This window comes from Hippopotamus amphibius, chromosome 8, assembly GCF_030028045.1.
Source record: "Hippopotamus amphibius kiboko isolate mHipAmp2 chromosome 8, mHipAmp2.hap2, whole genome shotgun sequence".
NCBI lineage: Eukaryota > Metazoa > Chordata > Mammalia > Artiodactyla > Hippopotamidae > Hippopotamus > Hippopotamus amphibius.
The window spans coordinates 73,208,101-73,348,930 of NC_080193.1; the positions used below are offsets into that span (position 1 = coordinate 73,208,101).

Here is a 140,830-nt window from a genome sequence, read left to right on the forward strand (position 1 = left end):
ATTTTCCAAAGTGTTTTTACCAGTTTATGCCCTAGTACGTTTTGGAAATCCACATTGCTCAAAGTCATCAAAATTAAGTTGTAGGCATTTTGGTGGCACTGTAGCAGTATTTCAGAGGGGCTTTAATTTGTGTTTTTTGGTCGACTAATGAGAATAAGACCCTTGCATTTATGTATTGTTATTTGGATATCCTGTTTTGTGGAGTATCCACTCAAGTCTCTTCTCCATTTTTCTACTTGGTTGTCTCCCTTTTTGTAATTGATTTGTAGGAATTCATTATCCAAAGATGAGCACTTTGTGTATTTTACATTTTGCAAATATCTTTCCCCATTTTTTTGGCAAGAGATGATGTCTGCAAACTATTTTCCAAGTCCTTTCATGACTGAAGATCTCTTTCTAATTCCCCAGAATCACATGAACATTCGACTGGCTGAGAATGAAGTTCTTGGGTTACAGTATTTTCCCCCCAAAACTTTGTGGGCTTTATTCTGCTGCTTCATGCCACCTTATTATATGAAGAAAACTGCTACCAATTAGGTAATGTGGCTTTTCTACTGTGAACTTATAAGAGTTGTTCCTTTATCCTTGAAATAACAAATGTCATCAGAATATGTACAAGCATGTTTCTATTTTTCAAAGAATCTCTTGAAGAATACTTTAAAGACAATTCTTAAGTTTTAAAAGTGCTTAAAAAGTTTTAATTTGGAGAGAAGACATTCTTCAGCTCAGGAAACTTATCATAGCCCAATTTTGTTGCAGGCTACCCTAATAAAACAGCATAAACAGGGTGGCTTAAAAAATAAATTTATTTCCCACAGTTCTGGAGGCTGGGAAGTCCAAGATCAAGGTGCTGACAGAGTAGGTTTCATTCTGAGGCCTCTGCTTTTGGCTTGTAGGCGGCCACCATCTCTCTGGTGCTCACGTGGCCTTCCTTCTGTGTGCCTGGGGAGAGGGCTCTCTAGTGACTCTTTTATAAGGACACCAATTTTATCAGATCAGCCCCATCTCCCCACTTATGACCTCATTTAACCCAAACCACCTCCTTAAAGGCTCTGTCTCCACCAGAGTCACATAGGGGTTTAGGGCTTCCACATGTGAATTGGATAGGAGACATAATTCAGTCCACAGCAGAACTTATTTTGTATTATTGCCTTGTTTACATGTTATATTCTCTCTGCTCCTGTTTCTACTCTGCTCCTATTTCTCTGCTCCTATATAACAAATTTCCTGAATTTGTCCTCAATGTTACTTTTCTTTATGTGTATCTTTCTGTCCCTTTTATATTCTGAGTATGAGAAATTTTCTCTGTCCAGTCTTTTAAATCACTGACTTGATTTTCTGCAATCTCCAATCACTGTGTCAATTTCATTTTAAAACTTGAAGTAATGGTTCTCATCTCAGAGCAATCTTCCTTGATCTGCTATCGTTCCTTTTCCATGGACATAATGTTCATCTAGATTCTCAGTGGTGCCATGAATCAGAGGTTTTCTTAAATTTTCTCCTGTTTCTTGCAGCAGCTCTGTTTCATAAAGAGATGTTTGCTCTGATGACTCAAAATAATCCATCCTTTTGCGGTTTTGAATGAGAGTTCATGTGAACTTATCCTTGAATCAGGAAGCAGAGAAGGAGAGAGGGAAGAATGAGGTCCATGGCTTTCTTAAAACGTAGTTCAGGTGGTGGATTAATTATGTATTATTTCATAACAAATTACCCTCAAAACCTAATTTGTTATGAAATAATACATAATTAACCTAAAAAGCAACAAGCACTTTTAATTTTTCAGTTTCTGTGGATCAGGAATGCAACCATGGCTCAGGTGGGTGCTTGAGACTCAAAACCTCTCATGAGGTTACAGTCATGTCAAGACTCAACTAGGCTGACGGTTCCCCTGCCGGGCCCCCTCAGTGACTGTCAGCAGCCTCAGAATATCCACTTTCAAGGTCACTCACCTGGGTCCCTCCCACGGTGCTGCCTCATCACATGGAAGCTGGCTTGCTCCGGGATGAGCAATTTGAGAGGGAGAGAAAGAGCATCCAGAACAGAAACCACAGTCTTTTTTAAACCTAATCTCCAGAGTGACAACCCATCCCCTCTGCTGTACCATATTCAGTAGACGCAAGACACCAAGTCCGCCCTCAAGGGGAGGGGATGACACAGGGCATGAAGATCAGGCGCAGGTCAGTAGGGCCATCACCAAGGCCACCCACCACAGTTGGGTAGATCATGGACTGTGTGTATCTAAGATTAAACATTTTCAGAACCAGACTAAGAGAAGAGACAGAGTTTAACCTTACAGACATGGCACTTTTCTATAACAGGTTTTGTGTAGATTTGGAAAGAATTAGTCACAAACACAGCCAGGAGCTTTACCACTGAGCAGAGTGTTTCTTTCCAGGTTTTTGTTTGTCTTGTCTTGTCGTTTAATATATAACCCTCTGGAATGGGTGATGTGATGCTCCTTTCTGAAACATGAATAACTGGAAGTGGGAGGCCATCAGGAGCAGGTGTGACATGAGATGCTGATGTTCTACAAGTACCGCGGGGCTTCGGGCCCTTCCCTAACCTGCCAAAGAGGCAAGATCCACCCCACACCCACCCCAGGGTGCCTCTCCTACTCACACCCACGGTGAGCTGGTCAGCCCTTCCCCAGTCTTGCCTGCCCTTTTTCTCCCAGGAATTCCTCAACACTTTTGTCTTGGTGATGCACTCCACCCTTAAGTTCAACCAGACACACACCCTCTCCATTATTCTCCATTTCCTTTATTTCCAAGATTATCTAAGATGGGAGGAGTTAAAACTTGAAAGCAGATTACAAACTATGCTTCTTCATCCTTGAAGCAGTCAAGGTCAGACAAGGGGTACACAGTCTGCTTTGCTCCATCAGGTTGACTTTAACTTTTAACTCTCAGAAGGCAAACTTTCCACCTTAAAATATCGTGCCTGGTGGGTGCTGCCCTGTCTCCTCCAGCCAATGGCCGTGATCCCCGTAATTAGCTCTCTTGTTCTTAAAAACCCATTAACCCTGGTGGTCTGGGCTCAGCACAGTGTCTTGATTAGGGGAACACCTCCAGCAATCCAAGATTATTTCAAAGCAGTTGTCTCTCTTTCTTTATCCAATTCCCACATACATCACAGTGGCTCCCAGGCCTTTTCTCTGAAAGTCCTCCAAATATTCCTGGTCCCTGCCTTAGCCCTTGTACCTCTTTTCTTCCCTCCCATGCCTTCCCCATCTTTTTTCATAAGACTGCATCTTAAAAAAAGAGCAAAATAGAAAAGAAGGAAGAGGAAGAAACTGACTAAGACAGGGAAGATTCAGGCCCAGTGGGGGTTTGAACAAGAAGCATGGCCACACAGTTCTAAAGAGCACAGTTAAACTGCCTGCGTTTGCATCTTAGCTCTGCCACTTAGCAACTGTGTGACCACCAGGAAATTGTTTCACTACTCAGTTTCCCCATCTGCTAAGAAATGATAATGGTAGCACCTACCTCGCAGGATTATTGAGAGAAATAAGTTTATATAGGCAACGTCTTTAGAAGAGTGCCTGATGTACAACAGGACCTATGTAATCAGTACACAGTATATGGTATATACTATATACACTATATACTGCAGTATATAGTATACTGTATTCTCAGTACATCAAGAAGTGCCTGGCATATATGAGTGCTCAAAAAGTGTTTATGGGGGAGGGGGGTAAATTAGGAATTTGGGATCAACAGACACACTCTACTAAATATAAAACAGATAAACAACAAGGACCTACTATATAACATAGGGAACTATATTCAATATCTTGTAATAACTTATTATGGAAAAGAATCTGAAAAAGGATAGAAACAGATATATATATATATGTATAACTGAATCACTTTGCCATACGCCTGAAACATTTTAAACCAACTATACTTCAATAAAAAAGTAATATTAATTAATTAGCTTAATTAAATTTTGCTTTAAAAAGTGTTTATTGAGGGAAACTCATTTGTTTGTTATTTTGTCTTTGATTGTTATACTAATGGCAAATGTCCGCATCATATAACTTCATCCTTGTGTCATCATAAATCATGCACCTAACAGAAAGAAAAAAAAGGCAAGAGTTGTAAAGGGCTTTTATCACATCTAGTTAGTGCCCACATGCCATCACGTTGTTTCAAGCCTCCAAGGACACAAAGGAAATGAAAATGGCCCCTGTTTTCTGGGTGCACGAATTGCTGCCCATAAAGACCACGTAATAATGCCCCTTCACAAAGCGGCTCCCCACAGCCCGGTAGGTGGATGGGCAAGCCCATCCCCGCCACACAACAGTGAATACATTCACACAAATGTCTCGGTTGAAAGCATCAAGCCTGAAAAGTTATGAGGAACTCCTTAAAAAGATTTAGAGAAATCTTCCCAGGTGAAAAGCTTCTGCCCATAGGAAAGCATCTGTGTTGCTGGAGCTGGGAGGTGGGAGAGCCTGGCTGCGGGAACAGGAGAGAGGAGGGAAGGGCCAGAGCTGGGTGGAAACACCACGGCCCCAGGTCAGCCTGAGCTGGCAGTTCCACAGCTGGACTGGATGGTGAGATTTGAGCCAAGAGCACTCAGGCGCTGACCTACAGGGAAACGTGTGTTGAAGGAACAGCTCTCCAGGACCTCATGATCTAACAGGAGCATTTAGTCTCAAAGAAGCCGTAAGTCTCAGGAGCGGACCCACTTCACAGCGGAATTATGCTATGGTCACTTGGAGTAAACCTGGATATGCCTGGTGCTTGTCCCTGACCTGAGGCCACAATGGGGCCTGCATATTTGGGACTGACCATTTCTCCCAGACCATGACCCTCCATTGGCAGCAGACTCACTGATTTTCATCCTAATCTGGGGCTGAGACTAAATGAGACCCACACTGCATCCTTTTATCCATCAGGCATTGTTACCTTAATGCAAAATAGTTTAAAACCAAGAGTTTTGGTAGAGAAAAAGTTCCAAGGCTGATGGTCTCTGAAGGCATGCTCCTGGGCTCTTCACAGCTATACCAGGCTTATCGGAGGCAAACTGCATGATGCAAAAAATTCTAGATAATGTTTATGCTTTTCTATGTGAATCTGTTACTGGTCCTCATCTAAACATATTTGTAAACATTTGATGTAAATCACGTACAATGTATCACTGAAAATCCATGAGTTATGGTACACTCTGACAATTATTTAAACACCCAAGAAGAACAATGAAGCGACCTTTATCTGATTCAGAGAAAGCCAGGATCCCTCTGCTACTGATTGCTTAAATATATTCCGTACCTTTCAAGGACAGTCAGTGCAGGAGAAAGTCAAATACAAGATTTCCAAGAACTTGAGGGGGACGTACTGGTGCTGGGTCCCTTCCTCCTCAGATGATGGTTCATCTTGGGGGAGACTGAGACAAGGTGGGCAGTAGGGGGTCCCATGAACTAATCAAAAAGGAAAGACAGAGAAATAGAGATCACAAGGTTTCACAACGAAATAAAGAAATTCATGTTGCCTTAAATATAATTTGTGTTAGTTACATTTCAATTCCTAATTTATACATAGCAGGGTTGATAAAGAATTACATTATAACAAAATTAGCCAGAATAATTAGCATAGTATATGTGCTCCTGATTAAACACCCAGCAGATAGCTTGGTAATTAAGATCAGTGAGTGCCATATTTTGAGGCTTTGTCATCTTATTATCTGCCTAACAAGTGTCTCAGCTTTACCTCCCTTCTGATTTCAAGTTTGATAGCAATCTCTAATAATTCTCAGTTTATTTCTTTAAATTACCTTACCCAAATTCCGATCACATTCCTGTGGTCACTGCCCTGCATCTCTTTGTATTCACACAAATGCGCTGGTGTCCAATTTCTTTCTACATGCAAGGCATCTAATGCTACAAAGATCTGTGCTTGGAAATTCAGGTTCAAAATCTCTTTCAAAACCCATCATTCTTTGACTGAAGAAAGAAGCAGAGGCCAATCACATGGTCTGCAAGTTAGTCAAACATCTGAATACAGCTCCACAGAGTTCATACCTCCTTCCTAGGCAGAGCCCCATTGCCAGCGATTCCAAGTATGGCTCCATCAGGGTCCATCTGCAGCCCCTCAAGTGGCCCTGGCTGCTTGCTCACTGATGGCCCTAGCCCGTGATGCCACTGCTCCTCTACTCAGGGAGTCTGGGGTCACCTACTGTCCTTGCAACATGCAGTGAGATTTTGTCATGGAAGGCAAGAGTTCAATTACCGAAGAACAGAAGGCTTGGGGAATTGACTCACATTCTTTGTTTCAGGCTGAGTCATGTCTGCTGCATCTCTTTATTTATTTATTTATTTATTTATTTATTTATTTATTTATTTATTTGACATACAATAAACTGCATATATCTGAAGTGTACAATTTGATGCTTTTTTTCTTATTAGTAATGTATATATGGCAATCCCAATCACCCAGTTCATTGCCCCCCAACCCCCCCTCCGTGCTTTCCCCACTTGGTGTCCATATGTTTGTTCTCTACATCTGTGTCTCTATTTCTGCCCTGCAAACCAGTTGATTTGTACCATTTTTCTATAGTCCACATATATGTGTTAATATACGATATTTGTTTTTCTCTTTCTGACTCACTTCACTCTGTTTGACAGTCTCTAGGTCCATCCATGTCTCTACAAATGCCCCAATTTCATTCCTTTTTACAGCTGAGTAGTATTCCATTCTATATATGTTCTGCATCTTCTTTATCCATTCATCTGTTGATGGACATATAGGTTGCTTCCATGCCCTGGCTATTGTAAATAGTGCTGCAATGAACATTGGAGTGCATGTGTCTTTTTGAATTATGGTGTTCTCTAGGTATATGCCCAGTAGTGGGATTGCTGGGTCATATGGTAGCTCTATTTTTAGTTTTTCAAGGACCCTCCATACTGTTCTCCATAGTGGCTGTATCAATTTACATTCCCACCAACAGTGCAAGAGCATTCCCTTTTCTCCATACCCTCTCCAGCATTTACTGTTTGTAAATTTTCTGAAATGCTGCATCTCTTTAAACCAAAAGCAGAATGTGTGCATGATTTTAAAGGCAGAGTGGACACACTACCTACATCAACCAGGAATACTTTCAGCTGCAAGTCACAGAAAACACATGAAGAGTACTTAAGGAATAAAGACAAGAATTCTGGCAGTTGGCAGCCTGGAGCTGGGGCAAAAGTTCAGAAATGTCATCAAGGACCCATCTGTCTCGTCCCCTCTTTCTGTTCCACTCACCTGAGTATGTTGAGCCTTCATCTCATGTCTGTCACCTTATGGCTATAATACAGCTGCCACAGCTCCACACATCATGTCCACGTTCAAGGAAAGAAGAAAGGGAAAGGAAGGAAGTGCCAGCCGCTACTTCCCCTTTCAATCAGGAAAGCAAAAAATTTCCCAGATGCACCAGGGCAGACCATGCCTGCCCTCACTGGCCAGAACTGGGTTGCAAGGGATGCTGAGATGTAGAGCAGCTAGCAAGGAGACAAGGGCAGAAGTGACTGATGTAGATCAACATGATTCATCCACAGGGGCCAGGCACATTGTCACAACAAAGAAAACCCAGGCTCTCTTAGGTAAGAAGAAGGAAAACTGATATTGGGTTGTAACTCCAGGGCTGGCTCCTCAAATACAGATGCAGAAATGTCAGGAAAAGCATCGGTGTATGGAACAGAAGCTGCAAAATCATGCAGAGTTGCTGAGAGGATAGTATTATTCAGAGTTCTCCAGAGAAGCAGAACCAAGAGGATGTGTGTGTACATATATATATAGTGTTAAAATAAAGATGTATATGATTTATTTTAAGAAATCAACTCACACAGTTGTGGCAACCAGCAAGTCCAAGCCTGCAGTGTAGGCCAGCAGGCTGGAGACCCTGGAAGCATTGCAGTTCTAGTCCAAAGGCCGTCTGCCAGCTGTACTCCTTCTTGCTTGGGGGACATCAGACTTTGTTCTATGAAGACCTTCAACTGATTGGATGTGGCCCACCCACATTATGGAGGGTCATCAGCTTTACTTGAAGTCCACCAACTTAAACATCATCATCTCATCCAAAAAAAAATAAAACCTTCACAGGAGCATCCAGAATATGTTTGACCAAGTATCTGGATAGCTTGGCCCAGCCAGGTTAACACATAAGTGTAACCATCACACAGGGAGACAAGACAAAGTAAGACAGGGAAGAGGCAGCAAGATTGGGACACAAGCTGAAGAGGGCTCTATAAAAGCTACATAAATGTATGTATAAAAAACTGAATCACTTTGCTGTGCACCAATATCTAACACAACATTATAAACCAACTATACTTCCATTTTAAAATTATTTTTTAGTTTTTCTAATTTTAAATATTAAAAAAATAAAGCTATGTGAAGGAAGAGAAGAGATGTCGTGGAAGGGTACAAACTTGCAACCAAACTTGCAATAAGTCCTGGAGATCTAACACAGAGTACAGTGTCTATAGACAACAATAATGCATTATGAACATCAAACTTTCTAAGAGACTAAGAAAACTTAATTATCCCTACCACAAAAAAGAAGTCATAATTCTGCAACATGATAGAGGTGTTAGCTAACACGACAATGGCAGTCATATTACCATACATAAATGCATCAAATCAACGTGATGTGCACCTCAAACTTACACTGTGTTATACGTTCAATACATTTTGATTTTAATATATCCAAAAATTAATTTTTAAGCTAAATGGCACAGCCTAGACCCCTCAGATCATCACAGCATACAGGCGCCGCTGGAGCAGCTGTGTTTGTGCCCAGGTTCACGTGGGGAGATACGGGGCCACTAGAGACAGAGGTTATGGAAAAAAAGTCCTCTACCTCGCAGGAATGCATAGAAACCCACATCAATGCATTGCACTTCCACGGGGCATGGAATTGGGTGCTTTAAGCCAAAGTCAGCAACCTTAAGTACAGAAGCTACCGCTAATACTTACGTTAGTTTCTTGTGTTCACTTACGTGATGCTTTTGTCTTCTTAAGACCAGCCAGTCCATCCTGAATTTGGAAACCAAAGATTTCCCTGCATTCTCCTCCATTTCAAGGCATGTGCTATTTATAGTCAACCAGACTCTCCTTTCAGATGAAGTGAAGAATTCCTGGTGTAGAACGTTACAAAATATTGCTTTCACCACAACAGAGATTGCAAGCCCAGTCTCGGGAAAAGGATTTTAAAGATGTTGATCAGCAGTACCTACCAGAGCGTTCTTTTTAAAACGTGTCCTCTCGGCTTCTCCCACTCACAAACGGGTCTGCTGCCCCTGTCTCTAGAATAATCCTTAACGGAGGGCTTGGGAAGATTAACTCCCATCTCCCTGTGAGGAAGGGGGTGGGGAGGACTACTGGCGGGTGGTGTCCCCAGGGCTGTAACTGGAGCCACGTTTCTTCTATTTATAGACACACTCACAGCCCTCTCCACACAGCTGCTGACTTTGGACTCAGTTGAGAAGAGCAGTTTGGTCAACACACAAACGACATCACAATGTCCATCTCTGCTTGCCTTCCCGATTACCCGGTCAACTCCGATTTCGTAAAGAGATTAAAGGCAGCCCTGGACGCCAGGGATGAAGTGAAAGTGAGGGATTTGATCTGCACTGAAGTTCGGCACGTAGACGCTGTGATAGAATTGGCCAACGACGACTGGATGAAGGACCCCTCGGCCCAGCTGCCCTCCGGGGTGCTCCTAGGTAACCGCGATGAATCCGCTGCTTCCCCATCGTGTGCGCATGTGAGGGGTGGGCATTCGGGGATGGAAGGGGAAATGGTTGAAACAGGCAAATGATACATGCCCAGCTCTATGATTCTTATTTATATACATACACATGTGCTGCATATACTGTATATATATGTACTAGTATATCTGTGTGTATATATATACATAGCATATATCATAGTCTATATCTATACATATATATTTACTATGTATATACAAAGTGTATATGTATATACATAGCATATATACACATATACATACATATAGTGTGTATATACATATGTGTGTATATACATACTGTATGTATGTATACTATGCTATATAGATATATACTATGCTATGTACTGTGTATATACATACACACATATATACATACAGTATATATGTGTGTGTTACAGAGGCAACAATTAAAGCACAATACAAAAAATTTAAAAAGAGAAAAATTAAACCGTGCCACCACCATCCCAACATAGTGCCTCTTTTCATGTCTCCACTGCTCTCCCGAGCCAGTCTATTTGCATGCGTACGTTTCCTCTGCTTATAACCATGTGGTAGATACAATTCTGTGTTCTGTTCTGTTCCGTTGAGTTAATATACCTAAAGTATTTTCCATGTTGCTACATGTCTTCTAAATTTCAATCACCTATTGAGGTGAGTAATCACCAAATACTTAAACCAAATGCCTATGAGGGGGGACTATGTGTTTACATTTTTACTACTATCAATAATTCTGTAATTAGTGTCTTTATTAGCATTCATATGCTTTTGTCTTATTCAAGGTTCTGTCCTTAGGATAAATTCTTAGGCGCAATATTATTGGGGCAAGGAAAAGAAATTTTCCAAATTGTTTTCTGAAAGTATTTCTATTCCTTCTGACAGTGAGTGTATGTGTCACATCACACCCTGAACGTTCCGGGTGATTTATACTCATATTTAAATCTCCAAGTTAGTAAGTGCACCCTGGGCATTCTCCACTGCGGCTCACCACCCTCTTTTTTGCTGCTCAGGACCAAGTCTCATCCGTAGGATTTGAGTTTTCTTTGCAGACCTTTTACATGTGGGTCCTTATATAGTCAGGTCCTTAGGCAATACCTCATTTCTTTATACCTTTTTGGTCATCTTGTAGGTCTCCTTCACATAATGTATCTATAATCCCATTGTCATATTTGCTGAAAATATTTTCTCTGAGCTGAGATAAACTTTTCATTGTGTCATGCTGCTTTCTAGCTTGTCAGATGTGCCCTCTGCCATGTTAGTCTTGACTCCTAAGGGATATTCAGGGCTCCCCTCCCCTCAGTAGACACACTCCTTCCCAACATATGCGTGTGCGTGCACACACGTGTACCTTTGCACACACACATACACACACATATACACAAATACGTGCTCACACATCCAGGAAGGGCACCAACAGGGAATGCGGCTGGGACATTGGTGCTGGCGAGTGGAGCTTTAATGTGATGGATGGAAAGATCAGAGCGTGGACGTCCAAGGGGGCGACCATCCCTGTGCTCCCCCGTGGTTTGTGGGCACTCCCAGCTGCCTCTCCCTGGGGGTGTAAGCCAGCTGCAGAAGGCTTTAGGGAGAAACTGGCACCTGTTTCTTCTTTTCCTTGGTTTTCCTAATATTTGGGGCCCCGACCAGGGGGAGGGCCCAGGAGCCATGAGCCCAGAGAGCACCATGCCTCTGTCTGGACCTTAGCTCTGCCTGGAAGGGCAGGGGTCCTCCCCGAGACAGCACGTGGGAAACACGTCAATCCAGGAGCCTGCACGCGGGTGCAGAGGGGACTTTGAAATTCTAACCTGAGCTTTGGCCAGGAGTGTTGGCCTCTGCATTTTACATGTGCCCTTCACACCCACCCTGCCCCCTGCCCCGTGCCCGCCCATGAGGTGACCTCATGAACCGCATCATCCTGGCTGGTGCCCTCTGACCCCCATTGGGTGTAGCTAACGCAAGGTGCTGCAAGGAGCAGGGAGGGCAGGGTATTCGCCCTGGGGACCCCTCCCTGCCAGATTGCCGCTGCAGTTTGACTTCATCATTGGGCTGAAGTCTCGGCTCCTGATTCGCAGCTCTGACCTCCCAGCTTGCCCCTTCACACCCAGGGAGGGGGACTAGCACCATGGCTCTGGGGACCCCAGTTGGCTTCCCTGAGCCCTGCCCGCCTTTGCTACGCCCTTGAGTTGCGCCATCTGCTTTCTGCTGGGATTCTGACTGGAGTAAGTGCCCGCTCGTCACAGCCCATTTTACAAACCCATTCTAGCAGGTTGGGGATTTGCGTGTTTGGAGTCCCTGAGCGAAAATATCATTTCTTGTCCTTTAACAGCAGCCCTAATCTGTTCTTTAGATTCATTTATTAAATATCATAAGTGTTTTCACAGTAGGACACGTCGTCAGTGCTACACATTAATGTAAACTACAGGTAACCTCTTACTATTTTAAATGAACTACGTGAAAAGCTAACGATGTGATAATAGTTTCTTTCAGTGTTAACATTTTTTTATTAATCCAAAATAAAAGTCTAGCCTTCCCAACAAAAATTAAAATAAAATATCATTTCTTTTCACATTACTAATTACCCAGCACCATCTTTACTGTCCCCACCACTTTGCTAAACACTTGAAACCAATGAAATTTGTGTTAAGAGAGTCCCATTCCCTCCCATGATGAACCTACGAGGGTGAGTCAAAAATTATCCGCACTCTGGCTGTAGAATTTATAGACATTTTAATATAACTGCAGTGTAGGTAATTTTTGACTCACCCTTGTGCATGCTCTAAATCATATCCATATATACTGCTCCCTGCCGAATGGTGCAGTTTGGAAAGGCAAGAAGAGGTCAATTCTGCTGATATATTTATTGTAAGGACTTGGGCTTGTTCAGGTTGTTTTCGTTTCAGGGTGATGGTAACTGAATGATGAAGCGTGTGACCTTAGGGCACATCCTGTAACCAGTGATTTTATTGCAGGGGAAGTAGGCTGGACTTGAACCCTGTTGTAGAGATGCAGCACTCTCACACCTGCGCTGGGGGTGCTGCCACTCTGGCTAACGTGTGAGAGTAGGATTTGCAGGAAACAAGAAAGGCTAGGAAACAGGATCTAGTTAGGAGGGGATTGAAGGCAGTCGCCCAGGTGAGAGATGACAGGGTCTAAGCCGAGAGAGTGGGGTAGACACAGAGATAAGTGACAAAGCTGAGAAATGCTGGGGAGGGCGTAGGGGTGAGTAGAGGGCAGTGCCACCAGTCTACGCAGAAATCAGAGGGATCTGTCATTGTGACAATGTTTGAGCCTTCACTGTGAGCCTGGGAGTAACAAGGGGAGAATAGAAACAGGAATAACACACAGGACTGCCTCCCAGGAGTTCAGAGCCCAGCCCGTGTCATCACAAGTGGGCTATCAGGCGCCTCAAGAAGCCTTGGAGTGAGACTTTCCAGAGGGAAGCTTGGGCTCTGCCACCAACGAGCTGTGTGACCTCAGGGAAGTCACTTTCCCTCTCTGAGCCAGTGCCTTTACTTATTAACTAGTGCATGAGACTTGATTAGTGCTTCCCAAGCAGAGGGCCCTGAGCAAAGCTCCATGATGGAGTGCACTTGGGAAATGATCCCTGGAGAACCATACTCTCAGAGAATACACCAGGGCAGGTTAATGGTCTCTGTGGCTTCACCACCAGGGGGAATGGTGGTTTGCAGATGCTGTTTGGGCAGCGCTGGCTAGGCTCACTGTTGAAGGCCCTTCCATCTCCAGGCTCCTCTGAGGCCATGATCCCAGAGTCTCACTGTCTCAGCCTAAAATGGAGCAAGGCTTCCTTTTTCCTGAGTGTGGGATAAATGGGCTCTTTCTCGTGGGTGACCGTGAGCCCTGGGGGACCATCCCTAAGAGAAACAAGAGCCATTTGCATTCAGATGTACACATGGAGTCTTTAGCCCATGTAAGGAGTGGTCAGAACTTGTGGCAACACCTTGAAATGCAGCCCGTATTAGGAATGGATACAGGAAAGAATTTCAATCCTCCTGAGGAGGAAGGTGAAGACAGAATGATGAGGAGAAGGAGCAAGAAGAGGGGCAGGGCCGGCGAGGGGCCAGGGCTGGGGATGGCACCCCCCCACCCAGGGCCAGGAGACACAGTGCTGAAGGTCAGGCTGAAAAGGCATTTTGGGGAAAGGGGAGGAAAAGTTGTCCATCCCAAGGACAACCCTGGTTGAAAGAACTCTGAGTATTGTTCACAAGATGACAATTTACAAAAATAAGAAAAAGTAACAATTCTTTCTGCTTGTCAACATGAACATCCAAGGACCTTGCTTCTCTCAGTGCCCCACGCTCGTCTGTGAGCTTGTTACTCCCACCAAATAGAAGAGAAAAAAATATTATTATTTATTTCTATGCATGCATGTCAGCATCACAATGAAAGCATAGGGAAAAGTGGTACCAGCAGAGGAAATGGCAGGAATGACTTGTTCTGGAGAACCCCTCAGGTGTGCATGGGTCCCCTTAAGGAGGGCGGAGGGCAAAGAAACTTAAAAAAATTCAGCCCCAGCAGATAAAGGAGCACAGTACAGAATGTACCCTCCCTGCCTGGCCATGAGCCAGAAGAGTGGTCCTCAATCAGGATCCCCCTAAAGATGCAACTCCCCTGTGCCCTTGTGAAGCCACCTGCTCTCCTACAAAGATATACTTGGGATGCCCCATGGGATGCCGGGAAGGGCATGGAGGTCTCTAAGGGGCACTCAGTACCCACCCCGACACCAGTCAGACTAAGACTGGCCCTCTGTGAAGAACCAGGGAATGTGTCCTGGGGCTGGGCACAGCAGTCTGTCTGTCTGTCTGTCTCTCTCTCTCTCCCCCTCTGTGTGTGTGTGTGTGTGTGTGTGTGTGTGTGTGTGTGTGAGAGAGAGAGAGAGAGATGAGGGGAACGTGTGTGTGTGTGATGAGCCCCCAGCTCGTCCAGATTCTGCCCCCCCATCTTTACCACCTACCTCATCCCAACAAGACCCTCCCCACCAGAACGACACCCAAATCCCAGGGCTTGCGAGGACCTCCCCGCCTCCTCGGCTCCCCTAGGCCATGCCTTCCTTCCTGCACAGAGGGTCATTTCTTCTGGAAGCCTGCCCCAGCCCACCTGACCCACAGACCCACCTCCTTCCTCCACAAGAGCACAAAGCACTCAGTCTTCATCAGTTTCTGAAACACACAGACTCGCTGGGCTTATTTTTATACCCACTGAATATTTCTTTCTTAAATATGACCTCCTTGAGGTCAAGACCCTTGCCTGGTATCCAGAACCTGGCACAGGGTCCTAGCCCTGAGAAGGGCTCAAACTCCGGGTGCCCTGCCTACAGGGGTGGGCCAAGCTCCTTTGCTAACATTCACCTGGACACAGGCTGCGTTTCCACAGACATGATTGGAATGAGTCTTTCTGCAAAGAAATATTTGATTCTGCTTTCTGCTAAAGGCAAGTCTCTGCTGTTGAATATTAGCAACAACGGCATTATTCGTCCTCGCCTCTTTGCAATGCCTATCAGCTCACTAACCAGCGAGCACACAGGGAGGAGGAAAGGACAGCGGGGGAGGGGTGGCGAGACCCCGCTTGCCCCCCAAATGCATCAACTGTACAATTTGGTAACTGGTGTAATCAAACTACTTAAGAAACAACTGATTACTAATTGCTATTATTAAGGATGTCAGCATTCCATGATTTTGCTGCTGATATATTATATACAAGTCAAGATGCTACTTGAATTCTTGATTGAAATAGAAAACTAGAGGCATTATGTTGTGTTTGGGGTAATGGTATTTAAGCATCTGGAGGCAAGTTAAAGAAATACTAATTGGGTTTTTATTAAGAGATCTCACCCCGCAGCACGTATAGATAAGCAACGAGCGTGGATGAACATGGGGTGGACGTGGACTCAGTGGAGTTTGTTGATGGAATTCGACTGTTCATTCAACCAACTTGATGCTGAGCACACCGAGCCATCCAGGGGACATCTACCCTCTTTGTCCTTGTGCGTGGAGGGGAACATCGCCCACAGAAAACCCAACCGCTGAACGTCAGTTAAATAAGCACAACCCTTGCCTTGGAGGACGCACGTTTGAACCAATGGCAAGTGTGTGTGTGTTGCTGGTATAATGGACACAGCAAGAGACTAACTGTGAGGTCACCTGGGTTCGTGTCTTGGCTCTCCCATGACCTGTGTGGTCTTGAACCTTGAACCTGTGTAGTCAGTCCATTTCTCTGAACCCTAATTTCCTCATTTAAAAATATGGGATCAGTGGGGTCATCTCTCAGAGTGTTACCAAAAGGGACAAACTAGGGTTCTAAGACCAACGACTTGTATTTATGGAGATTAACAAAACCCTGTTGCCTTCACGGGTGTGGTGCATCCAAGCAGAGGCCTGTGTAGACTGGGCCCCACCTTCAAAGGAATGCCTGGCTCCAGGCCAGATGGGCAGGGTAGGTATTGCTGGATGGGAGGCTGGTCTATGAGCTCGAGTCACCAAATAGCAGCAGCCTTGCCAGAGCCAGCCTTGTTCTGATTGTCAGGAGAATAAGTCCACAGACCAGAGCATGTTAACACTGGAGCCAGCCCCACGTGGAGGCAAAGGTGGAGGAACCACACACAGTGAGCACTTCTGTTAGGTATGCTTTTCCCAAGGCCTATTGTCTTTCCCACTTTCCCAGCTGAAGAAAATAAGGCTCAGAGAGGTTGAGTTCCACATCTCAGGTCCCACAGCAGTAAGAGGTGGAGATCTTAGCTCTTCCTGGTACTCCATAACACCTATAATTGTCCTATGGCTACATTTTACAGAAGGGGACACCAAGACTCAAGTGTCCCCTCACTGGGCAATAGCTTGTAAGGAGCAGCACACAAACCGGGTATGTTTCCTGACTTGTAGTCAAGGGCTCTTGACACATACCCACCCAGAGACATGTTGCAGGAAGATCCATGAAAAATGTCCCCACTGAGGCTGTGACAATACTTCTACTTTACATAACACACATGCACACACACAGAGACACTCACACATGCACACAACACCAATAGCATGGAGTCCCTCGCTTCAAATCATTCAAATAAGAGTATTAAGAAAAAACACAGATGAATGAGTGGGGTGTCTTGGCTGCATAATAGAAACAAAAATGGGGAGCAGGAGGTCAGTGATGACAGGGAAGGATGGAGAGACAAGAGCTCTGTGGTCTCGGCTGCAGCCCTGATCAGAGCATGTGGGGGCAGGGAGACCCTGCTTGAAGCAAAATGAAATTAAACCTTTCTAAGTACTTATAAATCAGCACCTAATGACACTATCCCACCACCAGCCGGAGCATTGCTCTTATTACTTTGATTCACAAGCCAGGAAAAGATCCGGAATTATGCACAAATTATTGTCCCATCTTCTTAATTAACACTGATTGCAAAATTCTTGCTAAAGTCCTTGCTAACAGACTCAATTATGCGCTGCCTGAATTGATTCACCCAGATCAAGTGGAATTTATTAGAAATACACTTTCCTACAATAACATCAGATTATCTTTGAATATAGTTAAATTATTTAGGAATAAAATGGCTCTAGCAGCAGCCCTCGCTTTAGCTTCAGAAAAATATCTCCCATCACCTAGAATGAAGATATCCCTTTGCTTTCTACCAGACACACACCCTAGGCTCCTTTTTTCCTCAGAAGTGGGTTGAATCGGCTTTGGTGAGATGAGATATATGTCTTCAAGCTAATGGTCCAGCTTCAAAGCATATGGGCAGGAAGAAAAATCCTTCAGGGTCGAGTCTCATCTCCCCCCAGTATGAACCGTCACTGCCTGTGGAACACAGTGAAATTGCAATTAGACTAAATCAGGATATTTTCAGAATCAAAATTGAGAAACAGGCTAATAAAGACATAATGTATGCTGATGACATACTTCTATTAGCATCGCTCCCCGGCACACTGGAGAGTTTCGAAAGAACAAAAAGAAACGAGGATAAGAGGGAAGAGGTTTTCTACCTCTCCAGGAAGACAATGGTTCCTGCAACTCTGCACTCTGCTTAAGATAAACATTTGAAGAAACTAATTGGAAATGGCAAATGCACTACCTATAGCCTGGTACCAAATACCAAATCCAGCAGCTGGATATTGAACAGGGTCTGGGCTTGTCCTAGTCACCACAACCTGGCACAAGTAGGTGTATAATAAATATTAATAGACCAACTAACATGTAGAGGAAACTAACAATCTCCTAGGTTGGCCCTTGAAAGATGAACATGTTCTTGACACACTGTGATGGAGAGGAAGGGACTCCAGACCAAGGAAGGAGAGGGAGCAGATGTGGAGCACACAGCCCCCCTTGTGCAGGGAAGTGGGGCCCGGCTGGAAATAGGGTGTGAGAGTCAGAGGAGAGGGAGGAATATTCAGGCAAGCATGTTGGGACCATCCTGTGTGAGGCCACAAATCTAGACATAGGCATTTACACTTACTTGGAAAGCAGTGGGCAGCCACTCAGCAATGGAATGAGATCATCCAATTTGGAAAACATGAAAAACTCCTATGTATGTAGGAATGACAGAGGTGGAGAGACTGGTGCCAGGAGACGTGGCTAGCTGCTCACACCCACTTCCTTGCTCCTTTACCAATAAAATGCCTATGGCAACACAGCATGCCCAGCTCTGAAAACATTTGCAAAAACATTTGCAAAAACATTTCCCCACCTCCCTCAAAGCCAGAGCTGGCCTTGTTCTAGTCAATAATGGGCAAACAGCAGATGGAAGATGACAGGAGAAAGAGTCAGTGAATATGAAAACAGGTCGATAGAGTGTATCCAGCCTGAATATCAGAAAGTAAAATGATTGAAAATAAAATGAGCAGGGACTGTGGGACAATATAGAAGGTCTGACACGTTCAACTGGGGTCCAAGAAAGAGAAGAGAGAGAGGATGGAGCAGAAAAAATATTTAAAGAGATAATTACAAAACATTTCCCAAATTGGATGAAAGATATAAATTTACAGATTCAAGAAGTTTAGCAAACCTAAAGCAGGATAGACATAAAAGAAAGGAGACAAATGTGTGCCTGGTACCTGGATGCTCTATTGGCTGTTGTTGAGTCAAATTTGCCTTGAGAATTAAGAGCACATTTCATTGGCATGAAGGGAAGGAAAGGTATGCAGAGAAAAAGACACAATAACAGTTCCATATTTGGAGGTGCATGTAACTCTCCTTCCCACAAGCCTGCAATCATTCCTTACTGCCTACAGCAAAGGTCAGCAAACTTCGGTCTAAGGGCCAGCTAACTGTTTTTATAAATAAAGTTTTATTGGAACATGGCCCTGCTCATTCATTTACACAGTGTGCATAGCTGCTGTCATGCTACAATGGCAGAGCTGGGTAATTGCCATGAAGACCATATGATGTACAAAACCTGAAATATTTACTATCTGGCACTTTACAAAAAAGGCTTGGCAACCCCTGTCCAACAGTGTACAGTTCCAATTTTATAGCAGGTCTCCAAGGGCCTGAAAGATGTGCTGTGAACTAATCCACCCCACCAACTCTCCCAGCATCCTTCACCCACCCTGTACTCTGGTGACTCTGATTGATAAAGCCTCTACTCAGAGCTCAGTGAGGGGTAGGGGTTGCCCTACAAAGTGTTTGCCAGGAAAATTGACAATTAAACATTTAGAAACATTGACAGCAATTTGACAACTAATATAACACCCACGTGTATGATTACTAGACTTATAATTATGCCTTTTTTCCATTTATTTTTTCTTGTAATTAATTTTAATTGTATTTTGAAAGAGAATCACTCTGTGACAATTTGGGACCAAAAAAAAAAAAAAAAAATCCCTGGTCCTTCATCTGAGAAACCCAGATTGAGAAACCCTGGTCCAAACCAGGCCTCAGTGTCACCCCGAACCCCCAATCTTTCCCTTCTAGGCCTTGAGGCAGGCTGTCTGCTCTCCTGTCAACACTCACACCCATCCTTCCAGGTGACTCAGGGGTTCACAGCTGGGTGCTGTTGCCTTGCAGGATATCTGCTGGGGATCCACACCTGGGAGGGGGAGGGGAGAAGGCAGGATTGACTGTGACCCAGGCCCTGCCATGCCTCAGCCAGCCCCAAGGGGAGGTCTGGAGCTGATCCATGTGTCACAGTTTTCCCACATGGGGTCACCGTGGCAGGACCTATCTACCAGTACCCATCAGTCATCAGATCTGCCACATTGAAAGCGTATTCTGGAGTGAGGAGCCTCTCTACCCAGAAAGAGCTGACAGCCTGGCGACAAGTCCTCCCTAACAGCGGGGTCTGGGCAGCACACCTCTGTGTCCACCGAAGGTCTCAGCCCTGGCATGCACTGCAGCTCTGATCCCTCAGACCTGCTGTCTGTGGCTTGCTTCCCTACCAGGTCCCTGCTCTGCCTACCTGATCGCTGCCTGTTCTCCCGAGCACCCACCTTCCAGACTGCACTCTGGGCCCCACCACACAGCCCTGAGGCCAGGGACACTTGCCTCTTGCTCAGCCCAAAATAACAGGACACAGGGCCTCCACATGGGCCAAGAGGAGGAAACAGACACCCTCTGGGACCATGAGCTGTCTTTCCCTTCAATTCCCTCTGTGCTTTGCGCAGGTACCACCTTCAGAGAAAGCCTGTTCTACCCCTACTTCTTGTCACTCTGATACCTTTCCTGATACGTTCTCATCTTCACACCTGCACCCCTATCGATCTATGATCTCACTCCACTTGCCAGCTAACGGTTGTCTGTCTCCCTCCTGATAAGCATAACCCTCCTTAAAGGCAAGGATTTCCACTCTGAATCTCGACAGTACCCGAAAAATGCCCTGTATGTGTACACTCAATACAGAATATTTCCAAGTGGTGTAGAAATTTACCCTTCCACCTGCAAACTCTAAAAGTATCTGTGTCACTAAACTCTTCCAAAACTCAATTTTTAAAAAATGTTTCACAATTCAACACGCAAAAAAAAAAAATCTCTTATTTTAACACCCATTTTAAATTAGTAAAGTTGGGCTTTGTATATGTTTAGTAGTCATTTCTACTTCTATGCCTTTCCCTATTTTTCTGTTGAAACTTCAAAGTTCTCATTTTTTAATTAATTTTTATTGGAGTATAGTTGATTTACAATGTTGTGTTAGTTTCTGCTGCACAGCAAAGTAAGTCAGTTATACACATACATATATCCACTTTTTTTTAGATTTTTTTCCCTTATAGGTCATTACAGAGTATTGAATAGAGTTCCCCGTGCTATACAGTAGGTACTTGTTAGTTATCTATTTTATATATAGTAGTGTGTGTATATGTCAATGTCTCCCAATTTATCCCTCCCCCTGAAGTTTCTACAAACTTTGTAGAAAAAAGTTTGTTTTCTACATCTCTATTTCTGTTTTGTAAATAAGTTCATTTGTACCATTTTTTTAGATTCCCCATATAAGTGATATCATATAATATCAAAGTTCTCATTTTTTGCAAACAGAAAAATAAGGACAACAAACTTTAAATTCATCAGACATCACTGGGCCCGTTTTACTCTGTACAGAGTTGGATAACCAACAAGGGCCTGCTATATAGCACAGGGAACTCTGCTATATATTTTTGTAATTTTATGTAACAACCTAAATGGGAAAAGAATTTGAAAAAGATTAGATACATGTATAACTGAATCACTTTGCTATACACCGGAAACTATCACAACATTGGGGTTTTTTGTTTGTTTTTAAATATTTATTTATTTGTAGGCAGGCTTCTTAGTTGCGGCATGCAACTAAGTTCTGGCATGCAGGTGGGATCTAGTTCCCTGACCAGGGATTGAACCTGGGCCCCCTGCACTGGGAGTACAGAGTCTTATCCACTGTGCCACCAGGGAAGTCCCCTATCACAACAATGTTAATCAACTGTACTCCAACATAAAATAAAGAGTTAAAAAAAAAAAACAAAAAAAAATCTTGTCAACTATAGGACCAGTAAATGTCTCATTTCTAGAAGAGATGTAAAGGATGATAGGGCATAACCATCAGACCAAACCAACTTCAGGAGAGAAGCATTTTGCTCCCTGTGTGAGATTCATAAAAAACAATCAGTCTGAACAGGCAATTTGTCTCAAGAGGCAGGAGCTGCAATTTTATCATGTAATTAAATCCCCATGACAGTTGTAAAGAAACTTCGTCACCTTTATCAGGGAGAGCTTCAATGAGATGCTTTCCAGCACCGTCCCCAGGGCTGTTTACTTGCGGCTGTGACTGCCGAGGACCGGGCTGCTCCATCTCCCCCTCAGCCACAGCAGAGGGCAGCGCTCAAGGGCACCTTCACTTCTGAGCCTCTAGAAAAGCCCTCCTGGGCCCTGGATGAAAGCAGCACTTGACCTTTGGATGAGACGGCATTTGTAATGAGAAGTGACCTTGTTGCTTTACAGGATCTGCACCAGGCTGGGTAGCACTGTCAGGAAAATAAGTTAGCAAGGTGTTTTCCCCCTGTATTGTATTCTTCCACATGATGGGAATGAGATTTCTTAATAATATGAAATCAGTACAGACAATTTAAGTCATTATTAATAGATACACTTGATCTAAGGAAGTAAAATGTGTTAATGTTTTGTTAAATGAGGTGTGTTGTGCTAACATTGTTATTTGGAGAGAAGGTTAGGATACGTTAATATTTTGGATGTTAATGTCTGTGTGACTGACTCTGGTGGATGGCTGTATGTGTCCTGAGCTCTTAAAAGCAGAGCCTTACATACCTGCCCAGTTTTGTTTTGTTTTTTTAATGTTTTAAATTTTTTGTGTGACTTGCTTCTTTCACTTACATTTTTTTTTTTAATTGTAGTATACTTGATTTACAGTGTGTTAGTTTCAGGTGTACAGCAAAGTGATTCAGGTATACAACCTCTAGTGCCAGAGGCAGGGGACCCCCGGCAGTGAGTTTCAGCCATGTGATTCACAAGGACAATAGGATCCTATGGGCCCGGGGTGTTAATGCTGGTTTGGAGTATTGATTGAATCAGCGCATTGCTCTGGCCTGCTTACATCTTTTGGAATCCTGAGTGTGTCACGCTCCACGCCACCCACCAATTTGATACCCACACTTGAATCATCAATAAGCATATTGCACAGTATCACGCTGAAAACAGATTCTGGGCTTCCCTTTGAGCAATGGCTCTCAACCTTGGCTGCGTGTTAGAAGCACCTGGAAAGTTTCTTACTGTCCAGATGTTTGGCCTGCACCCTCGAGTCCATTACGTCAGAATCTCTCAGCTGGGGATCCAGGCATCAGTGTTTTTAAAACTCCCTAGTGATTCTATGCTACAGCCACTGTTTTACAGGTACCAGGTGTATTATTTCTCTAGTTTGAGTTTTTTAGCAAGATTTCCCTAAAGAAATACCCATATTTTTTCCATCTTCTCTAAAATATTTTCAACCTTCCATTACAGGTTGAAATATTCATACCTATGCCTACATCTCCTTGCATATTCATGAGATAGCCATGTCACAAAAGAAAATTCTTTTAGTCCAAGCTGACTTCTTCCTAGTGACCCACAGAGCTCCAAGTGCCCCCACTTCCTTTTCTAAATACTCCCAATACATTCTTTTTGTGACCCATTTAGGGGTCTTCTCCAGGAGTGACGTCAGTTCAGACTTTGAGGAATCAAGTTCTTTTCCTATTTGAAAACTAAAACTCTAGTCTTCTGGCCCTTCTTCTGTTTTATCCAGTTTCTCAAAGATTTTGACAATTGCTGAGCAACTTTGCACACAAATTCACTCTTGGAAGAAACTGTTTTCATATGGACTGAAGTAGGCAGAGAAGATTAGACTTGAGCTGCATCTTAAAAGCTATACATTGCCTTTTAACCAAGCTGAGGAAGGTGAGGGTGATAAAAATGAGATACAAATGGTCCTCTGCCCATATTTTAATTGGATTGCTTGTTTTCTTGATATTGAGTTGTATGAGTTCTTTATATATTTTGCATATTAACGTCTTGCCAGCCATATCATTTGCAAATATCTTCTTCTGTTCAATAGGTTGCCCTTTTGTTTTGTTGGTGGTTTTATTCACTGTGCAAAAGTTTTGTAGTTTGATTTGGTACCATTTGTTTATTTTTGCTTTTGTTGCCCTTGCCTTAGGAGACATATCCAAAAAAATATTGCTAAGATTGATGTCAACAAGGTTACTGCCTATGTTTTCTTCTAGAAGTTTTATGGCTTTAGCCCTTATATTTAAGTCTTTAACCCATTTTGAGTTCATTTTTGTATATGGTGTAAGAGAGTGGTCCAGTTTCATTCTTCTCCATGTAGCTATCCAGTTTTCCCAATGCCATTTATTGAAGAGATTTCCACATCACATATTCTTGCATCCCGTGTTGTAGATTCATTGACCATAGGTGCATGGGTTTATATCTGGGCTCTCTATTCTGTTCCATTGATCTGTGTGTCTGTTTTTGTGCCAGTACCATACTGTTTTAATTACTATAGTTTTATAATTAAAGCTATAGTAATTAAAGTCAAGTCTGAGCATGTGATACCTCCAGCTTTGTTCTTCTTCCTCAAGATTGCTTCAGCTGTGAATTCCCTGGCAGTCCAGTGGTTAGGAGTCAGTCCTTCCACTGCTGGGGCCCAGGTTCAATCCCTGGTCAGGGAACTAAGATCTGGAAGCCTCTAGGTGCGGCCAAGAAAAAAATTTTTAGAAAAAAAAAAGATTGCTTTGGCTGTTTGAGGTCTTTTGTGGTTCCATACAAATTCTAAGATTATTTTTTCTAGTTCCGTGGAAAATGCCACTGGTATTTTGATATGGATTGCATTGAATCTGTAGATTGCATTGGGTAGTATGAACATTTTAACGATATTGATTCTTCCAATCCATGAGCACCAAATATCTTTCCATTTGTTTGTATCACCTTCAATTTCTTTCCTCAATGCCTTACAATTTTCCAAGTACAGGTCATTTACCTCCTTAGGTAAGTTTACCGCTTAGGTATTTTATCCTTTTTGATGCAATTGTTAATGGGACTGTTTTCTTCATTTCTCCTTCTAATAGTTCATTATTAGTGAAGAGAGATGCAAAAGATTTCTGTATATTAATTTTGTATCCTGCAACTTTACTGAATTCATTCATTAGTTCTAGCAGGTTTTTTGTGGGTTTCCTATATATAGTATCGTGCCACCTGCAAATAGTAACAGTTTTACGTCTTCCTTTCCAATTTGAATGCCTTTTATCTCCTTTTCTTGCCTAATTGCTGTGGCCAGGACTCTATGTGTGCCTTGAGAGTAGATGTGTTATATCTTTTTGTCTCTGAATCCCCAAAACCTAACAACACGCCCTAGAACATAATATTACACAAATAATTATTGAATGAATAGATGAATGGGTGGGTTGATTTTCAGCCCTTTGTGGAGTTTTTTGGTTTTGTTTTTATTTTGTTTGACTTTTTTTAATGTAGTAGTCACACATTCAGCTCTTCTTATTCTTTAAAAATAACACCAGCTCTGCCATGCTCCTGAACTAATCTCCATGTCCTACTTGTAAAACTAATTCTGTCTACCATGAGCTATTTTTAAAACTCTCACAAAGAACCAAGTCTGTTTCTGGACTACTACTCCCTACCCACTGAAATCAAGCTTGAGTATTTACAGCGCTGTTGACAAATATAACACTTGGAAAGCTAAATTTAGCATAGAACACGGGGGAACGGCTCTAATCCCTGGACTCACCTCCAGTGTCCCACCGCTTTTAAAAATAACCCATGACAACATGTACCAGGTACAAAAGAATGCTCCAATTTAAAATGCAGGCTCCAGTTGGATCCTGGATTATAGCTGTACATGAAAAGTCTTTCAGATATGTATCTAATTACAAACTATCAGTCTGAGAAAATAACAGGGCAAAATGGCTATGTTCAAAGAAATGAAATATCCAAAGAATTAATATTGCTACTGAAATGAATAGAGCACTGACATAATATGGAAATGAAGAGGGACGAGTAGATGACTTCATTCTAGCGGACATTGCAGAAGGGAAATGGTCTCCATAGTGTTGCTGTTTGTCATTCTCCATATGCTCTAGCCTCTTGTGTCTAATGAAGGCTGCATGTGCCTTGCAAACACGGTCTGTATATTCTTTACCACTGCATTTCCCACAGCACCCAGCAGCGTTCCAGGTCACCCCACCCCCCACGCTGTCTGTCATCAATGTGAGCCCCTCAGCCTTTGAGGCACAGTCAACACCACTTATCTGCCTGGCATCACAGATAAGCAGACAGATGGCTATACCTCTCCCATCCCAGCACCCTGCAGCCCCCTTCTGTTGAGGAGATGTGGGTTTTACCATTTGGGGGAAAATCCAAGCCTTGGGTCAGCCTGGGCAATACAATTATGCCTGCAAATCAGGTCTATAATGAGGGTAAAACACACCTTTATTAAGTCGTAAGTACATCCAATTTCCCCTCCATTCTTTACAGCAAGCTCTGCTAAGAAAGGCCAAGGGTATTCTGCTGGGTCCCCCTTTTGTGGAAAATCTCAATGAAAGGGGCACCCCAGGGGCCAAGTTGTTCTGAGAGATCCTGCCTAGGCTTCAGAGGGGCTTGGGCGGGGGTGGGGGGGGGGTGTCAGGGGGCGGCTTTGAGGAGCAGAGGAGAGTGAGAGAGAGGGACATGGGAAAAGAGGGTGCTTACGAAGTCCAGCTGTGACTAAGGAGGTGCTGCCTCGTGAGCGCTATCCCTTGACGTCAGGTCTTTTTTCCTGTTGTCTCTATGCTGTTGGTTGAACTGCAACACCACATAGCAATGGATCCCAGGGTCTCTGGGCTACCACCAGCACCAAGAGGGTGGTGGCTACTGATATTCACACCTCCCACCCACAGAACATCTGTGCAGAACTCTCCTGGGCAAGGGCTCCACCACTTCCCCCACCCAGTCCAGGCAGCACCCTCCCAACCCTCCTACTTCCCTCTAGCCTCTGGTCACGTTTTTTATTATAACTCACATAGACGTGGCACAGGAGCCTGCAACCCAACTGCCCATCCCAACCTCCTAGCAGGGAAAAAACAAGAATTGGAAAATATATATGAGAATTGCATTTTATCTATAAGAAAGAAGAAAACTGATTATTTTTTTAAAACTTTCTATTGAAGTATAGTTGATTTACAATGATTCAGGTGTACAGCAAAGTCTCAGTTTTATATATATGTATATGTATATGAACATATGTTATTTTTAAGGTTCTTTTCCATTATAGGTTATTGTAAGATATTGAATATAGTTCCCTGTGAGAGGTCCTTGTCGTTTATCCATTTTATATATAGTAGTGTGTATCTATTAATCCCAAATTCCCAATTTATCCCTCCCTCCCCCACATAAGTTTGTTTTCTGTCTGAGTCTATTTCTGTTTTGTAAATAAGTTCACCTGTATCATTTTTTTAGATTCTACATATAAGTGACATCACATTTGTCTTTCCTTGTCTGACTTACTTCACTCAGTATGATCACCTCTGGGTCCATCCATGTTGCTGCAAATGGCGTTATTTCATTCTTTTTTTATGGCTAAGGGATAGTCTATGATATATACGGACATGGAGAGTCCATGCATAGCTCATGGCTATATCATGGACTATCACTCAGCCATAAAAAAAGAAGCAAATAATATATGTATCACATCTTCTTTATCCATTCATCTGTCAATGGACATGTAAGTGTTGCTTCCATGTCTTGGTTATTGCATGTAAATAGTGCTGCTGTGAACACTGGGGTGCTTGTATCTTTTCAAATTAGAGTTTTCATCCTTTTTGGATATATGCCCAGGAGTGGGATTGCTGGATCATGTGATAACTCTATTTTTAGACCTTATTAATTTTTAGACAATAAAATAAGGGCCTGAACTACAGTGTAGCAAGTAACTAGTGAGTTACTAATAAAAAGCTGTTACCATCCATTTCAAAAAAAATTGTGGCATCTCTCATCTTCAGCAAGGGATTGGATTTTGGGACCAGTTCTCAACAACTGGAAGAACCTCAGAGGCCACCTGGGGCCCCAGATGATGCCTTTGGGAATCCCTGGTCTGTCCTACTTCAGAGCCTCCCACCGGGGGACACTTGTGCAGAGCCTGGTCATTTGCAGTGTCCAGCTGAGCCTCCCTCACACAGCCTCAGGGCTGACACAGCCCTCAGAACACACGTCCAGTCACCACTGGCCACAGGAGCTAAGGAAGTGGATGGGATGGAAGCAAGAAGACATCTTATAGAGCAGGAAAGAGAAGCCCCGCTTATTTTAGGCTGTCTACCCTTTTCGCATGGAGAGCTGTTTGGGAGATATACAGATGTGCCTGTCTCTGGAGTTTACATCTATACAATCACAAAGGTTGGCTGAGCTCTTTGGCCTCTCAGTGGTCACATGATGCTGGTCATATCAAGTAACCATTATCACATCAGGGCCCACAGAAGCTATAAATACACCACCACCGAGCCCCAACTGGATGACAATTGAGTCATGACAATAGAAATAGCTCACACTCCATAAGACCATCTTTCCCCTTCCTGGAGAACTTTTCTGAGATCATCGGCGGCATTGCAATGAAGAGACAGCCAGAGCCAGTTAGAGGGACGCTTCAGATCTTTCAGAGTACAGAAAAAGAGCCTCAGGCAAGAGCTGGGTCACCGGTGCTCGAGTACCATGCTGCCTTGGTCACAGGAGACCTGGACCGTCTTAAGCTCCTCATGGACCAGTTCTTCCAGGATGCCAACGTGGTGTTTGAGATCAAGAAGGATGAGATGGAGTGGCAGGTGAAATCCTTGGGCACGTTTGGACTGTCAGGTACCTTTACTCCTTTAAAACCCAGTTATTTGTGTTTTTTAAGGAGCTACTAACACACCTCTGAACGTATAGCTCCAACATGTAGACAGCTCACACTGGTGCTGCATTTAACAGACTCGAGCAAAAGACCTCTAGGAGCCAAACTTTGCGTGCACAATTTTTAAGGTATAGTTTTTAGGTGAGAGATGCGAGAGATCAAATTGGAAAGGCCAAACTGTCAGTGAGGAGGGCCCATCCGATGCTGGAGGTGCCTCTTGTCTTTAAAAAGAGCTTTGGTTTGGGTGCTGATCTGCCAAAGCCTGGATCTGGCAGCCAGAGAGTCGAGAGATAAAGTGCACCTCTCCTTCAAGTGCTCCCGCAGCGGGGCCTGGCGAGCAGCACTGGGCAAGTTTCCTCTGTGAGTCCGTGAACACTACAGCTCCAGTGGGGAAGCTGTAGCGTCATGGAGGGAGAGCTCTCGGAGATGCTCCTCCTGGAACCCAGGGGAGCCTGGGAAGGGGGACGAGGGGGAGAAACCAGAGGTCCTTACGTCGTGTATGTCTGCTTTCTTGTTGCCTAAACACTGTAGCTATGTGCCCGGCAGGCAAACATACTTGGCGGCAAGTAGAGAGAAGCCCCCTCGCCCCCATCCGGGGTGGACAAACTTGCTGACCCCCAGGCTGCAGTGCAGCCCCCATAGCTGGCATGCTGCATTGGGCACCCTTCCTCCCAAGTGTCCGGATGCTACACGTTTACCGAGAGGGCTCATGTGTTAGAATCTGTGAGGATTTGAGACTCTGTGGTCAGTGCGCCAACGGCCAGTGCCCCATGGCCCTGACTTGTGAGCTCTGGCAGGCCAAGAATGAGGCAGCATGGTTTCCAAAGCACTGACCCAGTCTGCGTACACCTCACACGGGAAGAAGGGAATAAACCCAAACCCTGCCAAAGGGCTAAGCAGCTCAGAACACCCAGTACGGCGGCAGGGGCTGCGAGAAAGGCGAACGCAGGTCTGGCCTAGGCTGAAACCCCTCCCAGCCAAAGGCATCCCAGAGCCTTTCAGGGCCTCCTTTCCCTCACCTGTCCCAGATGGGGTGTACATCTTCCTCCAAAGGGCTGTGTGATGATTCAACCAAGCATGCCAACTGCTTGGATGTTCAATTAATGTTCTTTTATAATCACGTCTCACAGCCCTGGACACACACACATGCTCAAATGTTGCAATTTCAAACAGATATTAATGTTAACTCACGGTTTGAATCAAAGACTCCTTCCTCTCCCCCCTCAGTCTTTCCACCCTTAGGTCTGCTGTGTTTCTGTGGTACATCTATACGACAGGAGATCAGACCATCCTGGCAGTGAAGGGACGTGAGCTATTACCGAGCAAAGGGCAGCCCCAAGGGTCAGTGCAGGCCCACAGCCTCGGTGCAGGCTGGGAAGAAAGTATGGACACTGCTGGAATCCAAGCTCTTTCAGCTCAGCCACCTGAATTCTCCCAGCTGGGCCAGCAACAGAAATGACCAAACCCAGGCTGAGAACAGCGGCCCCCGCACAGCCCTCGCTCATACGAGGACTTCCTGGTGGCCGGTTCAGCTCCTCCTGAAGGGAACCATGGGGAAGGGACACAGGCTCACAGTGGCCGGCCTCTAGTTACCACAACCACGATGGGATGCTGGCCCCATCGAGCTCGCAGTCCCAGGAAAGCATCAGCATGGAGGAGCTGATGTTTAGAGGGAGGTACCACATGGGGAGAAGCCTGCTTCTGTGTTTCTCCTGGTGGCAGAACCTGGACCCAGGGGGTGGGAATTGTAGGAAGCTGGTTGCTGATTCAGGATTACTGGTTGAGAGAGCTGCCTCAGGGTGGGATTCCCCCAGAGGCTGATGGAAGCCCATCACTGTCACCAGGGACCTGGAGAAGGATGCTGGCCCTAAGCTATGGCTGAGCTAAATGCCCATCCAAGGCCCCTTCCCATCAGTCCAGGGGAAGACTTGGGAATCTTGGGTGGGTGAACAGAGCGGCTGATGGTGGGTGGAGTAGGGCTGGGAACGTAGCATGCCCTAGAAAATGGGGTACCCCCTTCCTTGCCCCTCAGTAAGGAAACTTCCTATCAGGAAAATGCATAGAATCAAGAACCAGGAGCCGGCCCAACAAGAATGCAAGGCATTATTATGGTCAAGGACGATATCCATCCTTCCCCGTCAGATCAGACCTGGCCTTCATTGGGCAGGGCAGCTCACACCTATGCAAGTCCACGTCCCCAGGGCCTCCGGCCACCATCACCCACCACTAGGATGACAGGCCCCCTCTTCCCCTGCCAGTGTGCACAACCTCCAGGCTGGGCCTTGGGGACGTGGGGCGGGCTAGAACCATGCACTGCACGGAGGTAGGTAATTATGAGTGGTCTTTCAAAACTGCTCAGCATGGGTCCCGGGAAGGAGGTGGCCTGTGAAAAGGGTCTCCTCCACAGCTCATTACAGCCACGGTATCGATTCTTCCATCATTATCAGACGGCATCCCTGCCATGTGAAATCCTGTCCCTTGAAGTGTATTCACCAGGGACAGCTTTCCCCCATTTCCAGGAGCGCTCATGGCCGCTAACAACCTTCCACGGGCCTTTTGAAAGCCCAAAGTTTTCAGAGAAGTGAAATGTATAGCTCCTGCTCCATTCAACCCTCAAGAAAGAACAACCCTATACACACACACACACACACACACACACACACACACACACACACACACAAAACCCTAAAAAGCACACAGAAACAAACCAGGATTGTGCTCAATGCAGACCACCACATCAAAGGGTGCTTCTGAAACCCAGCCACTTCCAAGACAACGAAACTTTCCGAGTCCTTTTCTTGAGCAACCTTGGTGATGTGGGTCAGTTTGTTTTGTCTGTTGTCTTTTCCTCTTAATGATAAAGGGGTAAATTTGGGGCTCGAAAAGAGATGGCTTGGATTCCAGAAAACCCACAACTCACTTTCCTCCCTCAAGCTGCCCCTGATTCAGAGCCTGGAAAATTCCTCACCTAATTCTCCCACTGTCCACCCTGCTTGTCCAGCTTTTAACTCCTCAAATCTTACCGGAGTCCCCAGTCACCCTCATATTTGGCAAAACCCTCTTGTGTCTCAATAATCAGCACCCCCCCCCCTTGCCCCCCAATCTCTCTGGCTCAGTTTCAATCTCTCCTTCCTATTTCTTCTCTCTCCCGGGTCTCCATCTCTGTCTTTTCAGTGTGTCTCTGCTCTGTGTGTTAGGTCACTCTGTCTCTCTTCTTCCTACCTTTTCCCTTGCTGTCTCTCTGCCCCTCTCTATCAGGGCCCTTTCCCCTCTATCCCCAGGCCTCCCTCCATCCCTCATTTGTAATCCAGTTGTATCTCACTGGGTTTCTCTGTCCCCAACCCTGAGCATCTTTGTGTGTCTCCCTACATGCCCACCTGGTCCCTACTTCTAAGAGACGGTTTCACCCTATTTCAGTCTTAATGGACACCACCCCCCACCTGTGCCCCGCAACTCACCCTATCTCTCCCCACCTCCCTCCCAGGCCTCTGGACCTTGGAGTACAAGCGCGAGCTCACCACGCCCCTGTGCATCGCCGCGGCTCAGGGCCACACGGCCTGCGTGCGCCACCTGCTCGGCCGCGGCGCCGACCCCGACGCCAGCCCCGGTGGCCGCGGCGCCCTGCACGAGGCCTGCCTGGGTGGTCACACGGCCTGCGTCCGGCTGCTCCTGCAGCACCGCGCCGACCCGGACCTGCTCAGCGCCGAGGGCCTGGCGCCCCTGCACCTCTGCCGCACGGCCGCCTCTCTGGGGTAAGGACCCGGGGCCCCGGCCACCCACCCGCCCCCAGACCCGGACGCCCTCCGCTCCCTGACCCCGCTCAGACCCGGGACGCGGCCTCGGTCACCGCTCCAAGACCCGCCCCCTGCAGGCTCCGCCCACAGAGCCTCTGCCCCGCCCCGGCCCGGGCCCCCCCCCCGCCGCCTGACCCCACCCAGACGCAGCCGCGGAAGCCCTCGGCCGAGGCTACGGTGCACGCGGTCCATCAGAGCCCCGCGGCGGCCACCCGGCCCGCTGCGCCCGGGCCCCCCGCCCCGGCCTCGGCCCAGCCCCGGCCCCGCGCCGGCTTAATTAGCGCTTGATTGCGAGCGCGGGGGGGAGGCGCCACACGGAGGTAATGAGCCGGTGATCACCGGCCCGCAGACGCCGGCGCTGGAGAATGCTAAAAGGCCACTGGCGGGGTTGGAGGCTGAAAAATTAGGGTTTTTAATGATAATTTTATGCAGAATAATTGTCACAGTGTGACATAAATGGTTAGCTCCTCGGGCGGGGCTTCGGAGTCCCACAAGCCAGCTGAGCTGTGCCCGCAGTTTCGGGGCGCCCCCACCCCCCCACCCAGGTGCCGGGGTTCTGGAAGTTCTGCTATTGCTGGGTCCAGCCCCGCGGCTGTCCTTGCAGAGGGTCTGTCCCTTCAGGGTCCCGTAGGTCCCGGGAGAGGCGGCGGGGGCCACCGTGTCATTGCACAGGAATTCTGTTCCGGTTCCCAACTTGCGATGTGTCATCTTGACATGTCAGAATGTTCCAGTCCCTGTTCTTGGGATTAAAATGTCTTGGCCTTCTATCTCTATGATGAGAATTAAATAAAATCACCATGTTAAGTGCAGGCAGGCAGGACTATTGGGTTCTCAGGGGGGCACCACCTACCAATGTCACTTGTGTTCAGAGTAGGGACTTAGGAAGGCTCGTGGGCCACTAAGAGTCTTCAAAGTGACTGAAGGAAAGTGACTACAAACAATATATTTTTTTGAAGCAGCTTTACCGAGCTGCAATTACATATAGTAAGCTGCACTGCTTAAAGCATACAATCTGATAAATTTGGACACAGGAATGCACTCATGAAACCCCCTATAATCAAGATGGTGAACCCAGCCATCACCAGCCAAAGGTTCCCTTGTCCCATTGTAAGCTTTCCCTCCCCCTCCTGCAATTTCCCACTGATCTGCTTTTTGTCACCATGTTTAGTCGGAATTTGCTAGAATTCTATGTAAATAGAATGTAGTCCCTTTTGTCTGGTTTCTTTCATACAGCAGTATTATTTTGAGATTTTTTTGAAGCATATATTTTTAAATTTTTAATTATATTGGAGTATAGTTGATTAACAATGTTGTGTTAGTTTCAGGTTTACAGCAAAATGATTCAGTTATACATATGCATGTATCTATTCTTTTTCAAACTCTTTTCCCATTTAGGTTATTACAGAATATTGAGCAGAGTTCCCTGTGCTATACAGTAGGTCCTTGTTGGTTATCTATTTTGTATGTAGTAGTGTGTACATGTCAGTCCCAGTACTCTGAGATTTATCATACTGTTGTGTGTCCATAATTCACTCCTTTCGTTGCTGGGTGGTATTACATGGTATAGGAATGTCTATCCACTCGTATGCTGAAAGACACTTGATAGTTTCAGGCTTGGGGCTATTACAAATAAAGCTGCTTTGAACATGTGTGTACCAGCCTTTTTCTGGGTATATGCTTTCATTTCTCCTGGATAAATACCTAGGCATAGCTGTGTCACATGACATGACTAAAAGATAATCTTCTAGGAAATGACGTTCCAAATTGGATATGCCATTTTACATTCCCACCAGCAATGTACGAGTGTTCTAGGTGCTTCCTACCCTCACCAATGCTTGGTATGGTCACTCTTTAGCTGTACACATTCTATAGGTATTTAGAAATATTCCATTATAGTTTTGATCTGCATGTCCCTAACGACAAGTGATGTTGGGCATCTTCTCATGTACTTATTTGCCATCCCTTCATATTCTTTGGTGACGTGCCTGTTCAAATCTTATGTCCTTTTTAAATATTGGTTGTTTATTTTCTTCACAAATTTTGAGATTTCTTTATTTATTCCAGATACAAGTCCCTTGTCAGGCATGTGAGTTATGAATATTATCTTCCAGTTTCTGGGTTATATTTTCTTTCCTCAAGTGTCATCTTTTGAAGAACAGAAGTTCTTACTTTTGGTGGAATCCAGGAATCCAGATGATCAATTTTTTTCTTTTAGGGATTATGTTGGGTTAGTTTATCTAAAAAAAACAAAGAAAGAAATCTTTGCCCAACTGCCCAACCATGGCCAAAAACATTTCCTCCTTGTTTTCCTCTAAAATTTTTAAAATAATTTTAGTTGTTACATTTAAGCCTATGACCTGTTTTGAGTTAATGTCTGAATATGATGTGAGGTATGGATTGAAGCTTTTTTTCTCTGCATGGGGATATCCAGTTGTTCCAGCACCATTTGTCAAAAAGCTTTTCCTTTCTCCATGGATTTGCCTTTGCGCTTTTGTTGAAAATCAACTGACTACATATGTATGGGTTTCTTTCTGGCTCCCTTGTCAAGTACACATGAGACAGAGCAAGTCCTGACCGATTCAGGTGGTAAAGATCCACGGAGCCCCTCCTAGATTCAGTCCTTTTAACACTTACATAAACAGTGAAAAGAAGAATGGCCAAAGGTACCAATTCTGCATGGTCCTTGTCCCACACACCACAGAGGACAACACCCAAACAAAAGGGACCAGATAATGGCAATGTGAGTTGCAGGATACCCTGTTGCAGAGTACCTGGATCTAGACTTCAGGTGAGCAGTTTTATGGTCTGGAGCTCTATGCTGAGGGGGGCAAGGCAGGAAGTCCCAAACCTCATCAGAACCCAAGGGGTGATGAGAAACGTCTTAGGACAGCCTCCCGCAGGCCATAGGGAGGTGCGTGGATGATGGTCTCATAGCAGCTCCTTACAAGCCTTTCATTTTGGGGGGTCATAGGGTGCTCTGCCGTGACTTAGATCAGCAATAGTCCAGACTTTCATTTGTGTGGCCTGTGTGGATCCACCAAGGTTGCCGTGGCTCCGTGGCAGAGCCGTGGCTCTGTGGCTCTGTTCTATTACATTGCTTTATTGGTCTTTTTTGACACCAGTTCCACATTGTATTGAATATTGTAGCTCTGTAAGAAATCTTGAAGTTGTGTAGTTCTCCAGCATCGTTCTTCTTTTTAAAAGTTGTTCTGACTATTCTAGCTTCTTTGCATTTCCATATAAATTTTCAAATCAGTTTGTCAGTTTCTACGAAAAAGGCTGCTGGGTTTTGACTGAGGTTAATGTGAATCTATAGATCAGTTTGGGGAGACGACATAAGAATATTGAATCTTGCAACCCATGAAAACAATAAATCTCTCCATTTATTTAGATCTTTCATTTCTTTCAGCTATGTTTTATAGTTTTCAATGCAGAGGGCTTGCACATACTTTGTCAGATTTATCCCTAAGTATTTCATATTTTTGATGTTTTTATAAGTGGTATTTTTAAATTAAATTTATTTTGTGTATAGCTATTTAAAATTGATAAGAATTTACTTTTTTATATTGATTTGAAACCTGCTACCTTGCTAAACTTACTAATTGTTCTAGTAGCCTATCATTAATTCCATAAGATTTCTATGTAGACAATCATGTCATCTGTGAATAAACACAATTTACTTATTTTCCAGTCTGGGTGCCTTGCATTACTTTCTCCTTCTTTACGGCACTAGATAGAACTTCCAGTGCAATGTTGAAAAGAAGTAATGAGAGCCAACAACTTTCCTTATTTCTAATCTTAGAAGAATTAGATCTTTCACCATTAAGTATGATATTAGATGTAGGTATTTTGTAGATGACTTTTTTCAGATTGAGAGAATACCCTTCTTCTCCTAGTTTGCTTAGAATTTTTACTATGAATGGATATTGAATTTTCTAAATGCATTTTCTGCATATATTGAGTTGATCATACAGTGTGTTTTTTCAGTCTGTTAATGTAATTATTTACACTGATTGATTTTCCTTTTTTTAATATAAATTTATTTATTTATTTATTGGCCGCATTGAGTCTTCATTGCCATGCACAGGCTTTCTCTAGTTGCAGCGAGTGGAGGCTACTCTTCATTGCAATGCATGGGCTTCTCATTGCAGTGGCTTCTCTTATTGTAAAGCATGGGCTTTAGGTGCACGGGCTTTGTAGCTGCAGCACAAGGGCTCAGTAGTTGTGGCACATGAACTTAGTTGCTCCTCAGCCTGTGGGATCTTCCCAGACCAGGGATTGAACCCATGCCCCCTGCATCAGCAGGAGGATTCTTAACCACTGCGCCACCAGGGAAGTCCCTACACTAATTTTCAAATGTTAAACCAACCTTGCATTCTTGAAATAAATCACAATTTATAAATTGCTGGGTTTGATATGCTGAATTTTTTAATATCTGCATCTATGTTCATAAAAGTTATTGATCTGTAGTTTTTTCTTGTAATGTTTTTATCTGGTTTTGATATTCAAGTAATGCTGGCCTCAAAAATGAGTTGGGAAGTGTCACCTCCTTGTCTGTTTTCTGGAAAAGCTTGTGTAAAATTATTATTTCTTCCTTAAATGTTTGGTAGTGTTAATCAGTTAATCTCTTTATGAGAAGGTTTTCAACTATGAATTCAATTTATTTAATGGCTGTAATGCTATTCAGGGTATTTCCTTCTTTTTGAGTGAGCTTTGATAGCTTGTATCTTTCAAGAGATTTATCTCTTTCATTTAAGTTGTTAAATTTATTGTCATAATTGTTCTCTATTATCCTTTTAATAGCTGCAAAATCTGTAGAATCACCACTCTCATTCATGATATTGGAATTTGTGCCTTTTATTCTTTTTTCCCTGATCAGTCTTGTTTTCAGTCTTATTGATTTTCTTTTTTGTTTTACTGTTTTATTTTTCATTGCTTTCTGATATGATCTTTATTGTTCTTTCTTTGCTTACATTGAGTTTCATTTGTTCTTGCTTTTCTGTTACTTAAAATGGAAGCTAATGTCTTTGATTTGATGGGGTTTTTTTTTACTTCCTAATATAGGCTTTCAGTGTTATACATGTACCCTCTATATACTACTTTAGCTGAACCCCACAAATTTTAGTATGTTAAAATTTCACTTTCAATCAGTTTAAAATATTTTTTAATTTCCATTTTAATTTTTCCCTTCTGATTCTTTTCTTTGAGACATAAGTTATATAAAAAGCATGTATTTAGTTCCCAAATATTTGAGTATTTCCCAGATATCTTTCTATTATTTATTTCTAATTTAATTCCATTATAGTTAGAGAATTTACTTTGTATCACTTTACTCCTTGTTATTGAGTCTAGTTTTATGATCCAAAATACTTCCTACCTTGGTAAAATTTCCATGCACATCAGAAAAGAATGCCTATTCTAGAACTTCCTAGGTGGTGCAGTAGTAAAGAATCTGCCAATGCCAGGGACATGGGTTCGAGCCCTGCTCTGGGAAGATTCCACATGCCACAGAGCAACTAAGCCCGTGCACCACAACTATTGAGCCTGTGCTCTAGAGCCCGTGAGCCACAACTACTGAACCCATGTGCCACAACTATTGAAGCCCACGTGCCTAGGGCCTGTGCTCCACAACAAGAGAAGCCACTACAATAAGGAGCCTGTGCACCACAATGAAGAGTAGCCCCCACTCTCAGCAACTAGAGAAAGTCCATGTGCAGCAATGAAGACCCAATGCAGCCAATAAATAAATAAAATTAATTAATTAACTTAAAAAAAAAGAATGCCTATTCTGCAGTTGGTGGGTGGAATGTTCTATAAATGTCAATTAAGTCAAGTTGCCTAATAATGTTGTGTAAAACTCCTATATCCTTACTGATTTTCTGCCTACTTGTTTTATAGATTATTGAAAGAGGGGTGTTGAAATCTCTGACTATATTCATGGCTTTGTTTATTTCTCTTTGCAGTTCTATCAGTTTTGCTTCACATATTGTGAAGTTCTATTATTAATTACATATATGTTTAGCACTGTTATGGCCTCTTGAAGAACTAATATTTTATCATCATTAAAAGATATTCTTTATCTCTGGTAATATTCTTTGCTCTAAAGTCTACTTTGTCTGATATTAAGATATCTAGTCTGACGTTAATATAGGTTTCTTTTGATTAGTGTTAGCATAGTATACCCTTTTCCTAATTAAGCATTAGTTATCTATTGCTGTGTAACAAATTACCACAAACTTAGAGACTTACTACAGCACACATTTATTGTCTCACAATTTCTGTGGGTAGAGTTTAGGCGTGGCTTCACTGGGTCCTCTACTGCAAAATCTCTCACAAGACTGTAATCAAGGTGTCAACAAGGACTAGTGTCTCAACTGAAGGATCAAATGGGAAAGACTCTGTTACCAAATTCATATAGTTATAGGCAGAATTCAGTTCTTTGGGACTGTTGGACCAAGAGTCTTAGTGCCTTACTGACTATTGATTAAAGGCCATGCTCAGTTTATGTCTATTTTTAAAGTGGATTTCTTGTAGGCAGGTTATAATTGAGTCTTTTTTAATCCAATCTGGTAGTCTTTGCCTTTTAGTTGGGTGTTTAGATCATTTACATTTAATGAGATTTTGATATGATTATGTTCAAATCAAACATCCTATTATTTTTTTCTATTCATCTCATCCATTCTTTGTTCCCTTTTCTTCTTTTTCTACCTTCTTATGTATTGAATATTTTTCATGATTCCACTTTATCTCCTTTTTTGACTTATATAAACTCTCAGCTCGGTTATTTTAGTAGTTGCTTTAGGGTTTATAGTATACATCTTTAATACAGTCTGCCCTCAAGCAATATTATACCACTTCACGTATAATATGAAAACCATATGACACTATACTTCCATTTCTCTCCTCCTGACCTTTGTGCTATTGATATCATATATTTTACTTCTGTATATAAGTCGCACAGTGCAATGTTATTTTTTGATTCAATTATCTTTTAAATATATTGAAATAAAAAAAGTTTTTACGTTTATCCATGTAGTTCCCATTTCCAGTTCACTTTATTGCTTTGTATAAATTGAAGATTCCATCTGGGATCATCTTCCTTCTGCTTGGAAGACTTTCTTCCATATTTCTTATAGTGAAGGTCTGCTGAGGATGAATCCTTTTAGCGTTTGTATGTTTGAAAAAGTCTTGGGGCTTCCCTGGTAGCACAGTGGTTAAGAATCCACCTGCCAATGCAGGGGACATAGGTCTGATCCCTGGTCCAGGAAGATCCCACATGCCCATAGAGAAACTAAGCCCATGTGCCACAACTATTGAGGCTGCACTCTAGAGCCCATGAGCCACAACTAATGAGCCCACACTCTGCAACTACTGAAGCCCATGTGCCTAGAGCCTGTGCTCTGCAATAAGAGAAGCCACCACAATGAGAAGCCCATGCACCACAATGAAGAGTAGCCCCGGCTCTCTGGAAGTACAGAAAACCCATGCACAGCAATGAAGACCAAATGCAGCTAATAAATAATAAATAAATAAATACATTTATTAAAAAAATAAAAAGTCTTTATTTCATCTGAGTGTTTGAAATGTACTTTTGTTGGGTAGAGAATTCTGGATTGACAGGTTCTTTTTTTCTTTTAGTGTTTTAGACTCATGGCTCCACTGTCTTCTAACTTGCATTTTTAATCTTTAAATCATCTATGTTTCTGATCTTTGTCCTTCTGCATTTGTGTTCTTTTTTCTGGCCTTAATATTTTCTCCTTATCACTGGTTTTAAACAATTTGATCATGATGTGATTTGATGTATTTTTCTTCATGCTTCTTGCCCTTGAGATTCACTGATTTCTTGAATCTGTGGGCTTATACTTTTCATCAAATTTGGAAAATTGTTGGCAATTATCTCTTCACATTTTTTTCTGTGTGATCCCCTCCTCTGCCTCAGGGACTCCAATTGCATGTATGTTACACCACTTGAAGTTGTTCCACAGTTCATTAATGCTCTGTTCATTTTTTTTTTCATTTTTTTCTTATGTAACTTATTTATCTTTTGTTCTGAAACCCCTGATCTGCCATTAATCCTATCCAGTGTATTTTTCACCTCAGACATAATTTTCAACTTTAGAAGCCCAATCTTAGGTCTTTTTAAATATCTTTCGTATCTTTACTTAACATGTTCAATCTTTCCTCTAGCTTCTCAAATATATGGAATACAGTGCTAATAACTATTTTAATGTTCCTGTGTATCAATTCTATCATCTGGGTGTGAATAACACTTTATTTTAACTTTGCTCATTTCGTAAATTTCAGATTCACATAAGGCATAAGACGTGAGAGATAAGGTATGTAGATGTAAGATTCAAAAGTATAAGTGCTTATGAATACATTTCTCAATTATTTTTTTAAAAGCTGTAAGTAGATAGCCATTCTGCATGGATACTAAATAAAGATTAACTTCTACCTCATTTTAACTTACAATTTCTACTCTTGAGTCATTTGGTAGATGATTTGCTGGTATACAAAGTTTCCACCTGGTGACAAAATTATAGAAACCCCACCTATTTTTGAAAAGCACAGCTCCAAGTTCATCCAATAATGACTCCATACCTACAAGTATTCAATAGCCAGTTGTTGAACTCTACAAGGTACTGGGGCTGTGCTGCATTATAGTCTGTTCCCGCAAGATGCTTTCGGTTTCATGGGAGAGGAAGGTAATTTATGGCCGTGTGCTAGAAACTGGGCCAAGAATATGCAGAATACACTATGTGCATGTAAGTTAGGGGTGTGAGCTGGTAGATTTCCAGTGGAAATTTTCTAGGAGAGAAAGAAGCACCAGCTTTATTAAAGGACATAAACTAACCAAATCAGAGCAAAAGTCTTTCTATATACTAAAACACAGGCAAAATTATTAGGCAGTTTTACATTGATTGTACTCAGTTTTGATCATATTTTTATACCCTACAATTTTATATATTACAAGTACATATTTTGCTATATTTGAGGCCTGGGTTAACCCCAGTTCTAACACTTACTAGCCGTGCAAGCTTGGGCAACTTATTTCATTTTTCTGTGTCTCACTGTTCTCAATGTAAAATAGGGATAATGTTCGAGCCTACTGTATAGGGTGCTTATGAGAATTAAATTAGCTAATGTAGGAAAAATGTTTAGAGGAGCACCTTGCATATAGTTAAGAATTATGTAGGTGCTGGCTGCAATTTCTGAGGCCTCTTGTATGATCATTGTGTCTATTTTATGAGAATTGAAACAATAGCTCACTACTTTTAATTAATATGGGGTTTGTGGTTTCTTTTTTTTAATAAGATTTTTTAAATTTATTTATTTATGGCTGTGTTGGGTCTTCATTGCTGCACGCAGGCTTTCTCTAGTTGTGCTGAGTGGAGGCTACTCTTCATTGTGGTGTGAGGGCTTCTCATTGCGGTAGCTTCTCTCGTTGTGGAGCACAGGCTCAAGGTGCATGGGCTTCAGTAGTTGTGGCACGCAGGCTCAGTAGTTGTGGCTCACAGGCTCTGGAGAGCAGGCTCAGTAGTTGTGGCACACGGGGCTAGCTGCTCTGCAGCATGTGGGATCTTCCCGGACCAGGGATCGAACCCATGTCCCCTGCATTGGCAGGCAGATTCTTAACCACTACGCCGCGGGGGAAGTCCTGTGTTTTCTTTATCTCCATATTTGTTGGTCATGATTTATTCCCAGTAATATCCCTAGTCAAGAACATACTCCTAATTATAACATATTCCTATGGAAAATATAACCCATTTGATGATATTCCATGTCTAGGAACACACAATGCCTCCCACCCCCCAAAAAGACATGTCTATATTTACTTTTCTCTTGTTCAAAATTAAGTTCACTAAATGTAGCATGGTATCCTGGACTGGACTCTGGAAGAGAACATGAACATTAGTGGGAAAAGTGGTGAAATCCAAATAAAGTCAGTTAATAGTATTGGACTGATGTTAATTTCTTAATGCTAACCCTACCATAATAATATGTGAACTTTAGAGGAAGCTGGGTGAAGGGCATTTGGGAACTCTCTGTACTATCTTTGCAATTCTTCTGTAAATTTAAAATAATGTTAAAAGAGAGTTTTAAGAACCAAGTTTGCTTCATACCTTGGGCTCCAACCTTCCACCTTACAAAATTAGGAAAATATTGCTTTTTACTAAGAAATGAGAATGTATCACCTACTCAGAACACAAAATACTGTGAATACTGACAACAGCACTTAAGACAAGCCAATAAGCTTACATTTGAACCTGTGGCACATGCAGAACATGCGAGCCACTCAGCTTACACACTGTGTGATAGAAACTAATTTCCTGGCTTCGGATGGTTTTTCAGAAATCATTCAGATCCAGCACATTGTTTAATAAAGACTTTTAAAATGTCTTTGTATTAAGATGGGGCTTTTAAAATCTCTTTTCTTTTGTCTTTCTCCTCCTCCTCCTCCTCCTCTTTGTTCTTTGTCTTCTCATTTTCTCTTCTCTCTCCATGTGTCTCTCTACGTGACTCTTTCACCCTGGTGATTTCATTTGACAGTCTTGACTTATTTAAATCCCGGTTATTGGGGGAAAGTTTAAGATAAGTGATGAACACACCAGAAGCTCTGGCAGAACTATGCAACAGCTGACTTAGAATCCCTTCAATATCAATGATTGGATGAAAGATGCTGGCAGGTCCCCTTGAACACCTCTACAATAACATAGCCAACTACCTTGAAGGATAAAAGTTAACAGATGTCAGAGAGGGCCTGAGATTTAGACTACGGCTTTTCAGCTCTGAAGAGTCTCCCTAAAGTTAGACTCTGAGGAGGTCTGGCTTCAAGTAGTATAAACATTATCAGTTTGACAGGAAAGAGCTACTTTCTCCAGAATCTTTTTATACATAGTAGATTTTAGGTCATCCTTAATTTTTTTACCTTTCAGTAGAGAGGGGGTCGTTGACCTACATACAGAGCCATTTCATTTTCTTACTCTTGATGACAATGGTCTCCACACCTAGAGACCCAGTTCTGCTCCATCCCCTTTTAGTCAGCAATTCTCCATGGGTGCAGGACTTTAAAACCTTTGAGTCGCTGAGTTCCTGGGATTAAAAAAAAAATTATCTGTGCTCCCTTCCAACCAGCAAGCTTCAGAATTCAGAATTCAACACACAAAAAGGGATATTGGAGCTTTAATCTAGGAGCCTTTTGAAGAGATTTTTCCCAAAAAGAAAAGTTCCAGTAAAGTTACTCTCTTCACGTTGGTAGCCTGCATGCCAGCCTCGCCCTATTTATTATCAGATTCCTCTCCTCCACCCTTCTTAAAATTCTGAAATAATTAAAATGAGAAAAGAATTAGCAGAGTCCTGCTTCTTTTTCTCATCTAAAGCTGCCTTGATTTAAACAAAAGTGAGGAGGATTTGCTTCCTTCAGAAACGTATTAGTCAAAAAGCATGCAAGTTTACTTCTTGGTCCCAGTTGTGTCAATTCAACTAAACAAAAATGAATTCATAAGCCAGAACTGGACTTGTGGAAGCAGCTAATTATCTTAGGAGGAAAAAACTATTGAAGAAAATCATTGGACAATTCTTTTCTAACTCAGACCTGGCAGGTTGAAATCTGGGTGGAGAAAAATGAAGTCTGACTTTTCCTGAGGAAAGAGAGGCACTCTCTGGTCAGGATTTGAGCAGTGACAGTGATTCTGAGTCCTCACCCCAACCCCAAAAGCCTTTGCTTAATAGCAGGGTGTTTAGTTGCATGAGGTACCAGCTCACAAACATTGATGCACAATCCAGAAAACAGTCCACACTCCACATCCCAGATGAGTGACTGATTCATTGTTCAAGTGGAGGGGAGAAAACATGGTCTGGTTCAACAGGAGTTTGAGGCATCTCAAGGAATATTAAAGAACAAGGTGTCAGTTAGGGGCTGCTCCCATTGGATGATTTGATATTTGCAGAAGAACTTCACATTCTCTTTTATTTTTTGCCATGAGGCATGTGGGACCTTGGTTCCTGACCAGGGATCAAACTCATGCCCCCTGCAGTGGAAGCACTGAGTTTTAACCACTGGACCACCAGGGAAGTCCAAAACTTCACATTCTGAGCACGTGCAGGTGTCTTACTTGTTACGATCCTCCCCTCATGCCTGCAAGACATAGTTACCCCCAGTTTACAGGTTAGAAAACTGAGGCTCACCAAGAGCCCATGTTTCGCCATTAACGTGACACACAGTGGAAACTGTCAGAGCCAGGTTCGAAAGCCAAGTGTCATAAGAGAAATGGATGTTGAAAGATAGCTTCTCCCTTGTTAACCTAATTTTTTTCAAAACCCGCCAACAGCCAGAAAGTAGCTCTGCTCATCTCTAATCATGACCTTTCAACTGTGTTCTATAGGAGGCTTACCCCCTTCCTTGTCACTTCCTAGCATCTCAGGGAGATTCCTCAGCTTTCTGGTCACTTGCCAAGTTCTATTTGAATACAGACAACTCACTGTCAGGAATTAAAAGAGGTGATCCAGGCCAAATCAAACCTTCACGCTCTGGGCAAAATCCTTGATCAGACACTTCAGGAAAGATATACAAATGGCCAATAAGCAAATGGAAAGGTGCTCAATATCATTAGTTATCAGGGAAATACAAATTAAAATCACAAGGAAATATTCTTTGTGTCACACCTATTAAAATGGCTAAAGTCCAAAAGACTGACAACACCAAACACTGGCAGGAATGTGGAGCAACTGAAACTCTCATACACTGTTGCTGGGAATGTATAATGATGTAATCACCTTGGAAAACTGTTTGGCAGTTTCTTTTAAAGTTAAATATACACCTACCAGCAATTCCACTTCTAGATATTTATCCAAAAGAAACAAGAATATATGTCCACAAGAAGACTTACATAAAAATATTCATAGCTGCTTTATTCATAATAGCCAAAAAGCAGAAATACCCAAATGCCCATAAGTATCAAAAGGAGAATGGATTTTTAAATTGTGGCATGTCCATATAATTAAATATGACTCAGAAATAAAGCAAAATGAGTTACTCGTGCCTGCAACAATGTGGATAAATGTCAAAGGCATTCTGTTGAGCTAAAGAAGCCAGACATAAAGAAGTAGAAAATTCTAGAAAAGACAAAACATGGTGAGAGAAATAAGAACCATAGTTGTGGACTTCCTAGGTGGCGCAGTGGGTAAGAATCCACCTGTCAATGCAGGGGACATGGGTTTGATCCCTGCCCCAGGAAGATACCACATGCCGTGGAGCAACTAAGCCCATGCACCACAACAGTTGAGCCTGCGCGCTAGAGCCCGTGAGCCACAACTATTGAGCCCATGTGCCGCAACTACTGAAGCCCACACACCTAGAACTTGTGCTCTGCAATGAGAGGCCACCGCAATGAGAAGCCCGCACACCACAACAAAGAGCAGCCTCTGCTCAGCACAACTAGAGAAAGTCCGTGTGCAGCAACAAAGACACAACACAGCCAATAAAATAAATAAATAAATAAATTTATAAAAAAAAAAAAAAAAGAACCATAGTTGCCTGTGGGGGTGATGACTGACTGGTAGCAAACACAAAGGAACTTCTTGGAGAGATGAAAATATGCTACTTCTTGATTGGGATGTTGATTGTATTCCTTTGCTGAAATTTCTACGGCTATACTTTTCAAACCAATGCATTTCTCTGTATGCAAATTTACCTCACTTAAAAAATACATAAATACATGCATATAAAACTTTTCTCTCATACAAGTCAAAGTTCCCCCCACCTCACCCTCATCCCTGCCTAGAAAGAGAGTAGAATCTTTTATTTCACTGTTCCTCTTCCTTCTCCCCTCCTCATTCCGATGCCTCTGGGTCTTCCTCTTCATCCAGTGTGCTGGGGCCCAGGGAGGAGAGAAAGGCTGCCCATTTCTCGCTGAGGAGGGGACACTAGTGAAGCTTCCAGAAAGTCAGATACTCCTTCAAGGGCAATGAGGCAAACAGTGGAGCTGACCTCTCAAAGTTCGTTCCTTCAGTCAGTCCTCGGTCCACCAAAATGCAGAATTCCAGTCGCAGTCTGGGGAGAATTTGCCCAGAATATCAGCAGCAGCCACAACCATTTAACACTTTAGAAGCAAGTTAAATGGCAGCCATTGTTCCAAGGGAAAACGTGAGGATGGAAATGGCCGGCCAGCTTCTCTCCACCTCCTCGCTCCCCTTAAGGATTTGTCCATTCACATCAGCCATTTCAATTGTAAACATGCATGCTCGATGGTCTCACAGCTTAGCATCCCAGGAGGAAGGGAGGCAGAAGCAAATACAGAGCAGAAAGGGGCAGGTGGAGGTCCCCCAGGGAAAGGCTCAGCAGAAGGTCCAGGGAAGCCAAGTGGAGCTGGTCCTCCATTGGAGTCAGGGCAGCAGCTTCCCCAGCCTTCACTTGGAGCCAGCCCAGGACGCATTCCCCAGAGGGAGCCTCCTCTGGATGGCTTCATCAGAAAGCACGGCTGTGTTTTCTTCCCAAGTCTCTCCCCCACATCCCCTGCCCCCCCACCCCAGTCCCGCCTTGCCCAGCACCCAGCCGCTCTGCCTGCCCCCACCAGTGGACCCAGGCTCAGGGCTCCAGCCACCCTGGCCTGGGGACATGTCTCCAGCCCATCTGCCTCCACGTCAACTGCGAGGAGGAAAAGCAGCGTAATGATGATGCGACAAGACTGGTTCATGACCCCCATTACTCTCACAGAACACACTGCCTAGTGCGAAACCCCTCCTGCCTGTCAGAAGGGATTCAGGCAGCAGTCACGGGAGGAGGACAGTAAAGGACAGTTGCGATTGGCCAAGGACTCCAGCTACTTCCAGCAATTGAAGCCGTTGCTCGGGAGACAGATGCTGAGCACACCTGACAGAGGGCTTAGAAGCCATGTCTGTTTCCCCTCGAAAAAACCTAAGTAATCTTTGTGAATTTCAGCTTGTTTTTAATAGTTCTTCATCATTGTTGCCTTCCAGTAGCACCTTTCGGTGGTTGTTGAGTCATTCTCTTCTCCGGCGGTAGCTGGGGTTCACAACCCAAGCAGGATGTTCTGGCTGTGGGGTCGCTGTCGTAGCCCAGTTCCCTGCCCTTGAGATCACTGCTGAAACCTCAAAAACCAGGGAGAATGAAATGTACGGTGCAGAGTCGCCCACAGGACTGGACGGGAAGCAGGTTCCTGTTGTTTGCCCTGTAGCACAAGGTCCATGGGCCAGGCAATCTCCTTGGCCTTCTGCTGCCTTCAGTGTTCTGTCAGTGAGTCTGCCCGGGAATCCTGCAGAGTGCTCAGAGAAGAGACCCTTCCCCCGGCCCTGACAAGCTGTAGGTGTACAGGGCTTGGAGGAAATTCTCTACTTACTGAATGAACCGATGACTGAAAAGTTTACAGAGAACTTATGGGAAATGCCTAGTACCGTGCCTGACTCATAGCAGGTGCTTAACAAATAGCACCAACAGGAAGAGCAGCCTGGTGGGTGGGGTGACTGAGAACTAAGCTAGACACAGCAGCCAGGATCTCTGCTCTGCCACCTCTGGGCTGGAAGGCCCTATGCAAGTCACTGGTCTTCCTCTGAGGCTCAATTTCTCCACATGCAAATTCCACCTATGATGCAGATTTGTTGCAAGGACTAAGGATAACATTCTTCTAAAAAGAAATAAAAAGACCACGTGCTGAGGAAGGCACTGACCTCCCAGCTCAGAGCCAGAGGCTGTAAATGCCACTTTTGAGGGCTTTCTGCAACTAGAGGGATGGGGAGGAGGGAAGCCAGAGGAGGAAAGGCTAGAGCGGGCTCTGTCTCGTGGGGTGCAGGGCAGTTTGGCAGGTGGTGTGAAAGGGTAAGGAAGAGGTGAGCACTGAGGAAGCCCAGGCTGAGGCCCTTGGCACCTTCTGCACCTGCGAGGTGAGTGGAAAAGCCAGTGCTTCGGGAAGATGCTGGAGGTGGCTGGGAGTAGTGTGAGGGAGGTAGGCTCAGAGTCCCACTTCCCTCTTTAGAAATAAGTTAAAATGACATTCATTCAACAGCCCTTGATGGGTTCATCTCTATGAACTCCTGCCCTTTGGCTCAAGCCACTTTTTCTGTGTACTGTCAACCTTGGGCCCCGTAACAGCTTGTCACCATGATCATTATCAAAGACAGGGATGAGGGATGGCGGGGGGCGGGGAGTGTTTGCCCAAGTTGCTTTGTATTGGAGGCCGTTCAGACAACACAGTGTCTCCTTAATCTCGTAAGAGAGAGACAAGTCGTTTTGACATCGTCAGATGGGAACTTACCCTTGGTTCCTGACAGCGACTGTCCTACACTGGCTCCAGGCCTTCCTACTTGTGTCCATCAGGATAGCAGGAAACCTGCTCCCAAACATCTCCTCTGGGAGGAAAGGGTTTGGCCAAAGCTGGATTTCCCAACAGTCCTGCAAAGGCTTGGGTGGTGCTTTCCCTGCTGGGCCATTTCTTCCGCGACTGGAGACACTGACACACACAAGGTCAGGTCTTGCAGGTCCCCAAGACTGTTATCACTGCTCTGCTGATCACTAAGGGCTTCCCACCCATCCCCTGCCCTCTCCTCTGGACTCACCTTCATAGTGCTTTCCCAGAATCATTGCTTACACCTGGACAGACTGATGGAAAATTTGAGAGCATTCTGGAAACTTGGAAAGCTGAGCTGACATTCTTAGAATCCATGAGCTGCTGCTGTGGCTGGTGGGGGATGGTTCTGTTATGAATAACTTCTGTTGTTCCTCAAATTGCAACTCTGATTCATTTTGGAAAATGAATTTGAAAATCTGAAAATACAGGCAGGCAAAAAAGAAACAAAAGCACCCCCCCACCCCACCATCCAGAGAAACACACACTGGCCTATGGATTTCTATGCCTTCCTTCTATGCATATAGAGATCTGCTCTTTTTTCAAATGGGAGTGTTTGATACAGTTTTGTAACCTGATCTTCTCACATGACCATTGCAAATATCTTTCCATGTCATTAAACAGACTCCCACACCTTCATTTTTAATGACTGCCCAGTGTGTGCCAGCAGAGAGATGCCCCAGTCAATTTGTTGTGTTGTTTTTTCTCATGCCTGTGGTCTGCAACTTACATCATTACCTGCTCTAAGGAAGTGCCAAGGTTGAGCCAATTAGAAGTTCTTCATTGAGAATGAAAAGGGCATCTGCAGCCCTCCAGAGGGTGGGCCAGTGTCCTCATTCTTCTGAAAGGTATCTTTGTTGCAAAGAGCAATGTGGCCATCAGCCTGTTAGGCTGCAGACGTGGAAAAGAGACCCTCTTGTATTTCCCGGTGGACTTCTTCAGAGAGGCTGGGATGCTTTAAAAAAAAAATAGAGCAGAAGAAAATGTTTTGTAATTGTTTGTGAGCACACACAGGCTCAGTGGCAAAATGAGACGGAACCCTTCATTTCTAACCTCCTGCTGCACTGTTCAAAATTCCTCCCAGAGAGGCAAGGAGGAAGCAAATCTGAAGCACTCTGATTGTCAAATTTGCATCCTCTCTTAGCTGGTTATTGTCCCAAAGGACATTTCACATCAAATTGTACTTGTTTGTAAAGATCTTTCACCCAAGACAAACCACTTCTCAAGATACTGCTGATACGGAGCCTAGAGAAATACGGAGAGAGGATTTAAAATATTGAGAGTCCCTGGGTAGAAATGTGAACAGATTTAAGGGCAGCCGCTTGCAGCCTGGAAACCCTCAAGGGATCCCGTTCAGAGCCCCAGTCAGGTAAAGAACAGGACAAACAGCAGCCATACGAAGGAAAACTGGAAGATGTTCATTAACGAAGTGCATTTGTTCAACCTGCTTTTAGGGAATACCAATAGTGGGCTAGCCTTGTCCTCGGCACTGAGAAGCAGAGATAAATAAACCCCCATTTTCACACCCAAGGAGCCAACCATCTAAGAGAGGAGTCAAACGTGCCAGCCAACATTTGAAACATGGTGTGATAAGGGCTGTGCCCAGACACTTAGGTGCGAGGAACATGACAACACAGAGGCATGACCGTGAGGAAGAGGAAGGAAAGATAGGACGCGTCCTAAGAACCACACCTGGTCAGGGAGGATGGAAGCACAGGATGGAGCATCAGGAAGTGAAACTGGTGAGGCCCGCAGAAGATGGATCACGTGGAGTCCCGCGTCCTGGGGAAAGGAGCCTGAACTTTCTCCAGCTGGCAGGAGGAGCCTTTGGGTTTTCAGCGGGCACAGGTCTTATGATTCACACTGGAAAGGCTCTTTCTGGGTAGCATAGAGCTTGTCAGATTGGCACGGGACAAATTAGGAGACTGTCGTTAGCTTCAGGCAATAAATGATTTGGGGCGTCCACAAAGGCAGTGACAACAGGGATGAAGGGAGGAAGCAGTTCAAATCATTATTAGAGGTGGAATTGACAGGGCTGAGTGACCGACGGAAGGGGAGGGAGGCAGGCACAGGGTGAAAGCAAAGAGCAAGTAATGTACAGAGCAAGACCTCCAAGGAAGCAGAAAAGGACTACAGCTCGGGCAAGAGGATCAAGAGGGATTCCCTTCCTCAGACATGGAAGAAGGAGAGGACAATTGTGTAGAAACAGACTCTAATCGCTGTTGGAGGACGATTCGTTGGCAGAAGGCAGGAAGGACGGCAGTTGCTGGGAGAACGTGCGCTCTCTGAGTGAAGTAAGGGTAGGTTGCTGAGAAGGGGGAGAGTAGAAATAGGATCTCTATATGATCAACGTTTGGAGCAGCCACTAAAGGGCAAGGAATGAGGAGCTGGCCTTCGGCCCTGGGAAGTGTGTACCAAAGGGCCCTGAGGACCAGCTGAGCCCAGAGGCCAATCTCCAGGAACGGCATTTCCTCCAACAGCCAAGGGGGGAAGACAGGGTGGATGATGGTTGGGTTCCCTGCTTTAAATTTGGCCAACTGATTGAACTTGGTGAACCCCCCAAAAAATAAAAATAAATAAAAATAAAAAAATTTGGCCAACTGACACAGGGGATGGCCATGTCCCCTCCACTCAAGGAAACTGAGGATGCCCGGGGAAGGAAGTGAAGCCAGAAAGGGCTGAGAGAGTCACTGGCCAATGACCCAAGCCTCAACAGAACAGAGATGAGGAGGGTACCAGCAGGAGGGTGAGCTAGAGGGACCTGAGCCTTACGCTCTGAAGTTGGCATACCGGCGCGTCAGACTTCAAAGGCAGAGCAAACACACTAATGGCAAAGTCCAGGAGGTGTCCCGGGAGTGGGTGGCTGAAGTGGGGCTGGTGTTCTGGCAGTGCCCACGAAGGACAAGGGCCAGCAGAATGGAGGAGGGTGTGTGGGAGGGTCTGTGAGACTGTCCTACTCTCAGGCTGGGCCAGACTGAGTTCCCCAACAGAGTCCCAGGTCCAGCGTGGGCCTGCCTGGTCAGCAGCTGCCACCTGGGCTTTGGTTGAGGTGTTTGGAGTTCTCCCAGGTGGGAAGGAGGCTCTGAGGAAGCTGCTCCCCCAGGAGAGGACAGTCTTGGCATCCACCTGATGGACCTGGAGGCAGGAAAAGACACTCACCTCTGGGAGAGACCACAGTGTCCCATGGGAGCCTAGAAACCCCAGGACACCACTGTGGGATTTAGCTACAGCCAAAATCCACAATCTGTTCAAGGAGAGTTTGGTTGAAACAAAAATAGTCCCACAGTTAGACGTGGTTGTGTTTCACCCATGCTTCCAGTCCTGTCCGAGGACACCCCAGTTGCCACTCTGTGTCAGTGTCTTGAGGGATGGATAGATTCCCGCCCTGGGAGTAGGGCAAGCCTTGCCTTACACTATCACCAAAGCAGAGGCACATACGGGCTGATAAAGAGCCCGACGGTCTAAGGGGCCCTCCTTAGAACCCTGACTCCCAGACCCTCAACTGCCACCTGGGACAAACAGCCCAGGTAATTCGTGCTTCCAGCAACGCATCTGAACATTGCCTTCCAAAGTAGCACCAAGCAGTTACAAATTACGAAGTAAGTTTTAACGCTACGCGCGGATTCTTAGGAAAAATTCCAAGCTGCTTCCAGCATTTAGTAACGGGTGGGCCTGTACCGCCAGGTTTCCCGTAATCTCATTTCTTTTGCAGCTCAGTTTGAACTCTGACAGCCTCGGCACCGGAGATCTGGATTCCTGTGCTTGCTGTTTTGGGAGCCAAGTCCCCCGGTGGCGAGGAAGGGGGTCCCAAGTCCCCCGGTGGCGAGGAAGGGGGTCCGAAGCCCCAGAACCGGCAGACAGGGCGCAGTGATCTGGGGGAGGCAGGGGGTGCGGATGCCGCGACGTCGGCCCCGCCCGGCTGACAGAGCTTGGCCTCCCCGCAGGTGCGCGCAGGCGCTGCTGGAGCACGGCGCTTCGGTGCAGAGCGCGGGCGGCGCGGGCCTGGACACGCCCCTGCACGTGGCGGCGCAGCGCTGCCTGGACGAGCACGCGCGCCTCTACCTGGGCCGCGGGGCGCGTGTGGACGCGAGGAACGGCCGCGGCGAGACGGCCCTCAGCGCGGCGTGCGGCGCGGCGCGGCGGCCCGACGAGCACGCGCGCTGCCTGCGCCTGTGCGCGCTGCTGCTGCGGTGCGGCGCGGCGGCGGACGCGCGCGACGAGGACGAGCGCAGCCCGCTGCACAAGGCCTGCGGCCACGCGCGCCATGGCCTGGCGCGCCTCCTGCTGCGGCACGGCGCCGACGCGGGCGCGCTCGACTACGGGGGCGCGTCGCCGCTGGCCCGCGTGCTGCACGCGGCGGCCTGCGCGCCCGAGGCCGCGCCGCAGCGCACGGTGCAGGCACTGCTCAACCACGGCTCCCCCACCGTGTGGCCCGACGCCTTCCCCAAGGTAAGAGGGCGCCGGGGACAGGCCACGAGGACTTTGCTGCGCAAGGACTCGGCCCGTAGCCGGGTGGCATGCAGTGCTTGTTAGACTTTCAGGGGCCCGGGAACCCCCAGAGACTGGTCCAGATGCAGACTCTGATGCCGTAGGAGGCGGTGGCGGAGGCTGCATTTCTAGCAAGCTCCCAGGTGAGGTCTTGGGACCACACTTTGAGGAGCAAGGGCCGGGCAGCCCTTTCTAGAGTCACTAGAAAATTAAAAGGTTGGGGCGTCAAGAAGCATACTTGAGGGTGACCTTGCAAAGTTGTCACCCAGGCACTATTTCTATGATGCTGTCATGGCTCAAAATATTTTGGCAGATTATCTTTTGGTGTAATTGGTGAACAATGAAAATCAGTCTCTTGTATCTGGTATTTGACTTGAAATACCCCATGTGATCATCCATCTTACAAATAGGATGAATGATGGCACTTCACAGATTTCTCTCATTCAGTCCTCACCATACTGCTGTGAAATACACGAGGCTGCTGACTGTTTCCTTACCTGGGTTTCAGTCAGGTGAAGTGCCCTGTTCAGCGTCAAGGCAGTGTTGGGACCTCAGCCCCACTTTGCAGACTTCACTCTGAGTACCTTGTCGCTTTTCCAGCAGTCAGATCTACACTGAAATGATCAAGACGAAGAATAAGGATTTCTCATCAAAGAAAATACTCAAAGACAGAAAATGGCTCCAAAAGAAAAGTTCCCAGAATACTGGTTAAAATAAGAGATTGTCCTCCCCAAAAGACTTCATGGAAGGGAGGTCATTCCATTAGATGTAAACTTGGCTGTGCTTAATTTAAAAATTATCCCAGACTCACCAGTCATATGCCAGAGACATATTTGGCCTGATAAGTTTTACACAAATAGCCACAAAGCTGTTATCCAAAAAGGATGGTGTTCTAGATGGTCTGAAATAGTGAGATTCACACGTTTCTCTCAAATGCTAACTTTGCACTGTGGATGTGTACAGAGTAAAGCTCTTGTCTCTCAAAACATGGGTAAGAAATGGAAACTCCACCCAGACAATTCCCTGGGTGTTTCCTTACTTGACAAACATTATGACAAGTTTCTTATGCCAGCTCCTGCACTATCTTCAAGTAATTCTCTCGAGGCACTCTACTAATGCAGTGATTTCCATATTGTGGACTCTTGAAGGGGAAGAAATGCTAGTGTTTTCATATTCTATAACACTTACCATTTATATTTATGATTTGCTTTTTGGCATTTCCCAGTATTAGCAGGCTTAGTTCATCAACCAGTAAAATGGAAACTAATGGAAACCTACCACCCCTCCAATTCGCACCATGTGTGCGTTAAACCAAGACGCACCCTTCAACCCTTATGGTACGAAACTGTATAAAGAATGAACAAGAAGCAAAACAACAAGAAAGAAACAAGACTTTACAAGATGGGACACAGTGAAAACCCCCTGGGGCAAATTCTTTTAAAGAAAAGAAAGGTATATTTCCAGTGTGACTAGTAATAAGCCTTTGTTATCCTAGAAGTCTTTTGATTTGCGTGATCTCTATCCAGATTTCCATGTCCGAGGTGCAGCCACACAGGCGTAATCCCTGGGGACATGACTTCTAGCACCTGAACTCTGTCTCCAGGGCTGTAAGAATCATCCCACCTTGACCTAGAGATACAGGGCAAGGCCCAGTGCCTCCCCTTTGGGCCTCCAGAGGCCCCATCCTGGGATCCCCTCACCAGACCCTTGTCAGCCACAGGAATGGAGCAGGTCAGCCAAGTGCAAGGTAGGTGTGCGTTTGGGTGCCTGGCAGTTAGTTACAGTGGGGACCCAGAGGCCATGATAGGTGCTTGGCTCCTGGAAATGATGATGAATCTCCCGGCAATTCCACACCATTGTGGAAGGAATTGGAGTTTCTTTCAGAAATCTTAATACTTTGAGGCTTTCACCAAATAGCATTGCCTCCGCTGCACAGAACACAGTGCCGACACCTGCGGCCCCTCAGTCAAAGTTTGCTGAATGAGTGAAGGGGGTTCCAGCAACTCCCGGCGGTGGGTTGGGGTGGGGGGGGCCTGCAGTTAAATCTTTGGTAATGGGCATTCGACCTATTTGTACTGAGGACCCCCCCACACACACCTCGAGGGAGCGCCCCATGAATGAGTGCTGAGGAGGTCCGCAGCCCCTGGCCCCCGGCGCCCCAGGCTAGGAGCAGGTTACGGACAGGAACGTGTTTACCACCGCCCTGGGCATCCTCTTTGGAGCCAACGTGCAAGTGCCTACGAGGCTCTGGCCTCGCCCCGGGACAGCCAGGGCGAACACTGGAAATCTGGCGGCGGCAGCTTCCTCCACCCAGGCCCCCTGCGCGTGCTCCACCGGAGACGGGGTCTAATCACCACGCGGGACATCAAAGGGCAGACCCGACTCGCTCAGCAGCCCCGCGGAGCACACAGCAAACACGCTGAAACGAGCCACAAAGATGCTCTGCAGGCAAGACTCAGCGCCACGGTGCGGCATACACAGAGGCACCGGGGAATGTCACAGAGCACGCCGGCCGTGGGCAGCAGCCGTGCTTTAAATAGATGTAAAGAGACACCCACGGAGCTCAGAATTACTGAGGCAAAAGGTTTCACAGCGAGCGTATGACATAAATCACAGTTCCCCCATGCCCAGACAAAGGCACCAGCACCGCGGCAGGCGGACTCGGAGCATCCGTCGGAGCCGCGCGCAGTGCGCTGCCGCGAACATCAAAGCGGTGTCACGGCCGGGGAAGCAAGCATGTTGACAATGCCAGGCCTTTCTGCCCGGCTGACCGCTAGTTAACACCAGAGTCAGGTGGGGGGTGCGAGGGCAGGTGCAGGTGCGGTGTCAGGATGCAGCCAGGTTTGAATTGTGGGAGTTGCCCGGATGGATGGGGCCCAGCCAGGAGGAAAGCAAGCAGGAGGGCAGAGAAACGCACACAAGGGTGGATCCAGACTCATTGCCACTAGTTGAGTTGTGGGTTTGGATGCTTGGTCTGAAATAAAGGGCTTTGCTCATGTCCTCTCTCCTTCTGCCCCTCACCTGGCCAGTCATAAATAGTTTACGATTAGACTTGCCCACGAGTTGGGAAAGTGCCCGAACAACACCAGTGATGAAAGTTCTCCCCACAGGCATCCTTTAAGCATTTATTCATTCAACAGCCATTTCTAGAGAGCAGCTGTGCTCAGTGCTGGAGTTACAGTGTTGAACCGGAGCATAGGTATTTCCTGCCCTCATGGAGTTGCCAGTCACGTGGGTGAGATGGCCTTGATCACACACACCACTTCAGAGTTGCTGTAGTGTGAAAAGCTGCAAAGCCAAAGCCCTCCAAACCTCGAAAGTGCCAAATGGGGGGCCAGACCTGGCTGAGCAAGGGGTCCTAGGCTCCCTCAAGCTCTTATAGTGTAATCCCAGATCTGAAGGCTGAAGACTTATCTATGTGAGGAGAGAAGGAGAAACCATTCCAGGCAGAAGGAACAGCAGCAGGGGCAAAGGTCCTGGGGCAGAAGGAACACTGCAACATGCAGGGGGGTGGGGGGGTGATGGAAAGGGCATGTCCCAGTAGCTGGACAGGAAGCAGCAAGAGGGAGCCAGCTGATCTGGGATGCTAGGCAGGGCCCTCTTTAGGGTTTTGAGCCTTTGTTTTAAGAACAATGGGAATCTATTACATCATCTCAAGCAGGAGAGGTGACATAATCCAATGAGAATTATGGAATGACTTCTCTGCTTGGGGTACAGAACATGCTGGTGTGGGGGCTGCTGGGAAACCACAGACTGTCAAGTGCAATCCAGAGGAGGGATGCGGGTAGCTGGAACAAGGGGAAATGGAGGTGGAGGGCGAGAATGACAGGTTCTAGAAACATCTGCAAATCTCTGGTCACGCCTCTCCATGTGGGCATTGACCACGCTGCAAATATGGACATGAAGTTTTTGTTTTCTTTTTACCTAATTATGGAATTAGGTAACGTGACTTCACACTCCAGTTTCCCAGGGTTTTCCAAGGGTGGGGTGGGGGGAGCCTGGGGTAGCAGTAGTCAAAACCCAGGGCTCCCTTCCCCGCCTTCACACAGCCGTGCGTTTGTGCTGCCCCACGGGAGTTGGGGGGAGCCATCAGCAGTAGCGCGCCTCTGTTTTCCTTGCTCTTGTTTTATTTCTCCATCTACATAGAAAGCAATGTGCCCGTGTGATTTTTTCCCCTTAATTTTCTTTCTGCCGCCTCATTAACTGAAGAGAGTGTGCGCGGACCCTAATGACATCAGCATGTCAGAGTAATGTGGCAGCCGCTTCTCTGCAGACAGCAAGGAGGCAGCAGAGATTTTTAAACTGTGTTGGCGTAAAAATAATGAAGGCAGCCAGCTGCCTGGCAAACACGAGGGGGCCCGGTGCAGAGGGGTTGGGGAGGGCCCGGGAGCCCCAGAGAGGTGGAACAGAGGAGAGACAGGCAATGAATTCCCAGAGACAGGCAATAAGACTTTGTCACAGTCCGTGACCCAGGGAGGAGGGGCCTGGAGGAAGGGGTGTTCTTGCTGTGGGAGGGCAGCTTTTCCTGGGGGATGGGGCTTGGGGGGAGGGATGGCGATGTCCACCGTTGCATGCAGTCTCTGGGAACCATTGAATATTTTGCAGAGAGAATTGAGAGGGCCGATGGGAGGGTAGCTGGAGGATCCAGGTTAGCCTGAGGAAGGTCTGAAGACGCCTGAACTGCCTAGGATACCATATAACGACAAACAGACTAGACCTGGAGGGGTCCAGTGTGAACTGCTCTTCTCAACGGGGTGGTTTTCTCCCAAGACAGAAGGAAGTCGATTGAATTCAGGGGCTGCCATGCTTCAGAAAATGGCATGTTAGTGGTGTCTTGCATAAGCCATGTCAAGAGCACACCATGGGGTGCGAGGCTGGGCTGGGAAGATGCACGCCTGCCTGACTCTCCCTCTGCAGCTCAGCCTCCCGTGTTCATTCTCCAACTCTCTCCTTCTCTAAAGCCCACTTAATCCCAAGCTTGTGACAGTAATGGATTAGGGAAAAAACAAAATTGGGGCAGGGAGGGGGCCAGAGATGATAATAGTAATGTGATTACCAATTTAAAAGGACAGCTGCTTCTGTCTTCATGTTAAAATATCTGTGAAGACATAGACAAGAGGAGGGAGAGATGGAAGGAAGAGGGGGAGGGGGAAAAAGTAAATCCATGGCACCAATGGGAAGATCTCATGTCTGAGTCAGGAAGGGCTGACGCACCTCTGCTGCACAGCCCTAAGTTTTTAGGCAATCAGGCAGACATTACAGACAAATGTTTAAGTCCACCAGGCAGTAGTGGATGCTTGGGGAGGTACATCGTGGGAGATGCAGTAAAGTGCAGAGATGGAAACTGAGGAACCCGGGTTGCATAGCAACCTGCTAGCTCTGCTGAGGGGTGGGTGGAGGAAGAGACCACCTGGTGGAGCACAGGTCACCAGGCAAGTGTACAAACTGGGAACCAGGCTGGGCATCGCCCTCACCAGCCTTCCTTCATTCTGCCCCTTCACCATCTCACAGGCGAACAGAGAGCAGGACCATGGACTTCCCCTGCATGTTTACAGACCTCGTGTCTGGATCTCACCTTAATCAGAGATGAGTACAGAGAAAAATAAGTGGATTCATTGTGGGGAAGGGCAGAAAAAGAAAAATGAGATAGCATCCTGAGAATAGAGAGGAAATCTGTACCTCTCATCAAAAGATCCAGAAGAAAGTCTGAAGCATTGTGTGCCCTGTGTGCCATCCTTTATGGAATGCAAGAAGACTCAGCCTTTAAATCCATAAAACCAAACGGGTTAAGATGAGAAGTCAATAGAATGGCATGAAAAAGAATATGGAGGAGATAAATTTATACCAGGAAAGCAAGAGCACAGTGGTAGATTAGATTACACATTAAAGGAAGTAAAAGGCAGAACTGATTCATTAAAAAAAAAATCAAATCCATGATGTAAGTGAGGGCACTGTGCTGTTTGCTTGTGTGCCCCCAGTTCCAGTCCCTGCTGTCCCTGTGTTCTGCTCTGCATCCTGAGAGTGTACGGGCTCTGCAACTAGCCCCTTCAAGCTAACACAGGGTCCCATATCAGCTGACTTCTGGCTGGGTTCAGCCAAAGGAGACATCATGGGAAAATGGAGGTGGAGGGGGAAAAAAGCCAAGGTACTCCTCTTCCTCCTCCTCCTCCTCTTCTACAGCAGCACCTGCATCTCCAGGGCTCCAATACCCCCAGATGGCTCCTTCTCATAGTCACAGCCCACCCCTGCAAGCAACCCCTGCCTGACTTACCAGCCCCCCTTGTATCTCTCATAACAAGAAGCACAGGTACAGGATTGGTTGTTTGTGAGTCTCAGTGACATCATCAAAGAATCATATGCCTTCCAAGCTCAGTAAGTCAGACTTGCCCTCAAAATTGTCCTTTTCTTGGTCCCTAAATGACTTCCAGCAACTGAGCCAACCAGCTTCCTGTTCAGATCCAGCTGCCTTTCTCTAGAAACCCTGAGGAAGTCTTTCTTTGTGTTTTATTGGCCCTGGTTGGCTTAAACCTGTCCTTCCCCAAACTGTTAAATGGTAAAGGGAATAGAATTATCATGGTTGAATTAATATAATCATTTGGAGTATTGGGAAGTCACCCAATGTTCACTACAAAGGACTAATGTTAAAAGATCTTCTTAAGTACAAAAGGAAAAACAAGAAACTGAAAAACAAAGTGATGGTCGTAAAGGACAGAGAGCAGAGAGCCAACTCACAGAAAAGTGATGTTATTGAAGAATGTAAGACAAATGGATCAGAAATAATAATCAGAGACATAATAGAAGAAAACTTAGCAGCCCTAAGAAGTCTTAACTTATACATTCTAGCAAACATGTTATTAAAAGGCATGGAAAAATCTTGCAAAGTAACCAAGCAGAAAACAGGTTATTCATAAATGAATAAAAATCAAGCTGGACTCAGATTTCTCTGCTGCAGTGTTATTGTAAGATTATGAAGTATCATCTACAGAGTTTTAAAGAAAAGTTTGGATGCTAGAATTCTAGTTTCAGCCAAGATAGCTTTCATTTTGATGGCAAAAGAAAGACACTTTTAGATATCAAGGGCTCGTAAGACATGCCTTCCTAATGCATTTTTTGAAAAGAAAAAAAAAACATATTTCTGTTTATTCCGTTTCTTATTCAACAAATATTTATCAAACACCAGCCATTTGCCAGAAACATAGTAAGTGCTTAGGATAGCTAATGAGTGATAGATCAAGAGAAAAAACTATTCCCACTCTTATGGAGCTTACATTCTAATGGGGAAGACAGGCATTAAACAATGAGCATAATAAATGGGCCAATAACGTGATAAGGGCTAGGGGAGAAGCAGCAAGGTGGGAGGCAGTACGTTTTAAAGAGGGTTGTTAGGATGGGTGGTTTTTGAGTAGACTTGAGAGAGGTGAGGGAATCCGCTAAGCAGGTGTCTAGGCAAAGAGCAGCCCAGCAGACAAGCCAAGAGTCCGTGGCCCCAGGCTTGAGTGAGCCTGATCCATGTGGGGAATAAAAAAAGAAGCAGTGTGGCTGAAGGTGGAGAGAACCAGTGGGACAGTAGCAGGAGGTGGGATGGGAGAGAAATGGGGGAGGGGCACAGACTTTGGGGTCTTGTAGGACGTTGCAATGACTTTGGCCATTGGAGTGGTTTGAGCAGAGGAATGGTGTGGCCTGACTGACATTTCATGAGGCTCCTTGTGGTCTCCCTGTTGAGAATCTACTTCAGGAGGAGCAAAATAGAAGTGAAGAGATGAGTTAGAAGGTTGTGGCCACAATCCATCTGAGGGATAACAGTGGCGTGAATGGGGAAGGTGGTCTGATTCTGGATATATTTTGAAGTCCGTAGAGCCAACAGGATTTCTTGACAGACTGGATGTGGGATGTGGGAGCAAGAATAGTCAAAGATGACTCCACAGCTTTTAGCCTGAGATGTTGGAAGAATATGTGTGCCATCAGCAAACATGGGGAAGCGTGTGGGGTGAGTCTGGGGCTGGGGGGAGGCTCGGGATTTCTATTGTTGATACATTAAATGTGAGATAGAGCCAGCCACAAGGATATATCAAGGAAGCAGTTGGATATTCAAGCCTGGAGTTTGGGAGGGAGGTTTGATCAACCTGGAGATACATGTTTGAGGGTCAGTGGCATTTGGATGGTATTTAAAGCCAGGAAGGTGAATGAGATCACCAGGGAGGGACAGTAAACAGAGAAGAGGAATGAGGACTGAATCCAAGGCCATTCCAACATGGAAAAGATGCAGAGATGAGAAAGTGTAGAGGAAGCAGCAGTGAGAGAGGCAAAGGAATGAAAGTGTGGCTTCCTGGAAGCCAAGAGAACATACCAAAGTGGAGGGCGTGGTTAGCTGTTTCAGACGTGCTGATACAGCACAAGGCGAGGCAGAGCCTTGACCACCAGATGCAGCCCGCTCACGGGCGCCCTTGGCAAGGGCAGATTGGGTGGAGTAGCAGAGGCTAAAGGCCAGATGGGATGGGAGTACTTCAGCTGACGAAGAGGTAATGGGAGAGACTGTCTCAGAAAAGGGAAACTCAATCTGCAGATTCTCTCAGGTTGCCCTCTTAAATATCTTCCAAAATACTTTACCTTTTTCCATCCTGGCTGCCACCAGCTGAGATCAGGCCACCACCATCTCTCCCCTAGATTGCAAAACTATCCTCATAACTGGGCTCTCTGCTTCTAATATGGCCCCGTGAAACTATTCTCAGCACTGTAGCCATGGTGATATTTCTAAAATTAAAATCTGACCCTGTCACTCCTCCACTTATCACCCTTCAAGGACTCTCCAGTACCCTCAAGATAAAGTCTAGCCTCCTTATCATGGCAGACAATGCTCTTCTGGATTGACCCTGCTTTCCTCTCCAGTCCCAGTTCTCAGTGCTCCTCGTGTCAAACTCCATGCCGCAGCCAGTATTTTTTGTTCCTTCTCACCTCCCAAGTATGATAAACGTTTTCTCCACCAAGAACGTTCTATTCCTCAGAACTCTCCACACCTTTTGTAACTCCTACTCCGTGTCTTAGCTTGATTGTCACTTCCTCCAGAAATCTTTCCGTGACCAACTCACCACCCCACTGCAAATCTAGGTCTGAGTTAGGTGTCGTTTCTAGCACCTAGTGATTCCCTCACCATAGTACTGTGGCACCTATATATTTATTTTTATTACTACTACTACTGTTATTATTATTATCATTTTTTTATTTTTATTTTTTGAGACTGTATTGTTTGGGACTGTAAAATTCTGTGAAGCCAGGGCTTGCCTTTTTTATCACACAAACATAACACAATCTCTAATTTCCAGTAGGAACTTGATAAATTCCTATCAAGTTAAACAATCTAGCTAAAATAGAGACAACTTCAACAATTGCAAGGCAGGTTGTAAAACTAAATGCAACTACCAAAAATTATTTCCGAAGGAGACATATAACACAAAATAAGATCTTGTACTAATTATAATCTGGAACACAAACTTCAGATGCTATTAAGGAGGAAGAAGAATTGGTTAAGAGAGAGAGAGATGTGAGAGAAGGGATAAGGGTACATCTAGAGCACAAAAGATACTGTTTTGATGTGTAGTGAAATATAGGTTAATATTTTTTTTTCTGAATGGTAACCACTAGTAAAATTTTAAATAAGATACAGACTTCCAAAATATAAAAGATAAATACAAAGAAAATACAAACCTCTGTAACAGAAATCAGACAACAAAGGAAACAAGAAGCATAAAAAATCATAAAGAATAAAATGAGATAGAAGACCACATAGATTATCTATAATAATAAATATAAACTCTTAAGTTACCCTGTTACCAATACAGAGACTCGCAAACACTTTAAAACAACATGAAACAAAAGGTTAAAATTAAAGAATGGGCAGACATAATTCTAGCAAAAACAAACTGAAAATGAAATAATATATTGATATCAATATGCAATGTAGGAGAATCCCAGGGAAATACACAAAATGAGAGGAAAAGATTCACTTGACATTAATAAAGGATACAGTCCATAGAGAAGAAATAACCATTAAGAACCTTACATTCCAAAAAGATTATGTTAAAATGGAGAAACCAAAACCAACTGAAAAATAATAATTCTAGATGATTTTTAATTCATATCTCAGTGTTTCCCATAGATCAAGTGGGAAAAACAATTTTAGAAGCTTCAAATCATAAATGAGACATATACATGTTGAACTTTGAACCATGCAGAATACAACTTCTAATACTTCGAATCAGACATTATTTAAAGCCATAATACAATGCCCCAGAAAATTAATAGCAAAAGTTAATTTTTTTAAATAATTTAGGGAGTTCCCTGGTTGCCTGGTGGTTAGGACTCTTGACTTCCACTGCTGTGAACCAAGTTCAATCCCTGATCAAGGAACTGAGATCCTGCAAGCTGCAAGGCACGGCGTGGCCAAAAAAAAAAAAAAAAAAAAAATCTTCCTGAAAATTTCATCACACACTCCCAAATGAATACTAAACCAATAGTTATTTAACTACAGACTATTTAAGAAAGAAAGACAATGACATCATTGTGCCTCAAAACTTATGGCTGTGACCACCCCTCTGTTCAAAGGAGGGTCGTTAGCACTTTAAAAATTGCTTTTCTTATGACTCAAGGAAAAACATATTGCCAAGTTAACTGAGCACTCAATCCAAGGAGCTGGAAAGAGAAATGGAGAAAGGGATTAATAACAAGAAAGGCAAAAAGTAATGGATTGGAATATTATTAAAAAGAACTAATCAATGGACTTCCTAGGTAGCACAGTGGTAAAGAATCTGCCTGCCAATACAGGGGACACGGGTTTGAGCCCTGCCCTGGGAAGATTCCACATGCCACGGAGCAACTAAGCCCATGCGCCACAACTATTGAGCCTGTGCTCTAGAGCCCGTGAGCCACAACTACTGAGCCCATGTGCCGCAACTATTGAAGCCCATGTGCCTAGGGCCCGTGCTCCACAACAAGAGAAGCCACTACAATGAGGACCCTGTGCACCACAATGAAGCATAGCCCCCGCTCTCAGCAACTAGAGAAAGCCTGTGTGCAGCAACGAAGACCCAGCACAGCCAATAAATAAATATAATTAATTAATTAATTTAAAAAAAAGAACTGATCAATGAAATCCAATGGCTGATTTCTTGAGAGAAAAAATTAAAATAGACAAAATTCCAGCAAGACTAAACATGAAAAAACATTTCAAATACACTTACAGTGAATTTCAAATGAGAAAGGGTGCTAATTCCTAGATACAGTGGAGATACCTTCCCATCCAAATTTGTTCTCCACCTGCATGGACACATCTGCAAGGTTCCTGGCCCTCTTCTTCCTGGGTTTCACCAGTGCAGTGTCCCAGAATTGGGGGAGGAAGGAGAGTGAGGTCAGAGGATGTATTCACTTGGCACCCTCTCAGCTTCAGGCTGGTTGTGTGTCCCCAACGAAGGATCACTGCTCCTGGTAAGACAACCTGCCCCATTCACCCAGAAGTGGAAGTAGCTCGGCTACCAGCCCTATATCAACACACTGTTCCCTGTAGTTCCCCTGAACTGGCTAAATAGGCCCTGTATCAGTAAACCCTCCTGGAGTAATCCTGTATCAAATACACCATCTATTTCCTATTAGAACTCTGATACATATGCAATGCTAAATTTCTTTTCCTTTTCCAGGAAAATATAGATGAACAAAATTGAGCCAAGAAGAAATCAAAGCAAAATGTACCAGTAACCCTGAAAGAAATTGAAAATATTAAATTATCACCTGCAACTAAAGACTAGGCTTAAAAGCTTCAAATGCAAGGTCCATCATGCTTTCTTATTTCCAATAATTATCTACTTTTCAAAATCTCCCAGAGTATTAAAAAGATAGAAGTTTTCTCAGATAATTTTACTAAGTTAACTTAAAGTGATATTAAAACCTGACAATAATAGCTCAAAAAAGCTAAAATTATAAAGCAAATTTAGTTATTAAAACAGATGCAAAAATCTTAGCAAATTGAATCTGCTGTTAAATTAGGTGAATAGCCAAATAGAGTCTGTTTTGTGAAGGCAAAAGTAGGTCAGTATTGGAAAATCCTTTTATATCAACTTGGTTAGAAAAAGGTGAAAAATTAAATCCTAAAATTTGTAATAACCTAGGAATAGAAAGATATTTTCTTAACTTAGAACAGAACATTTATGTGAAACATATCTAAGATTATGGTGAAACATTGAGAGAATCCTATTAAAAACAGGACTAAAATGATGATGCCTGCTATCAATATTGTTATTTTAACATTGAATTTTAAAGTTCTAACCAATGTAATAGGACAAGAAAAATAAATAAGAAATATTAATATTGAGGAGGAGAAAATATTTGCAGAAATGATTGTTTACCTGAAAAATAACCTTAATTAATAAAGTGTACTTAAAAATCAATGGAAGGGACTTCCCTGGTGGTGCAGTGGTTAAGAATCTGCCTGCCAATGCAGGGGACACAGGTTTGATCCCTGGCCTGGGAAGATCCCACATGCTGAGGAGCAACTAAGCCTGTGAGCCACAACTGCTGAGCCCACATGCCACAACTATTGAAGCCCACATGCTTAGAGCCTGTGCTTTGCAACAAGAGAAGCCACCACAATGAGAAGCTCACACACCACAACAAAGAGTAGCCCCTCCTACTTTTTTTGTCATAACTAGAGAAAAGCCTGTGTGCAGCAGCAAAGACCCAACGTGGCCAATAAATAAATAAATTTATTTTTTACAAAAACCTTTAGAAAAAATGAACACACTATAGAAAAAAATGAGCAAAAGACATAGTTTAGTAGTTCACAAAAGAAGAAAGACAAATGGTCAAACAACAGTAAATAACCCATATTGTACCAATCAGATCTAAATAACTAGTGAGATTATCTGGGTAAGAAGGAGGCACTCTCATATTCAGTTCTTTTAAAAGTGTAACAATTTACACACTTAAAATTTGACCATATGTTTTAAAAGCTTTAAAATGTACACACTGTTTGACCCTGCAGTTCTACTCCAGCAATTCAATATAAGCAATCTAAATAAGAATGGCTGGGGGCAGAAAGAGACAGAATTGTGTTCAGAGATGTTCATTGTTTATAATATCAAAAAATATTAAAGCAACTTATAATAGTTAATTCATTGAATTCATTATGATACATTCATACAGTATTATATGGCCACTAAAAATGATGTTTGCTCATTTATAATTTTTGAATTGTTCACAGTCTATTTTGATAAAAAATCAAGTTTCAAAATAATATGCAAAGCACTAGCTCATTTTTGTTATATATACTAATTCCTCATCTAAATGCATAAAACCTTAGTACATACATAATGTTGATGGGGTTATTTCTGAAAAACGAATTCTAAAAATTTTTAATTTTGCTTTTCTGTGTCTTAAAGGGGTGTTAGATCTGAAAGAAGCTAGGCAAGTTGTAAAGGGAGCAACCATCTTGGGTGTGTTCAAGGGGCCCCAGTGAGCATGATGTCAGCCAGGCTTAACAATTGCCTCTGACTGTTGTCTACTGGAGATATTTGGTGCCTGACCTCAGAAAAATTGCTTAACCTCAGTTTTCTCAACCAAGAAATAAAAAGAACAATTTTACAACACTTGGTAAATCCTAAACCTCAAAACACAGAATAATGAAGTTGCACTGCCCCTCCCCAAAATCAAATCTGAATTTGATCAAGCTTCCAAATCCAACTACTAATTTACAGAAAGCAGAGAAAGAGCAGCATCCCACAGGGATACAATCAGTAAAATCTCAACAGTGAGAAGCTCTACAGGACAAATAACCTAGTTTCTTCAACAGATAAATCACATGAAACAAAAAAAGAGATCTGAAAATACATCATATCAACCAATGTAGAGCTGTCACTCTTATTTGAATTCTTATTCAAACGAACAAATGATTGTTTTTGATATAATGGCATTTAAGAGAAATCTGTGAATTTAAACATTGACTATAAGTTAGATGATACTAGGAAACTGTTGTTAATTTCCCAGCTGTTACAATGATACTGCATTTATGTTTCTTCTAAACTTCCTTTAAGAGACACACAAGTATTTACAGATGAAATGATAGGAAACATTGAATTTGCTTTAAAATAACATTAGGGACAGTGACTGGAGCTGTGGATAGGGCAGGATTGGCCATGAGCTGATGGTAGGTACATGAGGGTTTCACCTCCTATTCAGTCTACTTTTCTGTACTTTCAAACTTCTCCAAAACAAAACAACACCACCAACAACAAAAGTTTATTTTTAAAAAGCAAATACTGTTTCCATCTTTATGACGAAGCTGATGGACTTGAATTGCAGAATTTGCAAATTAGAAAATAAGCGACCTTTGCCAGTGGGGACTGTGAAAATAAAACGGAAAGGCCAAGTCAAGAAGAAAGTCAACAGCAAAGCAATTCTTCTCCCCCAGTTTCCTGACACATTAGAAAATTGAAGTAAGAAATTGAGAACACCATCCTTGGGCCAAACTCCCTCCCAGCAGAACTGATTCCCTTTTCTCCGAGCAGCTTTTCAGAGCCGAGAGAGCCTGCCCCGCCCTCAGCATATTCCTCCTGGGAACTCAAATGCATAGCTCTTGCCCCAGACTTTTCATGATGATAAGACAGCCCCTTACAGACCACTGCTCTGTGCACTTAATGCCTGGGGCCCTACAAGGACCCCATTGTACTGTTACTGAGATTGCTGTTGTTCCCTGGGAGGAAGTGAGGTCACACAGCCGGGAAGGGCAGCAGTGGGACCCAAGCACACCCTCCTGTCTCTCCACCCTTTCCTACCTGGACCCAAAACCAGTCCACCCAAACTGTGCCTCTCACCATTTCCAATCAGGTGCTGAAGAGCTGCGCACCAAACCCTGAGGTCATCGAGGTTCTTTTCAACTCCTACCCTCAGCTCCGTGTGTCAGAGTCCTGGAAGGAGGTGATCCCTGAAGAAGTGTTTCAGGTAAAGAAGCTTCCCCCGTTAGTACAAGACTGTTGCCTGTTTCTGTTCACCCACATGTGGGGTTTTGCACTAACATCAAGGTAAGTAGAAAACATCTGGAGAAGGAAAGGAAAAGGCAAATTGGGGGGCATATCTGAGTGTTTCTGTTTTTCTTCTGGAGGCTCAGTCATCACGTAGCTTATGGTTCCGGTTGGGGTGCTGTGGGCTGCAAGGAGCAGAAAACCAGCCCACACGGGCATAAGAAGGTCAGGGCCCCAGGAACCAGCATCCAGAGGAGGATGGGCCCTGGAGGTCCTGGCTCCCGCCTGCCAGTTTCTTCTCCTGACGGCTTAAGATATGACGGAGGCAGCTGTGGGCACTGAAACCACAGACAGCAAACTCCACAGGTGACTGTCAATTAAGAAAGAACTTTTTTTTTCCTAGAAGCTTTTAGAAAATGTCCTCTCATGTTTCATTGACTTGAGCCCTGCGCAGATTACTGAACAGTACATGTGCTCTGCAAAGGGGGCTGGCAGAGCGGAATTCGAGGAGATTACACGTATTGTCTGAAATCACCCAAAACGGACTTCCCTCCGACTTGGCAGGAGCTGCACTTTAGAATAAAGTACCCAGACCCTCCTGGGGAGGCTGCCGTTGGTGGATTGTCCCACTTCAGTAGCCACGAAAAGATCACCTGTGCTGTCAGGGCTCTTCTGTCTGGGAGAAAGACGTGTCGGTTCCATGTGCCCAGACTGACGTTCCCCCGCCTTCCTTTCAGATGCACCAGGCTTTCTACCAGTCCCTCTTTGCCTTGGCCCACACCCCACGCTGTCTGCAGCATCTCTGCCGCTGTGCCATTCGGAAGCTGTCTGGCAGAAAGTGCTTTTACCTCGTGCCCCTGTTGCCCTTGCCGAAGTCCCTGCAAAACTACCTCCTTCTGGAGCCAGAGGGGGTTTTGCACTGAAACCCGGAGATTTGGACCAAGATACTTGTGCTCTTCTGTGGAGGCTGTAGGATGAGGAGGGGCCCTGGATGGGACCTGCCACCCACCCAGTGCACAGACCTCACCCAGCTTCAGGTTCACCTGGGCCTGGAATTAGTAATAAAAGCCCTTTCTGCCTCTCAAGGTTGCTTGTGAGGATTGAAACTGTGAATATCATAGTACTTGTATCAGAAAGTACCTTTCAACAGAGGTTGAACTAAAAGGTATACATATTTTTCCAGGGTTTGTCTCCTGCCCACATTGGGTTAGCAGCATTTGTGCAGCCTTCAGACCCTCTGCCTCAAGGGAAACATCCCACGCCTCCTAGAGCTCAGCCCCCTGGCAAGACCCTGTCCCCCACACATGACAGATGTACGCACTGAGAGAGGACACTTGCTTCCATAACAAAAGCCCCTCCCCAGGACCCCACTGGTGCTTCCCAGAGAGTCACAGTCCAGGGCCCCTAGAAGGACATCGGAGGGGGGGTGAGCTGGACATTTTGATCCTACGTGAGTCTTCTGTCCACATGCTCACCAAACCCCAGCTGATCCAGCTGTGGGGAACAGTCCACAAAGCCAGAAACCAGAGACAGACACGGTTCGTAGAGGCTGCCATGAGCTCAACCCAAGCATCCACAACAGGAGAGAGTTCTAAAGGTCTAGGATTGTATTAACCATGTCTTTTATTTTCTATATTCTGGTGCTTTGCCATCTGAGGCCTTTCAGACCCTGGAGAGACTGCCCCTCCCAGGCTTAGCCACTCCTAGAGAGAGTAAACAACTTGCCCCCAAGCATCCTTTCCAAATACAACTCAACAAAGGCAGAGTTCACACCCCTACCACCTCCCTCGAACTCCAGCCACTACCATTCCAGGGCCAGTTAGCAGACACCTGGGACAGCCCCCTGTGCCCCAGAGCCCACCGCAATTATTCAGACTAGCCAGTCCTACTCCTATGTATCCTGCCTCGCCCATCCTTTCCATGGAAACCACAAGAAAGGCTCTTGCCCACACCCCCCCCTCCCACCTTCTGACCAACCCTGGTGCTTCCCCATGTGGTGTGGCCCTTCTCTTGGGAATGGTGAGTCATAAACTGTCTCTTCACTGGTAACTGTCTTCTGATCTGCTGGCCTCACTAGGCCTCAAAATTTCTATTAAATGCTATATTTTAAAGATGACCATCTTTATGGTTATCTTCTGAGGAAAGCAAGTGGCTCCATCTTCTCCAGTCTGAGCCAGTGTAAGGTGCAACTGGGACGAACCTCAGGCAGGGCAGGCACGCCATCTCCTTGTTGCAGTATGGAAGGGGGCTCACACCCCAGCAGATAACTGCAGCCCGGGGTGGGATGTCGCATGCCCCGTGAGTAAAGCCCACTGTGGGGGTGAAGTGGGGGCCTGGCAGCGCCACTCAGTGAGGGCCCTGTCGGAGCCTTGGTGGATGGTCCGATTCAACACAGCGGGTCAGACCAAGGGAGGGATAGGACAGCATCCCCCAGAGTCATCAGCTGACCCATGCACATCCTGCCCTTTGAGACAGACAGCTCGCCAGACCTATGTAAACACGGTTCAAGACCTCACATACCCGTACCCCAGGCAGATGGCTCTCCCCAAGCCCCTCCTACCTAGACATTTAGGAGCTGCCACTGGATCAAAAGGTAGACTTGAACAAAGTCCGGGGTGCAGGAAAGTACACTCACAATGGAGAAACAGTGATTTGTCCTTCTGGAGGGGAGGGTCCCTATGCTTTGGCAACTGGAAAGAGGCAAATCCAGAGGGTCTTGGCTTCCAGATCAAGGATTCTGAACTTCATTGGGTAAACTATGAGGAGCCATGCGGCAGGTGAGCCGATGTGGTCCCAGTGAGACTCTAGGAAGTTACTTTGTCCTGGAAAGAGATGCAGCACAGCACACCAGAGGGCAGGTAGGAACCCATGGTGACACCCTGGAGGTGGGGCTTCAGGTCCAGGCCGCTCCACTGAGCAAGAAGGACAGTTACGTAACTGAAATTGGCTGCAGTGTGCTCAGCTGGCAAGTGAAAGCATGTGCACCTCTCTCAGTGGGCTAGGACTCAGCTGACCCATGACAGCAGCAGCCTTCTCCACTCTGAAGGGATCTTGTTAAAATGCAGATTCTGACACTGGCGTGTGGGGTGGGGCCCCAGATTCTGTGGGTCTGCAAACTTTAACGTTGCTAATGAGCCTGGGTGATGCCCCTGCCCCTGATTGGTCCTACTGAGTGCAGAGTGCAAAGCCCCAGGCCCAGCAGTGGCCCAAAGAAAGAATGCAATAAATGGTTCCTCCTCGTACTATGACTGATTATTAGGGGAAGAAAATAGCCTAATATTGGGATAAAGACTGTAAAAATGGAAAAGCAAAGCAACGTTATTTATGAGAACAAGTGAGAAAGGTGAAAACGGTAAGAAATACAGCCCCAGCAGCTACTAAGTAGCCCTGTCCTCACGGGATTTTGCAGATGAGAATCTGAGCATGCTTGCTGCCTGACACAGCCTGTTCTTCAGCCTCCCCTCTCCCTCCCACCCTCCTTAGAAAACAGCTTATCTTTCTGAAATGCACTGAATTTTAAATATGTTTTGGAGTCCCTAAACAAAGTAGAACTCTTTTGAAACATATTGACTTTAAATTTCTAAAAATCTGATGAATAATGACCAATTATTACATTTTCAAAAACATGTTTTTCCCCAAACTACAGCTTAAAAACAGCAGTATGATTCTCAGCCTGAGCCCCAGACATCTCCCCATAGCCGCCTGAAGTTCCGCCACTGCAGAAGAATTCTTTTTCATTATTTTCACCCCCAAGAATTTTCTTTTAAAAATCAGATGCTCCCGGGACTTGCTAGGTGGCACAGTGGTTAAGAATCCTCCTGCCAATGCAGGGGACATGGGTTCGAGCCCTGCTCTGGGAAGATTCCACGTGCCGAGGAGCAACTAAGCCTGTGTACCACAACTATTAAGCCTGTGCTCTACAGCCCGTGAGCCACAACTGTTGAGCCCGTGTGCCACAGCTGTTGAAGCCCACATGCCTAGAGCCTGTGCTCCACAACAAGAGAAGCCACTAGAATGAGGAGCCTGCGCACCACAGTGAAGAGTAGCCCCTGCTCGCAGCAACTAGAGAAAGCCCGTGTGCAGCAACAAAGACCCAATGCAGCCAATAAATAAATAAATAAATAAATAAATAAATAAATAAAAATCAGATGCTCCCAGGTAGAGCTAATCCATGAAGTTCCTTGGGGATAAACCACTCACTCATCCATTCAGTCATTTGTTCATTCCTTCAACCAACCCTGCCTGAGCCTGCTGGGGGTGGAGCCCAGGGCTTGGGCTTAGGACCCACCACCAACAAGCCAGGCCCCGGGCAGACCTCACAGCCAAGCCAAGAAGGCCAACTTGTCAGCAAGGCTGCTGGAGAGACTTGGGCACATCAGGGGAGGTGTGGAGAGGAAGGGCTCCCCTCTCTGCCACTTTCTCTCTGGCTTCATCTCTGCATCGAATGAGGGCCACCCATTCCCAAGGCAGGTGGCAGTGTGGGCACCTTGCAGCTTCCCTCACCAACACTCTCATCAGGCAGTCATGTGACACCCACAGTGAGCACCCACTCTGCCCTGCCCCATCGGCCAATACCATATGCTGTGGGTCCAGTATCTCCAGTATGGTAGTGCTCCTGGCCAACATGCACCCATGTGCAACAGAAACAGAGCAATGAACCAGGCCTCTGAAGATGTCAGGCGGTCCTTTACCCTGCCCCCAACTCGGCAAAGTGTTGGAAATAAACTGGCACTAGAAATTAGTTCTGAATCACTGGGTTCTAGTGGCTCCAGATGTGCTGAAAACGATTCCTGATTTACGGCCATGAGTGTATAGGACAAAGATGGCGAATGTGGTGGTTTGGGGGCTATCTTAACCATCAAATGGGATGGAATTCATTCATAGTTTTTCAGAATTTAAGTACTGCTAACAATTTGCTTTGTTAAGCAAAAAATAAAATAACTGTGAAAAAAACTTTGTAATATTGATGGCTGTGTCTATCTCTGCCCTATGCTCCACGTGGCAGAAAGTTCTAAAATGAAGGGGATTTGCATAATTCCACACAGATAAGGAATAGAAAGGGGGGGGGGGAGGAGGGGAGAAGGACAAGTCTAAGAGAAGGAAGAAAGGGAGGTGGGAGAGAGAGAAGTAAGTTAGCTGAGAAAAACATCCAAAACCATATTCTGCTTTGAAGCCAGGATTATCTCGGCTGTTTTCTTTTCCTGTGAACAAAACGTACCCTGGTATTTCTTTTATTAAAGGGAAAAAATGTTTTCCCTTCTTAAACAGTTCATATTAAACATCATTACTTTTCTCTCTGAGTATATTACATAAACTCAGTTCCATAAGACCTAAACTTTCTTTAATTTTAAATTTAGTGTTTAATGATGCATTCATCTGGTGCAAAATTCAGAAGGTAATAAAAGAGTAGATGATGTTTCTACTAAAAAGGAAAAAGACAGCAGAGGAATATTTTCCCTCAAACTTTGAGTGTCTTTGACTGTACAACTTGTGGTCTGACCACAGAGAATTCCAAAATACACACATGAGGTCCTCCGCCAACAACAGTCCTGAGAAGCTTCACCCCTTGCCATCCCAACTGTACCCTGGACAGGATGAGATGTCCACAGCACAGCTAGATGGCCAGACACAAGCCCACAGTCCCCAGGCAGGCAGGGCACGGTCCTGGCACGTGTGATGTACCATGTTTAAAATTCTGAATGCAGCACTGGGCCTCTCTTTTTAGTGTACTTAAAATCCATTTAATTGTAAGTTACATAATAATCACGCATTCCGCATGTTTTGAAGAAAATCAAAACCACTGACTAAGAAGCATTTGCTAATGCCAGTAACTGTATATAATCACCGCCGTTTCAATCTCCGAAATAACCCTTATGTTTTCATGTTGATGGGGCAGGCTGTTGAACTTTTGCAAAGAACACTTAACCTTCTTCAAAATAGGTATAAAATGGTAAAAAGGCTTGGAGAATGAGCAGGTCTGCTCAAGTGACCGGTCGTGACGCGGACATCTGAGAGAGAGCTTAATCACTGCAATTGCGGATGTTATTAGCTTGCCAAGTGCTTTTCATCTTTTAAGGGCTGCCCAAGGACCAAGTGATAAACCAGGAATATTGCATCTTTTATTCCATTATTTCAAGGATAAATTATTCTTTAGTCAAATTTTCTATGTGCACTTGGGATATTTAGAAATCCCAAAGTTTCAACTAGGATCAATACAGCATCTTATTTTTGGCTTTCAGTAGGCTTTTCAAACTCCAGGTTTTGGCTTGAAATTGTCTGCATCTTTCTGTTTTAAAACAAAAAATAATCTCATTAAATTGCTAAAATGAGCCTGAGGTCAATTTCTAGAGCGCAGAGGGAGGATTCCAGCGCTGAATCTTATTTTCACGGAGTCCTGCAGGTGGCGCCATAAGCAAAGGGTCTTACCCTGCCCACCAACCGGCTCTCCCCAGAACTGAGAAGAAAACAAGATGTTAGCTCACATGATAAAGGGGAAGAGAGTATAGGAAAACTATAGAATTGCGACATACCATATAGAATTGTGCTGCTATAATAAAAAAAAATCCATGATTAAAATATTGATTATGGAATTGCCTACTTCCTTTGTATTAAATATGCACATTTTATAGGCAATATGTATATAAATAAATATAATTTTAAGTTGACTCTTTTATGATGCCATAATGACAGCCCAATCCTCATTTGTGTGTTCAACGTGTTCTTTAACAAAATTATACAGTCACCATTGCAATGTAACTAGCTGGGTTTTCAGCCTTCATCTAATCTTCCAGAATGGTATTTCTGCAGTCCTAACACTCTGCTTAATCACTCCAATAAAAAGAGTAGATTTCTTTGTAATGCAATTTGTAAGCAATAAACATGATTGAGAATGCAGTATTTGCTGTCGACCATGTTTAATGCAGGGTTTTAATTCGGTGTGTGATTATTCATTTACTAGGCACTTTTCCCATTCACATATCTTTTCCCTGCTCTGAAAAAAGTTGGTAAGTTGGGAAAACATTGGGGAAACGGTTTTCTAGTATTTTGTGCAAGCCGGAGTTTGATGCAGATGTTATGGAAAAAGAACATTTTTTTTTAATCTGCTAAAAACAGGAGGTCACATTAACTCGTAGTACAGACACATAAAAATGTGATTATGGGTTCTAAACAGAACGCAGTGGGCTCCTAGTTAACACAATGAGATTTCTAGGAAGTGATGCATAAATTCTTCAAAAATGACACATTTCTCACGTTTCATTCCAATTAAATTACTGAGGCAGCTAACAGCGATGAGCACGAAGTACGGGGGTAAAATGAGGGTTTTCTTCTTGTAACTGTATCTCTGTGAAAGTATATTTTTATGAGGAGCAGTTAATATTAAGCTATTATTTTTCAACTGCGCTGGAAGGGATATCTTGAGCCTTTCTTGCCATGCTCTCCCCAGAAGAGTCTGCTCCTTTGTTTCTTGGGTTTGCTAATAAGAAGAGAGAATTGCTCCGCTGGCTACGGCCCCCACCCGGGTCTCTGGAGTGAAAGGGCCCAGCCCCAAAGGGGTCCCAGGTGTCAGTTGTCGGGATCCCAGGTGTCAGTTTTCAGGGTCCCAGGGTCTGGCCCAATAGCTGCCCACAGGCCTGCCGCCGCGTGACTCAAATACGCAGGGAGCTCCACTTACAACCCGCCGCGAGGGGCAGGGGCTTAAGGATGCGGGGTCCTCACCCCCCGCCACACACACACACACACACACACACACAGACACACACACACACGCGGGGCAGGTCCTCCCGCGCCTGGTCCAGGTCTCCGGATCTTTGAGGTCCCCGCGGCTGCGCAGGGGGTGGTCTCGGCCTAGCGGGGCGGGGAGGGGGATCTGGGAGTAGGAGGTGGGTAAGACCTGCTAGGGCAGCCCGCGGTGCCCCCCTCCAGGCGAGCCTGGGGGCGTGGGGGTCCAGGCCGGCTCCCAGGGCGACGGGGCTAAGGGCTGCTCCGCCGCAAAGGAGGCCAGAGGAGCACAAGGCCGCCGGGGGGAGGCGCGAGGGGGCGTCTGAAGACAAAAGGATGTGAAGCTTTAAATTCAAAAAGATGTTTTTGAAAGCCTCGTCCTGGGGTTTGAAAGGCGCACCGAGGACAGCGGCAGAGCGATCCCAATCAGAAATGCGATTTGAAGTCCTAATGAACTTGATTGCGTGAACATTTATAATCCCCCATGGCCCTAAATGAAATCAGATATAATCAGAAGATACAGGGAAGGGAGTGTTTACAGCCGACGCCGGGCGGCTGCGGGACGGGGAGATGCGGCCCGGGTATTGATGTCGAAAATGATGGATAACGCGGGAATGGCAAATATACTATTTGTCTAATGGCTCGTCAATTAAATTCCCCTGTAAATGACCCATGCCTCATTTCATCCTAATCTATGGAATTTTGATTGAATTCGTCAGCTCTAATTGAAAAATACTGCACTTTAATGTCTGCATTGCAGTTTCAGGATGAGAGTGGTTTTAATGAGACAGTGCCCCCCTGACCCGGGAATATTTGAGACTTTTATTCGGAATTTAAAGCCAGAAGATTGCTCAACTGAGCGCTGTGATATCCGCCCCTGTATCCACGTCCATCTATCTCCAGACGCGATTTAATAAACGCATTTGGGGACAAATGCTCCCGCGACCCTCGCTCCCATGTGGAAACCAAGAGGCGCCCTCTCCCGGAGATAAGAGCAGAGGGGGCTAGGGGCGGTGCAGTGGTGGGCCTGGGGAGAGGGGCGTTCACGGAGGGGCCTGTCCCCTTCCCCTTCCCCCCCCCCCACCCCGTGCCCCGCCTCAGCCCCCTCCGGCTCCCGGCCCTATCGCTGACCAGGGCCTACGACTTCCCGCGCCAAACCCAGGCGGCCCCCTCGGAAGAGACGGCCCAGCTGCCTGCGACCCGCGCACCGGGAGATGGGGCTGCCTTCTGACGCGCTTAATATGCAAATGACGAGGCGAAGCCATCCCTAAGAAATTAGCTACTTGCCGAAGCATATTTACTAGATTGAAATGAATTAAAGAGAAACATTTTAAGTCGTGCAAACGAGATAATTGGGCCACATTAAAACGAGATGTTTGCTCCTTTCCAAAAAAAAAAAGCTGGGTGGGGGAGAGGTAAAAAGCGCTCCCCACACCTGAAACGAGGCGACGCCCGGGATGCTCAGAGAACGGAAGTCTGGGAGTGCGAGGGGCGGGTCCCCGCGGGGACCTTGACACGGCGCCCCTCAAGCGAGAGTGGAGCAGCCCCGCTTCCCCGCTCCGAGGGGCCGATCCCGACAGCAGCCCGCAGGGGGCGCCCTCGAGCCAGGGTCCTGAGGCGAGAGCGGAGTAGAGCAGAGCGGAGAGGGCGGGTCAGCCCTTGGTCCTTGGCTGGCAGCTCGCGTCCCGCCCCCAGCTTCTTCCACCCTGTGTCCCCACGGGGTTCGAACCTCCAGCGGTGGGATCGTGATGGGGCCCTGAGGAGACGGAGTTTGGGGGGAAGCCAGAGGCCGAAGTGCTGCGTTGCCCAGCCCCTCTCCAAAGAGAAACGTATCTGATCTTTGTTCGTTTCGCACATAGACTTTACAGATCTTTTATTTAAAATAAAATAATCTGAAGTGACAGATAAGTCATCTCCCTGGGAAGGCAGTGCCTAGCGCCCTTCTAATGCTAAACTTGGTGATAAGGGCCGACTGCAGAGGGACGCTACTAGGGCCGGGGACTGTCGGCCTCCGTTTTTGCGCAGGGGTGGCGCCTCGGGACCTCTCTCCTCCCGGGGGAGGCGTCGTGTGTCATTACATACTGTACAGCTTCCTGATTCGTTGGTGGCCTGTGCTTTGTTTTCAGTGCTCAAGAGTCTTGAGATCAGAGGCTGCCCCAAATTGATATTCTCTTTCTGAGCGCACAGGCTTGCGCCCCTGGCCGCCCCGGATCCACCCAGCACCTGCAGCGTTCGGGGGCTAGCGGGCGTGCTTGCAATTTAGAGATGCTCCCGAGAGCATCGGCTTCGGGCAAGGAGCCCTGCCACCGCGTGCTACGCGATCTAGTTCAGTCCCTACGACTACCCGTGACACATACAACCTATTAATTATCTGCGTTTTAGGGACGCAGTCAGGCCGCTGGTGAGACAAGAGCTGGCATTCCCGCCCATGACACAGGTGGAAAAACAGAGGCCCCTCTGGCCCAGACGTCAGAGGGTTTTTTTTTTTTTATCCTTTCCGCTTCTAGACCCTGCTCAGGATGAGTCAAAGAACTAGGAGAACTATACGTGGATTTTAAATAGAGCCGACGTGGGTTTTCTATGATCACGTCCAAAATCTGATCGTATATCTTAACGCCTTGTGCAATCATGGAGGTCTGATTTTTACCCCCTTATCTGTGACAAAGCCTTCTCTTGTAGCCTAGAGGTTTATCGTGGAAAGAAATTGGGACCTTTTCTTGTGCAATTGTAGACATGAAAAAGATAGACTTCTCGGCCCTTCTAATCCCCCAGAAGCGGAGCGTGCTTCTGCTTCGGTCAGCTTGGAACCGCAGGGCCCAAACAGGCCCTAAAGCAGATGCCATTATCCCCATGACCTAGAGGTGGCGCTCTAGATCCCTGAGGGCTCTGCACACCCAAGGTGCTTCTTAGGCTAATATTTTTGAAATTTCTAAGCCTTAAATAAAACTGTTTCCTGCCATTCTCTCATTAACTTATTATATAATAACACTTATTTGACTTTTGTTTATAGATATTAAATAACCTTGTTAGATTTTTAAAATTAAAATGTCAATGTAAAATTTGCTTCCACAATAAATTATTCATTTTTTTTACATTTTAAAGTATAAATTTCCAAATAACTTACAATATGCTGAATGATCTGAATTTTAAGGGTTTGGGGAGTGAGAATGAGGTTGAACTTTAAGAAATCTCTCATCTCCTAAGTCTTCTGGGGTTTTCTTGTTCTCGTTTTATTTGCTGTTTAAGTGGGTCTGAGAGAAACTTGAGGACAAAAGGAAAATTATAACAACCAAGAGATAAGGTAGCCTCACATGCTCAGGAGGAGCGCTGAGTGCCAACGGCCTGAAGGGGCCACTCACTGAGCCTTTGCCTCTGCCCTCCTATGGAGTCTGTGACTGTCCTCAGTAGCTGCTCTGCTGTGGCCTGGTCAGAACAGGCAAGGGACACCCATGGGAGCTCCCAGAAGCAGGCCCAGAGGCCCTCTGCTGGTGTCAATGGCAATGTCCTCTACATGTGGCAATCACCTCAGCACAGCTCATCTCAGTACCTGGGTGTGGCGGAGCTGCGAGAATAACTTCCCCTCACAGGGGTGTCATCGTGCAGAGTAGATACTAGATAGTGAGGTATAAACAGCCTTTCTTTAACGCCCTGTTCATCATTCCAAAACAAAATAAAATACTCTCAACAAACCCACATACACAAGGGGCAACATGGCCCATGCAAAATGTCTTCATTTCTTACAACATGTTCCCTAAGGAGGTGTGGGGACGGCATTCTTAAGTTTTCCAGGTTTTCCCATCAAGTCTCAAAGAGCTGCACCCCTCAGTCCCTCATTTTCCTGTCTGGTCTACATATGCTCTAGCGGGTTGGTCCCTAAATGAAAACATGTCAGGGGATGTTAGGGTTTTCTCTCTATCCTGGCTCTTGGTCCCTTCTTTCTCTAAAGTTTGGGGACTTCAGCCTGCACCCACAAGGGAGATGTAATTGTTGGTAGCAAATTAAGCCTTCTGTATTTTTTCAGATGATAAATGGAGGAAATTCAAAGAAATTATTTTGTTTCAGAGGTCTAGGAGATCAGCATTTCCAATTATTTCTGCGATCACCACCAAGGAGGGGTTGTATATTGGGGGACCTGAGGCGGCAGGTTTTAGAGCTTTGTTTAGGGACCTAAAAACAAGGATTCCCTCCTTCAGGTACCATTCCAGCCTTCTCAGGCAGTGGCAGGGGCCAATGAGGACAGTGGGTGTATATGACTGAACAGTGTGGATTGTCCCAGCCTGGCAAATAGAGATGCCCAGAAAACTGGCTCACCCCCTTGTGGCCCATGACTTACACGCACCCTCAGGTCAGTGAGCAAAAGAGCCCAGGCAGGTAAGGGTTCACAGTCTAAAGGATGGGGGAGGGGGAGTTGAGTCCTGTGGCCAGCCTCTACTGACTGTCCTTCTCATGGGTTCTGGTTCTTGGTGGCTTTCAAGCCCCTCAAACAAGAGTCAAACATCTACACTAAGATTGTCCTCCAATGTGGAATGGGTCCACCCCAGTGGTTTGGGGATAAGTGCTCTTCTGTTCCATGCTTCTGTAAGTTGGGTGCCCTACCGTTAGTGAAGTGTTCCTGTTTACCTTTTCAGAGGGCTTTGGCATCTACTGTTATCTCCATTTACTGGTTGATTATAATAGAACAGCTCTCTCCCCACCCCCATCAGCCCACAACCTCTCCTGTTCTCCCCTGGGGAACGTCTGTCATTTAAGGCAGTCCTCCCCAAGGAGCTCTCCCTGAGAGTCAGAGCTGTCCTTTGGGAAAACCTTGTGGAGCTGGGTTGGTCATTTACAGACACACCTACCCTTGAGGTTCCCAGATGAGCTTATTGGTGAGTGAATTTTTTACAATGACTTTTCCCTGGGGAATTCTCTGGAGGGATTCGTTAGGAGGGACAGAGGCCATCCCAATTCTCCCACCCCATTTAGCCAACATCTCTCCCAGCTGTTTACACCCAGTGCCCTGCCCTGTCCGGCGACATCCTTTCTGGGTCACAGTTTTTTAATCGAAGGGGGTAGTAACCAGAGGAAATGCAGGCTTTGCTTTGCAAGTATCTCTGGAGAAAGGAGAAACTGAGCTCCGCCTGGGAGCATCGCGGCTTTCTATTTGGTCCCTGTAGAAGCTGAAGTCAGAGCAGCGCCCTTGATATGGTGGCAGTTAATCCAAACACTCTCTTGCTCCCTCCAATGTGGTTTCCAAAGGGTTAAATGGATGAACTCTAGGTAAACCTCGTCCTCTTTAAAAGACAACACCCCTGCAGGGGGTCGGGGCCATCGAGGGTTGGCAGCTGGGGCCCTGGTTTGGGAGGGCCCAGGAGTCCCCGGAGGCTCCAGTCCGAGTCCCCGGCCGGGCTCTCTCCCGACAAACGGTCTCCTTCGAGAGCTGGAAGCTGGGAGGGCGCACTGCTGAGCCCCAGCCGTCGGTCGCTTCCTATTTCAGCATCCACTGGTGGCCGGCTGTGTCCAGCCCAGGATCGTCACAATGTATCCGCCGCCTTCCAGGATAAGGCGGGCGGGATGGGACGGGAAGGGGACCGTATCTGACCCCGGCGTCCCAGAAGGGTTGTCAGTGCCGCGGTTCGCAAGATTCCCAGCTCAGGCTGGCGCAACCCCTCAACCCGCGGTGCCCTCTGCCCGCCTCCCTGGCCGCCGTTTACGCGGCTCTGGGATTAGCATCTCTGTGAAGTTCCGCAAACAATGCCCGCTGTGCGGGGAGATAAAAGTCAGGCGCAGGGTGGCGGGGCGAGTTTGAAGTCCCGGAAAGGTGGGGCCGCGGGGATCCGTGGGGGCATATGCGTGGAGATAAAGGCAGATGAGAAGTGCCACGCGGCCTCCGCCTCCCTCCCCAGCGCTCCTGGCCTGGGGTTCGCGGACAGATGCGGCCTCCCAGACGCGCGGCCAGAGGCAGCCCCGCGGGACCGAAGCGCGCGCTACTCCCCTGGCAGCCGGGCCCGCGTCCCAGGCCTCGGCCCCGCAACTATAGCCCACGGGCCGCCTCCCGGCCCGGCTTCCGCCAGATGCTTCGTCCTCCCAGCCTGGGAGCCCCGGGATGAGCGGGCTCAGTCCCCGCTGAGGAGCCCCTTTGCCCGGGCTGGGTGCTCCCGGGAAGATGCGCGGTAAGCGCCGGCGCAGGGCTTCCGGGGAGAAGGTGTCAAGCGATCTAGTACCCCCACTGGTCATGAACTCCCCAATCCAACCTTCAGGGCTATTCTGAAAAGGAACTAGGACGCCGGCCTGCGGCATAGGACACCTGGACCACGGCTCTGGAGCCGAGGCCGGCGTCGGGTGCGGGGGAACCTCGGGCTCCACGCGCTCGCAGCGGGCGCCTGGTTGCGCCGTTGGCGCGTCTGCGTCCTTAGTCCCCCAGCTCCCGAGAGGTGCAGGACCCCCTGGCCCTGGTCCGCAGCTACCACTGGGGCTTGGCTCACGGGCCAAGCGACCGTGGCTCCGCGCGTTCCTCCGCTCTGGGATGGGGAGGGCGGTGCAGGTGTGAGGGTCAAGTTTCCCTGCCTGGAGGCCTAGTGGGAACAATTTCCAAGTCCTCCAAGGAAATGCAAAAAAGAAGAAGAAGAAAAAGAAAGTCTCCTCCTCTTCACATTTCTGGTTTGCGGTTTTGTTTCTGCTGTTTTGAGGATAGGGGACAAAAAGCAAAACTTTCTACATAAGAATGTCGCAGCACACACAGTCCTGCAAAGTGTTTCTTCTTCAGGGCTCTTTAGAACCGCTCCCCCCGCCCCCCCCCCCCACCCTGCACGGCCAAGGAGCAGAATAATGAAACCAAAGACTTTTATTTTATAAACCACTTGATCTTTGCTTGGGAAACTCTATTAATTGAATGGGTTTGCCTTTTTCGCCAGTCCCCTTTATCATTATTTATGGGCTTTAAATTGTTTAAAGTTCCCTTGACGTTCAATTTACAAGTTTGGGGACTTTTTTTGTTCTGCCTTTTGTCCTGGAGAAAGACATCGTGTTGGAAGTGCTTTGAAAAGCCAAACATGAGAGGTTGGCAATGAAAGGGAAGCGGGCGAGATCCCTTTTAATTCCGTCCTGTTGGTGAATGGCTCTTTTACATAATTGCAGGAGCTATTTCAAAGCCAGCCAAGGGCTGACTTCACTTAGAACCACATGGAGTCTATTTTGGGCTTTCAGATTAAAAAAAAGGGGGGGGGGCTGAATAAAATAGTTTAAAAAGATGAGGCTTCAATGCTTTCTGCTACTTGCAAATTGGTGTGTCTGATGGGGAATTTTACACAAGCACCCCTTTGTAAGTGTGTCTTGGGCTTGGGAGGGACTGTTCTGGGTTAGCTGGGTGTGAATCCCAATTGCCCTTCCATAAATAAAACCCATCCCAAGCTATTTCCCAACTATTGCCAGGAGCAAGAGCTGCGGCAATGACCGAATGATCAGGCCACTCAAAGTCCCTATAAATAAAAACAACATGGTTGCCCGAGAAACCGGCCTGTAGCCTGGGACTGGGCGGCGGGCGGGAGCGCCCGGCCCGCTAAGCCCGCGGGTTTCTCCGCACCCACAGAGACTTGGGGCTCCCTCGCTACCTCTTCTCCACGACCACCTGGGACCTCGACTCTGGCGGCAGCGTGGAAGCAAGCGGTTCGCGGTGCTTCCTCCTCCGGGCTGGACTCGGCAGGCCACCTAAAGTTTGCAGCATGAATATTCATTTCCTTGTGCATTGAGCATTTTACATTCAGCCTCCATATACCTGAGTGCAAAAGCTGACTGGGAGAGCCCCGAAGCCTGGCGACAACTTAGTTACCATCACATTTACTGACGTCTGATGCTATAAGTGTCCTAATACGGTCTTGACACCAGCTTGGCACCGGCCGAGGAAAAGTGTCCGGGGGCTGGGCCAACTTCATCCCGGCGGGAGGTTCCCCGGGGAAAAAAATGTCCTCGGAAGTTAACTGGAGTTGGAGGACCCAAGATCTCCTTTCGGGTGCATCCTTCGCTCTTTCTCCTCGGAGAGAAGGAGGGGGCGGTACTCAAAGCAAAGTTGCAAAGATCTGTGCCTGCTGGTTTTCCCGCGCAGCCTGGGCCAAGCTGAATCACGGAGGGCTCCGCAGTTGGAGGCAGTTCCGAGCTAGGCAGGTCGGAATCCGAAGGATGGATAAGCCGTGTACCTGTCTCTCACTGCCCATAAATCTCTCCGAGGAGCAGAGGAAAAACTCTAAAGGCTTTTATTATCCACTGTCCCCACTGCTCTGAACGCTTTGCAGGTAGCTGAGGTGCCCCGAATGAATCTTGTTAATCACGGCGAAACACAAGGATCCTTTTATGACAAGAACAGTCGTTTTCTAAGCAGTTAAGCATTAGATGAGAAAATATGACTGCATTGCATTCGAGAAAAAGCACACTGGTAAATAAAATTCATATTGATGAGAATTCTCTGAACTCACTAATAAAAGGAGATTAGTATTATAACCCCTGTAGTCAATACTTTCCACGGCAATTTATGGATGCAAATAATATGCCATCGCGTTATTTCAAGTGTACCCATAATTCAAGGGACCTAAATCTTCTCGGTGAACTTTAAATGTGGAATTATCACCAAAATAATCAAAGGAACCTCTCTGTCTTTTGGAGGGTAATCAGGGGAAGGAAGTCCCCAGAACAACATTTTTCCGCCAAAATAGCAAAGTGAATGGCAAATCTCCCTAGGTAAAATGAGTAACAGCTTACACAGACATGCCTGTGTCAAACAGTGAAGGGCCCCGGTTGTAACAACATAAATCAAGCAAGGAGTCGAGCGTGTTTTTTTTTCTTAGTATTCAAAAAACGAGGTAACCATGCCCAAGACGGTGTGACTGTAACTATCTCATAATGAGAGGGAGTATTTATTATGCTCATAAAGAAATCAGCCTTTTGCCCCAGGCTTCGATTTTTTTTCTTTTTCTTTTTCTTTTCTTCCTGGGCTTCTTTTGTAGGAGTGCAAAAAGAGGGAGAGCGCTTACAGAGCCCAGAGACGCCTCCTTCCCCGTGGATCCCGACGGGAATTCATTTCGCCTCACACCGCCTAAGCCACCTCGGGGTCTGGGCGTGAAGGGAGTGGAGGCAATACAGGCAGCGTCCTAATGAATTCCTTTCAAACCGCCTGCGGCCGGAACCATCTATTACCGCGGCCTGGAGTGGGGAAACGCGCTGGAGACGTCTTTGTCCGGGTGGTGGTGCGGCAGGGGGGAGGAGGCGAGGAGGAGGACGGCGGCTGGCGGCGGGGCTGACGAGTTTTCTCAGCACTCTGGGGCGCCGAGGATGCACCCTCCCCTCGCTCCTCTAGGGCCCGTTTGGTGGGCAGTGGGTCCCCGGCCACACTCCCGGCTGAGGAGGTGATTCTGGATTAAGACGTACCCTGGGGGGCCTTCGGGTTAAAGCAAAGGAAAGAAAAGCGAGAAAGAAGAGCTGCAAAGAATCGGGTCGATAAATTCATAAAGATCGATTTATCTTTATCTCCCAATTAAATGTGCTTGTAAGTGATACATAACACACGTCCAACACGGGCCAACTCCCCAACCACTAGCTCCTTGGCGTGAGCTGACTTTTAATGACCGGCGTAACAATGCCCTTCTCCCCTCTCCTCCCGAGCCTGGTGCTTGTCGGCCGTTCCGGGAGAACGTCTAGACCCGGGAAGTTGGAGCCGAGGCCCTAGAAGCGCGTGGAAGCCCCGAGCGTGCTGGCGCGCTTTGCATGGTCTGCCCTTGCTAAGGAATGATTTCATTTAAAAAGGGAACACCAGAGCTGAAAGTTTTTGTTTTTATCATGGTGAAGGAGATTAGAACATTCCTAGCACCCACCCCTCCCCGCCAATTCCCTTATTCCCATATTCTGGGGTTTTACCATTGTGGAGACAGGGCAAACATCTTGAGGGAATCGGCTCCATCCTGCAGTAGGCAAAGGGGAACCGTGCGCCCTCGAGTCCTCGCGCTGGAAACCCGGCGGCGGCACGGGGGTGAGGGCTCCCTCCGTTCTCAACGTGCGTAATTAGCGCCTATTTACAAAACGCAGCTTTTATTTGAGCAAACATCATAAAGCTTTCATCAGGATAATCTCATGTTATACAATCTGGAGACACAGCAACTCCCCCCTTCCTCCCCGAGGATGGAGCAGATAAAGGACTCACTTTATTATCATAATTATCGTGGCTGTTATTTTGGTGCGCACAGGCAAAGTGTGTAAATAGGTGCGATGATTAAGAATGTCATGAAAAATGAGAAGGGATCGCTCATGGGAGGGCCCAGCTCGGGATGGGGGAACCAGCAGCCTCCCCGCGCCGCCGCCGGGAACGCGGGGGCGCCTCAAGCAACCCGATGGGCTCCCGGCGGCGGGCAGGGACTGCTAGCTCCCGGCCAGCGCCCTAGGGGCGGATCTGGAGGGGCAGAGCCTTGCCCCCAACTCCGGGAACCTTGCCCGGACCCCGGACGCAGCAGCAGCTCCCAGCAGGTTTGTTCCAAAGCATATGTAAAAGAAATAAAACGCCCGCGGTTTAGCCGCGGCTGTCGCTCGCCCCGAAAGCTACTCTCGGAGGCGGCCTCGATGAGGCTGCCGAGCCCCGAGTTGCGAGCCTAGGAGGTGCCAACGGCCTCTTGCAAGTTTGTGCGGCGCCGGCCAGGCGCACGAGCTCGGGTTCTCGGGCCCGCGCGCTGCGCTGGTGGCGCCCACAGTCCGCTTGATGCCAGCCGGGGTGGGAGGGGCGGAGCCCCACTTTCGCCCCGCCTACTCCTGGCGCAGCCAATGGGCGGCGGCTCCTGGCCCCACGTGAGGGGAGCCCGGCCCGGCAGCAGGCAAAATGTGAATGAGAAAGAGGAGCGCGATTTAAAGGTGCTGGAGGCGCCCGCGGAAGACAAGTGCGCCAGCTTCCCGCGCTCCCCACCGGCCCGCAGGAGGCGACCGATAGCCAGCCAGACAGACGGACGCGCTGACGGCTGCGAGTCCGGGCCAAGGGCCGCGGAAGCGACGCGCGCGGGCTCCGACGGGCAAACGGCGGGCAGCAGCTCCAGAGAGTCGGCGGGGGCCAGGCGCCCGCTCCACTCCAGGGCGCACGGCCTCACCCCGTGCTGGGCATGCAGTGGGCCCAGGACTGAGGGGCATCTGCTGTCCGGGTCCCGCTCGGCCCCTGCCCGGTGCACCAAGCTGTGCTCCCGGCGCCCGGCGGGCTTCCCGGTGGCGGCGCGGCGCGGGGACTTTTCGCCTCTCGCGGGCCTCTCCCGAGCGCGTCTATGAGCGCAGCGTTCCCGCCGTCGCTGATGATGATGCAGCGCCCGCTGGGGAGTAGTACCGCCTTCAGCATAGACTCGCTGATCGGCAGCCCGCCGCAGCCCAGCCCCGGCCATTTCGTCTACACCGGCTACCCTATGTTCATGCCCTACCGGCCGGTGGTGCTGCCGCCGCCGCCGCCGCCGCCGCCCGCGCTGCCCCAGGCCGCGCTGCAGCCCGCGCTGCCGCCCGCGCACCCTCACCACCAGATCCCCAGCCTGCCCACAGGCTTCTGCTCCAGCTTGGCGCAGGGCATGGCGCTCACCTCCACGCTCATGGCCACGCTGCCCGGCGGCTTCTCCGCCTCTCCCCAGCACCAGGAGGCGGCGGCAGCCCGGAAGTTCGCGCCGCAGCCGCTGCCCGGCGGTGGCAACTTCGACAAGGCAGAGGCGCTGCAAGCCGACGCGGAGGACGGCAAAGGCTTCTTGGCCAAGGAGGGCTCGCTGCTTGCCTTCTCCGCGGCCGAGGCTGTGCAGGCGTCACTCGGTGAGTCGGCGGCGCGCGCGACCCGGGCGCGGCGGCGCGCCGGCTCCCTGTTCCCGCGGGGACCCGGGGGGTTGAGGCCCAGCCCCGGCCCGACCCCGGCTCCCCCGGCCTGAGGAGCGGAAGGATGCGGCCGAGCTGCGCCGCGGAGCCTCCGGGGGGGGGGGGGGGGCGGCATTTAGAGCCACGCAACGAGCGGGGCGGGGGTGCCTTTAACGCAGCTGCTGCTCTGAGAGGCAAATCTATCTGCCGGCGAGTTTGGCCAAGTCTTGCACTCCCTCATCCCCCGCGCTGTGACCTGGGGTCCCGGGTAGGTTTCAGCCTTAAGGGGAGGAGGGTTGGGCTGCGCGTCTCTGCAGTGGGTGTGCCTAAGGGCTCCCAGACCTGTTAAACCCCTTTACCCGGCTTGCTGTTTGCCTGGAAGAATCGGATTTCCTAGGAGGCTGTGCGTCTGCGTGTGTCTGTTCGAGTGTCTGGTGGGAACTTCTCCTAAGGCTACAAAACTTCCTTTTGACCGACGTTATCTGTCTCAAAAACCGACATGGTCTGGGATCTGCACCTCCCTGTGCCCACACTCTGGCTGAGATGAAATCGAAGTTCACAGAATTTTCACAGCGGGGGCGGGGGGGGGGCAAGATGAATCGTAAACTCCCCCTCAGTCCTCACCCAGCCCACACCCCGGGGACAAAGAGGACGCTTTCTTGGGCCTGGCGCCTCCTGTTACTTCTGCCTTAAGCTGCGGGAGGCTGGGAGGGTGCAGCGGAGGCCTGGTGGCCTCTTGAATGATGGTTCTGGGCAAAGGGCCGTCGCATGTACTGTCTCCCCTCCCCCCAAGGCCAGGAAATCACAATGTGTTAATGTTATAGAAAGACAATCCGCTAAGGGGGGGAAATGCCCGAGTGACGGTGGGAAAGAGAAAGGAAGGCCAGCGTGCGAAATGTAATAAAACGCCGTTTGGTTTTGCTTTCAGTCGGGGCTGTCAGAGGGCAAGGGAAAGACGAGTCAAAGGTGGAAGACGACCCGAAGGGCAAGGAGGAGAGTTTCTCGCTGGAGAGCGATCTGGACTACAGCTCGGATGACAATCTGACCGGCCAGGCGGCTCACAAGGAGGAAGACCCCGGCCACGTGCTGGAGGAGACCCCGCCAAGCGGCGGCGCCGCGGGCAGCACCACGTCCACGGGCAAGAACCGGCGGCGGCGGACTGCCTTCACCAGCGAGCAGCTCCTCGAGCTAGAGAAGGAGTTCCACTGCAAAAAGTACCTCTCGCTGACCGAGCGCTCACAGATCGCTCATGCCCTCAAACTCAGCGAGGTGCAGGTGAAAATCTGGTTCCAGAACCGCAGGGCCAAGTGGAAACGGGTGAAGGCTGGCAATGCTAATTCCAAGACAGGGGAGCCCTCCAGGAACCCCAAGATCGTGGTCCCCATCCCCGTCCACGTCAGCAGGTTCGCCATCAGAAGTCAGCATCAGCAGCTGGAGCAGGCCCGACCCTGAGGGCCCAAGGAGGGCCAGGGCCTGGACCACCCTGGAGAAGCCACAGTCCCAGAGGGAACCCATGGTGGACTCCACAACTTATTTGAAGCAAAACGCAGTCACCCCCCAACTTTGGACATCCCAAGCAAATTGAGAGTATATTCAATAAAGAGGCTTGAAAGACTGCTTTCAAAGGGGCTACAGCTACACCTGAAGACACACTAAATATTTATTATACTATCCTACTTTGTACATAGATATCTATATAGACTGGATCTCAGCTGCCGTATTTTGAAAGTTATAGGACCAAACTACCCAGTAATGTCCTCCAGCCACATTCCAGAAGAAAACAAAACCCCTGCTGTAACCTGCCACGCCTAGCAGCCACCTTTCCATACTTTTCCAAAGGTAAACATCACATGCAAGAACAAACACTGGGGTCTCCACTTATTTTTGTTTCTATTCTGGCTTTTTTAGTTGACTGAAAAGCAGACGTTTTGAGGCAGCCTGGAAATTCGCTTTGCTTTGGTTCTGCCTGGCTTTCTTTCCTGGGGTTGCATATCCTATAAGCCGTGTCTAAAGCACGTTTTCGTTGTGTTTAATTTATTTCAATGTAGCTTATTTTCATATAAGTTATGACATTAAAACAATCTCAGTCTTGTGAATAATAAAAAGGAGAGAGAGAGGAAAACAGACCAATTCTTGGGTCTCATAAGTATGTCCAGATTTGACTGTTTAGAGAGAACCGCCGGCCAGCCTGTGGCCAGGCAGCTGGTCTGAGACCAGTATGGGATGAATGCTCCCTGTCCAGGGCCTCCTCCAGCTGGCCCGACATGAGTCGCACAGCACCTCACCAGGTTTTAAATAGGAGAGCAAGAGCTCCAACTGGGTTATCAATTTGAGAAAACCTAATTTTCACCTTAGAAATCTAACATCTTCCCCTCTGCTCAGCCTAACCAGTACCTAGGAGGCTGGCAAACTTCGGCCAGAGGAGGAGGCGGGCGCCGGAAGAGGGAAAGTGAGTGCGGGTATGGGTGGCTTTGCACAAACTCCTGATTTTCTAAATCGACGACAGCCGGGGAGGGAACGCTTTTCCTTACAAACATCCCCGACCCGAAAAGAAGTGGTGCTTGCTCGCGGGGCAGGGCCGAGCGCGCATAAATCAGGCTCCGGGCACGATCTTCCCGCAGAAGAAACCCAAGTAGCGGAGCTGCGCTTCCCGGCAGCATTCAGCTCGGAGGCGGAGGCTGGCTATGAGCGCCGGCGGGCCGGGCGCCTCCCTCTCCGGGCGGGGTCGGAGGGGGGCGGGACCCGACCACCGCCCCACCCCGAGGAACGCCGGCCAGTTGGGGGCCGGTCCGCGGGGTGGGGTGGGGTGGGGTGGGGGGGCTGAGAGCTGGGCCCCTCCCCCGCCTCGGGGTTGGGGGCGCGGCCAGCAGGGCGCCGGAGGGGCGTGCCCGGGCCCGCAGTCCCCCTCCCCAGCCGCCGAGGACTGCGCCCCCCGAGCCCGGCCCGTTCCGCGCGCGGCTCCTTTCCTGACCCGACGCGCCGGGCCAGACGCGAGCGGCCAGGCCCTCCGGAGGTTGCCGCGGACAGGTCACGGGTGACCCAGCGGTGCGGAGCGGGCGGGCGAGGGTGAGCGCGGTGCCAGAGCCCTCGCGGCCGCCAAACCAGCAACCCGAAGAGCGAAGAGGAACCGGCGGCCTCGCCGGCCTCAGCCTTCCGAATGGAGGCCGGGGAGCGGGTTGCGAAGCCACCGCGCGCCGCGCTCACCGCGGTTCTCAGTCCAAGAGGCGAAGCCCATCGCCGTAGGTCAATGCTAATATTGACAATGTATACGGCTTACAACCTGTCACCTTTCCGCGGCGGAGGGGCACTGGGGACTGAGGTCTCAGCCCGAACTTCAGGCGCAAGGTGAGGGCCAAGCGCGGCCGACACCAATTCCCGCCGCGTTCCCAAGATTTCCAGGGACAAAAAATGGCTCGGGCGTGGTTTGTGAGCACAGTAATATTGAGCGGCCATTCCTCCGAGGGCCTCTGGCCGTTCTGCGGGGCGCGGAGAGTTGTGAGGGCTCCTTGCTGCCCCCCACCCAGCGCCCTGGTGCTTGCGGTGTGGGGTGCGTCCACTCCGCTCCCGGCCCGGCGCACGGACCCCAAGGGCCCGCCGCTGCCTCTCATCCCGCGGGTAGCCCGCCAGTGAGCGCACCCGGGTCGCCTGTTGGCGTCATCTGCTCAGGGCAGGTCCCCACTGGCCGCAGGCCGCTGCCGCAGCAACGGAGGCGCGTTCAGACGCGGTCCCCAGCCCCCCACACCCGGGCCAGCCCATCCTCAGGCCGGATATGTGCCCCTGGCAGAACTGTGGCCGGTGGCGCAGAGTCCGGGCCTGAGGACCTGGGAAGCTGCGGCTTCCCCGACGGGGACGCCCCCACACCTCTGGGTCTGGGGAAGGAACCGTGGGTGTTGAGAGCAGGGCACTCCCCGTTAATCCTAGGGTGCGCCCCCCCTTAGACCCTTCCACCATAACAGGTGTAACCCCTACCCATCTTCTCCAAGAGCCCACGGTAGGATGGGAGGCACAGAGAGGAGGGGCCCAAAGCCTTGGCTTCACACGGGATGCGGGGAGAGGGGGTGTGTGTGTGACGCTCCGTAGGAATGGGGGGCACCTTTAGGGAACCCCACCATGGGGATCAAGCTCCTAGGCCCACCCCAGCTGCACTGGGCCTTGGCCTTTGGAAGCAGGAGGAGTGGAGGGCCTGGGGCTACCCCAGCCTTGCTGACACCGCACCACCAGCCACCACTGGGCCCCCCTGACCTCTCTGGACTGGTTCTCCCTCCTTTCCAACCTCTGAACACCAGGTGCCCCTGAAAGCCCAGCGCAGAGGCCCAGGCCCGAGAGACAGGCCGAGGGGAGGAAGATAAACAAGCGCACTTGATGGCCGCTGCCATCACGGCCGTCATCATGGCTTTCATTTGGCTGCCTAATGAGTCACATCACAGGCAGAGAGAAAAATTGTCAATCGCCCGGGCCCTAATGAATTTTTTTGCAAATTGTAATCAAGCCAGGCCGTCTCAGCTGGCTGATTAATGAGACCCACGAGGCTCGGCCAGCACCTCAGCTTTTTATTCCATCCCGTCCTCCCTGCACTAAATTAACAGCAACTTGTCTGAGCTTCAAATTAACTCCCAATGATTAATTCTGATGGGGGGGCCTGAAGAATAGCTTGTTCTAATAGGCTCTGGCCTGAGATGCTGTTGGAAATTAATACACTTCCCCTTTGGCTGCCGGCTTTAATCCAAGGTTGGGTTTTGACATCACTATATTTGTTGTTACAATAAATTCCACTTACATCTGCAGATCAAATAATTACGCTTGGGAGCGTCGCAGACCTGCGCCCCAGCCCCCTCCCTGCACTAAGGCTCGTGGGGGCTGTCTGCACCCTGTGTCCACCAACCCTGGCAGGAAACCCGAGCAGGAGTCTGGAGGGGGGGGTGCGCAGGAACAGTCACCTGAAGCCAGCCCTAGCCCCTTGGGGAGCTGGGCACCCTTGCCCTTTGGAGAACCGAGGGTACCTTGAAAACCCACAGCCACATCTCCATGTCTGGGGGCAGGGCCGGCTTAGATTGTCCTCGGCCTCAACCTCCTTCTCCTGCTCCCCGCAGGGGCTGAGAGCACCCCTCAGGGCAAGCGCCTCGGGCTACCAGTGTTGGACTTTCCCAACCCGTCTTGCCGGAATTTTGGAGACCAACACATGGTTCTGCGCCCAGTTTTCACCTCCCAGTCCTCAGCCACAGGATGGGTCTTTCACAGGGCCTTTTCAGCTAAATGGGGTGAGGTGAGGTGGGGTGGGGAGGCCTTCTAGGCCTCTTGAGACCATGTTTGCCTGGCAGAACCATCCTGATTTTATGGTTGTCTGTGCGCCGGCTTAACCGCACTAGGAGAGTAGCTGGCGCGAGCACCTACATTCCAAGTCGCTCTTTCTCTCGGGGTCAGTGCCCACTCAGTCTTGCGTCTGTTTGTTCGCACTTAATTGGCTTGATCATTTCAGCTATGTCTGGCAAGCCTAGCAGAGGGTCTCCATGGCTGCTCCCTCCAGCCCTGGGCCTGTCCCAAGGGGAACTGCTCTCAGTCCCCCTTGGCAGAGGGTTCTGGGTACACAGGAAGCTGGGAGGGATAGTGGCCGCCTTGGCATCTGGTCACTACCTGATTCTCACCTCGGGGCCTTAGCTCCCTGTGGTGGTCCCGAGTGGGGATCCCGAGTGGTTGGAGAGTCACGCATTTCTCGGCCTTGGCTGCAGAGTCGGTCTTGGCACCCTCTCCTCTCGCCCGGGGGGAGACTTGGGTAACCATGCAGCCTAGTGGCCTGCCTGCGTCCAGCCGTGGTCTCCCTGGAGAGATGTTCTTGTGTATGCGCCCCTATTTCTGTCCTGGGAGACCCCAGGCCTCTGCACAGGCGTACACTGCTGGAGCAGGTGGTCTGCTTGGACCCTCTGACATGCCAGGACTTCCCAGATGGCCGGGGCACAGCGGAGGCTCCTTCTGCCAAAGCTGGATGCTGGCCTCTGGGGTCTAGGGGGGAGCCGAGGTCTGGGGTCTACCAGGAAGGAGTTGCCTGGGCAAAGGGAGGTGGCATTAATCTTCATTTCGGGCCCTTATGGTGTAAACAGGAGAAATATGATCTTCGTAACTGAACATGAATGCAAATCACACCGTCAGAGTAATAAAGCACCTGAAAGCCCGACACACAAAAGCAACACCATATGTATGAAGACAACCTGCATAAATTATAAATTACATCATAAAAATTGATTGCCTATTTGAACAGTTCAGAAGTGAGAGACCTAAGCTGACTTCCGCCCTCTCTGGCTTTGGGGAAAGGTCAGGGAGCACATTCCCTTCATCAGACCAGGGTAACTGGGCCCAGAGTCTCCTGCCAGCGCTAGGGACCTATCTGCTTGCAAGGGAGGCCTGACAGCACCACTGGCTCTGCCACGAGATGGAAAGACAGGCCTGAGGCTCTGTGCCTGTTCTGCCAGAGGGGCCACTGGCACCGGCGCTGCTGCGGATCAAGGCCAGATCTGGATCCCAGAAACCGCACCACCAGACCAAGGAATACCGCCCCTCGACCCCAGCCCTTCCCACCGACGCCTGGTGCTGCCCGCTCAGATTTCCAGCTCAGACCCAAAGGTCCCTGTGAGGGCCTCCCTCCGCACGGAGTTGGCCCTGTGATGAGCAGGAGTGTGAGTGTGTGCGTGTGGGCTAGCGGGTGAGCACGTGAGACTGTATGTGCGTAGTTGTGCGATTCCCCTTTCACTTCTAATCTCGCTTCGCCGGGTTTCTCCGGATTCCTGGATCGCGGATAGCCAGGAGTCCGATCCCTCTGGAGGAGCCGTTCCGAGGGGCCCGGCACACTGCATCTGCCACTGTGAGAAGCCAGGCCTGCGCCTCCGAGCTCTACCCCCACTCTTGTCGCTCCCCGTGGAGGCCCCCGGCTCTGGTCTCTGGCCCCCGCCTCCCACCCTCTAGCGGACTCCATCCCGTGTTGGCCTCGGAGCGCTCCCCGCACGCCCCCAACTCCCACGGTGCAGAGCCACCCCCTTTCTAATCTCCGGGATGACGTCCTCCCCACACCCCACCCCACCCCGCTCTTGGAGCTTTCCGCGGCTCTGGACTCTGGGCTGCTCCCCTCCCCACCCCCGAAGTCCACCCCCGCCCGGTCTCGCCTCCACCGCGAGGAGCTGCTGCCAACACACACAAGTCTGGGGGCCTGGTCTGCCCACTCCCACCGCCGCAGGCAGAGCCGCCCGGGAGCCGGGCCACCCGCTGGGCCGGGAGAGGAAAACTGAGGCCGGGGCAGCTCGGGGAGAGGCTGCCGGACCGCGAGGAGACCCTGGTCCTGCCCGAACCGTCGTGAGTCCCGTAGGCCAAGAGAGAGAGGGAGGAAGGAGCCGGGATCGGACCCCGCGGCTCCGAGGAGGCAGGGAGGCCTTCGCGGGCGCGGCTGCTGGCCCGCGTGCGATTCCCGGCCCCTCGCGACCTTGCCGGGGCCACGCTCCCGGGCCCAGAGCCCCAAAGTGGGGGCCCATCCAAAGGCGCGGCCGCGGCTGGAGAGCGGTCTAGGGCCCAGGCAAAACCGGGTCGGAGCCCGGCCTGGGAGGCAGACGTCACGCTGGGCGCCCGCCTCCCCTCTCCCCCCCCTTCCCCTAGCCTTCATCGCTTTATTTCCCGCCTCTGGATCCCGCGCCTTTGTCATTCCTGTCCCGCTCTGGTGTGGCCGCGTGTCCTCTTAAAGGGCCCGGCCCCCCAGCTCGGGCTCCGCGGCCGCCCGAATGACAAAGGCTGAAATGGGATTACACCGACCTGATCCCATTAAGCCAGCCCCCCGGCCCGCTCTCGGGCTGACTCAGATCCCTCGCCCCCAGCCGCTCCCCCTCTCCCCACCCCCAGCCCGACTTCCTCCGATGCACCTGGCTCGGCGGGGACCCTGCTGCAAGCTGAAAGCCTTGGGTGTTTGGAAGTGGCCGCCTGACCCCAGGGAGGGATCCCGGCCCGGGCTCTGAATGACAAAAGCCGAGCCCAGCCACAAGGCAGGAGAAAACTGGGAGGGGCTGTCCCCAGCCCAACTTGGACGGGCCTCCCTGCAGTCAGATGGGGGTGCAGCCCAGGCTGTCAGAACCCATGCCAGGTGGCTCTGTATGGAAGCTTCCAGGGCACCTCTCTCACAGGGCCAGCCAGGTAGCTGGGGCCTAGGGTGCAAGTAGCAACAGGAAAGACACCACCACCCTGTACCCAGTGCTTTACCTGCCCACTCATCTCACAGTCACTGGGGACACAGGGGGAGGCTGCCAGTCTGCAGATGTGGCAGCCAGATTGGAGAAGTGGTCTGGGTCAGGGTGGCACTTGCAGAGGGTCCTGGATAACTCCAAAACCTGATCTCTCTCTCTCCAAAAGCTTTGGGTGCTGAGGCCAAGGCCATTGGCACACACAGCAACCCCCTGGGTCAGGGCCCAGTGCACAGGCATTGGCCTTTTAGGGAAAGGGTGGGAGACAGGAGGCTGGTAGGGGGAAAGGGCTGTTGAGACAGAGCCTCGAGCACTCTTGTTGGTGGATATGAGATGGTAGGGTGGGGCTGGAAATGCTTGGCACTGTGTCAAGTTTCCCTTTTTCTTCAGAGTCCATCATCTTTACATGAAATTGGGTAGATCTTGCAGAGAGGGGGCACAGAACAGTGCAAAGAACACTGGAGGGAAGTCGGATCCTAATAGGAACTCCCATTAGCTAACCTTGACCAAACCAGTTCCCCCACCTGAACCTTTGTTTCCTCACCTGATGACCTGGCACAAGGTCCCAAACTCCAGGACATCTTGGTTTCTGGGGAGGTTTATGATGAAACACAGATGAAGTGCATGGTAACATCAGGGCCACAGTAGCAGCCTGCTTAGGGCTTAGGTGCACAGTTTTGAATGCAGACCACCTGGGTTCCCACTCTTGGGGGTTTAACTCTCTGACCTCAGTTTCCCCATAAGCATCAGCAGGGCTGATCAAAGCTGATGTGGGCAAAGGGCACTGGGCAGAGCTGGGCACACAATGAGCCAACATTAGCCACTGTTTCCATTTTTATCTGAGCAGAAGCAGGCTCTCCAGCTGAAAGCCAGACAGAAGCAAGGGCTACACAGACACTTCTGCCTCTGCAGCTCCTCCTCTGGGTTGGGGATCTGCTGGATGACCTCAAGCTCCTCAGTGAGAGCCCTTCCACCTGCCCAATCCAGGTTTGTTCTGCCACAGCTAAGGCCATTGTTCAATCCTGTCCTTTGTGGAGATGACCTGGAGTCTGCAGCACCCTTTTCGCTCACTTGGCAAATGGGTTTCAGGTCCTGCACTGGTGCCCTCTGCCCTCAAGGGGCCTGAAGTCCATGGCGGGGTGGGGGGTGGGAAGATAGTTGAATGAACTGCGACCACCATGGCGGGAGATGCCTCTCCAATCCATGCAGACCATCTCAACTTGGTTTTTCTCCATGAAACCAAATGGCTTCAATGAGCCACATGTGCTATTGGATAGGATCTGCTGTGACATCTTGACCCAGAGTCAGGGGTCCCTGAGGTCGGCCTGGGGTGGAGGCAGGAGTCTAGCTCCAACTTGTTCTCCTGCACAAAGCTCGACAGGGGAGGCCTCAGTGGATGTGTAAATTATAAATAACTATGTGAAGTCTCGTTCCAGAAGGGCCTTCCTCATTCCTCATCGTCACACCATTTCTTCTTGGCACGGATACCCATCTCCCTCCGGAGGAGCCTGGTGGGATTATTTAGAAAACTGCCAGGAGCCCGAGCCCTGTAAAAACTAAGACAAGCATTTAAGCACATTGTCGTCACTGTCCTTAGTCAAAGAATCTCTGAGTTGGGTGGAATCTGGCCAGAATCATCATTTGGTTTTCCAGTAACTCAGGGCACTGTGCCACCCACAGGCAGAATGACCACAGACCTTCATGCGATCATTCAGAATATTTGTGTTACCAAAGCAGTCATTTAACATACACATGTGATGATTACTTTGGAGCTTTAGACTATTGATCATTGAAAAATATTTATCAATAGTTTTGAAGCGCATTTCCATTTTCCATGACTATGGCTGGAATTTCCCCCCCAATAATTTTCATATTTCAGGATTTTGAAAGCTATAAATTGCCAGAAAAGAATGATGATTGCCCATCTTTAAATGAGAAATTGTTAATTTGGGATTTACAAAGGACTTTCCTTCATGAATAATAGTGAAGACAAATTTGTCTTCCTGCCTCGTTTTGCAAAGTCACATTTGTAAAGTCAGGAGGTTTCCATTCTTCCCTCTAATTACTCTTTCCCTCCAGAAGGCAGTTCTTCAGTGCAGTGGCAGCCACCCAAGATCAACATGAGTGGACCAGAGTGGTGCCTTGGGTTCCCGAGAGCATCTCTGGAGGCTGCCGTCTCCTTACAGCGCCACCTATAGGCAGGGCATTTCTATCTGGGCTTTTTGACATCCTTGGCAGGACAATTCTTTGTGGCATGGGACTGTCCTGTGAATGTCAGAGATACAAGCCAGTCAAATGTTAGCCAAAAGTGTCCTCAAGGAGAATGCAGCTGTCCCCAGTTGAGGACACTCCTGCTAGGCATGCGGACGGGACACGCACCTGGGTGCAATACACACCTTTGTGCACTCAGTGCCAAAGGGGAAGTCAGCTTGTTCCATCGTGGGGAGATCAGTGTGGTGGGGAGATCAGTGTGCTCTGAAGCTCATGGCAAGACCCTCATCCCCAGCCAGTTTGGGCAAGAAAGGCACACAGGACAGAGGAGCCTGGGGGGAGGCCACTGGATGAACAGGCGTTTACCAGGGCCTCTCCCCACTCCCCAGTGACTGCAGTGGAGCTGCTCCAGGCCCCTAGGGCTGCCGGTCAACACAGCAGTGCTTGCATGACTAACTGCCTACAGCTCAGCGCTCTGAGGTCTCACATGGTTCCTCTGCTCAGATGCTCTCTGCTCCCCACTAAGCCTCATCCTGCTTCTGAAGCTGTGGGAGCAATCCTGCCCATTCGAGCTCGGGCGGTCACAGCCAACCACAGCTCGGACAGCTGCACGGGATCTCACTGCAGGCACCCGGGCTGAGAACCCAGACTGAGAACCCACGATGAACGTGGGCAGTTCCACCTATGGGAGTTCTCTCTTCCCAGGGCACCCCCCTTCTGCAGAGGTTGCCCAGCACTTAATGTGGTTCAACGTCACATCCCTTGGGCTCAGGATCCAAATGGCCTCCAGTGTGTCTCGGGGGCATGAAGACCTTCATGGGGGTCCACCCTGGCAGCCCAGAGCTCCTGAGGGGATTCTGCTGACCTCACTCTCTACCTGGGCCTTTCGAATGTTTTCTCAAAGTAAATGAATGAATGATAACAATAAATAATAATAATAATAGTTCTTCCCCCTGATACTACCCAGCCCCAGCCACTGGACTGCCAAAGAAATGGAGGGGTTTACAGATGAATTTGGAGATATTTAGCCAAGTCTTTGATGAGACTGGAGACCACAACTTCCAAGTAATCCAGTCCATTAAGCCTATCGCCTGCCAGCATCCCAGCGCTTCCATTGCTTCAGCTGGAGGAATTTGATGATACTTCCAGGAAATGTTCTCAGCGACATTGTTTCTTCTTGGCAGGGCTGCCTTGATCTTGAAATAATGATTTAGTAGGATGAGCTCATGTTCCCTCCAGCCCTTGGGTCAGACCCTCCAGCCCAGACTGGAAGAGTTCCTGCTCCTCCCTTTCTTGCCCCTCTCCTTTTAACTCTATTGAGAGATGCCAGAGGGGACTGGAGTCCATGGGAGACCAGCGCGTGGCTACTGAGAGGACAAGGATAGTAAAGATGCCCATACTTTCCAGATTAACTGCTAACTTCAAGGCAATCCCAGGCAGAATCCCAGAAGAATTATCTGAAATTTGACCAAATGATTCTGGAGTACATCTGGAAGATGGATGAACAGATGGATGTAGCTGGGGAATTTTTTTGTAATTTTATTTATTTATTGAAGTATAATTGATTTACAATATTATGTTAGTTTCAGGTGTATGGCAAAGTGATTCAGAAATATACATATATTTTCAGATCCTTTTCCATTACAGGTTATTACTAGATATTGAATATAGTTCCCTGTGCTATACAGTAGGTCCTTGTTGTTTATTTTATATATAGCAAAGTGTATCTGTTAATCCCATACTTCTAATTTATCCCCCACCTTTCCCCTTTGGTAACTATAAGTTTGTTTTCTATGTCTGTGAGTCTTTCTGTTTTGTAAGTAAATTCATTTGTATTATTTTTTAGATTCTACATATAAATGATATCATATAATATTTGTCTTTCTCTGTCTGACTTACTTCACTCAGTGTGATAATCTCTAGGTCCATCCATGTTGCTGCACATGGCTATATTTCATTCCTTTTTTATGGCTGAGTAATATTCCATAATATATATTTATATATATATATATTTATTTATTAGCAATTAACGAAAAAAGTATGTACTCCTGTATAAGCCCTTCAATGGCTTCCTGTATCAGTTGAAATAAAATCCAAGTTCTTCCCAGAAACTCCAAAGCTTTCCATGGTCAAGTGCCTGGCTTGAAATTGTCGGTACGTGCTAGCATTTTTTTTTAATCTATAAAGTGGCAATTTGGTAGTATTGTCATCCACATTTTGCAGATGAGAAAACCAGGGCACAGAGAGCTTAAGTACTGTCCCAAGGTCACACAGCTAGCAATTGGTAGATCCAGGATTTATACCCAGACAGGCTGGCTGCAGGAATAGTGCTCATAAGATGATATGATATAATTCTCAAATTACTCACAATTAGACTCTAGAATATAAGAAAATATAATCTATCACAAAGAAAGCTCCACAAATTTGTGGGAAAGGAAGAATGTTATTTGGAAAAACTGGCTAATTAGGGGAAGAGACAGAACAGATCTTCACCTTCCACCTTTACTGCAGATCAATTACAGATGGATTAAAGAGTTCAATGCGTAGAAGGAAACCTCCAAAACCTAGAAAAGAGGATTAGCTGAATAATTATCTGTTGAGTGGAGAGGACACAAGGAAAGACTAGCAAAGCTGTCTACACAAAAAAAAACTGGAGCTCTTGTTCATTAAAAAGATCATAAAACAATTAAAAATACAAGGCACAACTGGGAAAAACACTTGTCAGAAATATGACAAGATGGATTAACATGTTTCCATATAAAGAACTAGAATAAAAGGGAAAGGAAATTGGGAAAGAGCATAGATGGACAATTGATGAAAAGTGAAAAGCAAACTCATTGATCCCACAAACATATATGGGGCACTTATTACTTGCCAGACACTGTTCTGGTCTTGAGAAGGGGCTTGCTTTGTGTGGGGTGACACTGACATGAAACAAACCAATGTGAATGTGACATAATGCCAGATGTTATGAAGACAGGTAAGTGATAGGAAGGAGAATAAGGCAGAGTAAGGAGACAGGGAGTGGGAGGTGCTATTTTAGATGGAGGGTCGGGACAACCTTGCTGATAAGGTGACAGCTGGGTAGCTCCCTGAAAGAAGTAAAGGGGCAAGAAATGCACAGGTCTGGGGCAGAGCATCCCAGGCAGAGGGACAGCAGTGAGACTAATGTTACTGGAGCACACTGGGAAGGAAGAGAATGATGGGATGATGGGGCCACAGAGGTAGCCAAGATAATTTTTCAAACTAGCGAAGTTTATAATATAAAAATAAGAATTTATAATATAAAAAATTTGTATGTAAAGCCAGACAGTGATATGGTACAGGGAGGTGGACACTCCCCTATGGCTTGAGGAAGTACATTCATTCAATAAATAGTGATTGAAAAGGCACCATGATTCCAAAATGAAAAGACAACCTACAGAATGGGAGAAAGTATTTGCAAATGATGTAACCAACAAGGGATTAATTTCCAAAAAACGCAAATAGCTCTTATAGCTCAATATAAAAAAAAAAAAACCAAAACAACTGAATCAAAAAAAAATATGCAGAAGATCTAAATAAACATTTCTCCAAGGAAGACATACAGACGGTCAACAGGCATGTGGAAAAATGCTCAGCTTCTCTAATCATTAGAGAAATGCTAATCAAAACCACAATGAGGTATCACCTCACTCTGGTCAGTATGGCCATCATCAAGAAGTCTACAAATAATAAATGCTGGAGAGGGTGAGGAGAAAAGGGAACCCTCCTATACTGTTGGTGGGAATGTAAATTGGTGCAGCCACTGTGGAAAACAGTATGGGAGTTCCTTAAAAAACTGAAAATAGAGTTGCCATATGATCCAGGCCTCTCACTCCTTGACATATATTCAAAGAAAACTCTTAATTCAAAAGGATACACATGGGGACTTCCCTGGTGGTCCAGTGGGTAAGCTCCCAATGTAGGGGGTCCAAGTATGATCCCTGGTCGGGGAACTAGATCCCACATGGTGCAAATAAGAGTCCACATACCACAACTAAGACCTGGCGCAGTCAAAATAAATAAATAAACAAGTAATAAATAATACAGAAATAAATAAATAAATAAATATTTTTTAAAAGTACACGCATCCCAATGTTCATAGTGGCACTATTTACAATAGCCAAGACATGGAAACAACCTAAATATCCACCAACAGATGAATAGATAAAGATGTTTATATATATATATATATATATATATATATATATAATGGAATACTACTCAGCCATTAAAAAGAATGAAATAATACCATTTGCAGCAACATGGATGGACCTAGAGAATACCATACTAAGTGAAGTAAGTCAGATAAAGACAAATATCAAATGACAGCACTTATATGTGGAATCTAAAATATAATACAAGGGACTTCCCAGGTGGCACAGTGGATAAGACTCCGAGCTCCCAATGCAGGGGGCCTGGGTTCGATCCCTGGTGGGGGAACTAGATCCCACATGCATGCCACAACTAAGAGTTTGCATGCCACACCTAAGAAGCCCACCTGCTGCAACCAAATAAATAAATATTTAATAAAATAAAATACGATACAAATGAACTTATCTATGAAACAGAAATAGACCCATAGATTAGAAAACAAACTTGTGGTTATCAAAGGTGAAAGCAGGGGGAAGGATAAATTAGGAGGCTGGGATTAACATATACACACCACTATATATAAAATAAACAAGGACCTACTGTATAGCACAGGGAACTCTACTCAATATTTTGTAATAACCTAATGGAAAAGAGTGGGAAAAAGAACAGATATATATGTATATATATAACTGAATCACTTTGCTGAACACCTGAAACTAACACAACATTGTAAATCAACTATACCTCAATTCAAAAAGGAAAAGAGAAGATAAGCCACCATGAACCAGATAGTCTTTGGGGGGCTGGGCAGGCAAAGGCACACAAGAGAGACAAGGGATTCATGCTCAGGAAGTGGGGCAAACTTTTCTCTCAGCCTACGTTAAAATTGTTAAACAACAAGCAATAACCTTTATTATGAAAAACACACAGGAACACATTATTACTACTTTTATTCAGCATCATAACTAGTAGTCCCAATCAAAGCAATAAGATGAGAAAAACAAATAAAAGCCATAAGGATGAGAGGGGAAAACTAAAATCATATTTATGAAAGACACATTTAAAAACAACAAAATATAAGGTACTGAGGAAAAATTATAACATTTTCTTGAGGGACATTAAAGAACATCAGAATAAACAGAGAAACCACAGTTATGGATGTAAAGCGTCCATGTCATAAATGTGTCACTTACTCCTAAATTGGGTTAGGAGATCCAATGTGTATAGAAAACAAATTTATGGTTCTCAAAGGGGAAGGCGATGGGGGAGGGATAAATTAGGAGCTTGGGATTAGCAGATACAAACTACTATATATAAAACAGATAACCAACAGAGCTTACTGTATAGCACAGGGAATTATATTCAGTATCTTGTTGTAAACCGTAATGGAAAAGAATGTGAAAAAGAATATATATACATAAAGAATATATATATGCATATATATTTGAATCACTTTGCTGTAAACCATAAACTAACACAACATTGTAAATCAAGTATACTTCAATTAAAAAAAAGTTTCAATGTGATTCCAATCAAAAACCAGGAGGACTTTTGAAGAGCTTGAGTTAAGAATAATGATGACATACATGAAGAAGGAGATATGGTGAGGGGCCATATTCGACAAGATATCAAGCCTTTTACGGTTCTGGTTATTAGTGAAGTGTAGCGTTGCCATGGGAACAGATAAATTGAACAGTGAAACAGAATTGAAAGCCCGCTACATATACCCACCCCACGCATATATGGAAACTTGATTTGTCACAGTTTTCAATAAATAGTGCTGAAGCAATTAATGATCTCTACAGAAAAAAAAGAAACTGGATGCTTCTTTCACATTACACATAAACATACACAAGTTAATTATAAACAGATTAAAGACGTTGATATAAAAGACAAAGTTTTTAAATTCTTGGAAGCAAATATTCAAATATTTTTTCAAAGGAAAGGATTTCTTCAACAAGTTGCAGAATGCACTGTTCATCAAATGAGAACATTTTTAAAAAGCCACAAACTAGAAGAAAATCCTTGCAAGGAATTTGTATAAAGAACAATTTAAAAAAAACTGTTAGAGTGTGTGAAAAAGAAACAGATTAATCAGTAAAAAATTATAGGAAAAAATATGAACAGACATTTTGTAGATGAACGACATGATGAACAAATAAATTTAGGAGTAGATGCTCAATCTCGTTGGTAATCAGAGAAATTTAATTAAGGCCCCAATGAAATACTGTTCTGCATCTATCAGATTGGCAAAAACTTAAAAACCAGACAATACCAAGTGGTAGCAAAGTCGTGGAGTACCTAGAACTCTCTTACACAGTTGAGGGGCATCTAAATTTGTACAACTACGTTGGAAAACAATTTGCCCGTTATACTGTGAAGTCAAACACATGCATAGCCACATGGCGATTTACTTTTAAGGGAATCTATTGAAACAAATTTCCAAATGCCCTCTTTTCTACATTTTGTCCTTTCACAAGTCGCTCTTCTTCCACTTCCCTTCACTACATCCATATCTTTTCTTTGGTGTATCGCCCTAGATTGTAGAAAAAAAAAAAATCTAGACCACCAGTTAAAGGTACAATGAGAGATACTGGTGTCAAGGTTGAAAAAGTGAATGACTAATGATCATCTAATAAATGTTTTGCGAGTCAGGCAGTTTCCAATTCATTGTTTCCAATGACATGGAAGAGGAGCCAACCCAGTTACAGCTGTTACATCATTAAATATTATGTTTAACAATTAGAGAAATAAAGTCATAGGAAGTTAAATGTTAAAAAATCATGTTATGTACATATTTCCATTGCAGAGAAGTATAACAGGGTGATCAATAAATGACCTTTTAGGATACAAGTCTTAGGATAAAGTTTTCAGAGAAGAAAAGAATGAAAGTACAATTTCAAGAAGAAAAAAAAAGGATTTCTGAGTGTTGAAGAGCTTGTCCATGTAGTTTTAAATAGAACAATGATGGATAATAAATTGCCACGGTGCTTGGATTCCACTGGACACATTAAAAAAAAAAATGTTGACGAGCTATGAGAGCAAACTGTGAAGTGAGGCAAATAATAATCTATCTGTTAGCCATTAACCATCAGGGTAGGCTTTGACAAAATTCCTTATTTTTCCCATATTTCTTATAAAATAAGAATGATGTTAAGTACAGCACGTTTGGAATACAATGAAGTAAAACTTTGTCTCCAAAAATTAAGATACTTGATTTTTACATGTCAATATTTACGAGTCCAAATTACATCATTTTCAAAAACGTATGATGAAAAATTGAGATTTCAACTTTAAAAGATGCAAGAAGATGCACAGTTTTTCAAATCCTGTTAGAGAGCACATGAGGGGAAAGTTGGAAGATCAGAGAAACTCTTGAACACACATGCTGGAAAATTGTACAAGAATATTTTTGGCAGCCTAGTTGGAGATGGTAAAAACTGGAAACTCAAATCGAGAGGAGAATGAATAAATACAATGTGGTCTATTCACATTCTGGAGCAGTACAAGTGCAGGAACTTTGGTGACATACAACCTGGACAAATCTTGGACAATCTGTTGAGTGGAAAAGAGTATGATTCCAGTTTTATGAAGCTCAGAAAACAAAAAAAAACTAATGTGGTATATAACTAAACTATTTTTTGAAAAGCAAGGGAACAATTAGCACAAAATTGAACATAATGGTTACCTCTGGGGGGTAGAAACACGCCGAGGGCATTGGTGATTTTCTAGTTCTTAAAATGGGGTGGTGAGTTGCTTTATTATTCACTTTTATAGCTTACGTATATGTCATTCTACTGTCACACCTTAACCGGTTAAATATAGTCCCCAATTTTTATTTTGAAAATGTTGAAACATATGGAAAAATTAAAGAATATCAAGTGAACATCTATACACCTCTTGCCTACATCCTGCAGTTGTTAATATTTTATTAAATTCGTTGTTAAATTACTCTAAAGTCTTCATGTATCTTTGAGAATAAAGACATTTTGCCAACATTTCCCTAAAACCATCACCCCATCACCCAGCAAGAAAATCAACAGCAGTTCTCCAACAGCATCCAATATCCAGTTCATATTTGGATTTCCTCAATTGTTCATATTTGATAGTTTTTAAAAGACCAGCATCCGATCAAGGTTTATAATTTGCATTTGATTATTAGTAATTTTGGTCTCTCTTATTCTAGGATAATTCACCCTCTTTTTATGACACTGACTTTTTGAAGGCTTTAAGTGAATACTCTTATAGAATGTCCTCTTCTAGTTTTGTCAGAGTATTTTTCCCTAGTCTCTTAATTCCTCATAGTGATTAAAGTGCTAGGGGTTGGGGGGGGTACTTGTAAGAAAAGAAAAACAGTTCATTTTATTGTATAATACTGTTGCATTTTTATGTAGTCAAATCTGTCCATTTTTCTAAACTTTGGGGTCTTTGTCTTAATGAGGCAAGCTTTTTCCAGTGCAAGATTATAAAACTATTCCGTATTTTTCTAATATTTTTGTACTTTTTGTTTTCACATTTTACTTTCCTGTGTTTGGAATTTATTTTTGCACGTGGTGGGGTAAGAGTCAAAGTATACTTGCTCCCAAATATATAGCCAGTTGTCTCTCCCTTTTTATTAATACATTTTTTCCATTGATGTGAAGTGCTACTTTTATCATTTTCTTAATTCCCATATATCTATGATCCATTTTCTAGAACCTAGATATAACTCTGACCTATTTGTTACTTTCTGCTGTGGTATAATTTCAATCGTGATATGTGGCATGGAAACAAAGTAGAATAAGTAGGGAGAGAAGGATGGGGGCTATTTTAGGTGGAGTGTTCAAGGGATGTGAGCTTCGAGCAGAGACCTAAGAGAGGAGAGAGAGGAGCCACATGAAAGACAGGATGAGGAACAGAGGAGGGGAGGGAACAGCAAGTGCAAACATGGAGCCGGTCAATTGGCAAGTTCAAGACCAAGCAAGGTCAGTGTGCCTGTGGGAGGGGGAGCTTGTGGAGGAGCTGTCAGACGAGGAGGTGGGCAAGATCTCATGGGATCTTTGCAGGACAAGGTAAGCATCTTGATTTTATTCTAAGGATGCTGGGAAGCTCTCAGTGTGGAGAGCACAAGTGTTTCAGGAGCTGACTTAAATTTTAAAAGGGTCGCTCTGGCTTCTACGCGGACATTAAACAAATGGGGCAGCAGAATAAGCAGGGAAAGCAGCCTGGTATTGGAGGCATCCAGCAACTGCATCTGGGTGGCTGAGCTGGAAGGAGTGAGACATGGTGAGCTCTGGGAGGTATCTTTGGAGATGACAGGTGGTAAGGAGGGAGAGAAATCCTGGTTGACTCTTGCACATTTGGGCAAGCACCTGGCAAGGGCAAGCTGATATTTACTAAGATGGAGCTTACTTAGGAGCGTTGTATTGGGAGAAACATTAATTTCTATTTTGGAAACGATGCACTTGAGAGGACTATTAGACATCAGAGGCACGATTGATTGGCTACCCCAATACCTATTCCTAGGCTCCTTTTTTTTCTTTTCCACCCACAGAACAGAGGCTGGAAAGGATAGATACTTGCTTTATATGATCAAGTTCTGGCCATTGAGATAGTCATAAAGGGAAAAATTGCTGGAAGATGGTGGAAAATCTTGGAATGCCTTTGCTTTCTTGATAAAAAAGATAGATGTGTCTAGTGCCATCCCTTTATCCCATGGACATGAATGCAATGTCTGGAGCTATGGCAGCCATCTTTTGACTGTGAGGTGGCTTGCTAACAAAGTGGAGCAGCATGAAAGAACCTGAATTACAAAAATTAACACTGCTGAGCCACAGCATCAGACCTGGACTGTCTGCCTCTAAATATTTAGTTATGTGATATCATTAAATGTCTTTAATGCTTAAGCTTCTGTTACTTGAGTATTCCATCATCTATAACCAAAAGCATTCGTAACTATACAACATCCAAATACCTACTCAGCAGTGAATATGAGTCTAGAACTCAGGGAAGAAACAAGGCTAGAGATATAAATTTGGAAGTAAAGGCAAATATTTAAGAAGGTCTTGTGATAAAGAATATGATAGGTCAAAGAGTAAGTCCTTGGACATCTAGCATTTGGGAGTCAAAAAAGGAGGAGGAGCAGCCAGCAGAGGAGACCAAAAGGGACTACAGAGTATGTTGTGTGTGTGTGGGTGTGTGTGTGTATGTATACACACACATACACACGTAGGAAATTTGGTTTGGGGGTCACATGCTGCGTGTCTATGCACTGCTCTGCATCTTGACTTTTTATTAACAGATATCATGGACACCTCACATCAGTACATATAGGTCTACTTTATTCTTTTTAATGGCTACTATTATTCTATTACCTGGATAGTCCATAATTTATGTGTCATATGTTAAAAAGGACTTCCATCTTATTGTTTAATACATGGAATTGGTACAATTAGCTAGCCACTTGGAAAAAATAAAATTTTCACAAATGGAAGATGAATGAAAGGTTTACATGTAATAAAGTATCATAAAATAATAGAGGTGTACTAGAAGAGAAATTGACTTTTGTGTAATTTGAGTGAGGAAGGACTTTCTAAGCTTCACATGAAGGGCAAGAATCGTAAAAGTAAAGACTATTTGAGGACATAAGTCTTAAAATTCTGTACATTTAAAAATTATAAAATTGGAAAGGAAATGAAACAGAGAAAAATTTTTGTAAATGTGCTATATAAAGGGTTAATATCCTCTAAGTTTACACATCATTAAGAAAAATGTAAATACTCCAAAAGAAAAATGAGCAAAGTACATGCAAGGATAACAGCAAAAAAATGCAAATTTTTATTAAACATAAAAAAAATTCAACCCCAATAGTGTTAAAATGCACATAGACTAAGAGACTATTTTTTGCCTTTCAAATTGGAAAAAAAAATGTTAGCACCATATTGGTGAAGTGCTGGGCACCAGGCAGCCTCATTCCTGAGTGAGTGTTTAAATCATATGAGCTATTTTTTTTTTTGAAATGAAAAGTTGTTCATGCTCATTTAAGTTTAAAGAAGTAGGTTATCATGACAATTAAGGGCTCCGTGTGATTATTGATTGGATCTTGGATGAGAGGAAAATCAGCTATAAAAGACATTATTGGGACAATTGAGGAGATTTGAATATGGACTATATATTATATCATATCAATGGTAACTATCTTGGGAGTGATAATGGTCTTGTAGCTACGACAGAGAAAGTCCTTGTGCTTATTTATTTAAGGGTGAAAAATCATGATGTTGGTAATTTACTTTCAAATGGTTCAGCATCGTGTGTGTGTGTGTGTGTGTGTGTGTGCACATTATCTATCATCTTTCTTTCATCTTTCTATCATCTATTTATCTATCATCTATCTATCATCTATCTATCTCTATCATCTGTCTATCATCTCTCTATCATCTATCATCTATCTATCATCTATCATCTATCTATCATCTATATAGAAATCACCAATGTGCTAAAATGTTAACAACTGGTGAATACAAATGAGGCATCTCTGAATGTTCAATGAAATATTTCTTCAACTTTTCTGTAAGCTTGAAATTTTCAAAACAGATATCTGAAGGGAAGTGTAGGCTGCAAACTAGTGCAAAGAATGCTATTTTATTTTTTAAAAATTCATCTGTATTTTTTAGAAGACTGAAAGGACACACGTGCAAATGCGGAGTGCCCATCTCAGGTGTTGGTAGCTGTTTATTTCATTTTCTTTCCTTATTTTAAAAATAATTATAGTAGTAATAAATGTTCAGATGAATCAGAAAATTCAAATAAGCAGAGCACAAGTTAAAGTCCTGAACAATCTCAGGGAGAATGCCTGTAAACATTTGCTACGTGATCTTTCGGAGTGTTTCTATGCATACATACATACATGTAATTCTATGTGTTTTTTTCCAGCCAAAATAGAACTCAGAGTATACACACTGTTTGATAACTCACTTTTTGCAAACTCTCACTCTGCGTGATAAACATCTTCCCATCTCCTGCAGACTGTGTATTGCTTGCACATAGGTTGGGGGGATTTTAATGTTTTGTATGGCGTTGCTTACTTTGACGTTCCAAATTTTCTGTGATAATAATGATGGTGATGATTTTTAATAGTTACTGTGCACTCATTAAGCACTGTTCTAAGTACTTTCCATGTATTGACTTATTTAGTCTTCACAACCCTCCAATGTGAGTATTACCATTACACCCATTTTACAGGTGAGCAGAGTGTAATAGGGAAGAAACTTTGTATTCTATTACAAGGTTGTTTTTGTTTTTTGTTTTGTTTTGTCCCCCCACCCCCACCCCTGGCACAGCACAGCTTGTGGTATTTTAGTTCCCCGTATCAGAGATCGAACCCGGGTTCCGGCAGTCAAAGTCCTGAGTCCTAACCATTGGACTGCCAGGGTATTCCCTCTATTACAAGTTCATCACTACAGGGATGTTGCCTAGAGGCTTAAATGATACATAGTGACCTATCTCTGGTCAGCAATACCTGCCTCCCAGGTAATGAGGATTAAGCTAAAATACCTTTGTTTAGCTCACAGGAAACATCCTTCCAGGCCCACCTGTGAAAGACTGCAGGGAGGAAGAAATTAACACACCCCCTCTGGAGTCTGATTGGAACCAGAAAATGTTTGACTTTACTCCCCCCATCCCTTTTAGTATAAAAGAAGCCTGAATTCTAATTCAGGAAAGACGGGTCTTTGGGACACAAGTCCACCATCTTCTCCGTCTGCCATCTTTCCTAATAGTCACTATTCCTACCCCAACAACTCGTGTCTGGATTTATTGGCCTGTCTTGCAGTGAGCAGTATGAGCTTGGACTTGGTAACAAGAGGATCTAGGAAGCCCAGGCTGCCTGCGTGCACAGCCCACGTCTTAATCCAATATGCTGTTTTGGCAATGAACGTGACATTTTGTTGCTAAAAGTCAATATTTCAATCTCATACCAAACAGCTCAGGCACTGGGAGAAGCTGCAGCCCAGCCCTCTGAGAACTTGGCTTCCAGGCCAATAGTTTATGTTTGAGGAAGTCATTTTCCTGAGTGTGGTTTGTCAAAGCCAAGATGAATGGGAAGGAGTGACAGTGACCAAATTGCTGTGTATTTCGAAAGTCCACACGACCAGGGCACAGATTCTGGGTTACTCCGTCCTTCCAGCCCCTCCCCGGCCTGCCCGGTGCAGAGTCACCTGGACAGATGGCACAGGAGTGGGCAGCCACTCGGGTGTCTGTTGAGTATTTAGCAAGAGAGGACCCTGCACACAAATCATCACTGGATCCTCAGCCAGGAGCGGCGCAGTGCCAAGTTCTCATCATTCCTGTTAGCAGGGTGTGTGTGTGTTGCATGTGTGCAGTATGTGTAGTGTGTACTGTGTGTGTGGTGTGTGTGATGCATGCGTAGTGTGTGTGTGGTGTGTGTGTAGTGTGTGTGTGGTATGTGATGTGCTGTGTGGTGTGTGTGTGGTGTGTGTAGTATATGTGTGGTATGTGTCGGGTGTGTGTGTGGTGTATGTAGTGTGTGTGTGATGTGTGAGTGTGGGGTGTGTGTGGGGTGTGTATCCGTGTGGTGTGTGGTGTGTGTCATGTATGTGTGTGTGTAGTGTATGTGTGTGGTATGTGATGTGTAGTGTGTGTGTGGTGTGTGTGTGGTGTGTGTAGTATATTCGTGGTGTGAGTGTGTGTATGTGTGGGTAGTGTACCCTCCACAGTGCAGTAAACCAGGTTTTTTCCTTTCAGCTTGGAGCACAGACGGACCTTGAGGCAGGAGCGGAGCTTGGTCAATACCACATGCAAATAAATAAGTGCTAATTGCCTGCAGTGTCTTTGGGTGTCAGGTGCGGTTATCGGACCACATTTATGGGCCAATTAGGCTCCTTACGGGACTCGATGGTGATAAATCGTGGCTCTGCGGCTCTGGAAACTGCTGGGGCTGATGGGGAGGTGGCGCTCCGTGCAGACCCGCGGGTAGGGGCCCAGAGAGCCCCGCACATCAATGACTGAATGCTGGCCCGGGGCCACGGACCACGACTGAGGTTCTGCCAGATGCCTGGGGACCGCTGGGGGGACCCGACCGCCCGGCGGAAGGGGTGAGGCGCTCAGCGTCCCTTTTCCCCTTCAGCCCGGTCACAGTGACAACGAGGTTTGGTTTCCTGAAAAGCAGAACCACCCAAAAAAAGTGGTGCAAGGGGAGGGATGAATTGGGAGCATGGGATTAACAGATGCACACCACTACATACAAAATAATCAACAAGGACTACTGAGCAGCACGGGAAACTATGCTCAATACCTTGTGATAATCTATAATGGAAAAGGATCAAAACAAGAACATATATGTATACTTTGCTGTACACCAAAAACCAACACAATACTGTAACTCAACTATACTTCAATAAAAATTAAAATACTTTTTGAAAAAAAAGGAAAGACGAAAATGGTGCCACTGGACCTCCAGCACTCAAGTGCCCCGGGCGTGGCCGGGCTGTCGGTGGGCGTGGCCTGTTCCGTCCTCACGTGTGCCCTCGATCAGGGGATATTTGAGCTGAGCCCGGGCGCTTTGGGGGCAAAAGCGCAGAGCCAGAGGCCTGGAACATAAGTGAGGTACAGGAGGAGGTGAACTACCCCACAAGGAAGTGCACGGTGAAGGTCACGAAGAGCCAATTGCAAGAGCAGGGGGCCACGCTGAACCGGGCCTTAGGGTGGGGAAGCCCTCTTTGAGGAAGGGGCATCGTGTGGGAGACCCCAAAGATGAGAAGGAGCTAGTGGGGTCTGGGAAGGCAAAGGGGGACAAAGGTTCAGAGCAGGAGAGAGGCCTGGATGCTGGGGCGTGGCTGGAGCTGAGAGTGAGGGGCAGAGGGGTAAGAGGAGGTGGTGAAGGAGGGGGGGCAGGGGGCAGAACAAGAAAACCATGGGGCCACCTTTTGGGTTGTGGACGTCCTCGTAGGAACCACGGGAGCTGTGAAGAGGCTTCAAGCAGGAATGGCAAGATCTGGTCCCGGGGAGGATTGTTGGCTGCGGAGAGGAGGGTTGGCGGGTGTCCAGTGGGTAGGGGAGCAGCCGCGGTGGGAGGGAGCTGGGAGGAGGGAGGGGAGCAAATGGATAAGCTTTGGGAGGGGAGGAGGCACGGAGGCCTGCGGTAGGCCTGGTCTTCTGGATAGTAGCCCTGGCCTTCTGGATGGTTCCCGGCTCTGCGTGCCGAGGGGAAGGGTCTGTTTGAACTTTGTTCCTTCAGATTCTGTAAATTACAGTTTGCTCCTGACCTGAAAGTGTCCTAATTTTTAATCAATTTGTTTCAGTAGTTTATTAATTGATTCGTGAATCATTTCTCCAATTTTAGTATGAGTGAAAAATCTATTAATAAAAAACCCAACCACTTTCTTCAAAGTCAGTAGCAAAGGGTGAGCTTTAAAATGTACCTCATTTGTGTATAAATACAGCTGATTGACTTTGGTGTACCTCAAAAACTGGTACAAGAGTGTAAAGCAATTATATTCCAATAAAAATAAATAAATAAAATGTACCTCAAAATAACGTTTAAAAAATACATACTTATGGTTAAAGAGTTTTAAACAAACAAACAAAACATACTTATGGAGAAAAGGTGGACAGTAAAGTATGAAGAAGGAAATAGAAACTACCCAGAACTCCTCATAGCGTGATGCCATTACTAATAATTTAGACATATTTTCTGGATATAAAAATATCTTTACTTAATAGAGATCAGTCTTAAATACACACTGTATCCTAATTTTTAAATTTATATTGTATCATTTCCTCACCTGATAAAACAATTTGAAATGACTCATCTTCTCTTACATATAAATACATGTAAAACTGAATCACTTTGCTGTATGCCTGAAACTGACACAATATTATAAATCAACTATACTTTGACAAAATTTAACTGTTCCTCTACTTTGTGCTTGTTCCCATGTTTTGTTATTATAAAAACTGTAGCCATGAACATCTTTTATGCAAATGTCAAAGTGTTCACAGTACTCCTTGGCCAGATTGCGAGACATTGAATTTATTCATGTAATTAACACATATTTATGGAGCCCCCGCTGTGATAAAGACTTATCTAGGCCCTGGATTCCTGGGCCAGAGGGAAGATTTTCAGAGCCTTTGAACACAATTCCACATCGCTGTGCAGAAATGCTGTTTTACTTTGTTTCCACCAATAGCGTGTTAGGGACAGTCCCGCGGTAGCCTGGCTAGCACTGTATATGATCACTTAAAAAATCGCGGCTGTAAAATCTAGGCACCCAGTCTCGCTTTTGTTACCTTACTGAGCTGGCAGAACATTCCTCGGCCTGGAAAGGTGAGTGATTCTGTTCCCCACCCCGAAGGTGGAGAAGCTGTGATTTTCCAGGAGGGAGATGGATGCTCTGAGGCTGACTCGGGAGCACTGGAGGAAAGGTGGGAGCGGTTGGGATGGGGCAGACCAGGACGGACCAGGAACTGCTGAGCAGTGGTGAGTCCAGGGCAACCTGCCCCCAGGCAGCTCTCAGGGGAGTCTGTGTGTTGACAGAAGGGTGTGTTTGGATTTTGTGGAAACCCACGGGTGGAGGCGCAGAGACCGAGGGCTGCCCACTCAACACTGCTCACCCCTCTTCCACCACCAGACCCACCTCACCGAGCCCCCCTTGCAGCCATGAGTGATGCGGCCTGGTCTGGCCAACGGGGTCTCAGTAGTGGGCCGACTCAGCTGCCCTTCCCTTTTCTCCACCTGGAAGGCAGACACTGGACATGGACTCGCCCTCTGTGGAGGCCCGGAGGTGAGGAGCACCTGAAAACAATGGTTGACCAGGTGGCTGGGAGGAGGTTGGACCTCGATGGCCTTCTGGAACTGTGCATGCAGGCCTGGCCTGCCTACCTGCAGGTGTCTTCCCTTATTTAAAGAGCTGTTTTGTAAATCTCTTACCAAATAGATAACCAATATGCGTGTGAATGGAACTGATTCCTCCTAAAAGCACATTTCTTTGTCGTTTTTTGGCTTATTTCCTAGGAGACAGGTCACTTTTGTCATGGTTTGAATTTGGCCTGTTGGGGGTCATGTGATCACGTGGCTGTGTGGCATGTGATCACGTGGCTGTGTGGCATGTGATCACGTGGCTATGTGGCATGCCACCCCCCAAGGATGGCGTCCCCTTCAGTGTTGCACAATTCACAAGACCCTTTGTGGAGCTGTAGGCGCCCCTTACCACAGGGAAATCTCAACAGAAACTGTAAATACTAGCATGTCCTGCGATCATGTGGCTCTAACTTTACTGACATGGAAGATTGGGGGGTGAGGGGGGGAAAGCCATCTGCCTGCAGAGAGAAGGGTCTGGAAGGTGCTCAGATCACTAACAGTAGTAACATCTGGGCGGCAGCATTTGGGGTGAGTTTTACCTTCTTTATACTTTTCTGATTTGGGGGATAAAGATAGATCATATTTTGCATGAGAAAATTTTAATAAAATTTGTAGTAGCATCGTCCTGGGATGGCTTTATTTCCTAGCCACCGCTGAATCCTTATCACACATGTGGGGCAGGGTGGGTCCAGTGCAAAGGGACATCAGAAGCATGTGATGTATCAGAACTTCTGCACCCCGCTGATCCCTGGCTGGAGGAACCAGGCCTCTTGGAGTTTCTTGTAAATAAAAAAGTCAGAAGAGCTTTGTTTTTTCCCTCTTGCCATGACTGTAGCACTTTGGGCCAGTTTCCTCATGCACGGGGCTGCCTGGGCCTAGCCGAACCCCTCTAGTAAGCACTCGTCTGGGAAAAGAAACCCAATTAATCATGACAAATAACCCCTCCACCCCCCCCCCAAAAAAAAAAAAACCCCAAGAAAAACTCCACGGAAACAGTGTAGACATATTTTCATTTCTTTATTAGAAAGAGGCCTCTACACTATAGCCACCTCTCTCCATTACTTTACACATTTTTCTTTTTCTTTTTTTTCCCCCTTAGAATACTGTACAGCTGACACAAAAAATCCCAAGGCAGGAAAATACAAACTGGCATATTTAATCAAAACAAGATCATATGAAATAACAAGCCAAGTGAAATGTCTGTCAATGGTTTTAATTACAGTACAAACAATATAAATAAAGCATCATTGAGTCATTGTGAAACATAAACTTGCTGAATGAGGTAATATAAAAACAACCAAAAAAAAAAAAAAAAAAAAGCCATCTCTGGATAAACCCCAGGCTACTCTTCCATCTTCTATACATGGCTATTTACAGAAACAGAGAAATGTGCTAAAATGTGCCGAGGTGCGGCCTTCCCTGTTCCCTCCTAAAAATGCCCTCAGTCATCACCTTTGACCTGCTCAGGCTTCCCTTTCAGAAACACACCCAGGAGCAAGATAAGAACCTGGTTCCAAGTCAGGGACAGGAGAGTGGGGGTTGTCTGGGGCAGGAAGCCACTCCCTAGGACCCACGCAGCGGTGCCTGTGGCTGGTGTGGCCAAATTCCAGCCCTTCCCGGGGCCGCCAGCCCGGGCCTTCCGGGGCTCAGCAGAGCACCTTTAATCCAGTGCACACGGCATCCCCAGCACGTGGGTGCACAAGCAAGGGCGGGGCAGCAGCCTTGAGAATTTGCTATCTTTTAGACACAAAACCCAGTCGGAGAAGAGAAACCCTGCTGCTTTTCAAGGTTTGGAGAAGGCATTATTTCTAAGACCAAGATGCGTGAACTGCCATACAGAAGTTTCTAAGGGTACCACTGCCTCACCACCACGGGACAGCCCCGAGCCTCGCTCAGGTCCACCACTGCACCCTTATTAGTCCTGGTGAGAAAACTGCCGGGGCCCGGGGGGTGGGACTGCGGGCTGGGAGGTGCATGATGTGCTCACATGAGCAGTGAGTAAGAGCTAACTCCCCGGCTCATCCCCAGCTCATGGGGCCCTGGGTCCAGCCTCTGTCCTCCCAAGCGGCATGTACCCTTTCCCCGGGCGACTCAGCAGACTGTCAGATGCAGAGCTGAGAGCAGTGTCCCCGGTTGGGCCACCCACCAAGGTCTTTGCACGAAGCCGGAGCTCAGGGTTTCTAACACAGGCATCCTACCAGGCATGGGGAGACCTGGGACGTCCTTTATTCAGCCCTGACACGCCTTTAACTTCCTCAAGCCAGTGCTGACTGTGAGCTTCCAGGGGTTGGGCAGAGTCTCCTTTTTCCAAGAGTATTTGAACCAGCTTAGACATTAGCTTCTGGGCCGGTGTGGATGCTGTCTGGCACTAGGGAGACAGGGGCATGACCTGATTTGGGGGCGACTGTTCCCGACAGCGGGTGTGTTAAGGGGGCTTGCTCCATTCCAAAGACTCCCCAGCCTTTTCACATCTTGTTTGGTTCCTTTCTTTCATCTGCATCTCAAGATGAAGGTCTTGGAATGCTCACCGACACTGAAATCTGGATCGATCCTAAATGCACTCGGACAGACGAGGCTCTCTCCTATTCCTTGATCACGACCCTTGGGGGTCCTCTACAGACGCCACAGCCAGGCCCAGCACAAGACAAGCCTCGAGCCCACCTCTCACTCATACAGGCGCCTCGCCTCGCACACGGCCAGCACTTGCCGGGTGCCAGGTGTCCCATAGCTGGAAGCCAGCACTCCTGTCCCTTTAATGGGGCAGCCTCACACTTGTACATCTGCAGCCTTTAGAGCCACCTTGGGTCTCTGCTGGGCACGCCTGCCCCAACTCTGCCCTCTCCCTGGCACCTAAGAACTTTTTTCAGATGGGATGAGGGCCTCAGACAAGGACATTTTTACCAAAAGGGCGCAAACCCCCAAACCAATTGCTGTCAACAAAAACAACACCTCATAAGTGAAATGTGGTAAGTTTCTGGTTACTGTACCCTTGTTTTGAGGAGGGTGCTTACTACACTGGTGAAACAGAAATACTTCTAAAACCTGGGCTTTAAAAAAAAAATCACAGATTAAAAACAGACTTTTTCATTTTACAGAATCCCCTGCTGATGAAATGTCCTCTAATTTCAACTTGAGTCCAAACTGAAAAAGCCAAACTGGAAAAAAGTGTCAATCTATGTTTAAAAAGCAGCAGACATCCAAAATGAGACAGGGAATTTATTCATGTTTTTTTACAAAAATCTATTTCAGGACAGCATTTCTTTTCTAAGGGGGAGAAAATCGGTGGTTTGGGGATAATCATGTCTTAGGTGGTTGAACGTCCAACGTGGGGGTGCTGGCCCTGAGTGGCAACGTTTCTCTCTCGGGTGTCACAGCAACTTGGGTTCCAGTGCCTACTTCCTGGCACTGATGGAACTGAAAGTCTGAGCACTGTTCTCATCTACCCTAAGTGACTAACCGGCCCTGCGTCTCTCGTCTGCGTAACTGGAAGGAATCTGACGTCCTGACTGAAAGGCAACCTGATTTAGAAACTTGGAAGGACAAAGGGCCCATCAGCATAGGGCACAGAGCTGAGCGGGGACAGACCTGGCCCGCAGCAGGCCTCACCTGGCGGCCCTGGCCTGGCTGGGGTAGAGCCCACACCAAAGACCCACTGACCACAGGGCTTCCTGAGGATAGCCACATGGGGAATCCAAAAAAAACCATGGCTAAATAATGGCTAAAAGAGAAAAATGCAAGTCTCACTGCCAACGGCCCTTATTTAGCTTTTTGGTGAAGGATGAGGGGGAAAAACCACTCCAAGACACGACTTCACAACGTGTGAAGCCCATGTTCGAGGAGGCAGTCAGAAATAAATTATATTTCCTGGGAAAGAAAGATGTGTATCTTCAGCACGTTTCTATCTGAATTCCTTCCTGACGGCTTTCCAATCTGTTTGCTTGAAGGACATAAATACAATCTAGGGGAGTTCGAGAAAAGTGGCCGTGACCTTGCGGGGCGCGTGACGGATGTAAACAGAGAGGACGTGGGGGGAGGGGAAGCAGCCCATCCAGAGGTAACGGATTTGCTTTCCAATCACCTGTGCCTTCTGAGAAGTTTTTGAGACCTGACCCTACTTACTCACAGAGGACCTACATTGTTGCAAGGCTTCTGAGTCTCCCCAGCTGGGAATGTGGATTGCCCCGTCTTGCTTCCAGAACATTCTAAATGCAAAGAGAAAGAATTGGTGGGGTTGGAGCCAAGGGGGCCTACGTTACCCGTGAGCAAAGCTCGGGCCAGGGGTTGGGCAGGAGACAACGGCCACTGGGAAGGGGAAAGATGTGACCACCAAGGGCAGGCATAGGACAAGGTGAAAGTCACTCTTGAAAGGGAAGACAGCTCACCAACCAACCACACAAGCTCAGTGAGGGGCAGAAAGAGAGAGAGAGAGAGAGAGGGAGGGAGGCCATGGAGCCCAGGGTGCCCTGCAGGCAGCTCTGGTTTTAAGGGGAAGCAGGAAAAAAGGACACTTAATGGGGTCCAAACACGAGTGTGTCCAGCGGCCTCTTGGGGCCGGAGGAGGTGCTGAAGGAGGGAGGCCTTGGGACCTACAATATAGCAGAAGGTGAGGGAGAGAGAAGGGCGGTCTCGGCCAGAAGCAGTGGAAGTGAACGGCGTGATGGAGACTCTCACCTTCCCTTCCTCTAGAAAATCAAACTCGGAGGCTGGAGGGCGCATTGCGGTGAGTATGCTGACGTGAAGGTGGGGCTGCCCAGGAGCAGGGTTCCTCGGAAAGCCTCACTCCCTCCTCTGACACATGGGCAGGAAGGGGCTCCATTGGGCTCGGCAGAGATGGGGTGGGGGCTGGCAGAGGCTGCCACAGCGCCCCAGGCACCAACCCCCAGGGCGCTGGCTCCCGGGCAGGTGTCCTGGCCCCTGTCCTACCCACGTTCTGTTCTCCTGAGTACCCTGCCCCTGGCTGGGTGTCGGGCTGGCACGTACTACACCGGTCTAAACATCACCACCCCCTGCAAGGCCACAAGGTTTTACAGCCGAGGAAGGACCCCGGGAAGCTGGGTGCCGCTCAGGTGGGTCAGGCCAGGTGAAACCAGGTCCGCTTGGCCCCAGGCCTGCCTTTCTCATTGGACTGCTCTCCCCTAATGAAGTAGCAACAGCTCCTTCGCAAACATGGGGAATGACCCTGAATGTGGGCAGGTGGCCCCAAACCAGGAGGCCGGGAGCTGATGCCGGAGGCTGAGGCTGGGTCCAGATAGACCACATGAGGCTGCACAAAACCTCAGAGGAGCGGCGGGCAGAAGTGCATGGCCCTGCACTGGTGCGGCAAGGGCCACAGCCTAGGCTCATGGCTCTGCAGGAAAGGTGATGCTCTAAGGATTCCAGGCCAGAGTAATTCAGGAGGAGCTGCTCTCTCCTGCACCGGACAGCCCCACCGTCAGCAAGCGCCTGCTGCCCCCACCTGCTTTCCGTGGAGTCCAGTGGGGACAGGAAACTGCACCTACTTACGGGACCAAAGACTCACGGCGATGACATCATTTGCTCCCCCTTGACTGCTCATGTCCTGGGAAGACAGGAGACAGGAGGGACCTGGGACTCTGGCTTGGTAAACCGTCTATCTGTCCGCCCTAGTACTCGAGGTCCACCCGTGCATCGTCAGAATCAAGACTCCTTTCTCTGCAGGGTTCTCTTGGCCACGGGAGAAACCCAGAGAGGTCTGCGATACATCCAGATCACCTGTGCAGGTACCCTCACGCGTGGCCGCCTGATCACATGCCTTCCCCAGCCAGTGGGTTTCTCGTCAAGGAAAAATTCTAATTCTGAATAGCAAAGGTTACGTGGCTTCTGCAGTGGTGACTTCCTGTGTCACTGTCATAGCCCTGAACTTACGTGGACATAAACTGTGAAAACTCGACCCCCTTCCCAAACTCGTTATTTCTAACACTGGCCCTGGGTCCTCGCTTTTCGGCCTTGGTGTTAGTAAGGCTTTAAGATGGGAATGAGAACGCTGTCAGCAAAGAAAGGACTTCTGGTTTGACACTGAAATACAAACAGACGAGCCACCTATCCCCTTTATTTTAAAAGAAAACCCTTGAAACCTGCTACCGCCTTTTCTCTGTTGCCAAAACTCGGGCTCAAGAAAGCAGGCTGCCTCCTGGAGCAGATCAGCATGGCTAAAAATAGCAGGACAGGGGTCGAGCTGTCTAGGGAGAAATCAATGAAGTCCCAGCTCTGGAGGGAAGGAAGGGAAGAAACCAGTCTAGCATTCAGGTCATGAAAGGCTAAGTGAAAAAAGAAGTCATCTGGGAAAATATTATATTATAAACACATATAATCATCTGTACACACTCATATACATCCCAAAGAGAAGCCTTACAAGGAATTCCGTCTCTTTTCAAAAGAAGGCTTCACTATGATAAAGCATTCCTATGGCGGGAATTAACTACAGTGAAATAATTTAAGAATTTCGTGTATACTCTATCTGCGTTCACTACATAACGTCTATGCTAACGGGGAAGCCAATGTGTGTGGCTGGATTAGAACAGTAATATGTTCTTCAAAAATAGGAAGGACCTTTTTTTTTCTCCTCTATTCACATTTAAAACAACCACACAGCGATGAAACACAGAATTAAAAATCAGGTGGAGGGATTATAGAGCTGTTGTCAAGGCTCCCAGGCTGGCGGCTTCCGAGCTGTTATCCTGGGAGACTGCCGAGTCCCACTGAGCTGCATCAAGGTTACAAATGCCCATGAAACACTGACCCACGTAGAAATTGTGTACAGCTTTATTTTTTTCGCCACCTACTTTAATATTTTTTTTTTAAGTGAATGAAGAGGAAAAACTCTTACAAAATAGAAGGTTTAATATATGAGAACAAGGAACTGCCCCGGAGGCGGCAGGGTGATCGCGGCCCTGTGTCTCTGTGCTGCATCAGTCCTGTGCCGGCCTTCAAGGTGACACCTCTCCCCCCGTCATACTGCCAAAGGGCTCAAGGCACAGGTGCCCCTTTCCTTTTTCACCTAAGGTGCCTTGATCTAGTTTACTACGTTTGGCCACCAAGTTGAAGGTGGCTGAAGTCTGAAGCAGCCAAAACCATGAGGATGGCAAATTGGGTGATGTACTAAAACGATGGGCCTGGCCACCAGGTAAAAAAAAAAGTCCGAGGGAGTCTCATGAGTCAGTCTGTGCCCCCCAAATCGGCAGCAGTGGTCAGGATGGACCTTTGCAAAACGCCCAGGTCTGGGATTTGGAAAGTCACCCCCTACCTTGCCACAGCCCCTGCCTCTGGGTTGGCTAAAGTAGTATCAGATCTACATCGTGCTTTCAGTAAATGAGGAATCACATGGCTCTTTCCCCCTTTAATATGTTTTTTTCCCCCCTTTCTTGATTTTAATAAGCAAATTGTACCACCATCTTATTCTGATATGCTCCTTTTTAAAAGCTGTAGATCACATTAATGGAAGTGTTTACTGCCGGGAATATTTCCCATGTACAATGATCTGTAACCCTCTTATTTCAACTAGTTGCATGTTATTAGTTCACATCCAGTTCAATTTATAAATTAACAGAGGTGCCATTTGTCTGTACAAAAATCAATGCATATTTATGAACTTCTTTTATTCAAATAGATTTTCAACACATCTCATCTAAAGACAGAATACAGAAGCCTGTGTGACTTGGGTGATGTGGGCCGGAGTGACTGAGACCCCAGACACCCACCTTGGCAAAAGGACACAAAGTATCTCTCCGGTTTGGGCAAAAAATAGCCTTTTACGCATTTACTTAGTTCACTAAATGTGCTCAAAATGTTGTTGTTAGCCGAATTTGTGATTTCCTGTTGAACTTTCAAGTCAGTCTCATTTATTTTTTTCCATTTTGTTTTTTGTGCAAGGAGACTGCAGTCAAATAATACTCGGCAACTGATTTCCTCTCTTTGGACTGAAAAATTAAACAGATACTAAATTATGACAGTGAATTTAGAAAGGAGGGCTCCGAGGGCCTGAAAGAACATGTCTGGGATAATATGATGCGTCTAAGAGTATTGCAATCCCATCGTGGCAATCATCAGAGCATGCTGTGTAACTACCTCCTCGGCTAATATGCTTTCTTCTCGGTGATGACTAATCATGTTCTATTAAACAGCGGTAATGCTGGAAGAACTCAACTATACAAGTGTAATGAAGCCAGTATTCTCCCTGGACAGATTAGCTACAACTGATTTGACACATACCATCATAGGGGCTTCAAACCTGACAAACTCTGCTTGCTTCTGATTTATGCCGTCAAGCTCCTCGGAGAAGAGATGAAATCCAAGTGTTCCGTTTGGTGGAGGTGAAATGTACTGATGTGCTTAACTGCCAGGTAAGGAGAGCTACCCCTTCTCCTGGCCGCGTGCCTCCCTCCCCCCGTGTTCCGTCCCTTGTGCCGTGCTCCGTCTCCTGGCCACCGGATGGACCAGGGTCCGGTGCCCTGTGCTACCATCGACAAACCCAGGCCCACTGGTGCTCCTGTGTGTCGATCAGGGGAGTTTATGCAAAGGAATCGATGCTGCAGCCTCCGGGTCTCCTCTTCGCCCCTTGAGGACCGTCTGGGTTTTGTGATTTCGCTGGGAATGAGAGGGGGTGGGGGGCGGGTGGCTGGGGACCACCGGGAGGAGTGAGGGGACGCGACGGGACTCACGTGGTGTGACTCCCCAGGGTGCACGGGAGGCTGTAGGCACCGCCGGTCCTCAGATGATGGTGGGCACCCTCCCGCCGCTGTTGTTCCGGTTATTGTTCTTCCTGGACAGGTTGGGGGTGGCCATGAGCACGAAGCGCTCGTCGGGGCAGCCGTACTGCAGCAGGACGTCGGTGCACTCCTGGCTGGAGGCCTGCCGCGCGTAGGCCAGCGCCGTGTTCCCGTGCGCGTCGCGGGCCATCACATCCACCCCGTACTGCGGAGGCAAGAGAGCCACGTCAGGGTCATGGGGGTAGGGGACAGGGTGGCTTGCTCAACCCCGCGTGCACGCATGCACGCAGCTGGCCGGGATACGGACCCCGGGATGCGCTACCAGGAACCGGCGGGGGAGACAGTGTCCAGTGTCCCTGGCACAGCCTGGCATCCCGTGCCCCCTCCCCGGTGTATCCTGCCCGCACACACCCCTCCCTCCCCGCCCCGCCCTGGTGTATTCTTTTAAGGGAAGAATGTGCTTTTTGCATCTAAAAACTCCTCCCCTGTGCAACAGAAGTGAACCAAGGATAACCCTAGTCTTGCATTTTCTATTGATATTTTGGCTTTCTAACTGTAAACACAAAAAGTGATCACTTTTTTGATCTAAGAGGCAATTCATTTTCATTGTAGGAAACACACAGGTAATAGGAAGAAAAAATCACCTATAATCTTGCTATTCAGAGATAATCTTGGTTAATATTTCAGCAGATTTCCTTCTAATGATTTTTCTTTGAATCTAAACACATATATGAGAGACTGAGATAAAACTTGCACAAATAATTTGTATCTTTTTATTTTTTACTGAACATGATGCTCTGATCATTTTCTCAGATCATTAAAAATTATTCAAAAGCACGACACTTAACGGCCACCTAGTATTCCTCTGTGTGAATGTAATTCAGTTACTCTGTCCTCGGGGGCTACACATTGTGTTTTAAAGTTGTCATTGGTCTAAACAGTGCTGTGATGTACATCCTTATATTGAATCTTTCTCAGCATCTCTGACTGTCAGAGTGATGACTAAAAGGGGAAATATGAGATTAAATTACACAAATATTTTTAAGCTTCCGGCTCTGGAGAAAGGGAGGACTGATGTCCACTTTTTCCACCACCACGGATGGGAGTCTCATCTCTGGTCTTCAGGAAGCTTTAGCATTAAAGGAACTCTTGGGCAATTTGAGAGGGAAAAGATGGCATGCAATCTGTTAATGGAACTGTGTTCCCCCCAAATTCATATGTTTAAGACCCAACCCGCATTACTTTGGAATGTGCCTGTATTTGGAGACAGGGACTTAAAAGAGATAATTAAGGTTAACTGAGGTCATATGGGGGGTCCTAATCCAATATAACCTGTGTCTTTATAAGAAGACAGAGATACCAGGGATGTGTGTGCACACAGAGGAAAGGCCCTATGAGGACACAATGAGAAGTCAGCTGTCTGCAAGCCAAGGACAGAGGCCTCAGGAAAAAAAGACCCTGCCCTCACCTTGACCTTGGACTTCTGGCCTCCAGAACTGTGAGAAAATAAATTTCTGTTGCTTACGCCCCCCAGTCTGTGGCATTTTGTCAGGGCAGCCCCAGCAGACTCATGCGTCTGCTAACATGAAGCTGAACATTGCGTCATTCTGAAATCTGTGCATCTAATCCCCCTACCACACCCATCCCAAGAATCAGGTAAAAATATGTAGAAACTGGCATCGTCCTCAGCTGTGTTGGACAGACCCGTCCCTTGCCCTAGGGGTGGGAACAGAAGAGTCCCCAGCAGGTGACCCACCTCTGGACAGTGTCCCACTCCTGGTGACCACACACCTCCCTTCTCCACCCAGGGACCCTCTCAGGGAGCAGCTGACACCCTTCAAATGGGGACCTGCCGTGGCTGAGGACCCCAAAGGCATGCAGGCAGCTGCCACGCAGGGTGTGTGGGCATCTCAGAAGCAGCTCCTGGCCGGCACAATCATTTTCTCCCTTTCTTCTCCCCATTCAAGTTGCATGGCAAATGCTTCAACAGAAATTAAAAAGATAACTTTCCCCAGTGTAAATGAATCAGAAGAGTCCAGAAGAAGCCCTTTGACAAACTCCTACCACATCAAATCTCAAAGTGTAGGGTCCAGCATCTTGGTCTTATGTGAATGAAAAATCCGAAGGTGTGGTCATGGGAAAAGCATATAAACCATTCAGTTTGTATCCTCTCTCTCCACCCCTTCCCCCCAAAACAGATGATGGGCGTTTATTGTAAAAGGAACAAGATGGACATCACCAACTATTCAAAACCCAACCGGGGGTCATCACAGAGATGAACTCCGCAGAAACGCTAGCAAATGCTGTGCCAAGTGAACCCCTGTGCCAGCGCGTAAGGAGACTTCATTCCTCCCTTTTTAATTGGTGCCCTGTGTGTGGCCTCACACAGCGCGGGGGGGGGGGGGGGGGGGGGCTGAAAGGCAGTCCTCCCTCCCCAAATCCTAAATTCCCTATTCCTAGTGCTTCCCACTTCCAGGTGGGTGACAATAGCCTTCCCCCAGAATGATGCCCACGGAGCAGCACTAAGCCTGCCACAACTCGGCTCCCCGCCAGGCACACGGGCAACCTACCCAGATAAGGAGCTGGGCCAGGACCACATTGCCCTTCCGGCAGGCCAGGTGCAGCGCCGTGCGGCCGTCGCCCTCCCCGCAGGTCTCGTTCACCTCGTCCCGGGAGCCGTGTGCCAGCAGCAAGATGACTGTCCGCAGGTCCTCGTCGGCGGTGGCCCGCAGCAGGTGCTGGCCCAGGGACAGCTCCAGGCACGGCAGCGGGGCCAGGAAGAGCTTCTGCTCGTACTTGGCCCGGATCCACCACTCCTTCTCTTCCCTGCAAGAGCCACCAGACAGACAAGGTCACACTTCCGGGGCAGAACTGAGGCCGCATCCCTCTACCCTGCCACCACCCTGTGTGATATGTGGTCCAGGGGGTGGCGACAAGTGTCTTCACCCGGCACCAGGAAGCCCCCCCCCCCCTCCCCGGGAAAGGCTTTACTACAGTGTACAAAGCGGTTCTCCACCAGGAGCACCACCTGGGCACCTGTTAGAGATGCAGGTTCTCAGGCCCTGCCCCAGTCCGCTGGAATCAGAACCCCTGGGATGTGTTTTAACCAGCCCTGCAGGGGATGCTGATGCCCTAAGGTGTGAGAACCAGGGATCAGCCTTGAGCTCTCATGTGATTTCTTTTGCTTTCTGTGGCCCCAGAAGAACCGCCCCGCTGCCCAGTGTCCTGCTCAACGCAGGACAGGTGCCACAGGCCCAGAGGCCCGAGCCGTTGTGAGCAGCCACAGTCAGAGCCAGGATTACAGGTCACTCGGCTGGAGTCCAGGGGGCAGGGTTGCCGGCGGGCTCCCCGACCTGCTGTGACCTTGAGGGCTTAGCTCTCAGCTCACTGGCCCGGGAGGGAGGGGGCTTGGTGTGTGAGCTTGGGGGTCTATACACACTCCCGTGGAAGAAAATGTTGCTACAGACCACATAGAAAAGGGCAGCGACTCCAGTGGGGAGTTTGGAAAAGAAATGCAAGTGAAGCTTATGACCCTGCTGGATTCTGTGATCCCTTGGATACCTGGGGGAGCCTCAGTGGAGACGTCAGCATTTCCTTCACGACAAAGAGCAGCTGGGTTTCCAGGGAAAGTGGGCTGGGACCCGGCCTAGGAGGCCAGGCAGGCAGCCCCTGACACCAGAGCTGAGTTCGGGTGCAGAGGGCAGGAGGACGTTGGGGAGGGGTGTAGGGGGCCTTGGGGTGTGGGGAGCCATGAGTGTGACAGCTGGTGCCCCTCCCCCAAGAGCACAACCCCAGCTGGGTGGGAGTGACAACAGTCCCCCTCTCTGGGGCCCAAAGAGGACAGGATGCTGCCTAAGACATCTGGAAGGAGGGCTGGGGAAAAGAGGAGGGGGCAGGATGGGAAAAAAGAGCTGAAGAAAGAGAGAAAAGGAAACTGACAGCAAGGTGTGTTTATATTGACCAGAAGGAAACGACCCGGGCCCTCTACTCCTGCACTCGGGCCACTAATGATGGATTTGGGTGTTGGCTCCTCTAATAAAGGTGAAAACCACTGAAAACAACTCAGTAATCCTCAAGACTGCAGCACTGCCTGGGGGAAAAAAAGGGCAAAAAAATGCAGAAGACAGAAGTGAGATTTCACAAGTAGCTCTTGAAATGAGAGAGTCCCAGAACAGAATGAGGCCGGGGCGGGGGAGGGGGCATTGGAGGAACTGGGAATGGGGTGGGGACCTTAGGCCGGGCAGACGCTTTTTGATGAGGGTGATGAAAGAAGAAGCAGAAGCCCTACAGATAAGGAGCGACTATAATTTACCCACAGAGACTTGCATATACACTGAATCACAACTGCCCTCTTAAAATCCAGCGTTTTCTCCAGGAAAGTCAGCAGGGTACACAGCTACAAACCACACAGAGGAATCACCTGGGGCCTCCGCCAGGCTCCAGAAAGAAAACTCGTTACCCATGACATTTTTCCTTCCCAAGTACAGAAAAAAGGCCCTGTTTACACCTTTTACCCGTGTTTACATTGCTCCTAGTGATCTAGTGTCGGGTTAGCCCTAATCTGTTTTTAAATACTTAGGCAAACAAATTCTTCCAGGAGTAAATCTGGATTAGTTTTGCTTCACTTCCTGGTCCATACGAGTGACCCCAGAGCGACCCCCGACCCTTTTCATTCGGAGATTTCCAGGACCAACACGTGGCTGCAGCTAAGAGCACACACCAGCACCCACAGCTCTGGGGGGAGGCCAGCTGCACACCATCCCTCATTGGGCCAAAATACTAGCACAAAAGAGCCAGCAACATCTTGAAAATACAGGAGGAGGTGAAACACAAAAACCCCAGGACGGGCCGCGTTATTCACATTATTTAAAAACCTTATTTAAAATGTATTAACATATGTTGATGCATTTCATAAATCGCCAAAGAGCAAAACGTGAATTAAATGAAAAGGGACAGTGGTGGGGGGATACGTCCAGATTTTCAAGTTCCAATCTGCTAATTCTCATTTTTGGGTAGCCATTAAAATCAGACCTCTTTTATTCTGCTCCGGTTGATTTTAATACTCATTGCCAAGTCATTCAGGGATAAACCAGAAGACGGAACATAGCAGCTACAGTCCTAACTGCAATGATTCCATTTTCTTTTTCATATTCGAATACCCCAGCCGAAGAACAGGTCAGACCCACAGCCTCTGGCTCCTCTCCCGTGGTCAGTGTGTTCTCTTGCCCCTCCCCCCCCGCCCCTCCCCAACAAGCTCACCTGAATTCACTGAACTCGACACGCAACTGAATGATAAGGCATTTAAGCTGTTCTTTGCTTTTAAAAATCAGCGTTGTTTGCAATATATAATAGAGGCAGGTCAGGTTTTGTGGGGCTGAAGACACATACCATTTGGGGAGGCTTCTTTAAGAGGAAGACTCTGAGATGGTGCATGTGAAATTAGGAACAGGGGAAGGGCCGAGGCGTGGGCTTCCTTAGCTTGGAGCAGGGTGATGGTTATTGTAAGGGCTTCAGAACCCCCAGCAACTCAAATACAGAAAACAGGCTTGATCCTGGGAACTGTCCCCAAGGAACACTGTAAGGAGACAAAACCAGAGAAAGCCTCTAGGCAGCCTTCTCTGTGGGTCCGCCTCCCCCAGCCCCACGTCCACGTGGCCCCTCACCTCCATCGGGGGTGCCCCTAGGTCTGTTCAACGCGTGGTTTTTATGATCTGACAGAACCCTGGCTCTTCACCAAAACTTCTTGCGTTATTTAAAAATAAGCATTCGGTGCTGGCTTCTGGGTCCTGCAGGACTGCGATGTTTCAGTGTTTTTTTTCAGACACCAGGAGGCCAGACAGCAAAAGAGAGCAGGCCGCTGGGCCTCGAGTCTGTGTCAGGCATGCTTCTTCTCTGCAGTTGAAATCCAACTCAGGAACGTTTGTGTTCTGTGGGAGCTAGTTCAGCAGCCCCCAACGCAGCATCCGCGCGTAATATTATCACAGCCCACATCCTGTGGTCACTGTCCACGCTAGCAAACTAGCAGGAAAGCTTCGTTCTACCTACTTTCTACAGTGCCCAGAGGGAGGGAAAAGAGAATTGACGTTGACCTAAAAGGCAGCGGTTTCCAGCACTGGAGAGGCTGGGGTTTATGTGCTCGCTGTGCTCTTCTTTGTGGTGCAGACTTTTGCAACTTCAGTAACTTCTTGGACCCTCGTTTCCTCACCTGTAAAACGGGCACAGGGATGTCTACGGTGGGCAAGGTGGTTTTGGGATTTGAAGCCATGTGTTCGGATGATGTGCTGGCCATACACAGCAGTCACCTGATAAAGGGCAGCCGTGGGTGTCGTGATGACTGGAGAGGATAACATCTCTCATGATTCGCGTTGCTGTCATGCACACGAGCTCACTGTGGGGGTGGCGTGGGTGACGAGGTGGTGTTGGTGGCACGGGGGTGGGGCCTGAAATTCCTGCTGGGTGCTTTAAGCTTCTCAAAGTCAATGTGCTCAGTGGGGTGGGGTGGGGCCCCTGGCCAGAGTGCTTAACAAATCCATAGGTGTCCTGCAGGGCTCCCACTCCAGGGTGCTGGGGGCCTGAGACACGGGGGTGATGAATGCTCAGCAAATTCAAACCACCCCAGAGCTGTCAGGGGCTCTGGGGCCAAGTCCTGTTGGCCTCTGCCCATGGCCTTGAGGCATCTAAAGCCCTCCTTGTTATGGACTGAATTACGTTCCCCCCAGATTCACGTGTTGAAGCCTTCGCCCCCGCTCCTGCAATGTTACTATATTTGGAAATAGAGCGTTCAGGAACTAATCAAGGTTGAATGAGGTCTTGGTCCTGGTCAGTATAAGAGGAAAAGACAGCATGGAGCTCTCTCTCTGCGTGCACAGAGGAGAGGCCATGTGAGGACACAGCCAGCAAGTGTGTCTGCAGGCCAGGAAGAGGCCTCAACAGAAACCAATCCTGCCACACCCTGACCTTGGGCTTTCAGCCTCCAAAACTGTGAGAAAATGAATTTCAATTATTTAACCCCCCTAACCCCTCTCTCCCCATCTATGGTATTTTGTTACAGCAGCTGTTCTGACTGATACACTGGACAGCCACGTGGTCCATTGGTTCCACTTGGCTTCTGTGCAATAGTTAACACATGAAAGATGGATACTCTGACAGTGCCTCCTTTTCTGCAAGAATATTCTGTCTAAAACCATTTGCCCCAAGAAACCATGATGCCAAAGCACAGATACCCTAATGGTGACTCTGATGTCCCAATCTTGCTTCTGGGATCCCTGGCCTGCCTCTGCCCAGTCTTTCATTTTCCCCAGGGAAGGCCAGTTCAAGAGCAGTGTAGCCGGCAGTAGATCACCTCACCTCATTCCAGTCCCCTGGAGGCCCGCTGCTCACAGCCTCCGTTAGCTAATGAGCTAAAAAATGAATTATTGGCATGGCTGGCCGTCAGCAGAAAGGAGGAGGCCCAGCTCCTCATTTGAGCCCTGTGCTGACACACCTTTAAATAAATCAACCGCACGGGAGCAGGGAAAATGAGAGAACGGGCCACTAATCAGAAAAAAGACGCCGACCCAATCCCCCCAAAGAGAAAGGCAAGATACAATCGAAGGCACAGTAGTAAATACATTCTCTCCTTCTTGCCTAAGATGAACCACCTTCTAGGTGGCCCTCCATGCCCTCTGGGCCCAGGAGACTGCCTGGGGTGTGAGCCCCGGGCCAGCACAGAATCAGAGGGCAGGAGAGGCCCAGGTCTCGGAAGCTGCGAGTCCAGCGTCCTACGGGGTCTGCCGGGCTCAGCTGGCTTGCGAGGCCTGCAGCCCGACAGAAGAGCCTTTGCTGCACTTGACCTTGAGGGGTGTTGACTCGGCCGAGGCTCCACCAAAGGCAATCCCTGGGGCATGCCTCACCTGCAACCCGCAGATTTAGTGCCTGCCAAACGCAATCAACTGCCAGCACCAGGAAATACTGCGAGGCCCCGCTGAGGAGGTGCTGTCTCCAAGCTGCAGGAGCGCTTACTGTGACAGTGCTGACAGAAACAGTGATGCTGATGACAAAGTAACCGGCTCTGCTGATGATTCCTGACCCTGAAACACCCTCCATGTTCTCGCGAGTGACCTACATGTCGAATGCTGAACACCATGCATGTGTGACAGCAGAGCTGTGGCCGTATTTTGGGAAATCATGACATAAAGGAAAGGCTTCAGGAAGGGAGAGGGGTCATTTCTGGGCCAAGCTTCAGAAGATGGGATAACGGGTGGAGTCTGGAACTGACAGACACGGCTTTTCCTTTTTTGAATGACGGCTGCCGGATGTGAAGACCTGGGAAACCCTGCACCATCCAGGCTGGACCTGGCTGCAGATGGGAGCAGCCCCAGCTGGGGAGTTGGGATGCGGCTCCCAGACCCCTTCAAGACCGGGCGGGGGGCTGGCTGCAGCTCCTCCCTGGAGAAGGATGGACGCTGAGCATTCCCAGCCTGTGGGGACCGGCGGGAGAGGGCAGGAGGGCTTTCTAGCCCGCAGGCACCTGAGTGTAAGCGAGGCTGACTCCGGTCCCCTCCCATCCACTGTGGTGACAGCAACCCCTGGGGCCTATTAATATACAGCAGGTGATGCTCACACGTCAAGGACGGCTAACTCAGACCACGACAGGATCAAGGCTGGAGTCGAGAAAAGCAGGTGGGGGGCAAAAACGAGCATTTACGTTTGCAGAAGACGACGTGGGAGGTCAGGGATGAGGGGAAGTGGAGCTGTATTCCCATCTCTGCGGCAACGGCCTAAGGATGCAGCTGATCAACACGTGTGGCTGGACCGGGTTCTACCGGGCATCCTGGGGCCAGTCCTGCGGCGAGGGTCGCTGGAAGACCACTGCAGTGCTCAGCTCTGGGGGGACGTGGCTGGCCAGGGGAGGTCTGCAGGCATCCAGGAACCAAGGATGCCACGGGGGCATGACCAGCCATGTGACAGCATTGTGCGTGATCGCAGTGGGGACAAAGCTACCCATTGTGAGGGTTTATCTGCCCTCGAGTAACTGAAGGGGTGTCACGGGAAGGGGTGGGTGTCCCCAGCACTTCAGCCTGCCCAATACAGGGACCAGTGCCGTCTTAGCCCAGTGAACAGAAACACTGCAGCGGGATGTCTTGCCTATGTGAAATGCCTAGGACGTTGTCCTCAACAATGTTTGCTGTTTTGGGGGTTTGTTTTTTGGTATCTTTCTTTTTATTTTTATTGGAGTATAGTTGATTTGCAATGTTGTGTTAGTTTCAGGTGTACAGCACAGCGAATCAGTTATACATATACATATCCACCCTTTTTTAGGTTCTTATCTCATATAGGTCATTACAGAGTACTGAGTAGAGTTCTCTGTGTTATATGTAGGTCCTTATCAGTTATCTATTTTATATATAGTAGTGTGTATATGTCAATCCCTGTTTGCTGTTTTATAGTAAACCTTAAGCCTTTCTCATCTTTTCTCGACCTTTATTTACAATTCAGCATGAGCCAAGTGATGGGCGTTTGGTGATCAATCCACGGATAGGCCATTTTTTAAGACAGCTGGACTCTGCTACACAGACCAGGAAAATCCCCAGTAGCATCAGAGCTAATATTTATTAAGCACCTCTGACGTGTTAGCCGTTGGGCCGAGCAATTACCTGGTTTCATTCTGACAACAACTGGTGGGGTAAATCCTGCCACCATCACCCTCGTTTTAGAAGGTGAAGAAAGTCTTGCTGGGTCCCTGACCCTGTGATGGCCAAGTGGCTGTCCCCGGTGGTTACTGCCTGAGCCCTTCCTCTGGCCTCTGCCGCCTCCCAAATAAGGAAACTCGATCCTGTCTGGAAGGCAGTTACCTGGGTCGTAGGATTCCAGCTGAGTCCCCAGCACTCCGCCTGCCCCCTTCAACCATCTCACCACCTGGTGATGGGTCAGGTGCGGGTTGCTTCTGAGAATCTAGAGCTGTACCACCCAGGGGGCAGCACAAGACACACTGCCACCTGGGGTGGGGGGTAAATTAATCGAGATAAAATAACAAGTCCAGCTCGTCTAGATGCATCACACAGGGCAAGTGCGCAGTGGAACTGGGCTGGCGACTGCTGTCTTGGGCAGTGCAGAGGATCAAGAACGTCTCTATCACTGGATCTAGAACATTTCCATCCCTGCAGAGGGTAGCACTGATCTAGACAATCTGTTGGTTTTTCCCTCCCATTTTTTTTTTCTTACCAAAATTATTTGGGAATAACAATAAATGCAGAATGAAGAGAAAGGAAATCACCAATGTGTGTGTGTGTGTGTGTGTGTGTGTGTGGCTGACCGAGAGGAACGGAAGCCAGTGCAGACGCCAGCACTCAAGACGGGACAGTAGGCTCTCCAGGCGGCTGGCTCCAGTGGGACCTGTCACCAGTCGATGGCCATGACGTCAGCAGAGCACTGCAAATGCATGCAGTCAGCGAGGGGCGAAGGGCAGCACGGGCCTCAAATCCCTATGGGAAACCTGGGGCTGAGTTAGAGCCGCACGTGACCCAGGCCACCCTCCCCGGAGAAACGCAGTCCTGATGCGGCTTGCGTCCCCCGCTCCGTCCCTCGTGTGCTGGTGGGCTACAAGCGCGTGGCCACTCTCAGCTGCCACCAGCTGCATTTGGGGCCTGGCGGGGGGGGGGGGGGGTCCAGCAGGCTGCCAAGGGGTAACGAGGTGGGTGGGTCGGATTCCCAGGAAAGACCGTTTTAGCAAATAACCACAAAGCTTCTGATTGGCTTTCAGCAGCGTTTTGTGGTCCCAGGAGCAAACACTGGAGCCCTGACCAGACACCGCATGGGTCCTCAAGGGGCCCATCTTTGAGGCAGGATGGACAATATTTTGGGGTGACGTGGGGAGTGGTCCCGTGGTGATTTTGGCCTCAGTCTTCCCATCTCCACAAACGAGGCTCTCTCTGGCTAAGACACTGGGCAGGAATGGCCTTTCCCCAAAGCCCTCTCAGTGTCAAGTCTAATATGTTCATTTTGATGGGAAACCCTCCCCCAAATGTCCAAAGGCCAAGCACTTTTTGGGTGCTTGTCCCATTGCTCATTTTGGAAACATCTTTTTTCTTTCCCCCTCCCCGGGTGGGAAAGGATTTTTCAATAGTGATTTTATTTATTTATTCGTTTATTTGGCCGCACAGTGTGGCATGTGGGATCTTAGTTCCCTGACCAGGGATGGAACCCATGCCCCCTGCCCTGGAAGCTTGGAGCCTTAACCACGGGACCACCAGGGAAGTCCCTCAACAGTGATTTTAAAGGAGATTCTGTAGCAAAGTATATCGAAGTGGAGGAATGCCCTTGGGGTTGAGGAGGAGAAACTGGAGGAGACCTGCACGGCTTTAAACGGTGACCCAAGAGGACAGGAAGAGGAAAGAAAGCGCTAGCTAGCAGCAAGGAATTTCCCAAGTGTCTTTTGGCCTCAAGCAAAACAGGAACTGGGAGGGGAGGCATGGTAGAGGGGGCTGGAACAATATGTTAGGAAAACAGAGAGGCCTCCTCTCTCTGCAGGGAAAGACCCCGGCCCACTGCAAGCCCGGCATGCATGCTTTCTCCCCCAGCCCCGTTGCCAAGGGGGCCCGGCCTCTGGATGGGGGAGGGCGGTCAACAAAGACCGATGGCTATTTAGTCCTTAATTACCAAAAGCTTTTAAGAAACTGGCCACTGTAAACCCCACATGCAGAGAGCAGGAGGCAACGGACAAGGATTTATGCTCACGGGGCAAAGACAAAATAAATATCCCGCCTGACTTTGGATCAATATTATGAGTGTTTTTGCCAACCTGCAGGGTGCTTTATGAGCTCGGAGGAACAGAATGGGGTCATTATTAATTAAATAAAGTCAACTGTATTAGGCTTATTAGTTTGGCGAGTCACAGGTAAGTGTGCCAGGCGGCAGGTGGTGGTGGCAGGTGGGAGTGGGGGCAGGTGCCGGCCCGGGCAGCCCAGGAGTGAGGTCCTGGGCTCAGGTGTAGGCCCTGCACGCACGCGGGCTCAGCCCTGCGTCGTCCCAGAAGGTGAGGGTAAGGGCGCTAGTCTCCCCCTACATCTTAGTCCAAAGTCCAGGTGGAGGCCTGGGGCCCTCGTGGCTTTGCTGTCATGGGCACTGGGCACCTCCCAGCACCTGCCTGTTTGGAACCCGACCAGGCCGAGTGGGAATATATCCCAGGATACAAGCAGTGACGCAAATACAACATCATCTCTCTAAAGTTTTGAGGCAATGGACAAGGATTTTGCTTTGTAACCTCAAAGCAGGAATGAAGCAGATGGCAGGCTGGGTCATCAGCTTGTGCTGGCCCGGGAGTGAAGAGGCACCAGGTGAGTTAATGAACAAAACCAGGCTCAACTCCCACAGCTTGTTAGGTGTCTGCGATGTGCCGGTGCTCGCAGGGAAGAAGAGACCCAGGCCTCTCGGGGAGGGCGGCTGCACCCAGCCTCGCGGGGGCCTTGGTTCCCCCCTGGGAGAGGCTGACTCTGAAGTTTAAGGCCCCCAGGAGCATCCGCTCGGGAGGTAAATGATGGATGGAGGTGTTCGCTGCCCCACAGGGCCTGGGTGAGCCCCGCACTGTCGGGCCAGACAGCTCCCCTCTCACTGGGTCTATGCAAAGGAATGCCTGCCCTGAGCTTTCTGTTTGGACAAATAAATCTGTACACTGAGTAGCACCCAGGGCCGCCATCCACTCATAGCTTTCAACCATCGTGTCTGGGACCAGCTCAACCTTGCTGCCACTTGCAGGCAAGGCAGAGATGCTGTCCTGCTGCCACTAGCACCGTGGCCCACAGAGGAGGAACCAGTGCCCGGCAGGTGGCCCAGAGAGTCTCACTCCCTCACAGGCCTGCTGCGAGCGACCTGCTCTGCTTTCTCAGGCTCCATTTATGGGAAATTCCTCCCAGAATGAAAGAACCTGCTGACATTCATTTGCTGGTCCCTGGAATCACAGTCCCCAGAGCCCACCCATGTCAAACCTGTAACTGTCTACTCAGGAGGCCACCAGGTTAGAAAGGGTGGGTGCGGGTCAAGGGGAGGCAGGGCTGGGGTGGGAGGCTGTCTTCCGGAGGCAATGGAGAGAGCTGGGGGCAGTTCACAGGGAGAACAGAGGCCGCGTGCAGGGGGCAGGTGCAGGGGGGTAGGAGGCAGGATGGGGCCACTGAGAGCCTTGTAGAGAAAGTCTGACTCTTAAGGGGATCACTTTCAGAAGCACGTTACACTAGTGGAAAAAGGCAAAACCTCAGGTTGCTTTCAGAAGCAGCTGAAATAGTTTCAATATTCTTTTCAATTTTTAAGATTTTCAACGTTTTTTATGGTCAATATTTGTATTGAAAATATTTTTTATTTCAAAATTTTCCCTATTTCCCCCTATTTTCTAATCTATTGTAAAATAAAACAACAAAACATGGGACGTTAAGGGGAAACGTGGCCACAGTACCCCACCTCCACTTTCACACGCCTCCTCCTCATCACTTCCATTCACAGACATAGTTCATCTCGTTGGGATTTTAGCACAGACATCTTTATTATTCTGTGCAAAGCTAGTCTGACAAATTAAGTTTGTGAGTTAATTTGCAAATCGAGTGTGTGTTTTTACATAGTAACCCTAGCTAAGCGGCAGCAGCCATGCACACACTGGATGTTTCTGTAGTTCAACATTAGAAAAAATGCAGACAACTGTTTTAAAGCATAAATTCCGATAAATGTGCGCCAAGTGAGAGGGAGCCTGAGCCAGTCAAGGGAGGCGGTCCTAGATTCCGTGTAATGTGGCATGAAACGGGACTCACCTCGGCGGCACTCTCGGCAGCCCTGGTGGTAGGACCCCCATCACAGCGAATTAAGTTCACCATAACAGTGGCTGATGGGATCAGCTTTGGAACATATCACATCATAAACAGATAAGGGAAGAGAAATGGCCCTTTTCCTCCGCTCGGAATACTGTAAAATGGATATAAGCCTTTGCCGGGTGTGCACCAGTGCCCTTTAAACACCAGGGAGCAAAACCTCCACAGCTCCTCTTAAAGGAAAAATCGAGGGACAGGATGAAGTGGGGCAGGGGGCCAAGCACAACCTGGTAGCTTCTCAAAGACCTGCTGGCTAAGTGGTCATGAAACATGGAGAGAGGGAGGGGACACATTTGGAAACTGATGGAGAATTCTGAGTAGGTTTCTAGTAAAAACTGCTGAGTGGCTTTAAGAACTACAATCCTTGGTAATATTATTATTTTTTAAGACCCAAGACGATTGATTTTTAAACAAGAAAGAATCATCTTAACATAGATTTCCTTTTAATTTTTCTTGGGGCGGGGCACGGAGGGGATTGGAAGAATCACATGGTTCCTCACCAATGGAATAAACAAAACAATAACAACAAAACAGATTTTAAAAGAGGAAAAGCATTCAGAGCATTTGCAAATGAATAAAGACATTTAGGACAAATTTGCATGCTATCTTTTTTCAAAATATGAAAACAGAAAAACGTGCTGAAAAATGCTAACAGGATTAGGGGTCAGCTTGACTGACATGCCTTCCAATGGGGATGGGCTGCCAGCATCGTTCACGTGGGCCAAGAAGAATTCTATTCCAATGTAATGACAAGTGGAATTTTATCAAAGACTAGATACCTCTACCCCCTTAGAGAAAACTCAACAAACGAAGAACGCTGGTTTTTCATTCTCAACTAATCTTAAATGTTAAAAATATTAGACCCAAATCTGCACATCCATAGGCAGTATTTTTTTCTAACTTTGGTTGTGAAGGGGTGGGGCTGATCATGAGATGATTCATCAGGAATGTATATGTGAATTCTCTAGAGTAAGGAAAGCATCATTATTAAACAAGCTAGAGCTAAATTCTTTCCTTAAAATCACCAAACCTCTATCTAATGGGATCAGAGGGCAGAAACTGGTCAGATGTTTTATTTTCCACAACTGACACAGAGTTTAACTTGCCCAATGGCATTGTCTTTGATATTAAGACATTAAAACATTAATGGGGACTTCCCTGGTGGTCCAGTGGGTGAGACTGTATGCTCCCAATGCAGGGGGCCTGGGTTCGATCCCTGGTCGGGGAACTAAGAAGTCCACCTGCTGCAACTAAGACCTGGAGCAACCTAAATAACAAACAAACAAACAAACATTAATGGTGATGTTCGATTCTATCTGCTCAGCTTTTTCCTGGAGAGGGAATCTTAGAACAGTGGCATGAAGAAGACCTCAGGGGTTCACTAGCCCGAGGCTGGCTTCATCTGGGTGTAAGCTCTGCAACTGCACCCTGTGCTCAGAAGGGGCCTGACCTTAGTTTAATGTTCTATGGTTGCTGTCTTGAAATTCCTGCTAATTACTGGACAAGGGTCCCAGAGTTTCATTCTGCGTTAAGCTCCCTAAATTCTCTAGCCAGGCTGGCATAGGCCAGTTGCTTTCAAGTATCGGATGCTGGCAAAGCTATCACCAATCCACTGGAGCGAGGTTTCCATGAAGCTACATTTCTTAATTTTTAAGGCAGTTCTTTTCCTGATGCTACATCCTCTCTGCCTTCTGGATGCTAACATGTCCTTTCATGAAATCACGGTGATAGTAAATGATTTACTTAATTTCCTAACTTGGCAAAGTTAAGAACCAGCTACCACCGCACACCTATCCCCCAAATATATTTTAAAACCTGACATAACTGGGAACCCCATCCGCCCAGTCCCTTCCTGAGGATGGTTTTGTCCAAGGCAGGACCGCTTGTGGGGGCAGCCAGGAGACTAGGGGGAGTCTCTGCTCCCAAGCCCATGCTCTTCCAAGTGTCCTTGTGCGTTAGGATGTTTGAGACACTTTAAAAAGGCTTTTAGAAAAAAAAGGATTTAATTGAGACGGCCAACACTATTTTAAATGTGTCAAAAATCCAGAATCTGGGAAAACAGTACGGAGGCGCCTCACAAAATTACACAGAATCACGGCAGGATCCAGCAGTTCCAATTCTGGGTTTATAGCCTGAAGAACAGAAAGAAGGTTCTTGAAGGGATATTTGTACATCTGTGTTGATAGCAGCATTACTCACAAAAGCCAAGAGGTGCAACTCAAATATTCATCGAGAGAGGAACAAAACACAGTCTATCTATGCAGTGGAAATATTATTTAGCCTTAAAAATGAAGGGAATTCTGATATAGGCTGCAACATTTGTGAATTTTGAGCACGTTATGCTAAGTGCAATAAGCCAGTCACACGCAGAAAAATACTGTATGATCCCGAGAGTAGTCCAATTCACAGAGGCAGAAAGAAGGGTGGCTGTCAAGGGCTGGGGGAGAGGTGATGGGAGTTCGTGTTTAATGGGGACAGAGTTTCAGTTTGGGAAGATGAGAAAGTTCTGGAGAAGGATGGTGGTGATGGCCGCATGACAACGTGAATGTACTTACTACCACTGGACTGTACACTTAACATTGATTAAAATTGTAAATTTGATGTTATATGTATTTTACCATAAAGATAAAATCCAGAATCTGAGTGCTCTCTTATTCCCTCACACAGATGCCCCTGTGTGAGACTCCGACATTCTGTGCCTGCATTTTGATGGTTTATACTATTACAACCAAGGAACTCAAAAATAATATAACATTATTATTGATAATATGTGGTCCATATTCAGTTTTCCCCAAATGATCTCAAAATGTCCTCTAGACTTGAATTTTTCTTCCAATTCAGAAGTCAGTCAATGAGCACTTGGTCACCCTAATTTCTTTCATCTCCTCTAATCTAACAAACAGCCCCTCCGAACACCCCTCTCTCCTTTTTGGGTTTTTCATTACCTTGATTTTTTCGAGGATGCCAAGCTATTTCTACTGTAGAAGGTCCCCCACCCCATTTTATCTGATTTGATTCGGGTCATGAATTTTCCTTGAGAACACTACACAGGCGGCACGTGCTCCCCTGTCACATCAGGAGGTGCAGACTGGGACTGGTCTCAACGCTGAGTCTGAGCACAGGGTTGAAGCAGGGTCCGG

At 47.2% G+C, this 140,830-nt stretch overlaps 3 protein-coding genes and 1 long non-coding RNA gene across 12 annotated transcripts in view; 2 read left to right on the top strand and 2 right to left on the bottom strand.

Annotated features, from left to right (window-relative positions):
• Positions 1 to 800: 800 nt before the first annotated feature.
• Positions 801 to 9,349, bottom strand: LOC130858969 (uncharacterized). 3 transcript variants are annotated; one of them, XR_009055147.1, is made up of 4 exons: positions 9,221 to 9,349; positions 8,984 to 9,121; positions 5,277 to 5,425; positions 801 to 1,604 (listed from the first exon to the last, which is right to left on the bottom strand). It is a non-coding gene; the product is annotated as an uncharacterized LOC130858969 (long non-coding RNA). The 3 variants fall into 3 exon arrangements; XR_009055146.1 differs by lacking the exon at positions 801 to 1,604 and adding an exon at positions 3,956 to 4,070; XR_009055148.1 differs by lacking the exon at positions 801 to 1,604 and adding an exon at positions 4,083 to 5,031.
• Positions 9,350 to 9,441: 92 nt separating this feature from the next.
• ASB18 (ankyrin repeat and SOCS box containing 18) lies at positions 9,442 to 69,154 on the top strand. Its single transcript, XM_057746732.1, has 6 exons — positions 9,442 to 9,709; positions 28,399 to 28,521; positions 32,043 to 32,310; positions 52,658 to 53,162; positions 68,070 to 68,183; positions 68,941 to 69,154. Exons 1-6 carry the CDS (start codon positions 9,505 to 9,507, stop codon positions 69,124 to 69,126), a joined length of 1,401 nt encoding a protein of 466 aa, XP_057602715.1. The 5' UTR covers positions 9,442 to 9,504; the 3' UTR covers positions 69,127 to 69,154.
• Positions 69,155 to 86,740: 17,586 nt separating this feature from the next.
• Positions 86,741 to 96,910, top strand: GBX2 (gastrulation brain homeobox 2). 3 transcript variants are annotated; one of them, XR_009055141.1, is made up of 3 exons: positions 86,741 to 87,706; positions 88,674 to 89,584; positions 96,803 to 96,910. XR_009055141.1 is itself a non-coding variant. In XM_057746037.1 (3 exons), exons 1-3 carry the CDS (start codon positions 87,184 to 87,186, stop codon positions 88,780 to 88,782), a joined length of 669 nt encoding a protein of 222 aa, XP_057602020.1. In that variant the 5' UTR covers positions 86,741 to 87,183. The 3 variants fall into 3 exon arrangements, 2 of the variants coding, with proteins under 2 accessions (XP_057602020.1, XP_057602019.1); XM_057746037.1 differs by lacking the exon at positions 96,803 to 96,910 and adding an exon at positions 87,982 to 88,013 and having other exon boundaries at positions 86,741 to 87,711; positions 88,674 to 88,782; XM_057746036.1 differs by lacking the exon at positions 96,803 to 96,910 and having other exon boundaries at positions 88,674 to 89,895.
• Positions 96,911 to 116,185: 19,275 nt separating this feature from the next.
• Positions 116,186 to 140,830, bottom strand: part of AGAP1 (ArfGAP with GTPase domain, ankyrin repeat and PH domain 1) — a 549,901-nt gene continuing 525,256 nt past the window's right edge. For all 5 annotated transcript variants that reach the window (XM_057744262.1, XM_057744263.1, XM_057744261.1 and 2 more), the window contains 2 exons: positions 126,432 to 126,687; positions 116,186 to 124,066 (listed from right to left, as the gene is read on the bottom strand). In XM_057744262.1, coding sequence (XP_057600245.1) covers positions 123,863 to 124,066; positions 126,432 to 126,687 — 460 coding nt within the window. In that variant the 3' untranslated portion in view covers positions 116,186 to 123,862. The remainder of the gene's footprint in view (positions 124,067 to 126,431; positions 126,688 to 140,830) is intronic.

What these genes read in the sequence shown, in the direction of transcription:
- GBX2 (XM_057746036.1), top strand. Translation starts at nt 87,184, where the DNA reads ATGAGCGCAGCGTTCCCGCCGTCGCTGATGATGATGCAGCGCCCGCTG. An exon ending in GGCTGTGCAGGCGTCACTCG is followed by an intron (nt 87,707 to 88,673) that starts GTGAGTCGGCGG and finishes TTTTGCTTTCAG; the next exon opens with TCGGGGCTGTCAGAGGGCAA.
- ASB18 (XM_057746732.1), top strand. Translation starts at nt 9,505, where the DNA reads ATGTCCATCTCTGCTTGCCTTCCCGATTACCCGGTCAACTCCGATTTC. An exon ending in GGGCACGTTTGGACTGTCAG is followed by an intron (nt 28,522 to 32,042) that starts GTACCTTTACTC and finishes CCTCCCTCCCAG; the next exon opens with GCCTCTGGACCTTGGAGTAC. An exon ending in TCCCTGAAGAAGTGTTTCAG is followed by an intron (nt 68,184 to 68,940) that starts GTAAAGAAGCTT and finishes CCTTCCTTTCAG; the next exon opens with ATGCACCAGGCTTTCTACCA.